Source organism: Saccostrea echinata, unplaced genomic scaffold, assembly GCF_033153115.1.
Source record: "Saccostrea echinata isolate AGI-Se365-2 ecotype Australia unplaced genomic scaffold, CSIRO_AGI_Sech_v1 ptg000009l, whole genome shotgun sequence".
NCBI classification, from domain to species: domain Eukaryota; kingdom Metazoa; phylum Mollusca; class Bivalvia; order Ostreida; family Ostreidae; genus Saccostrea; species Saccostrea echinata.
The window spans coordinates 19,572,151-19,681,113 of record NW_026889758.1 but is presented as its reverse complement, the minus strand read 5'-3'; the positions used below and the strand labels follow the sequence as shown (position 1 = coordinate 19,681,113).

The following is a 108,963-nucleotide window of genomic DNA, read 5'->3' as shown; positions in this document are numbered from 1 at the left end:
GCTTTTATATTTCACGTGTATCCCTTGTTACAAGACCTTTCTTTGGGTACCAACATTTTTGACCTGTTTTTAGGTCACCTGAGTCACTCGGGTGACCTATTGCTATCCGTTTTGGTCCGTCGTCGTGCGGTGTGCGTTAACATTTGAACATTTTTAGCTTCTTCTCTGAAACCGCTCAACCAATTTCAACCAAATTTGGCATAAAGCATCTATGGGTGAAGGGGAACAAAAATTGTGAATTTCATGGTCCCTGCCCCCTGGGGCCTGAGGGGTGGGGCTAAAACCACCAAAATTAATGCAATCTTTAAAAATCTTCTTCTTTACTCCTGGACATCAAGCAGTCAAACTGTTGGCATGATTGTAATAAGCATTTGAGCCCTCTACCAAAATTGTGAAATTCATGACCCCAGGGTCAGGGGTTCTGGTGCTAGGGTAGGGCTATATGGATCATATAGTGAAAGTGCATTATTTCTTTGAAAATCTTCTTCTCTGCTCCTGGGTATTAAATAAAGTAACTAAGTACATAGTTATAATGAGCAAGAGTGCCTCTTACAAAATTGTGAATTTCATGGCCCCAGGGTCAGGGGTTCTGGTGTTAGGGCGGGGTTCTATTGATTATAGAGTGAAAATGCATTAATTCTTTGAAAATCTTCTTCTCTGCCCCTGGGTATTATTTAAACAAACTAAGTACATTGTTATGATACGCAAGATTGCCTCTTTCAAAATTGTGATTTCCATGGCCCCAGGGTCAAGGGTTCTGATGAAAAAGGGGGGGGGGGGGGGGGCTCTATTGATTATATTGTGAAAATGCATTAATTCTTTGAAAATCTTCTTCTTTGTTCCTGGGTATTAAATAAACTAACCAAGCACATAGTTATGATGAGCAAGAGTGCATCTGCCAAAATTGTGAAATTGATGGCCCCAGGGTCAGGGGTTCTGGTGTTAGGGCGGGGCTCTATTGATTATATAGTGAAAATACATTAATTCTTTTAAAATCTTCTTCTCTGTTCCTGGGTATTAAATAAAGTAACTAAGTACATAGTTATGATGAGCAAGAGTGCCTCTTCCAAAATTGTGAATTTCATGGCCCCAGGGTCAGGGGTTCTGGTGTTAGGGCGGGGCTCTATTGATTATATACTGAAAATGCATTAATTCTGTTAAATAATCTACAAAATTTATCGTAACCAATGTAATCATGTTGATGTGTGCACCAGTCATTTTCGGGCCTTTCCGACAAGCAGAAGAGTTGTGCAGGAAAGGCTCGAGAAGATGCGATTGAACTTAGGTTCGAAAAAGGCATTTGTTACGCGCAATATCTTAAAAACTAAGGATATTTTATGTGGCTTCCAAAATAGACAACCCAAGTGAACCAAAAAAGGTTTTTGAAAAAAAGCGATAGAATTTTTAATAAAAGAGGTAGGCAGGAGGTGGGAGTATACACATTGGTAGACTTTGGCATATAGAGGTAGAGTTAACGTATGACCTTGACCATCTACATATGACCTTGATGACATGTCCTGGAATCAATATTAAAAGATCTCTAAAGCAGTGGTTTACGACATGTAAGGGATTCATTGTACTTTAACCATCAGTTAGGAATTGCTAACTTAACGGGATTTCTATCACAATTTAAGCAACACGTGTAGTGACCTTGTCGTTTTGAGATATGACCTTGAGTCATCAAAGTCCAAACATTTTAGGTCATCAACATCGTTAAGGTTGAATTTATTAGAATCAGTGGTCCAAAAGTCATGGTTCAAACACGCTTCATGAATCATTGCAGATGAGGGGTAGAGTTTTTAAGGATGGAGGGTTCCTTCTAAATTCTTTGAAACTAGACACAGATGTTCATGAAATCCTTTTAGCGTGAGAGTAAACAAATTTAATATTTTGTTGTTAACATTTTGAATTTTATGAAACCTAATGCTTTCAAGAATTGAACAAAATTTGCATGGTCCATGCAAAAATTCTATGTCAATTTTCCCGTTTTTTTTTTTTTTTTTCACTGTGTCTCTTTAATGATACATATTGAAAAGTGACAATACTCAGTCTTCTAATAAATAGAAGTTCTATTTAAAGCTGAGCCATCCCCTTTTCTTCATAAAGTTTTGATGAAAAGAAAAAGAAAGATAACTCTTGGTTTGGGCCGTGAACATCGGCCTGGGTACTAGTAACTCATTTGTAGAGCACCTGACTAGTGATACAGGGGTCCTGGGTTCGATTCCCGGTCACTACTAAGCCAGAAATGTTACTGACATTCCCATTTTTTACTGACAATCTTAGACAATTACTGCCAAAGTTCTCTCTTGACTGCAAAACTTAGACAATTACTGACCTTTTTATAGCCGGTGCTGATAAAATTAGAAAAGTGCTGACAATCTTAGTCGGTGCTGATAAACTTAGACAATTACTGACCCGTTTTACTGTCCCTGCTGAAAAACTTAGACAAGTACTGATATTTACTGATAAGTACTGTCCCTATTGTTCCCGCTTTCGGGGAGGCTGCGGAGATGTTATAATGTTAGTGTGCATTATAGTTTCAAGTTAGAAACAGTATTTTCATTTCCCAGAGTTAAAATGTTTAAACTAACAATTTTATATTATTGCTACCTGTAAAATAATCCATAACTAATTCGATATAAAATGAATTATGCGTGAATCTAGTTTAAATAAATGTGTGGAATAATTCAGTACATTTCTGGCTTAGTAGTGGGTATAGCCATACATTTTCTCCTTTCCTATTGCATAATTTGGTGCCGTTGACCACCCATGGACTTGCAGGTGAAAGTCCTACCAGGGGCAAATAAGAAGTTGGGTTGTGTCCTCGAGGGGCAAATAAGAAGTTGGGTTGTGTCTTCGAGGGCTAACACAATTTAAGAAGGAAGGAATGTAATGGTTTGGGCCATGGACATCTATTCCCGGTCTAGCCATACATTTTCTTTTCCTGTTACACTTGCATTGAAAATACTGCCTGTTTGGCTCAAATGTAGCGTATTCAATACCTCAATCATTTTCATATGGGTGTGAGCAGGCAGAAATGCCTATCTGATCTTAAATTCCATATAGAACATTTTGTTTCACATTTGTAAGAAACTAATATCAAGGTGCAAGTTGTTAATTAGAAAATTACATGTTGGAAGAATTTTTTTTTGTTTAGATAAAGAAAGCAACCAATTTACCTAGTTAGATGAGCTTATACCTCTAGATAGATCAGTAATTATATGTTACACCTTATGTCCGCTTTACATCTTTGTTTATTCCTTAGTCATAAAACTTAATCCGGCAATTCATAATTGGTATATCTGAAAATTTTCAAGACCAATTCAGTTTTGTTTATAATAGATTGATACAATATAGTTCAGCATTTTAAAGAAACACAAAAAATCTTTGTCATAGCATCCTTAAAGGTGACTTGAGAATCTATATAATAACATAAATTCTGAGACTGAAAAGTTGGATTTAAAAAAGCATTTGACTCAGACGTTGTTCATTTTTATGCCCATCATGAATATGACCGGGGCATATAGTGTTTGTCATGTCCATCTTCCATTCTTTTGTCTTTTCACCCTTCCGTCTGCCCGATCGTAACACTTCGCGTTTAGCTCAGTTTCAAAGAAACTATTCAAGATATAACCAAAATTCATACACTGATACATAATGGTGAGAGCTATTCAACTGTGGCATAATTTTGACCTTTGACCTTCACAGTGATCTTGACCTCACCATTCCTTATTTGGTGTTTTCCTCAGTTTCAGAGCAACTATTGACTTTGACCCTATTATTCCTTAATTTGTATTTAATTGTTTTAAATTCAAATGTGTCATTTTTTTCTAACCTTGACCTTCCCTGTGAACCTGGTCACATTATTCACTATTTTGTGTTTAGCTCAGTTCAAAACAATCATCAAGATTTCTTTATCAAAACTCTTACATTGATACATACCAGGAATAGTAGGAGCTATTTAATTGTGTTAAAATTTTCGGACCTTTACCTTCCCTATGACCTTGACTCCACTAATCTTCATTTTTTATTTATGTTTCACTTTAACTGTTCAAGATACTTATTTTCTTCAAACTTTATAGATACAAATTGATAAGAACTATTCAACTGTCTCCAAATTTTCTGACCTTGACCCCGTATATTGGTGAGAGTAGTGTGTCATTATTTTTTACTTCTACCTTTCCAATGACCTTGACCTCATTGTTCCTTTATTTTGCAGTTACCTAGGTTCTGCATATGAAAAAAGTATAGAAATGTCCTTCCGTCACACTTTGTGTTTAGCTCAGTTTCAAAGAAACCGTTGAATATATTTTATGAAACTCCATATGCTTATACATATTGATGAGAGCTATTCAACCGCATCAACAGTTTTTGACCTTGACCTATCCTTTTACCTTGACCTCATTTTTTTTTTAAAATTTGTGTTTAGCTCAGATTCAAAGAAACTCTTCAAAATAATTTTATCAAACTTCAAATGCTGATTCTTAAGGAATTACTGTCTAGTTTGTTGGGTATGCCAGGGGAAATTATTCCAATGAATTGTCTTACCAGAGTTTAATAATGAGGACGTTACACAGTCAACTCATTCTAATCCAAACTATGTTACAAATATTGATTTCTATTTACTATTGCTTATAATTTTATTAATTACTTATAATAGTTTATAATAGTTTACCTAAAACATTCATACTCAGTTTCTTTAAACTGTTAAAATTGAGATATTTTTATCTCTTAACATATAATTCTTTTAATTGTTAACAGAAATTTCAGATGCAGACTAACCAGACTTTTTACAATCAATTAATTAATTTTTTTTTCCACGAAAAAATATTTTGAAAAACGATAACTCCTGTAGATGGAAAGATAACTCTTGTAGATGTTTGCATTTTTATTTTACAAGCACAGAAAACAATGTGATATTCAGATTTAAAAAGCAACGCTTCGTTTCGTTTTCTAATGTGAATAAGGTAGGTATGATAGTAAATATTATTTTCATATATACCTCTTATTTTTAATTTTAGGGTGAGATTTAAAAAAAATTTGATCTCTCTATTAACCATATCAAATTTTCTTCATATCATGATTAGACATAATATTCATTTCTGAAAAAGTAAGCAACGCTTCATACTTCAAACTATTTTCCATTTGAATCTAATGCTAGTGTTGTTGATGAAAATCAATGTTGGGAATTTAAAAAAAAAATGATGAAATTTGGAGCAGAGGGGTATTTCCACTCTCTACCATCGGCTCGTACATTCACCTCTGTCGTTGGCTCGCGTATATCACAGTGTTAAGCACAAGAAATAGTTCGTTTGTTTTAATTCATCATAAATAAATTCCTGCACTAATGTTTGTCTTTTAAGGTAGATATTTACTAAGTAGACCTAGAAATATGAATTTAATTTAAAATGATCCTTGGAATATAATGTTTTTAACCTTATGTCAAAAATCTTGACGCGAGCCCAATGCAGAGGTGGCTGAGAGAGGAACGAACGACAACTCTGCATAGGAGATTGGGGTATTTCACCTAATATCAGGATATAAACACACTTAACTTTCAAAGAGTTATCAAAGAGAAACAGTTGGAAATGAAAATATATATTGATGAGAGCTATTCTACTACATTTTTTTTTTACCATGACCTTCCCTTTACCTTGACCTCAATGTTCTTAAATTTCTGTTTAGCTCAGTGTCAAAGAAACTATTCAAGATATTTTTATCAAACCTTGTAAACTGATACATATTGGTGAGAGACCTATTCATCTTAATCAACATTTTTTGACCTTGACCTTTCCTTTGACATTGTCCTCACTTTTTAGCTCACCAGAGCCGAAGGCTCAAGTGAGCTTTTCTGATCGAAATTTGTCCGTTGTCTGTCGTCGTCGTTGTCGTCGTAAACTTTTGACATTTTCATCTTCTTCTCAAGAACCACTTGGCCAATTTCAACCAAACTTGCCACAAGGTATCCTTGGGTGAAGGGGATTCAAGTTTTTACAAATGAAGGACCATGCTTTCTTCCAAGGGGAGATAATTAAGAATTAGTGAAAAATTAATTGCATCATTTAAAAATCTTCTTCTCAAGAACCACTGTGTTAGAAAATATGAAACTTTTATGGAATTATCCTCAGGTAGTGTAGATTCAAATTTGTTCAAATCATGACCCCCGGCGGTAGGGTGGGGCCACAATGGGCGATCAAAGTTTTACATAGGAATACATAGGGAAAATCTTTAAAAATCTTCTTAAGAACAGCATAGCCATGATTGTTCATATTTATATGGAAGCATCCTCAGGTAGTGTAGATTTAAGTTTGTTCAAAGCATAACCCCCAGGGGTAGGATGGGGCCACAGTGGGCGATCAAAGTTTTACATAAGAAAACACAGGAAAAATCTTTAAAAATCTTATTCTCAAGAACAGCAAATCTGTGATTGGTCATAATAAAATAAAAGGATCCTCAAGTAATGTAAATTCAAATTTGTTCAAATAATGACCCCCAGGAGTATAGAGGGGCCATAACAGGGGTCATAGTTATACAAATGAATATAAAAGATATATCAGTAAAATTTTCTTCTTAAGAACAGCAAAACCATTATTAGTCATATTAGATCAAAAGCATCCTTAGGTTGTGTAGATTCAAGTTGGCTCAAATCATAACACCCCCAACACCCAACACCCCCCCACTTTTATATATATTTAAACTTTTCAATACTGAACCGATTTCCGCTTTTTCCTAGCGAAAGTGCTCAAATGAGCGATGTGTCCCATGGGCCTCTTGTCTTAAATTTGTGTTCAGGTGAGCTAAAAATAATAAAAATGTTTTTATTGCAAAGTTTTAAAAAGTTTTACTTCAACATTTACTAACAATAGATTTAGTTAGTACGTTTTTATTACATGTACGTGTTGATGACTTCCTAGGTCATAAACTCCAGTGAAGTAAGATGTCAATTCTTATTGAGTTGCACACTTCATGTTGATTTGAGACGTAAAATAAATTCAGCCCACTCATACTACGTGCGACTTAAAGATATTCCGAAAGAATTTCTGACAAGACTTTACTCTTTGAGAGTTCAGCTAACTACGAGTATTGCTGATTCATAACTAATGGAATTAATTTTTCACAATTACGATCACATGGCAGTATAGTGAGTGAGTGAGTGGCCTGATTACATCAAAGATGAGATCTCTCCGATACAAGAACTAGTTGGTTCCCTATTGTTGTAATCCTTTCTCAGGAAATGGCTTGGGTCCCTTAAATTATTCATCTTGTGATTCCCGTCTGTCAAAACAGACGGCCTTGATGAATGCTACAGTGTATTTTTTCATTCAGTGACACCACCGGTTTCGACATTGCTTTCTGAAAAAGTCATATTTCTTGGTACCAATTTGCCTAATGCTTTGTATCGGGGGATATCTCCCACGTTTCAGCTTGTACAGTTTTGTATAAATCTTCTGCTCCAAGGAACCTCTCCAATTCCGATGATTCAAGCAATACGCATATATTTTCATTTCGAATATTAGCGTGTTCATGTATCAAGTATAAGGAAAGCTTAGAGCCGTTACAGAGTTTCAGTATAGGGGGTTTGGGACGATTGGAAGCTTGCTGCTCCATTAGATACCAATGGAGATATGAAATACAGTAAATCTGGGATTAAATGAAAATGTCAGACGTCATATGTTTTACTACATCTACTGGTAACAATATCAGAATGTCTCCGAGTGGGATTTCACACAAAAATGTAATTCGTACATGTAAACTTCATCTATTACATTTCTCGTGTACTTGTATTTGTTATGGCGTTTAAACCGGTTGGAATGTCTTTTATTATGTATTGGCATTTGGATCAACAATCCTTCGCATACGAGTATTTACAGAGAGAGCAAAAAATTGTCTGGAATATGGTCACCGATTTCGAAACACTTTCGCTTAAATAACTTACTGTATCTTAACCACATTAATCATTATTCAACGTTGTATAGTTATGAATATTCATTTGGGGCTTTCTATCGAAGATTAATACGGAAATGCTCCCTTATCACGAATAAACAATATATCATACTTAAATACGGAATATTCCATATTTATTCGTCTTTAATACGTTTCCCTTGGGTCTGGCTGCGCTGTATGCATGAGGGACTCTATAATTGATTTGTATACCCTAATGGCACTGGAATCAGCCCGGCCCGGTCGCAGAATTCACAAATCCTCTATGAAGTATTTGAAATGTTGGGACCAATTATGGGGAATTTAAAAGCTGCTTATTTTCACGAGGAGCTGTTCATTGTTTATCGCCTGGCTTGGCTTTTGCCGTAATTGGAACATTTTCCGTTGTATAGCTTTTCCAGATATTTTCCAGTCACATTGAGCTTTGGGTTTTTGTATCTTTACGTGTTCAGTAGCGGAGATAAAGGAATTAGGGAACCTACAATCAAAAGTTTATCGGAGCCATTCAGCGTAATACAGAATAAAGAGCATTGATAACAAAGCCACAACCAAATATAATGGAAATGGGATATATTGCTTCTAAGACTAAACAGAAAGGAGCTGGTCCCCTGCTTCTGAGAGATAAATTTTGTCAGAATTATATTTTTATCTGATGCCCTTTTCTCCATTCTCACCAAGCTGAAGACAAAACACCAATGGTCCTCTAAATGATCGAGACGTAATAGATTTTGCATTGTTGTTGTTGAAAAAAAATCCCAAATGATACGCCAAGAATCTAAAGCATAATTGTCATACAACATGTACTTCTTGCAAGGAACCATTATTATTGTAAGAAATATCATTAAGTAAATAAAATTTCTAATGTAGCCTTTTGCTCCGTGGTGAACCCAGTAAGGCGTTATTTTGACAACCATTTGTTGTGAGTCTCAGCTGTTTTCTGTACCTGACTATTCCCTGCAGGAACATAAAATCCCAACACTTCAGAACCCCACTGTATCATGTTTTATTGTATTTTCATGTTTCAGCGCACTTCTTGGAAATGTTTCGGCCTTTCTTGTACTTATTTTTCACACTTCTCTCGCAATATACAGAAGGCAGATATACAAAGGTTATTCAATCACTGATTCACGAAATATTTCAGTACTTAATGAATCTTCGAAGACCTAATTTCTATTGTTCATTTCTTATGTGTCATAGTGACATCACTGTAAATTTCCTAACGAGGGCACCATGTAGCCATCACTGTCTTGTTTTTCCAAAGGACGATGGTCTGGTGATCTAAGATCATCTAAAATTGAAATGTAATTTACTTAATACACGTTTTAAGGTTATATATATATATACTTTGTTTGTTGAAATACTGCTCTGCTGCACACTATAAAAATGTACATTACTTGAATTCAACAAATCAATACGCTCGTGTAATCAAACTCTTACCTAAAGAGGTATAATTTGGTGCTGGTGTTGTTCTGAAATGCACAGAATCATAGGTACTCCTAAAATTAAATAAAACCAATTGATATTGTAGATAAGACATGCATACCATCTTTTTTTTTCTTTTTTTTTTTTTACAGAAGTGAATAGCCAGAAAAGAGGGGGGGGGGGGCGTAGATTAAAACAATTACTTGAATTCTTTTTTGAAAGGAAATGATCGAGGAGCGTAAAACACATATTTATATTATATATATAAATAAAAAGAAAATAAATAAAAAAATTAAGAAGTTAAATGAATACATGTAAATTAAAAGCATAGTTTACCTTATCATTGACATTTCAGCACCTGCAAAAAAATCGTAGCTTTGCTCAGAATTTCACTCGTAAATACATTCTTTAAAAAAAATAACAAACTTTTCGAAATATCTTTTAAAATTCTCTATTCACTAAAGCTTACTCTTTTTAAGTTTTTTCGCCTTCATGAAGATAATCAAACTCGCTGCAAAAAGAGCTCCTGACACGACGATCAGTCCACTTCCCAATAGTAGAAGAGTGAATCCTAAAGATTGAAAAACAAACCGATTACTAGTATTTCATAGAAATCAAATTATAAACCTAAACATCTCAAAATTAGCAAACAACGTGTTAACCTTGAAGAATAAAGTGAAACCAGAAAATAAAAAGAACAAACATGTGGCCTTTATAAAAACAACTAGCACACAAACAAAATGACTAGCAAACAAAACTAGCACACAAACAAAATGAAAGCACGCAAGTAACTGTACGAACTCTGAGGACTTAACAGTGAATAAGACTCATGAAGTCAAGTTCCACGAATATGTACAAAGTACTGTGTGCTCATTTATTTTCGTGGTTGGAGAAAAATAATTTGGTTCGTGGGGATTTAATGTCGTGGTTGAGGGTAAGTAAAGTTGTCCTGATACGATTAAAATTTTATCATTTCCTGGAGGACATAAATTCGCGGATCTCTTCTACCATGCAGGAAAACCAAATAATAATAATAATAATAATAATAATAATAATAATAATAAAAATAAAATTTTTTTGAACAAAATTAATGATCACGAAAATAAGTGATATCACGATATCAATATTTAGCATGTCCATGTAAAATGAGTTAAATGACTCAGGATAGATATTGATTGACTACATGTGTAAAGGAGTATTTGCGACTAGAAGCTTTTTACAGCAATAGAGAAGGTATAATGCGAGCAACATTTTTTACCTTTATTAAGAAATGACATGAAATTGTCACTTGTGACTATTGCAGTGTCGGGTAAATAACTAATAATTCCGGTACATCAATTCTAAGTGGAATTTCATCAAATAGTTTAATATGCATTTCTTTCTTTTCTTACAATTATACACAGATGTCTTTAAATAAAAGTTTGATACCATAAATTTACTAAATGGATGAAAATGCCAAGTCGCATTTCAAATAGTTGAATATGTACTGCTTCCAAAAAAACCCAACAACATATCTTTGACTTGTTGGTCGATATTTTTTATTCGTTTGAATTTTTGCAGTCTATAAAATAAAAACGAACCTCCATTGTCAGTGACTGCTAAGACCTCTACGTTACCCTCGATAGGGGCAGCTGTTGTTGTTGGAGCATCTGTTGCTGGTGGTGCTATTGTCGTTGATGTGGTCCTGGTGGTGGTGGAAGGTCTGCTCGTGGTGATGAGAGTGCTCGAATTGCATACTGGAAATTAGTTTTTAATTACACATGTTATTCTAATATATGATAAAAACAATACATGTATATGCAAAATCCCCCATGACTTTTATTAATCTAATAATAAAACCAATCTATATTTTTGACATGATATTTGTCAAAGATGCATCGTGTGATTTTCCGCTAATTTTCCTTGAACAGACCAGAACCTTTACTTTGTACGTACAGGCATTTAAAACTTAGTACCTAAATATATTTGTTCTTCAAAATCATTCATAATTTCCTGGTTACTCTAAATTAACATTTGAGATTGGAAAAACACATCATAGGGTAAGATAAAAACGGAGTGGTTTTTCAATTGCACAAAGAGAATTACTACAGGTATACATGATATTTTTTTGAAGTTTGTGTATATTCCAATTACGTTCTAATAATTAAAAAGAATAAGTAATATACCTGGTAAATCTTGAGCAGTGAACATGGTGTTCGAGACCTTCAAATTGCTTCCACATCCAGGATCGCTTACAGTATTATGCACTTCACAGAAGAATGTCCCAGCGTTGTCGGTAATCTCGGCGGAGGCAACTATGGTTCTCGTCATAAGACAACTCTTCTCCGATTCCAGAGACTGTGGGGTGGTAACATTTGAGACAATGTTTGTTACAGTTTCAAAAGTACTCACTCCTGCGGTCTGGTAGCAGAATCTCATTGGGTAAGGTGGACTACCTAGTAAGGACAATAAAGTGAAACTGTAAGCTGCTTGCTTAAATATTTTATTTGCACATTTTATAAGAAGTATACACATGTACTGGTATTTGTCTTGTATACATATAAATAGATAGTTAAAAATACATGAGGTGAAAAATATTTCCCATGCTCACAATTTAAACTCGTTCGAGACACTATTTAATACCAAAATAATTGAAATCTTAGCCTTTTAAGGATAAAAAAAATTGCTTACCAACTTCTGCTTGGCAGACTAACATGACGGTGGTTCCCTTTAAGTACATCGACCCTGACCCCCCTGTCCCTGGAATGTTGGAGGGGCTGAGAGTTAAAATAGGTGGTGTAGAGTCTGGACTAGCTGGAAGAAGAAAAAATTAACAGAGATACAAGTAACATGCATATTTTTTTTATCTAAACAGATTGATTTGATTTGAACACATTTTTTGTAGCTGACTTCCTAAGACGACATTATTTAGAACATTGCCTTACCCACTATGGTGACAGGTACAGATGTGGATGTGATTGTTGTCGACACATTGTCACCGCTGCGGTTTACTATCTTGCACTGGTATGATCCGCCATCTGAACAGTAGACCTGACCTTGATTGATGATAAGCGTTAGGAACGCATCCGAAGGTCGCCCCGCCCGACCCTCAGCTGACGCTCTGACTCTTACCTCATCTGGAATCAGTAGGTACATACAGTACTTCCCAACTCAAAAAGATCATTGTACTGAGAGAATAAAACTTCAACTCACGGTTCAAGCTAAATCTTTGTCATTAAAGAATCTGGGGGAATAAGACGAGCCATGTGCCCATGCCCATTTTTCGGCTATGCAAGAACATTTATTGGACAAAATCTCTCAATTGTTCGAATTTACTTAAGCATTTTAATGTTTGCAGTAGTTCTCAAAATGATATTTATATTCTAAACAAGCTAAACAGTTGACTTTCATTTACTGTCACAAGTGTCTAACATGGGTAGGGACTTCTATTAATTAATCTGCATATTGAGTGTTAACACTTATAGTGGAGATATTATAAAATGTTAACATTGTATATAATGATAGTGGTGATCTAGAAGCACTTGTAGTAAAAATAAATAAAAACGGGAATAAAAGTATTCAAATATCTATTATAATTTTTATCAGGCATTCTAAATAATTTACTGTAAATGAGTTCATTACTACATATATATATTATTTCCAGTGAAAAATATGTTATTCCTATAGACATTTTTTATAAAGTAAAACAAAATTAACCCCCTCCCCCAAAAATAAAAAAAATCATGACTCGAACACTTTCCTCAATAAACGTCCCTTTAAATAGCTCCTCGCTAACCACTATACCACGGAGTCACACATACATACCCATTTAAATAGCATACAGTTCTCTTTATTTAGCAAGCGTATTTGGACTTAGAATTTTTTAAGACCACGGTGAAAATTTAAGTAAGTTAACTTAATTTTTAATGTAGAGTGGGTCTTCGTACCAAATTTTTGCAAGTGTAAAAAGCAACATCTTTCCATTGCCTTTCATTAATCGTTCTAAAAAAAATGGTACGATGACCCACTCTATTTAAAAAATGTAGTTATATCATTCAATTTATGTCAGTTTTTGTGAAAATTGAGCGTGATGCCATTTTTTTGTGTTAATCAGAATCATTTTTGCTGTTACAATATTCAGGTTTTGTCAAATTTGTATCCAAATGGGAATTAGCATTACACTAATTCAAGAAAAAGTGAAATTTCTTAAAAATGAATTTACTGTTTTTTATCGATCGTTATGTAGGCATATGGCTCGGCTTATCCCCCCAGTTTCTTTCCATTTATACACCTCAAAATTCTCTAGAAACGCAGGATTTTTAAAAAAAAATTTAAATTTGAAAATTTCTTTGTGAGACCCCCACCAACAGGAGGGGGCAAGCCCCCTCCGCATCCTCTTTCTCGTAAATTAATGCTAAAAGGTACTTTCAAATTTATACTAAAGAGTACAAACCTGCTATAAAGGCTATAGTTTAAATTAGATTTTAAAACAAGAACATTTGAATTATGTATTTTTTAAGTAAACCATTACCAACTCTGAAGACAGGATTGCTACCCCTGGGCGGATCCTCCACTTCCAGTATTGTGCTGTATGTCGACCCTGTCACAGGCTTATGCAGTATTTGGATTTCGCTTATAAAGTTAAACTCATTTCCTGATGGCGAACATTTCACTCTGAGTTCATTTGCAAGATTTATTGTCGTTGGTGCCTCGATTTGAGCTACTTGTGATTCTCCTGTCATATTTTGTAAAGCATATTAAGCTTTGTACTAGTAATTAAAATTTTTTTATATGTTAAATATTTTCACAAGATATACTTTTAATTGCATTTTAAAATTAGTTTAACCATATATGTATTTTTTTTCTAACTTAACTCACTCGTCCGTCTTTAGTAACAACACAGTTGTAAACAAGACAAAGGTTAACCAGTTTGTTAACAATTCTACAGAAAGCTGTAAATTCACTAAGTATGAATACATATAATATGTACCTCGATAAACTAAGCAGGGTGACTGATTAGTCGTTCTTAAAAAGATCGAGTTTTTCAAGTTCAAAAAGTTGACTTTATTTCATATAATCGATGCCCCTTACCATTTTGGTAAAATGCTTACAACTCTAATAAGATATTGGCAATTCAAAAGAAATACGACTTTACCTGGTACAGTTAGAAGAATAAGTAAGAAAACTTCCAACATTTTAACACAAAAATGACAATTATAAGATAGTAAATAGAGAGGGTAACATCATTCAGGATACGAGAGTTACGAGGTCCAGGGTGACCGGTCAATCGTCATCAGTGAGTGGCCGGATGACAGTAAGTATTACGTACCACTGAGTATGAATCAAATACATGTATCAGTATTGAGTGTGACAGAGATACGCTGTTTTGTCATTAACACGTACTGATATATATTATAAAATCATTCTTTTTGTTCGGATGGACAGGGATTTTTTCTGTGAACCAGTTTTTCGAGTGGAATATTAGTTTCCATTTTCTGTATTTAAATGAAACAACTATCAGGGCTTAAAATAGACTTTTGGAAAGAATTTATATACACCTCTCTCTTTCTCTCTATAAATATATAGAGAGAGAGGATGGGGTGTTGATCAGAAAGCATTCTCTTTTCATAGGAATTAATTTGAAATTTTCTTATCGTATCCAAATATAATATTCACAAAAAAAATTGAAAAAAAGATGTTTGAGTAAAAAGATCTTGATCATTTTTTTTCACAAGGAAACAAAACCGGTTCCTTGGTTGTAATTTGAAATGTATAAATTCTTCGCTTTTGGCGAAGTCTTATCAGAGTCAGCAAGGACCAAAAATACATATGTTGACAAAAAAGAGCTGGTCTCATGTAAGCTTTATATTGTAGAAAAATAAATAAATCAAAAGCTGTCAAGGACGATGCTGCATATACAATGTATCTAGTTTCAGTTTTTTTTTTTCACAAATGCCCCACTTGCGTCATGTAAAAGTCTTTGGCTCCACATAACCGTCACTGTCTTGTTTTTCTAGAGAGCGGTGATAAGTAGTTGTTAAATTATCTGAAATCGGGAAAAGATCGTAGAATTTGAAAATCTAACAATTTTAGTTTAACTAGAATAACAATGATTGTGCTTTGAATGTCAATTAGACCTGATATTATTGCCAACATTTGAGATTATTGAAATACCAATGTAAGTAGTTTCCAGTTATTACCTTATCAAGTTTGAGGATTCTAATCACAAAAGAATCCTTTTAACTTGGAGAACAGGTATATTTTCTTGAGTTAATCCTTAAAGATTGAAAATACACTTTTAACACTACTGTACTCTCTCTCTCTCCCTCTTCGTCTCTCTCTCTCTCTCTCTCTCTCTCATACTTACGAAGAGAAGAGTAAGTGGAGGCTGGTATTGCATTGAAAGTAACTCTATCGTAAGTGTTCCTACAAGTAAAGAATATTCTATTATCCTCTCTAATGTCTTCTTCTGGATTCAGAAAAGAAAATACAAGAAACTTCAACTTACCTTATCGATACCATTTCTGCCTCTGCAAAATATCAAAGAAAGAAAACATACAATGTGACTATCGATTGTAAAATATCAAAAGAAAACATATACAGACATGATTCATATACAAACATCATTATCCCCAAATGCATGTGTATGTTTTCTTGTACTTAAGATATTATTCTAGAAGTAATTGTAAAAAAAAAAAATCAATGTCAACTTACCTTTTCTGATCTTTTTGGCCTTTATACAGATTATGACACTTGTGAAGAATAAAGCTCCCGACAGAGTAATCAACACACAACCGACGACCAGAAATGTAACACCTGAAACAAGTCAGCTGTAACAAGTAATAGCTTTTCAAAAACCTTGCCTGACTAAAGCAATCAATATTTATAGAACTTAAAGCATAATAAGTGGTAAACATTTCCGTCCAATTGGCGGGGGGGGGGGGGGGGGAGTTTGTATTTTATTGCCATACATTTTGAAGAATTTGTACAAAACATCATGACCTTTTTCTAAAAGTTTAACTTGTTTGAGACTCGTCAGAAGAATGGAAAGTGAACAAAGTTTTTGTCAACAGCTGAAAATATAACTACTTAATACCAATTGTTATAATTTAAAGAAAGGAATATCTTAATGGAATCTGAATTTCTGTGTGTTCTTTTATGAATGATTACGAGGGGTTATCAAAAAGTTCGTGGACTGACGCGATAAAATTAATAATATGTAGTCTTTGCTTACAAAATTTATGCGGAACATAAAACAACAAAAGTTTAAGAAATGTTGAAAATTTTAGCTTGATACGTTGATAATTTGCCAAATTATTCTGAAATTAAAAAGACTTTATGTGATCACCCGGCGCTGTCGCCGTTTAGTGTCATGACGTCCGCTTAACGTCATTGTTTCTTAATGTCCGCTCTCTCTACATCATACACTTATCTTGATGAGATTACCTGGAGTTAAGTAAGGACTTAAACCCGTCTTATTTATATGAATTTAAAATGTCATGAGCAGCTGTTTTCAATGCAAATAATATTGTAAATGGATCTTTATATGGGGAAAGATCCTCACTTGATTATGCCAGAATACTTAGCTTGTTGGAGTTCAATTTCTACCACACATGATCAACGTCACTTTTCGACGTGACTGACTTTTGACACCCTGACTACAAATCAACACTAACTGTGCATATTTCATCTCTCTGAATCTTTTTGGGCATTAAAAAACAAGTACTCTGGATGCATTTTATTTTTCTGTAGCCAGGTTTAACATTCCTTAGGTCAATACCAGTTTTTCCAGGAGCGAAACTCTATAGAGTCTTTGAAAAAGAAACCCCTTCTCCTTTTGACGTTATTTTCAAGCCCATAATTGTTTGGATACTCCATATAAAATTTACGATAAAATTTCATAGAAAATACAGAATGGGGTAAAAACTGCTAATTTTACTGAACAAATGTGTCGTACCACGTGCCTGAATTAACGAGATTTTTTGACGACAAATGCTCATATCAAAAGAGTTTTTCTCAGTTACACTCAGGTAGAAAAAACTTCATATTTGAGGTTGCGCCGCTTGGATATACCATTGCTTACAAAAGCAATAACAATTTATTAAAAAAATAAGACTTATGATTTATGGTTTATTCTATCGATAGAAAAGATGATGCTAACTAAATGTATTAAAATTCATTGATGTACCTAAAGCGGTTTTAATTTTATGACGCTAGTCCACGAACTTTTTGATAACCCCTCGTATTTTACTAATTATTTTTTCTCTCAGAATTTTGAAGACAAATAACAATGTTTTCAAAAACTTAATAAAAGAAGTAAGGACATATAAAGGTCACCACAATGTTGTGTACTGTATAAGATGCAAGGCAACCAGAAAAGTTAACCAAATGTCGACAAAAGATTATCATGATAAAGAAAAGTGTACACAATTTCCCTTGTTGAAGAGGATGTCTATATTCAGTATATTGAAAAAAAATACTAAATATATGTCTGAAGATAAAATTTTCATTTAATGTCTTGGAATGAAAAACTATAAATTATCTTTAGAAAAATGTACACGGAAATTATTTACAAGAAATTGTTAATTGTTATGATAGATATACATGCTTACACATGCATCACTACCACATTTATAAATGTACACATATGAATCGCCAGAATTATCATCCATTCGTACATTAAGCCAGTTTTCTCTTACGAAGTTTTGGTCTATTCCATTTTGATTAATTTAAATCTTTATAAATATGTGATGTTACTTCTATCTTCATTCCCAGCATCACTTGCAAGTTATTTACTGGCTTTTTGTTTATCATGATTATGATAGTGATGATTAATTAAACTAGTCCACATGTGGGATAAAGCCGGAAATAAAATAAGATTGAAAACATAGCAAATCCATTGCTTAAAGCGTTATCTGCCCATATTTGATATGTTAATTTTAAACAAAAATTCTTATGCTCAGGATATTACACCCATTCAATAGAACATTCCAAGGAAAAAGCACGAAGCTTTAATCGTGACATTGGCTGACCCAGTAGTATAGAATTTGCAGAAATAGTAAACATCAATATTTTGTATCAGTAATATGATTTTTTCTTCTGCTAACTTTGATTGTTAAAACGAAGGTAACAAATTTCGATGTAAATCAGCTTGCACAAAATTAAGCTGGCTAGCTTTCAAACCTTAGTTTTGCACCTTGGAGAAAAAGATCCTTCACCTGCCTGACGCTTGTGGCGGCGTCGGGCAATCTCTACACAACCGAGGACCAGAACCTGGGGATAACGTTACAATTATCAACACAAAACCAAGACCAGAGGATAAAGACGCAATAATCAACGCATAACAAAGGACCAGAAGTGTGACACTTGAGGGTAATAATACAATAATCAACATACAACCAAGGACAGGGAGTGCGATACTTGAGGACAAACACAGTTATCAACACACAACAAAGGACCAGAAGTGTGACACCTGAGGGTAATAATACAATAATCAACATACAACCAAGGACAAGGAGTGCGATACTTGAGGGTAGTAATACAATAATCAACATACAACCAAGGACAAGGAGTGCGATACTTGAGGGTAAAGATGGAATAATCAACATAAAACCAAGGACAAAGAGTGCGATACTTGAGGACAAACACAGTTATCAACACACAACCAAGGACCAGAAGTGCGAAACTTTGGGATACATACACAGTTATCAACACAACCATGCAGAAGTCTGAGGCTTGAGGAAAAAGATGCAATAATCAATACAAAACCAAGGACAAAGTGTGTGACACCTGATTGAGATTAAAGCAAAGTAATAAACACAAAACCAGTTACACAAATGTATATAACCAGGAATGAGTTTCCTAGGGATCACAGTTATCAACACAAAACCTAGGACCAGAAATGTGAGGCGTGATGTTTAATTTACAGTAATCTATACAAAACCAGGAACCAGAATGTGTGACACTTGAAAACAGTTTTCAACATACAACCAATGACAAGAAATGTGACAATTCAGGAGAGAGTTGCAATAATCATCATACAACGGAGGACCAGATGTGTAAGACTTGAAGATGAAGACAGTTTTCAACATACAACCAAGGACAAGGAATGTGACACTTGAGGATAGAGATTTAATATTCAACACACAACTATGGACAAGAAGTGGGACACTTGAGGATAAAGACACAGTTGTCAACACACAATTGTTACATTAAAGTTCTGCAATTTTAGAAAATCAAAACTCTCTATAGCAATTGATATAAGTAGTTTTCAGTTTCTAGAATTGCAAATCTGTCTATTACACAACCAAGGACCAGGAATGTGAGTCTTGAGGATAAAGATGCAATAATCAACACACAAACAAGAAATTGAGGTTATAACATGAATTCATTTTGTCATGTACAAAAATTATTGAACTTCATCATGTTTAATGTTTTTGTATTCACACTCTATTCAAATTAAGTAAAAGTAATATGATTGTTGGCCACCACCAAAAAAATTGAAAAAAGTTTCATGAAATTTAGCTGAGAATTGGCCTTTTTCAGCTTCAATCATCATTTGAAAGTATTAGTGTTAACCAAGGTAACAAAAATTGCATGTATGTACAATATCAAATCAAATAATTATAGACATGATAAATGCAATAATTTTTGTGTTAACTAGAGAGGAATATGATTTGTAAAATATTTTGCAATTTCTTATATTTACAGCAGAAAATTTTCTTGAAAAGAATACTGACCTCCCATTTCAGTATCAACTAGAACATCCGGATTTCCTTGGACGAGGACACCTTTTGACGTCACTTCCGGACTCTGTGTGACTGAAGTTTTCTTTGTTGACAAACTTGTGTTTATAGTAGTACTCACATTGCATACTGAACATAAAAAAATGAAAAGTCTTTATCTGGTAAAACATGAATTGATTTTATTTATGCAGAAAAAGATGCTGTAGCAATGACAACATTATCTTTATCACATTGAAGAACTGCAGTAAAGAAATTGGTACTTATAACACTTAGAAAATGAAAATGTAAGCCTTATTTTTCTGCCTATTATGTGAAATTATACAGCAATTATGTATTTGTTACGTTAGCAATTGTTAGTTATGTTAATGATTGAGTTGGACCAAGTTTTCAATAGGGAGGCATATGTGCTCTGTCAAGAGGAAGGAACAAAGAATATAACTTGGTAAAACGACAAAATCCATTTTCAGAATTTTTACCTGGAAAATCCTGCACAGAAAAGACTTTGTCTTCAGTCACCAAATGTGCATTGCAGTCTGGGTTTGTTGTAGCATTGTATACATCACAATAAACTTTTCCCGCATCAAACACCTGTATTGAAGCGATAATGGTCCTGGACATGACACAGGACTTAGCAGAACTTTTAGAAGAAGGCACAAGGAAATTTGCCTGAAGGTTCATAAGTTGATAGCCACTAGATTTTTTCAAACAGAATCGCATTGGATGGGCAGGATTACCTGTAAAAAATTCTATCGAATATGGCATTTGATTCTCTGTAGTTTCATGGTGAATCATCTGATACATTTGAAGCTGAAAGGTAACCTTTTCCAAAACTGTCTATCACATCTACGTTACCCTTACTTAATTTTCTCCTATTAAAATTGGATGTCTTTCACTTCTGACCTTACTTTAAAATGTATAATACTTATGAATTCTCTTTACCAACTTGAGCTGTACATTTCAGTAATACGGTGGTTCCTTTAATGTAAGTAAGGCTTGAAGATGATGTGTCAGGAGTGTTGGAAGGGCTGAGTGTAAATGATGGATTCGAAGACGATGGTGGAACTAAATTAACAAAACGCATATCATTGCTTGATCAGCATCTGTTCAAAAGCTATTTATATTTTATAATTCATATATTAATTAGGTTTCGTATTTATTTATAGCTTAAATTCCAGAAATGATATTCGACGAAAAATACTGCCACTCTCAATTCAAATCCTTTTTTCCGGCAGCCAATCATATACAAATATTCTGTTCAGCAGATATGCAAATATGAAGAAAGGACATAAGTTACTCACCGGCAAAATTTATATACACAGATGAAGATGATATTGTTTTAGTATCTCCAGCCTCGCTCCAGATAATCTTGCATTTATAAAACCCTTGTTCGTTGCAATTCGCGCGGTCTCCTGGTACCTGCAATTGTAAATACACCCCCGCTGGGTCCCCCGCACGTCCCTCTGCAGTGGCCCTTTGTCCAAGATCTTCTAGGAAATATGATATTTCAACTTTCTGAATGATTCTTCAAATCATGAAAAACAAAAGTAATCGTATAAGAAATATATGATTGTTCTAGTTAATAGAGGGTTACTCGTGATTAAAGTGATCAAGAGGAGGCTCATGGGATGAGCTCTCTTTTTGTACATGGCCTAAACTAATTTTAAGGGGAAATAAAAAAATTATCAAACACATATTTATCAACCTGCACTAAAAATACAGGCAATGGGAATAAATTTCTATGTCTCAGCATATGTCTTTAGATAGTGTCTAAGGATATACCTGACAAATATCTCATTGATATCTTAATTCACAAAAAAGTCATGTCCAAAAATATAGGAGTGCAACACCTTTTTTGTGACATTTTGAAAATTCAATATTTTTTTAAGATCTGTGAAATAAATAATAATGTTTTATGTTGGAAATAAAGACTTTCCTGATAATATTCAAAGTATTGATCTTTTAAATGTAGACTATAGCAACTTTTGTTTGACCAAGTTGTGGTCATGGCTTATGTTGAAAAAAATGATATACCACGTCAGGAGTGCAACAGATAAAAATGTAGTGTTGCCAAAACATCGATTTTAAAAATCTGAAAGACAAGTCAAAAAAAAAAAAATTTGAAAGTGTAAAACAATAACTGATATACAATTTCAAATGTTTTAAGAATCACAAGCAGCATTAATGAGAGTCAAGTATATGTGCATACCCAATAATGTCAGGAGAGTAACATTTGATGTTTTGCTCACCAGAATGAAAAAAAACTTTTACCTGTATATGATTCTCTGGTTTTTATTTTGGAAAATCAGAACATAAAAAACATTTTTACCAAATAGATTTATCAATTTAATGAGGGTATGTCTGTGTTTCAGATCTATATTTCTATGGTCAGGAATGCAACACATTTTTTTTTAAAGATTCAAGTTATATGATAAAAGACTTCCATTCATGCTAAAACATTCTTTAATTAATAATGATCTATTAGAATAATTTAGTACTAAATTATTGACAGTTTTATTATTAAAACCTTCTCTTTTTTAATTTTATCAATTTAGATGTGTTTTTATCTTTATATGAATATAAAAAAATAAATACACTGAAAAATTGTCATAAAATTCAAGCTATTCCACCTCAACTTCATTGAAACAACAGAACAAGTTCTGATGTGATTTTTGCTTCATAATTCTACTTTAAAGACTCCCATGCGCTTGGACAGGACTGCAACATATATGTTAGAATTATTGCTGATCAAAATATTAATTTATATAAAGAAAAAAAAATGATGAGTAGCATGTTTCTGGTTGTTTACAGTGTTTGTCCTGTGAAGGAACATATTCTGTGAAATATATTTCATCTCCTAAATATATATTTTAGCTATTTTTTCTCTTCTTTTTTTTTTTACATAAATAGGGAATGATTCAAGATATAAAGCCAAGTTTAAATACGTTCGTGTGTTTTAATTATAAAGTATTGGACTATAAATATTGCACAATTTCGATACCAATTCATGTTGCCAACACTTCATGAAATTTTGTGTTCTATGGTTTTAATTTTTAATTTTACTGCAGTTAGGAGTGCAACAAATTTTTTAAAATAATTATCAATGATCTCTATCTATCTTTACTAAAAAATAAATGAAAAAAAAGTTCGATATTATTTGGTGTTCATAACATTATGTCTTTCAACTAATTACAGATATTTTACAGTCAATTCAGAGAATAGTTTTTATCTCTTAACATATATTTAAATACAATGTATATATTACACACAGCAAATAATCATGTTTTAATTAAAGTCTTGAGATTAATAATTAACTAAACTATATTTTTTTTTACTTTGTATTTTAGAAAGTCTTTTAGGATGTAGTGATATTTTCTTTTTTCAAATAAAGTTTTACTAATAAAAATTTTGATTTTTTTTTATCCAATTGTCTGTTCTTTTGCAACTTCAGGAATTTTAACTAGAATGCATATACAATATGATGATACAAGTGAAAAATATGTTATGGGTAGTTGAATATTTTCAAAAAATTTCAATTTGGTGGTCATTATTTTTTAATTCACCCTTAACATTTACAATTGCATACATATAACAATTTAACAATTATAGGGGTTTTTTTTACGATTTAAGATGGCCATGTATACTTTTTAAAATTTCGTATCACCCTTGAAGTGTAATGACTAATAAGATTAACAAAAATAATCTTCACAACAGATGCTTCCCTAAAAAAATAGACATATCATGATCAAAATTATTAAGAGGGAAAAACGGTAATAACGCTTCCGTTCATTTTTCACTTTAACATCTTTGTCGATTTCTGCTTTTTATGGGGGTACTTGCATACTCATTGACTATTTACAGCCTACCTTATCTTGAAAAAAGCTGATTACATGTATTTTTGTTTAGTTATACTAGTATTTATTTAAATGTAGAACATTTTTAGCCCCTGATGTGGCCACATCTTAATTTCAGATTCATGACCTGACCAATATTCGTAGGAGAGTGTTTTGAAATATTTTTGTCTTATAATTAAATTCCTAAAATATAAACATTGAGTCTCTATTTAGGTACTTACTAACCAAGAGGACAAGACGAATCGGCATAAATTCGCACTACAATCTATAATGGAGATGTTTGTATATATCACTATATATACATGTAGCCTTGCTTTTCCAAAGGGGGTGATCTGTATAAATTTTTCTTATATAGCGTGATTAGAACCCGTGTTGTGACTTTATCCTTTTTTAGAAAATCATGATTTAAACAAGTTAAATCTACACGTTGTTTTAGAATTTTATTTAAGCTTTGACTTTTCTGACTGTTTCTAGGAAAAAAATGTGTTTTAGCGACCTGCTCTTCGTTTATTAACTTATTATTTTTCCTTACCAGGGAATTTGGACCTTAATTTACATTTGAATTCCTTTTACCCAAGAATATTTTGTTAACCTGTTGGTTCTAAAAAAGGAGATGGACATGGGAAGTTAATAGACCAAAAACCCATGTGGGCTATAAAGAAAAGGTAATCCTTAGTTCATCTAGAAAGTAGAACGAAATCTCCTGATGGGTTTTTATTCCTTTCCAACAAAACTGCAAGGGAAAACAGTAACTGGGGTCGATATGCTTTTACATTTTTTTCAAATCAAGTTTAACCAGGGGTCAGCCATGTACAATTCAATGTCTTCATCTTGAGTCAATGACCAGTGCATATGACACAGGAAAAAAGACTCTCGTAAAGGGACCTAAAAACAATCACTTAAATACATATTCATACAGAAAATTGTATGTGTCACAAATATTTTTGTTTGCATTGTGTATATCATTAGGTATTATTTACCATCTCTGAAGACAGGGGTCTTTGATGGCTCCTCTACCTCTACTATTGTGCTGTAGGTGTCTTGGTTGGAAGATTTCCTGTCTATTTGGATCTGTTTGATAATGGTAGCACTACTTCCTGACAGCCTACAGGTGATGGTTAATTGGTCCGCTCCGAAGGTCACTGTGGATGGAGCGTTGATGCTTAATGTAAATGGGGCTTCTCCTGTGTCAAAAACCATGATCTTACTTAGATTCTTTGACATATTTAGAAGAGTAACTTTACTGTAATAAATCACTGCACAAATTGACTCAACTGTGAACTAAAAATTGTATCTTACATTTCTTGCATATAAATCCAAAGCATTTTTTTTTTTACATTTTTAACAGTGAAATATTCTGATTTATTTACTGAAAAAAGTGACATTTTGTCAGAGTGTGAAAGGATATCAAAGTGATATTCTGTTACAGTGTGAAGGATATCAAAGTAAGTAAAAAATAATTTCTGGCCTGTCATAAGATATAGTAACTAAACCATCTTGATAGAGACTAAAACTGCCAATTTCTTCCCAATTATGTTGCTAAAATCCATGTTAAAATGTTTTCAATTTCACAATTGCTAAGCTATGATGTCTCAACCGCTCAACTATGACATCACAGCCTATGACACTGTGTTAAAGAGGTTCGTTCCTGAGCTTTTAAGCAGATTTTTGTCTTGACCTCTATTTTAAATATTCTGCATAATTTTATAGTTCTTACAATAAATTTGGATTCTACAGTGCCAATTAAATTATATTCAATTAAAACCCCATGATTAAATTCCATACCGAAAGCATTAAGTGAGGAACTATATTTTGTGGCGGAAAGATTTTTAGAAGTTCTCTTTTAAAGTATATACAGTATTGTTAAGTTTGGATTCCTATTTTTACATGCAGCCTGCACACAGAGTTATTTTGTGTAGTGAAATGTTTTATGCTGAATTCTTTCATCATATTTGACAAATATATTGTAAAAGTTGGGAGTGGATAGCCCAATTTAAGCTTAAAATAAACACTTTTTTAGTAATATCTAAAAATTAACACTTTTAATTTTCTTTTCTGAATATATAAGATAATTTTAACCATTTTGCTTAAATTCAGAAAAATGTCATTACTTTCAAATAATTTTATTGCTTGTTAAATTTTAAATGCCAGAAAAATGACATTTTTTAAGTGCAGAAAGGTTAAAAAAATTGACTATGCGAAGTAATTTGAAACTTCTTTTCTTGTCACAAATTTTAATGCGACTATTCAAGATGAAAAAAGACTGTTTGTTCCCATAATTTATTTGGATAAAAATGTTCTAGGAAAAACTTTTAAAATTGGTATATCTGTTACAGTGCAAAAAGGTCATATTAAATGTTCCGTAGCGCCATAACAAGCTCACTGACCCCCATTTTTCTTTTGATTTTTTGATTAAGCTATGTGTGTAGATTCTAAACATATACTTGATAAAAAAAATTCTCAATACTTTTGATAACAGGATCCAACCTCCTTAAGAAAAGACAAAGGCAAAGGGAAATCAATGAAAATGTAATAAACAGAAAATTCAATGTTTGAAGTTGGATATGGAATTTATTATATTTTCACGAGTGCGAAACATGAGTGAAAATATCAAAAAATCCTGTCCCATTCGTGAAATTAATTCCATATCCAACTACAAAACATTGAATATCCTCTATAAATTTGTTCAATATATATATCCTCTTTTTTTACTTTGAAATAAAAAGAGATAAATCTGACTTTCAACGGCATCAAATCTTTCAGATTTTTAGTTCTTTGAAACCAAACTCAGAACCCTAACTTACCTGGTATAATGAGAAGAAAGAAAACGAAAAAATCCAACATAATGATACAACACCACAATATGTTAAACAAGAGTTGAAATCATTCAGGATGTGGGGTCAATGCCACCACTGTGTCGACCAACAGGTCGTTATAATAATGTCCGGTACAAACTCAAATACATATAGTTTAGAAATTTGTTCTGAATTTGTAATTTAAAGTGTTTTCTAGGAAGATGAAATTTGGAGACAAAAAGATGTAATCTTTTTGGATTTTGGGGGAAGGGTGTGTGTCTGTGTGTTGCTGTTTGGAATGTGTGCAATATCGAAATAAACGATTAAATCAGACCTTTTTAAACATATATATTTGATATGTTACATCGAAAGTTAAACCATAAAATTTAAACATCTAGATATAGATGAGTTTGAACTAAGTGTCATATTCTAAATTTTAAATTTACCGGGTGGGAGTAAATACAAAATTTAGAACATGACAACTTGTTAAGCCACATAAAGTTTTATTTTTTATTCAAATCAAAAAGGTGAAGAAAACGAACAGTTATCGATCTCAAATAAAAAAAAACCCACAAACAATACAAATCTGTGAACAGGGCATAAAACACGTACCCCAGAAATTATTAATGTGGAATCAGGTGCCTAGGAGGAGTAAGCATCCCCTGTATTTAAGATATTTTTCTTTCATCTTTACATCAATACACCAGTGTGCAATTTTTGTTTTTCAAAATGTATTTAATGTATGCATACGTCAAAGAGTTTAGACGGTTTTTGACGCAAGTAATAATCATCTAAAAACAACTCCAATATTTAATGTGAGCATGGAACATTGTCTTTGGTATATAGTCTTTCAATTTCAGCCAAATTAAGTGAAAAAGAAGTGAAACAGTTTTACTGGTGACCAAGTAAATATTATGCACTACAACGACGAAAACCACATGTAGCTGTTAAGGTCAGATGACACTTTCCTCAATGATGTATAATTTTCCTAAAAAAAAAAGTATTATCAAAGTATTACTACTTTAACAACTTTACTCAAAAAACAATTGAGGTACCTTACATAGGAAACACCATCCTCTCGTATCTTGCACAGATATTTGGTTATCATATTAGAAATAACTTGAATAACCAGTATCATATTTTTGGGAGTATTTCCTTTAGGTTAAGAAATCACAAGATGATGATAATCATTAATATTTTTTATAAATATTCGAAGAAACACAAAACAGATATTCGAGGAACATGTCGTCTGACCTTAAATCATAAACATAGATAAAAATATAGAACAATCTATGCATCTTTGTTGCATGTGTCCATAAGAATTAAACTTACATGAAATATGAAGATAACGAACAATAATCATGCTCAAAAGTCCATTTAAACAATACAAATCAGGAGCAAGGTAAACATGGACCTTTAAAAGCATCAGAGGTGGGATCAGGTGCCATGGAGGAGTAAGCATCCCCTGTCGACCGCTCACATCGGCTGTGTTCTCCTTGTCATGATCGGCAAAAACGGAAAATCCGTAGAAAATTTAGTGTGTATATAATGGCCTAACAATTGGTATGAAAAACGTCAGCCAGCATTCGACTTGATGACAGATTGTATTTGCTGACAAGGTCATGGTATCGTTCATAGAAGTTACGAAATGATGACTTCAAACGAAGCTGTTGATATCCTTGTGTCACCAGCTCGCCTCGTTTTGGAAATTGCTCTTGCGTTTCGAATCAACTGAGAGACATAAATTCCACATGCAGTTGATCACGGTATATTGCTGCATAAGTAAGGGAAGTTGAAGTCATCACGTTTATCATAAAGTTTTGTTGTTAGGTAACTATTAACGTCTTTTTCTAGTAAAATATCCAAATATGAAACAGATGTGTCAGACTCTGTGGTATCTTTTATTTCAAGCTCACTGGGATATTTCGAGTCGACATTTGAATGGAAGTAACTATTGTTAATTGTTAACACGTTGTAGATATAACGTGTACATAAATTGACGTATTTAAAATTTAGCGCAATCACTAGGTATTGAGATGTTGGCGTATTTATGAATTTGCGCTACACACTCCCGCGCCGTATATTGTATTCATAAAATGATTTCTTAGCGGTAGTCATGAATTAGCGCATCCCTATCCGCGCCAAAGCCCGTAAAATATGAAGCCCGCTTTTATAAGTACACATACAGTATCTAAATGTCGAGTTGAAGGCCACAACAAGTGTTTTCTTCATCTCATGTATAAGGTTTTGAATAAATTCTCCTTCATATGAATACAAAAAATAGGTCTGCTAAGTTTTAATCTCAATTTAAATTTGTCTCTTCGTAGTTCAGTTTAAATTAAGATTTAAACGTTTAATGTTATAGATGTATTCGGAGTTCAAACATTTCATTAAAGTTGTCAATTCTGAAAATTTGCTCTGTATAACTAGTTTGTAATGGGTGAATTCAAAGATGGATGTAGTTCATTGATGATAATATTATATTACAGTTTTGTTGCACTCCTGACAGCAGTAAACTCTAATATAAAGACCAAAGGACACACAAATTTATAAAGTTTTGGTAACATCAAGTTGTAATGAAATTGTGCAATGTTTATATCCCCAATACTTCATGGTTAAAACACAAAAACATTGTTTAAACTTGGTTTTATACCTTAAATTATTCACATTGCTTGTCAGATTTTTGGGGGGAGGGAGTCCCCCCCCCCTCATTTTTGAAACCGTTGCCACTGGCCTGAAAAGTATGTTTTGTAGGACATTTTATTTCATGTGACAAACACTGTTAGCAATAGAGGTCAACCAGAAACAATCTTCTCATCATTTTTTTCTTCATATTGATTTTAAATATCTAATTCATATTTGATCTTCACTGATTCTAAGATTTTTGTTCCGCTCCTAACCAAGAGCATATGAGTCTTTCAAGTGGAATTGTGCAGAATAAATTACACCAACACGTGTCCTGTTGTTTAAGTGAAGTTGAGGTGGAATTACTTGAATTTTATAACAATTTTTCAGTGTTTTATATTTAATTACATAAAAAATGAAAGAAAAGATAAAAACACACCTGAATTGCTAAAATTGAAAAAAAAAATTACAGTTTTCAATAATAAAACTGTCAATAATTTAGTACTGAATTATCCAAATAGATCTTTACTGACCAAGGAGTACCTATTGATATGAATAGAAGTCATTAGGTCTTTTAAAAATGTGTTGCACTACTGACCATAGAAATATTGATCTGAAACACAGACAGATCCTGTATTTGATAGATTTATTTGGTAAAAATGGAATAGAAGTCATTAGGTCTTTAAAAAATGTGTTGCATTACTGACCTTAGAAATATTGATCCGAAACACAAATAGATCCTGTATTTCATAGATTTATTTGGTAAAAATGTTTTTTGTGTCTTGATTTTCTAAAATAGAAAGCAAAGAATCATACTGATAAGTTTTTTTTTTATGTTGGGGAAGGGGGGGGGGCAAAACATCAAATGTTCCACTCATGACATAAATGGGTATGCACAGATACTTGACTCTCATTAATGCTGCTTGTGATTCTTATAAAAATTTTAACTTTTAAATGGTATATTGGTTATTGCTATACACTTTGAAAATTCTTTTTTAATTTAATTGACATACATTTTTTTCAAAATCAATGATTTTTGGCAACATTGCATTTTTTCCGTTGCACTCCTGACATGGATAACATATTATTCAGCATTATGCTGATTACCATAACTTGGTCAAACAAAAGTTACGGTAGTCTAAATTAAAACCTCAATACATTGAATTTTATTAAGAAAGTCTTTATTCCCAACACGAACCGTTATTGTTTATTTCACGGATCTTCAAAAAAAAAAATCAAATTTTCAAAATGTCAGAAAAAGGTGTTGCACTCCTTACATTTTAAGCATCATTTTTGGGTACTACTTTTTTGTAAATTAAGATATCAATTAGATATTAGGCTGATATTTAGCCAATATCAAAAGACACATGCTGAGTCATAGAAAATTACTCACATCCCCTGTATTTTTAGTGCAGGATAATAAATATGTGTTTGGTCATTTTTTTCTCTCTTCAAATTAAGCCTCAACAGACAACAAATGTATGTTAAATGCAGAGTTTTTAAATTAAAAAGCATGACATAAAACATTGTGTAACTTTTAGTCAGCGCACTGAAATGTTTCATGCAGTGTTCTTTCCGTTGCATAATTACTTCTTACAGTTCACCATTTCTTACAATATGTGTCCATCAAATTTAGCCTTACAAAATAGGTAATATTAGGAAAAAGGCTTTTGTTTTTACTATAAGATATACTATATAATATAAACGATGGGCCAAACATGAAAAGACCTAGACACTTTCTCAGAATGGATTAAATGTATCAGATGAATGTTAAAATCTCGCATTAAGCGATTAAGGGGCAATATGAAAATCACCTATCCTTCTGTGTTCAATAATTCAGAAGTGAAAAAAAGAATTAGATAGATTACACGATCAGTTTGTACTGGTCCAAGCTGACAAAGCAGGTAACAACATTGTCTTTGTTTGTAAGACCATTATTTTAGTTGTATTTTAGAGGAACTGGAATCTAATTCTGCAAGTGGTAAACCAACCTATACCCATAGCTCTCTTTCCAAGAGCATGCTCTGCGTACGAACAATTTCTAAAACGCGTCAAGCTAATGACATACTAGCTGGTGAAACGAGAATATCAACAGTCTCGTTTAAAGTCATTGTTTTGCAAGTTCTATGGTCGAAAAAATGACCTTGTCAGCAAATACAATCTATCATTAAGTCGAATGCTGGCTGACGTTTTTAATACTAATTGTTTGCCCATTATTTACACACTGAATTGTCTACGGATTTTTCCGTTTTTCTCAATCAAGATAAGGAGCACACGGCAGGTGTGACCGGTCGACACGGGATGCTCACTCCTCCGTGGCACTTATCCCACCTCTGATGATTTGGAGGTCCATGTTTGCTCTGCTTCTGATTTGTATTGTTTGAATGGACTTTTGAGCTTAAATACTGTTCGTTATCTCCAAATTTCATTGACAACACTATAAAATTGTTAAAGAATCACATAAGAATCATATATTTTATATGACTCATTCAATAAATCGCTTTCACCACATATCATTATATAGTTGTACATTTTGTTTTACCATTATACCTCAAGCAAAATATCCCTTTGACCGTAAAATGTCTAACATTATATATTCGAAGCAAAGTAATGTTTTATTCTATTGGCAAAGATATCACTTTTATCTTAACGATATTTTTGTCAACAGATTTTATCAGGCCATTTTCTTTTTTCTTTTTTTCCCCAACAAAGTCCATCTTATTGATACCTCAGCTATCTCTAGTCTCAAAACTTATGCAACCGCTAGGATGCCTCTTCGCATTGCGCCAAGCTAAGATGTTTCGTGATTCACAAAATGAATCAAAATATTTTTCCATTGGTATTTGTTATAATAGGAATAATAAAAGTGATTTGGTTTTTAAATAACTGTAATTTTTTCCCGTTTATGTCATAAGAATCTCAATTACACTTCCATTATAAGGCGTACGGACCTTCCCCTCCATTACTGAAAATTGTTATTCAGCCTCTCTGCCATAAATACCGTGTTCTTCTATAAAGTAGAAAAGATCTGCATAGAATTTACAAAGATTCGCGGAGTAAATCTTTTTAAGTGGAGAAGTATTTCTGACATGATTTTGTCCAAATGTGCAATAAAGAAATTGATTATTTCTGAAAATCATGGCATCCAGTAGGGTGAGCACTGTCAGTTGTAAAATTTTAAAATTGATACATATTCTGACTGGGTTTGTCTCCATGTGTTTTCCTCTATAACAGACAGGAAATATCACTGCTGTGTATCCTTCCATGATTTATATCATTTGTTTCTAAATTTGACTTGTTAATTTCAAACGGTAACCCTATTTTTGGATATGAAACGTGATTCTTTAAATGCCACCTGCTGTATTTCCATATTTCCTTCTTTTGTTAAAAATGCAAATCATAATTCAACTCCTAATTTCAGAACATTCTTAAAACAGGTTATTGACTGAAAAAATTGCAGTGCTTTGGGTACATTTACATGACACCACCATTTCCCTCTTGTATCATTTTTAAGTGACAAGACTAGACACATGGTACTAGTCTGTCAATCTTTCATTTCATTTTTTTTTAAATCAAAATCTCCTTTTCAAACCAATTTTTAAATCTCTGGGTGAAGTTCCATATATTCTGTAGTAAAAAAAGGGGGATGGGGGTGGGGGTGGGGGTCCTTGGAGATGGAGATGGGTGAACATGACGAGCGATAAGCCTATAGTGTGACAAACATGAAGATGAAAAATTAAATTTCAATTATATCAAAATTTTCCTTGATATTTCGTCTAACATTAAAATATACTTTATGTAAAATCTCTACAATTTGCAAAAATCCCCCAAAGATTGAAATTATTTGCCTGTGAAATATTAGACACACACTAAAGCGGGCAAAAAGAGTCATTTTCTGATACTAAAACACTAGTTTTCGATATGAGTGGGTCTTCGCTCCACCTTTTTAAAAGTTAATCCTCAATATTTGCATAAAAATATACATTTTTTGGTTACCAAAAATATGGAGCAATGACCCACTATACCTTAAAAATATACTTTTATGACATAACATTCGCATCTTTTCGAGAAATACTTGAAGTCCATTAAGTCAAGGGTCATATCACAAACATGATTTAAATGCCACCCTTAATCAGAACTTGTGTAGTGTAGTGGTTAGCGTGCTAGTCTCGAAAGAAAATGATACTCAGGATTTTTATTGCTAGGGTTCGAACCCCACGAATACCACATTAATTTTTTTTTAATAAAAGAATAAATTTTACCGAGAAAATTTTCCTCAGAAAAGTTGTGTTTATCATAATTTCATAAATTTCAATAATGAGACTTTACTCTTAATCCTAAATGCACAAACTGAACATGATTTTTTATATATCTGAAGCTATAGGCTTTCTGCACGCTATGTTCGCCCATCTCCTTTTATTTTTACGGTAAGGCTTTTATGATGTCATTTACAAATCACGTCACCTTATGCAGATATAAATTTTTTTATAATATCATAGTGACTAAAAGTAATAAACTTTAATATTCCTTTGTTTTTCACTCAAAAATAGCATAAGTACTTATATCTGACCATCGACATGTGGCATTTGACTTAATTTTGCTATATAGCATGCGTCAAAATTTAATTCGAATTAGCTTCGTTTAGCTTGGACATTTCTCTTACTTTTTGGTACATTTTTTCAAATCCTGGAAATTTGCCATTACTCACTCTTACAGCAACAAAAATGGGGGGGGGGGTTCTAAATAAAAAATTAATATAGCAAAATCCTATGTCCACAAAAAGCGCCCCACCCCCGCCCCCGGCGTTCAACGGGCCGGAAATATTGGCATCCTACCTCAAAGACATATGAGACACTAAAAAAAAATGAAATTTTAAAAATTATATAAATTCTTTTTCCACCATTTTAAAATATTTTGTTACCTCAGGGCTAATTTAAAATATCAGCATGAAATATGGAGATAATGAACAGTAATCAAACTAAAAATTCCATAAAAAATACAAACCGGGAGCAAAGCAAACACTGGTCTCTAAAAGCACCAGAGGTGGGATCAGTTGCCATGGAGGAGTAAGCATCCCCTGTCGACCGGTCACACACCCGCCTTGTGCTTTTTGTCATGATCTGACAAACGGAAAAATCCGTAGACAATGCATGTATCCTTCTTTTTAAAGATTGTTTTATTATCACAATAATTTATCATATTTATTTTATTATTACAGAGCTATTAATAATAACATTTGGCTTATTAACAAACCAATGCTAACAAGCACCTGAATTAAAATTAATCTTCCATTAATTTTCTAAGCCTCAGCCATTAATTAAACAACATTGCAGGAAAAACACACTGCGTAAGCGGTATACGCACTTGTATATTTTCATATTTTCGAGTATATTTTTTTCTGGAAAATCTTTTTTAAAAAAAATAGCTCTGGTATTGGGAAAGGTAGATAAAGTCAAGATACTTAGATGGACAAAAATAGCAACATAATTAATTGACTAATGAATCAATAAATCAATGAATTGGAAAAGTCTTATGATATTTGCTTGTAATTACTGAATAGACTAGGAAATTCATGTATTTACTGAAAAATTTAACCAATTTTACACGTTTTCACTGCACTAAACAGGATGTCTTTGCATATGTTTTGAAAAATATTCATTTGTACAAATCTAGTATGCATGCTTTTAAAACACCATTTTATCAGATTTTTTTCTACAAAGCTGACATTCTTCATAGAATAATTTCCGATTCTGGGCAAGACTCGGTGTACTGTCTTTCTAAAATTCCATTCCATGGCAAGAGCTCTATTACATTATATATGTAATGTAAAAAAAATTTGTCATTTTTCCTGGGACAATATAAGAATTTTTTGTATTTGCAAATAAGATGCTTCAGGATTTAAAATTTGCGATTAATAAATGCACAGTAACATAGTATAGCTTTTTAATTAAACATGTGAAGAAAAGTCAGTAAGCGATTTTGGTTTTTTAAAATAGATAAAATTATAAAAAATATTTTTTTCCTTTATATGATAACCATTTCACACAATTAAGTATGTAGTGGTATAGACAACTGATCCCAGAAAATGAAAGCAGCTTATCAGTATGGATTTTATTTTTGTGCCATTTTAACCCAATTGTTATCTTAATACTCTTGGACTTTCACATATTTAAAACTTGCATGTCAGTAGGGAGTATTCTTGTCATCTTTACACATCTAGTTCTTTCGAGTGATCTTGATATGTTTTATTAGATATTCATTAACAGTAGAAATCTCTAAAGCATTTTATTAGCAAATAAAACATTTTTACATTTTCTCTGAAAAAAAGCAAAATATAAAAACAATATAAAAAATTCAGAACTTATATTGGTCATTCAAAGCTGAGGCCATATTTTAAATGGGGTGTCCTAAACATTCATTTAATAAAAATTTGGGGCAGCATTCCTCCAGCATTTCTTTTTACAATCAAAGTTTGACAGACATATAATTTTGATACCAAGTGAAGAGTTTCTCGATGAAAAGCCTCTTCTTATCACCAACCAATTGAAATGGAAAGTGAATCCATTAAAAACTATTGTATGTACAACAAGTTATTGAACTCTACTCGACGGATTTAAGTTGGTAAGGTACATGTAAACATTCAATTTACTGTGTATCTGTTCATATTTTATTCATACTTTAAATTATCTCACGAAAAACAAGTTTATATGTGTAAAAAAGTATTGAAAAATTCAGTAAATGCATGTATTTCCTACCTGGAAACAATAAATACACGTATTCCCTTAACAGAATAGGAATTTCACGTATTTCCTAAAATTCCAGAAATACATGAAACTCCTGATTATATAATACATATCTAAAAAAAACTTTTGAATCTTACATGCTTTATTTTGTGAACTAATTAAATGCACATTTTGATGAAATAGATATAACCCTACTAAACAAAGGCGCAAATAACATATACCATAAAATTTGCAATTTTATTTAAGTTTTGATATTCATGATTGATAATTTATCTTGAAGTTCTATACTCATTTTTTCTCCTTTTTGAACAAATTACAACTTTAATGTATTCACATATGTTGTGAATGCACAGAACTTCTTTTTTTTCAATCGAGCATCAGTTTCGCTCGAGTCTTTTCCATACATACTTATAAGATGTTTTCATGTTATGAGTAAAGTTTGGTTTTTATTTGCCCCCAACTGTTTTTATTTGGGTTTGAATCAGGAGTTTTCCAGAGCACAAGTGTAGAGACTACATTTCCTCTCAGAAACTCTCTAGTACTTTTTCATGTCGCTAAATAACACATACAAATCGTTTTTGGGAAATATTAGCTTAACACGTGAAATTTATGGTGGACTGGGAAGACTTTGGTAAAAACATGCCAACGGCTAAAGAAAGACATGATGAGGAAGAGTCTTCAGAGGGAATGGTATTCATTTCCAAAAACGTTCTGTTAAAACTTAACAAAAACAAATTTAACATTACTGTTATTCGTACAAAAGACCAACTAAATACTAGAAAAGACAAGAGTGTTACCCCCGTATGGCAACTTACGTAAAGTGAAGGTTAAACTTTCTCAAATGCAAATCAAATATGTTGGTACCCAAAGTAAGGTTTTGTCCCGAGGAATATACCTGTGAAATATGAAAGTCCTAGCAGCAACCATTGAAAAGATATGGAAAAGGTTAAAGTTTTTCAGAAGTAAGTCAAACATCAAGGTCAAGGTCAAATGGTCAAAATTAATGGTGCCCAAAGAAAGGCCTACTCACAAGAAATACACATGTAAAATATGAACGGCCTAGCACCAACCGTTCAAAAGATATGGCCAAGGTTAAAGTTTTTCAAATAAAGATCCAACTCCAAGGTCAAAGGGTAGTTGTTGATATCCAAAGGAAGGTCTTGTTACAAGGATTACATATGTGAAGTATGAAAGCCCTAAAACTAACCGTTCAAAAGTTATGGCCAAGGTTAAAGTTTTTCAAAAGTAGGTCAAACTCCAAGGTCAAAGTGTCAAAGTTTTTTGGTATTCAAAGAAAGGTCTTGTCACAAGGACTACACATGTGAAGTATGAAAGCCCTAGCACCAATTATTTAAAAGTTATGGCCAAGGTTAACGTTTTTTTCAAAAGTAGGTCAAACTCCAAGGTCAAAGTCATAGGGCCACAAGGTATATCCATGTGAAGTATGAAAGCCCTATCACCAACTATTCAAAAGTTATGGCCAAGGTTAAAATCTGAAATTTTTTTTGCAAAAGTGGATCAAACTCCAAGGTCAAAAGGTCAAATTTTATGGTACCCAAAGAAAGGTCTTGTCACAAGGAATATACATGTGAAATATGAAAGCTATAGCTCCAACCAGTCAAAAGTTATGAGCAATGTTTAAGTTTTTGCGGACAAACAGATTAACAGACAAACAGACAGACAGACAGGGCAAAAACTATATACCCCCAAATCTTCGATACGGGGGCATAAAAATGTTAATTATAAATGTAAAAACTATAATAAAATTTCTAATTTTTTCTTTTGTTCGCGCCTTTGTTTTGTAGCATTATATCTACATGTATTTTCAAAATGTGCATTTAATTTAATCCACAAAAGATTAAACAGGCTAAAAAGGGTTTTTTTTAAATCTATATATATATATATAGAATTTGACAGAAAACTATCACTTGTTGTTTCAATGGTTTTGGACGGATTTCAATTTTCTCTCCGAAGAAGTCATGACTGTTGACGCACTGATAAGAAATTATCACCCCCCGACTTTGGAACGGATCTTTCTAGGGAACCGCGTGAAGCCAAGGCAGGGAGGAAATTGATATCGGATTAACTCCCCGAGAGGATTAAAAGTCGAAGTGATTGTAAAATGTTAACCAGCCATGAAATGGATACAGAGATCTCGCAATTCTGTTCATTCTTAGATTTACTCAGTCTTTTTTCTGTGAAATTTAACTTTTTCTGAAGAAATATTTTCAGTAATTAGTAAGAATTTATGTGCCCGACTTCTTTCCTTTTTTAAAAAACTTTTTTTTCCCTCAAAATTGTTGAGATGCTTTCTTACTAAACTAGTATTCGAAATTGGTTGTGTAGAAGAAAAAATATCATAATCTGATTGTATGAGATGTATATATGCGAAGATTATAAGTTGCTTTTGTGAATATCTTCGGAAAATACATATACATATACCCGGTATTGGTCACAAATGTTGGTAATATATGTTGTGTTAAAGAATAAGGATATATATATATATATATATATATATATATATATATATATATATATATATATATATATATATATATATATATATATATATATATATATACAAACATCAATTATTGTATATCTTATTTTAATAGGTATTACCGAGTATAAATTGATTTTGCTTTTTATTAAATAATCAAAATGTTCACAAACCCGGCTACAGAATGAACTATCGCATGGTCAAGTCATCATTAAGTTGTTTACTAAACAATACATGCATGCATACATCGTTTTTAGTGATAATAACCCTATTATTATTTCTGATTTAACAACAATGTTTGCATTCAGTTCAATTTTTAAAAAAGTCCATTGATTTATTACTTTAGGAAACTATATAATATGTTAGGTAATGCAACACTTATTTCATGGTCTCGGGGAACAGTCAAACTTTTGTCCTTCGATTGTGGGGAAGACCTGGGAAACACATGCCCTTGGCCTTCGATCACGGGCAACAGTTTCCCAGGTCTTTCCCACTGCCTCGGGACAATTGTTTGCCTGTTTCCTTGTAGTTGTCTATTTGCACTTTTGAACCTTCTGTGCCAGATGTGAAATTAAAAAGTTTTCCTCCTGCCACAACATATTTCTGTGGTGATGAGTTTTGGTGAGTGACCAGAGATATTTTAAGTGATCACTGGACCTTTCTTATGTCTTACACCTTGGTGACAAACTTGACGCCAAATATCGGAAACAACAGTGCATACATCTTGGTATTTCGTTGCCTGTTGGTATGATTCTGTTTTGCGCGCGATGTTTTATTCTGCTGGAAACAAAACTTGACGTTAACGAGGGTCCTAATTTAATCAATTCAACAGAGGTAGCTAATTGTTTGGCCCCTTTATTATAAAGCAGATGCATTTTTCGTGATACTCAGTGAGATCTAACATGGAGTGAAAATTTTCCCGATCGGTTTCTTTGGACCGAATGTGAAAGAAAGGCATAAATATAGAAGCTTTATGGCTACTGCAAGGAAAGGATCAATACGATTATGTCGCTCGTGGTTAAGTAAAATATGCACTTCTTTCTAGAGGAGTCTTTCAAGGTGTAATAAAATTCGTGACATTTGGGAGGAAAAAAGAAATTACAGCAGTCTATAGAGACTGTAACATTTGGCCTCAGATGTTCCTAGTTATTTCATCAAGGACTATATGCTTTCTTCGATAAAATTTTAACTGCACAGTGATGTTCTAGCTTTTCTTGACAAATGACATTGTATGAAAAATGTAGAAGTTAGTTAAGGAGGATTTGTTTGAATTTTAAATATGAAAGATTTTGAAAAAACATGCCAGACAAGACAGTAGTCATTCCTTGGCTTTTATTTGCTTTTTAGCTCGAGATCAGTTAATAAAGCGCAGAGATATACGGATTTATAACCAACCATTCACTGATTTCTTCAAACCGTCTTGACCCTCAATCTTGTGTTTAGCCAGACGAAACCCCATGAATATTTATGATGGTTAACTTTCCCAAAAACTGTGCGAAGAAATGAATTTGATGTCGTTCTTGGTTGTTCTGTTTTGTGGCAACGAAGACAATTGAGAGCTGAACATTACTCATTTTATCGACATCCATAGTCATCACTTGCGAAGTCTGATCACTATCATGATCTTCATTACGGGGAGAATCCAATGCTATGGAGATATGACAATTAATCTCCAATTGGTTACTTTAATTGTCTTGTATTAAGTGATAACAAGGGAGAACCAGCGAACGGAAGAAGAAATGTATTTACCAAGTACAATTCATATTTGTGTGGTGTGGCACATTTCCATGAATGTCGTAATAAAATTGACGTTGTTGTTTCAAAAATATCTGCTATCCTACGTTTTCATGGACATCCCCATGTGAATCAAGACGTGTACTTATACTCGAAGAAGGTTTGATAGTTTATAAAATGAGGTCGAGATGACAATTGAGAGAAATATTGAGTTGTTTGGGCGAAAGAATTTTAACTTTTAAATGGCATAGTCCCTTACTTTGGAGACATGTTAGTAATAAGTGATAAAAACACTTGGCAAACAAGTTATTTTAAGAAAATAGCCAAAGTAATTGCGATTTTAAAAAATACAGACTTTAAACCTCAAACCCCAAGGGAAAGGGGGAAACAAAGTACAACACACATTAATTTTCAGTACCGAAACTGGTCAAATGTTAAATACTGGTCACAAATATAAACACGGATATCGAGAAAAAAAAAATAAATAGATTTACAAAATCATCATTTGAGGACTCTCGATGGTAAATACTAGAATAATTTTTGTTTGATTAAACGCCTTCGGTAATGTTTGATATCTCTATAAGATATGTCTGCTAAAACTAATGAGCATTTACTTGAGAAATACCTTTTATTTAAAGACGTAGGATACTAAAAAAAAATTGTTATAGAAATTTGTTTTTAAAAAAATCTTGTACAAGATTTATTAATGCTTAACAAAAAAAATTTCCTATCAAACAAGCCTTATTCTTTTATACTCCCCAAATTTACACTGAAATTCATTGCAAAAAACATGAATGCACTTTCCCCATATTTTGGGTATTCAAACATCATGCATGTTGCCAACTTATTTTACAGCGCAAACAATTGGCAAATTTATAGACCACACTATTTTAACTTTTTTTTTTCTTCTTTCAATGTGAGCCAGTGCTTATGTTAATATATTTTTATTATCTTATTTGAAATTTCTGGTGGGAAAATTGAGCATTAAATCAAATCGAAGAACGAAAAACATACAGTTTAGTTCTTATATTGAATGATTGAAAGTAAAACGGAGTTCTGACATGCAATCTGGCGTTATTCTGTAGATCTGTTGGCACGGATATGGTCACGTGATGTACGCAGTCTCGTACTTCCACACCATTGCACGTAAATAATATATACTGGTATAAGAAGTTCTCTATCATGGACCATAATCAACATGCCCTGTACTTGTTACACTTCATAATTCATTAGAAGACAAACTATAGAAATTAACAAGAATTAAGAATGAACAGCTGATGAAAGCGAGCTTAAGCCTTCTTTATCAAAATTTGTGAAAAATGAAAATTAAAAAAAATATCATCTGGATACAAACACGAGTGCATATGCTTAGTTTCATTTTTTCTCATGAAGTTAACTAGCATCATCTGCGCAAATTCGGTAAGGTTAAAGCATTTCTGGATATTGGTGCAAGTCATGTTTGGAAGTATGGCGATGAGATAACCTTTCAATGTTGCTTTTTATTGTCAATTATGTCTAACAATACAAATATTTGCATATAGTTGTAATCAAAGCCCGAGGAAAATACCTGAGTCTGAAGCAAAATTCCTAATTACGACAGTTTATTATGCTATCATTTGTTTTGGTAATTTACTGTACTTTCTATCAAGACGCGTGTAAACTATTCTTGTGTAAAAAATTAAGCAGAAGATAGCAGAAGAAATCAATTTCATGCAATTGAATCATTGCTTTATCTATCAGAACGCCATGAAAAGTAAATGTGTGATGATGATTGGTTAGATACGACAATCTCTGTAATTAAACCCCACCTAGCGGTCGCTGCGTGAACTGTTGTGATAACAAATGTCATTTAGGTGATACATAAATCACAAAACCCAAGACGGGTAGAATTGTCAGTTATGATGGTCGATTTAATGTAGTAAGAACAAGACAGATACGATAGAGAGAAAACTATATTTCGGTCATCATTTATGCTAAGATAGTTTTTATAGTGTTTTTATACCATGTTAATGCATGCGTTTGTGTTTCTCGAAAACCTTAATTCAAAAGCCGAGAATGAATTGCCAAACTACCTTGACTTTGTATAATATAATTTAATATGGAATTTCACAAGGTTTTTCTTGTGAATAGTCCAGTAGTTTTACAGTCGAGGGGAGAATGGCTTTCTGCAAGAATATTCATTCTTCTAAATTCTATACGACCAAAGTGCAAAAATTCCTCAAACCAGAAAATGAAATAACATCCTATGTTTCCTAGGATTTTCAGAATCGAAAGAATTGGCCAAAATAGATCAAATCTATAAAAATTTCAGGCCCTGTATGTGATAAAATACATACTACTAAAATGTGCATCATTTAAGTAAAACAGTAGCTGAATTAATATAGAGATTACATGTATATGTAGATTATTTGATATTCTGTTGATAATTAGATATCTTTCAGTAAGTTTCTGGAAACAAAAAAAAAAAAAAAAAAAAAAAAAAAAAAAAAAAAAAAAAATCAATATCTTGATCACAGTCATCGAAAAATGAATACTCTCAGGATTTTTTTTTTTAAATCACTTTATTTATTCTTATTTTATTAATTTTTTTTAAATTTTGTTTTATCTCATTATTTTTTTTAGTTCGTTACTTTTTGTTTCTTTGTTTGTTTTTGTTTGTTTGTTTGTTTGATTGATTTTCTTTTAAAATTATATATTTATTTTTGCTTGTGTATTTGTTTTGAATTTAATGTTGGTGGAGGAACGGTTTTTCGAGTTTTGACCTATTCATTTTTTTTTCTACATTTAAAATCATGCCTCGGATTTTTCTAATTAGAACACGCTAAGATTTATATACATGTATAATGCTTATTCAGACTTTCACAAAATAAACGAAAAAAAAAAAAAGAGACAAAGATCAAGACGCAAAAGTGAGTCAGATAATCAGATTTTTTTTCAGCGAATATTCTACATTGTAAAGAGAATAATGAGAAGAAAATGCATTTTTCATAGGAAATTAAAGTTAAGAAAAACTGCAATATGAATAGGCTTTGTCCATCTTCTGAACTTAATGAAAAAGGTGAAGAGAACGAACAGTACTCTTACTAGTAAATCCAGTAAAGAATACGAATCGTGACCAGAGTTAAAAAAAAACCAAGGGGTGGGGTCAGGTGCTTAGGAGGAGTAAACAAACCCTGTATTGATCAGGTAAATGTAGTTATCCGTAGTCAAGGTCATATAAAATCAATGCCTAAAAATTGATGGGAAACATTTCGGTCAAAATACGACACAACTATAGGTTGTATTTGCAGACAAGGTCATTATTACAGACATATCATCTGCGAAATACTGATTTTTAACGATAAAAATTGAAAACCCGATAACATCAACTTATTTGTCAGTAGACTCTCTTGGTTTAAAATTGATCGCAGTCAGAACATGCCCTTGAGTATCGAATCAGTTGGAAGACATAAACACCATATGCAGGTGATTGTGGAATATTAGAGGGCAGAGCTCTCTCACGGGCCCGAATCATCCTGGTTTTTTAAAATACCCTTTTATTATCGGCCGCAACAGCGGCCGATCTATTTGAGGTTGTGTTAGAAAGTGAGACGTTATTTCTTTATTATTTGAATAAAAAAATTCTTTATTGATAACGTGTATAAAATCATGAGAAAATATTTTAAAACTTGCTTAAACTAACTCTTAACTGTTGTTATTATGTTTCAATTTCATTTTCATTCCTCATCAGATAATTATTACTTTATGATTATATAAAAAGAATTTACAATAGGTACTCCCCAACCTGGGAGTGTGTAAGATACGAACGATAGATACGATATAATTTTCCGGATAATAAATAAGTGGTAAAAGTGCATGATTAATAAAAAATGAAAAGTTGTCCAACTAGTATAAATTGTTTTGAATATGCCATAGCTGCGAGTGACACAAGCCTAGAATATTTTTCTATATTTTGCACCTACCGTTCACGGAAGCTCAATCGGTAGAGCGCTCGCTCCGTGATCGGGAGGTCGTGAGTTCGAATCTCGGCCGCGACTGACCTAAGTCGATAAAAATTGGGTAGCAACTGTTCCTTCGCCATGCGCTCGGCACTTTGAAGTGAAATTTGCGAGTCCTTCTGATGCGACCTTAAAAACCGAGGCCCCGGTCCGTGTCACGGCAGGCGTTGGCACGATAAAGATTCCTCACTGCTCAATGGACCTGAATGCCGAGTAAAGGTCAAAATTTGAAGCCCTTCCCCGGTATATGGTGACGTCTCTATATGAGTGAAAAATTCTTGAATGGGACGTTAAACAACATACAATCAATCATATATTTTGCACCGCGCCGTGCAGCATAGCCTACTCTGCAGTAATCATCGGCATCATCACGTGACAAAGATCCAGAGCATCAGCACGTGGTTCATCTTAAGATCTGAATATAAATAGGCCCACATCTTCATTTTGATGACAATAAATTCGTTTGTTATACCTTTAAAAATTTGTTTCTTTATAAATCAATACTAAAAAAAGTCTAACATTTCCAATGTTTTACTGAGCAGTCATAAAAAAATCCGCCGAGTGAGATACTGGACCTGTCGATGAGATGTTGGACAACTTACGTCACGTAAGGGGCGGGGTCAGCTAAATCTCATTTGCATTCGTTGGTATTCGACATAAATGTATGTCAAATAAAAATAATAAAACAAATAAATAAAAGGTATAACAAAACATTTTATTGACTGCGTTCTCGGGCAAAATGCGTTTTGTCGACCCCTCGATCCAAACTGTTTGCCTTCGGCCTAACGGCCTCAGGCAAACAGTTTGGTTCTTGGGTCCGACAAAACGCATGTTGCCCTCGAACCCAGTCAATAAATGTATTTTATCACTGACATTTTTACATCGACAATTTAATTTGATGAACAAAGGCAGTAAAATTTCTATTTATTTATTTGATTTGATTTGATTTCTTTCTTTCTTTCTTTTTTCCTTTTTTTTTTTATTTATTTACTTTTTGCTTTGAAGACAGTCTGAAATAAAAATAATCACTCTTTCAGCTTTGAATTTCTTGTGCTTTTTTTGGATGCTTAAGAACTTTTTGAAATGCAAAATTTTGTTTGCGGCCGATATGATGCTTTGCATCAATTTTACTTGTTAATCGTGTCCTGATTATCGGTACGTCATTGTCGTATTGTGATGCAGAGGGCTGGAGGGGGGTCAATACATCGATACATAAAATGAAGTATCATGTTGTAAATTTTGAATTTACTAGGGGAGTTTGATGTCCTGACCATGTCCTGGGAGTGACAGATGAGATGTATCTGGACTGGTGTCTTTAAATGTGCAAATTATAGGCATGAAGGTGAAAGTATACTGATCAGGCAGGTTCGTTCACTGTTCTACAGATACATAGTTGGAAGGGTAACTTTGCTCTGGCAAGACGACTCATTATGAAATAACTTAGTAAAAGTTATTCCAGACTTATTAAAACAAATACTTTTAAACTTCATTATCTGTTTGTTTGTTTGTTTGCTTGATTTATGTCCCTAGAAGAATTTTTCAATCATATTGGGACGTCACTACTTGCCGGTAGAGGGCTGCATATTTAGACCTATACTCGGCACTTACGGCCTTTAAGTGAGGGATCTTTTTCGTGTCAGCATCTACTGCGACACGGGACCTCGGTTTATACGGTCTCATCCCAAGGTCTCATCTCTACGTCACACACAGTGGATTCGAACCCGCGACGTAAGGATCAACCCTTTTGTTAAAAAATTGCATGAGGCCTACTTAGACTTCGTTTCGAAAATGCAACTATCCGGTAGTCTGTTTCGAGTACGATTTTGAAGTTTGAAGAGGCAGATCAAAGTTTCAAATGTAAGCTGTGTACAGGTTTTTTGATGGTACAATTGCGCTTGCCCAAACAGTCACACCGTAAAACATATTAGCGAGCGCAGCGAGTCCAGTAGACCGACGTCTTGCAAAAATAAACTATAGTACAGCAGTATATAGTACGTTACGAACGATTTTCAGAGACCTTGAATATTACAACATAACTTACATATTTAACTAATGAAACCAATCCAATATAAACAGTTCACTGTTTTCTCTTTTAAAACACGTTCATTGTGTTCCATTGTAAAGGTACAATTTTCTATTGCTCCATGCATAATTTTTTTTCTCACATGACATGAATAGCCTCTTTCAAACTCTTTTGAATGCCCCTAATTGTAAGTCGATCAAATTAACATTTAACATCGAGAAGTGACAGATCTCTCAATTCAAAATATCCCAAAATCTATTAAAACAAATATTATAGCAATCATTGGTCCTACACGATTTATCAAATTCTCTTATAAGGAGAAGCGAGCAAATTGTTTGCAAACATGTCTATATCCTGTTGGTCAATGTGAGCATTGTGGATGGGTCGATGGTGGATATTTGATCTGTGACAGGTTCATCATTTTATCCTCCCTTCCGTCAACAGAAGACCAACAAAAGACAGCAGACGAACATAATAAAGACAGACGAGCGTTCCGGAAATGTTGATTACTAGGTCTGATTTACAGTTATGAACATTTACTAATAGCAGTCAATATTTGACTGTTTGTCAGGCGATGCGCTTCTTTCTTCTCCGCACGTGCCTCCGTTCCCACAGATTCACGAGAAAAAACGCGCTAGAAACTTGCAACTTGCGCGCACTTCCTGACAACCATCGATACAGCTCTGCTGAATTTTTTGTGAGATCACGCTCTGCACGTGCTTATATCTAGTGAAATTTGATTGCTGGTCATTACTATATCGGAGATTTCTAAGACAAGGCGGTCAATAGCAGAAGATTACAGGAGACACAGAACAGTATCCGGTTCATCAGTCGCTTTACTACTTCACCATGTTATATATCTACTTTGATATACTACTTTAAGAGAACATCTATAGTACTATAAAAACCTTGTCATATGAGTGAAAGGGTTTTTCGTGGAATAAAATGAGGACTTTATATTGACTAGCGTTAGTATGTGAGATAATAAATTTCTACAATCAAAAATATGGAAGTGTATGAAGTACTCAGATTCACCGAAATTGCATTTTGTTTTCTTGGAGTTCTTTGCAAAGGTCTGTATTCATTTTTACTTAATAATATTTTTCTGCATAAATATTTTTTTTTATATTTATTTAAAAAAAAAAACAAATTGTATTGAAAATCATGTTCAAAGACTATGTTTTTATACCAATGTAAGATAATTTTTTTCTGTCATTTTGATACTTTATTATACAGACGCTTGTAATGGATTTATCCATAAGTAACTTGCCAGCTGCATGGCTTTTGTCGGAAATTCTAGTATTAATTGGTAAAATTTACTAAAATTACGACTAAGCAGATATCAGCTGTCGTTTTTATGTTGGTATTCAAAGTTTAATCTACCCTTTGCAATCTACACGAGGTCTGGAATTTTTGTATCAATAATTATTTGACAGTAATACAACATAAAACCCTCTCTGTTTGTTTTAAGCCATGAATACCTTGCTTTTATTGCAAATATTACCATTTTTCATAGACAGTTTCCTAATTCTATCCAAGATTGATTTGATAAACCGTTAATCTCACAAATAACGAGTGATCGATCCAATCGTCTATTGTTTACTAATGTTTAAGTCTAAGTCCTCTTTTGCCGACTAAATACATAAGTGTATTGCTTTTTAATGTCCTGTTGGTAATTCTTAGTTTAAATTATACCAATTTCTATGGTTAAATTGATCAAAAACATTAATACTCATATTTAAGAAACATCTTATGAAGGTTTATTAGGTAATGAATAAGTACGAAATTCTATTTTTTACGCTCTTGTTTGTAATTTTATTTCTTCTTTTTTTAAAGTAGGTATGGCATTAATCTGCTTCATGTTCATTGTTTTTTATTATACTAATTTGCTATGGACTCTGTAGACTATAGCCCTTTCCATATTGTTTAATGCTCTAACGAGAAGTTTGAAAACTGCATATATATATATATATATATATATATATATATATATATATATATATATATATATATATATATATATATATATATATATATATATATATATATATATTTCACTTGATCTTGAATCATGTTACATCCGAGTAATCCGAGACAAAAGAGGCACCAATAAAAGAAATGTGCAATTGATCATTAATTTGTTTCAGTTTAACAATCTCCTATTCCGAGATAAATTGCTTCTGATTTACATTCTGTTTATTAAATTATTTATGCAGGACGAATCTGCTTTTTAAAGCATAAAGTAATTTTATCAAAACTTTTCTTCTTGGCAATCCTGAATTCAGAGAACAATATAGTCCTAAGCAGGCTCGATTGGTCCATTGGTCACTTAATGGATATATCGCAAACCAACACAAGCATATCTTGATTTGGAGACACACTGGCTCTGTCATTGAGTCATTTCTAAGATAACTTAGTAATAAGTTTTGGTCAATGGATTGTGATTAGCAATCGGAACGCTTTAGTTTGTCCACTGTACTTGATGAAGCTGCTCCTTCAAAGAATGGTTCAGCCAATGTGGTCAATGTTCCTGAGCTATGTCCGGAGATTTGTTTATGTGAACAGAAAAGATTCACTCGCGCTGTCTTCCAACTGTATGGATTTTTATTTACTTATAATGGTATATAAATTAAGCAAGTTACGATTCTTATGGTAGACATTTACGAACAGACTAGCGATGATCTCAATCTCTCTCATCATGATTACTTATAATATCCTTTAAAGACGTACACGTATACTAGTGTCTCAGTCTTCCACAAAGTTTAATGGATTGCCAGTTTTTAATTTACAAATAGGTTTTGTCCTTTTAAAGTGCCTTTATAATTTTAAAGCCACTTTTCAGGAAAGCTACTTTTAAAGTTCTTAAGTTCAGATAAATACCAAACTTAAGCAATAGATTTGCATAGGAATACAAATGATACTTAAAGGAGTAGAATATACCATATATAAACAAATAAATACTACAGTCAGTTTATATTCGAAAGATTCTGAAGAAAAATAAAATCGTTTAGAAATTTTAATTTTAGTTGTTTCTTACTTAGTGTGTCTTTGTTTTAATTGTATTCCAAAAATCTATGATGAATAAGCCCCAGTGGCGTGTAAAATTCCGATAATTAAACGATGTCTTAGTATTAGTTGTATGAAACCATCGTATTAAAATTTTGACTTAATATCTTAGCCGACATAACAGTATATTACATTACATTATATGACAATATATTACCTGCATTATATGGCAACAAATCTGTCCTTGCCCGATTTGAAAACCAAAAACATTTTTTTAAAGTTGTGTATATATTTTAATGATTGCAGAAAACAATTGCTTTTGAAGGAACAGTCATTTAATATTTTCAAGAAAAAAATATTGAATGGAGAAAAAGAATATTTTACATATATTTTCATGTCATATGGTTACATTCTCTAGGGTAGAGCCAAGATGCTTCCCTTTTATGCTAGGTTTGTAAGACCTCTCTCTCTCTCTATCTCTCTCTCTCTCTTATTATGATGCTTTATTCTATAACCCTGAGTGTTAAATTTATCAATGAACATTTAAAATCACCATGCAAAACTAACCTTTACACCATAGAAAAATCAGGCACCGCTTACTTTACACGATAGAAAAAATGGGCCGAAACAACTCGAATTATGTGGCCAATTTTTCACAATTTGGGCACTATCAAGATAATCACAGCTCTCAAAAACTGAAATTATAAATAATTCACAGTGATTGGAAGTGAACTTCAATATACATGCCTAATTTGTCAATTGTGGTATTATCACACATTTGTAATTCTGGCTTTCGAATATTTTATAGAAACCTACCTACTGGGCCAATTTACGAGGCATAAATTTTTAACAACGCAGAAACAATTTCTTAGTATCGTTTCCGTAATTTACGATTCACCGGACGTTATGCCAAAAATTCATGACGTGATGACTTCCTTTTTGTGTTTTCTGAAAAAATGTCTCGTGTGGAGTTTAAACGTGGTTTATGTGTATCTTTTTTTCCCTTATATGATACTATTATTAGGAGTTACAATTAACCTAATAATCGAGAATTTTATTGTTTTCTTTCATTCTCTGAGTTCTGGGGTGATATCTTCTGAGTATCATTTTATCCCCGAAACGCAACTTCTATATTCTTAGGTCACCGTATATCGAACACAAAAAATCAGCAATCGATTGCTTTTTAAAATGAAATGTGAAGGTGAAAACAATAATAGCTAAAGTGTATCCGTTTTGCGCTGGCAGTCCTGTCTTGGAGGTAGCTGAGATAATTTGCGAGGTGCTAGGAACTAGTAATCGACCAGAGCGTTTAAGAGAGATGTTTTTTCACGATTAGTTTTCAATTCCGTCGTTTTTACTTTCACCAATTTCCGAACCAGCACAAACTGTCAATTATGTGGTTAATTTGACGGCTCTCGGAACATAAGTTCTATTGTCCATCAATTATTATTTTGTCAGCCTCATTTTGGGTCTTTATCACCAATCCAACGCTTTTCCCCCCAGATTTTTTGATTCATGTGATTTCCCATTTAGAAGATACTCGACCATGTTTGCAAACAGTTTTAAAATATTTGGTATTCTTCCACATTAAATATCCGAGGTTTTTCAATAACTGCAAAATCTTTTCAAGCAAATACATTTCAGTGACATCCTATTGCAAATCGTTTGTAAGTAAATATAACCATTGACACCAACACTTGAAAATCGTTATAGAGGTGAGAATTATAACTGGTGTGCTGAAACATTCATTCAGTCATGACTGAAATTTTATGAAAAGCAAATATGTAATGATTACTTGTTCTTTATGGCTAATTTTGAATCCTTCGGATTGGTGATATTTATGTCTTACTGAGCTACAAACAATGTCTGACATGAAGAAATAATCCCTCCCTGCTTTAGTGCCTGGAGGGATTCTTATTTGACATTGGATTTTATTAACAAATGAACATCACCAAGTCTTCAAAGAGTGAATGTGCCTTTTTGTTCAGATGGTGAAAGAAAAATCAAGAAATTTGCGAGGTGTGAAAATAATTGTGTTCACATCGTCTTCAATTATCAAGTTTTTTCAGTCTCGTACTGGAGGCGCCATAGTCCACAAGTTCTAATGTAGAAAAGGTCGGGCGAGGCGGCTTCTAGTAGTTACTTATTGTTGCACCCAAGCGCGTGGTTAATCCACTAATTTGCACAAAACACGTCACGTTCCACCAAGAAATCGATCCAAATCCAATAGATATTTTTTTGTAACTCCATGTGAGGAGATTGAAAATATTCGATTTTTTTTCCCTTAATTTTGTTAACATTTTAATTATCTTGATGGCATGCGAATGGGAAAATGTTTACACCAATTAAGAAGAGATTTCTCCTGGCCGCCAATGTAGTTAGTGATGAAGAAGTCTTTTTCTGTTTATTATTTTGTCTGACAATCTGATTCTATAACAAGTTGGGAAGCCACAGAACCATATTGCTGTGTATTGGCAGACAGAGATAAGATTGAACTTTATAAATAAACAACGACTTCCAAACTGATTGTGCACATTTTCAGATTTTTTTCACCTTCATGATAAGTTGAAGTCCATAATATATTTTCTTGTACCTCCACAAAGACATATAACCACTAAAAGTTTCCATTAAAAAAAGCTTAAGTTAGTCTTCAAAGTTTATAAGATGTTCTCTAGCCTCTTATCTTTTCCTAAATACAATTATTATTTTAACGCATCCATTGAGGAGTTTATCTTTTGTGCAAGTTTTGTTGGATGGGAATCGACAGGAATGGGAATGTCTGTCCACACTTTTATCCATTCTGCGTTAGATGATTGGCCTTTTCTCAACTATACAGAACACAACATGACAACTCTGTCAGTATCCATTATTCATCATGAAAAATAAGAAATATTGACATATGTTAGTCCTATTTCAGGCTTCATTGCGCGGGAATCCACCACACGAATCTATGATATTAAAGGTACTTTAATCCTGGCACCTGCAACAGCGCAAAGCATGCGGCGTCCTTCAAAAATGCACCAATAAACTTTGGCGCCAATATTTTAAATTTTTTATAATTCGTTGAATGCGCATGCGTTAGTATAAAAAAAATATATGCGCACACAGCTTTTTCATAGCACACACTAGTAAACTGTTGCACACATATATACTTTTTCTCAGGGCACATTTCTCTATTTTTTTTTTAGACATTCTTCCTTAAATTATATAAAAAGGGTAGAAAATTATTGATGTTTTGTTTATGGTATTATATATTACTGTATTATTTAAATCAGCGTGCTAAATGCAATTCCAGGATTTTTTGCCAATGAAACGGTGTCCTTATGAATCTAATGGGATCCTGTGAAACAAAATCGTATGTACGTTTTAAAACAATGTACATTTATTATGTACATATTGTACACGTGTACAATGTACCTCATTGCTCTTTCGCCTACGCTTGAATATCCTTTCATTCAAAATTCAAATGAATGTTTCTTGTGCTTTACAAAGTGTGGTCATTAAATGCCAAATTACACCATGTCCCTTGACAAAGAATAAAGCCATGTTGCTTTTGCTGTTTGTAATTTGTGGTGACTATTGAGAAACAAAGTCTAATGATGTCAGAATTGTCGCTTTGTTTGCGTGCAGCCTTTTCCTCTATATACTGCAACTGTGTCTGAGGCAGAAATCGGTAAAACGGACAATCCTTTGTCAAAAACTTTGACAAGGAAAGAAACCTTTAAGTAAATATAAATTAGAAATAAAAAGAAATTGTCCTTAGGTTTTTTCTAAAACTCAAGGCTATAGTATTGTGATTTATGTTTGCTTCTTAACTTTAAACAGTTTGTTAACTATTAATTGTTTAAGAGAAAACTGTTATCTTTAATACCCTTTCAAGTTACATCTCCTGACTGCAAAAATGTCTTAAGTACGAATTGCATGCTTAAAGTTCGTAAATAATTATATAATTTGATATCCGACTTCTGCAAGTATTCCGCCGTTTTCTATACAAAGCCATTGATTTTCTAGAGCTTGCTTTGATACCTATACTAAGCTTCCTTTATGACTCACGACGTATAACACAATATAACACAATATAAGAAAAAGAAACAAAAGGCCGCACGCATTCTATACAATGTAGTTATTAGGAAATGACCTCGCAGAAAAATGGACGTGCACCATTCTTTCTACTTACTGTCTTTTCTAATGTTTTATTCACGAAATCCTGGATGACATTTTCTCTTATATTTGACCATAAACTGACTAATGTACCCCACAGACCGTTTCTTTAAGATGATTCTTGTAGTTTTGACATTAATTTGGTTCTGGCGTGCCTTCACACGATGCCTCTAATTTGTCTGATTTAGAATTGTTATTTAAGACCGATTGACAACCTCGGCTAAGAATTAAGCAACGTAAATCATATTTGTTCTTTTTGTTTATGTCTGTATAATCTAACAGACGAAAATTTACTTAGCGTGCAAATGTCTTGCTCAACATTTGCAGATTTTCCTGAGAAATTAGATCCAAGTTGGTTCTAAAAGCAGGAAAATCATAATGTCTGAGGATTATTATTTGTAACTAAGACACTTCCTAATTTTAAATTAGGCAGTGGAGATTTTACATCTCCCCAACTGGAATTTTAAAAAAAATGAATCCTTTTGAAAAAATTAGATTTTAGATTTAGATAATTTTAATTAAAATTAAATTTTAAAAAATCAAAAAAAAAAAAAAAAAAAAAAAAAAAAAAAAAATTAAAAAATAATAATTATACATATAATTTGATGTTTTAAAGAACATGATTACAGAAACTTTAACACTGAATAAGGTAAAATATTATCAGGAATCATGCCGCATTTCTGTTTACTATTTCTGTTTACTATAGATTTTCTAAAATCAGAAATGGTTGAATTATACGTCAGTATACAAGAATATATTAAGAGGTATCTCTGTTAACCTGCATTGCAGCTGAGCTCTATGGCAGAGATCAATGATCATGGTATAATTATCAGAAACGTAGACAAATGTCTGAATTACAAGGAGTAAAAATGTAATTGTCTCAAAAACAAATTAGTAATATGTTCAAAAAGAATAATGTCTCTAGTTACTATGGTACCATGATGAAGTGTATTGCACTTTTATATATTCTACCTGTTTTTAATTTAAATTTAAAGAAATTTCTTTATTTTTCTTTTTTATGAAAATGTAATGTAGCTGAGATAATATCATAATCAACATCACCAGTGTCATTTTTTATCTTCAAAATACAATTCGTTTTTCCTACTGTACAAATTTTGTATTTATTTACTGCCACCCAACAAGTTCTCAAAATTTACATTACAGTCGTCATGCAGGTATGTTACATAAATATAATAACAATATACTTCTGTTGATATAAGAATAAGAAAAAAAAACTTCATAAGAATATACATGTTTATTCACTGGATAAGTTATCAGTCACTAAAATACAGATTAATGATGGGTTGTTGTTGTTTTTTTTTTATATATATAATACTAATGATTGAAAATGAACAATTAAATATATCCACTGTATGTATGGTTTTGGTAAAGATTTAGATTTCAGAGTAGTAATCATTTTTATTCTTTTGACGTGAATCACAGGTTTTGTATCTTAATCTCCAGTTCATTTGAATGAATCAGTATGTTAATGATTCTACAAGATATCCACAAGATAATCACAGATGGCGCTTAACATAAAGCCGGATAATCCCATACTTGTTCATTCTGCATTAACAATTTGTTTTGAATAAGAGCCATTTCCGTGAAGTGAATGTTTAAGTCTGTCGGTTGATATTCCCCTGCTAAAGAATCTCCATTGATATGGAATAAATTTCTCAAGTTTAAATTCAAAGGAATTCTCGTGAGAATCAGAAAACCTAATGACTATTTGACTTTTTATTCAGAAGACGCTGTGACATGACACAGAAAGTGTTAGCAATATTCAATACGGCACCGATGACTTTTTCTCAATCTCCATTACAAATAGGATGAATCTTAAAATCGGAGCATTTTGGTTTCAGTGAAGATGATACGTGTTGCGTCTATTGTGGTTCATGAATTTTATTTTTCAAGAGATTTGGTAAAATGAAAATTATGAATGTCGTGTTGTTAAAAACACACCAACTTAATTACTTTCATGTGACTGGATTCCCTGAGTGATGTCATCAAGTGATCCCAGCCAATCCTAGTCGTCATAAAAGATGCGAACTTTTAAAAACAAAAATCTTAATGTTAGCAATTTAATCCTAAAAGAGAAACAATTTTTAAAACATTTGAGCGATTAACTTTTCTCCTTAGAAATAGATTAGGGTAAAACAAAGTATTTTGAATTTCAAAAGAAAAAAAAAACAACTGATTAGAATGTAGTAATAAAATACATCATTGGATCCCAAATGGTATTTTTATGGCTTGACATTTAGTCCACTTGAACCTTGTTCTATCTTTTGATGTAATTCTTCATCACTAGGTCTTCATAACCAGTTTATCTTGAAGCGCAGCCATCACTCGCCATTATGTCTTTCCCATCTGACATCTGCCTCTCTGTGACGCTTGCGGGCGTCTTTAAAGCGTTTGATTCCCTGATGGTCGATAACAAGTTATGGAACAACCATAAATGATCAGAGTTGTGTTGTCTGGATATTATCAACAATCCACGCGAGTATCTTTGGACTTTCCACTAGTTCTGTGTCAGTTTTATTGCATTAAGAACGATCAAGGTTCTCCAGTAAAAACACCTTTTTAGCGATCTTTGGAATTGTTCGCTTTTGACCGTATAATTTGTCCCGGAAATATTATCCAAAATTGTGTTTGTGTTTTACTTCTAGATAAGGGAAATTAATGAAATAAATATACTCATTGGAATAGAAACATTCTTAAAAGCAATAAAATTTAGTTCTGAAAGCATGCTTTACATCATTCCAAGTTATCAAAGAGTATCCTCATTTTCATTCCCTACGTTGAAAAGATCAACTCTATATTTGTGGTAAATGGAACTTCGGGGGGGGGGGTTACCCTTTTTATTCTCTTTTGAACAAACATACTACTATTTGTAAAAAAAAAAAGATTGCTAAACAACACTGTCCTTGCCTTAATCGACAATTTAATTCAATTTATTCCGTTCTCAGTTTCCTTAAGGAAGCTGGGGGGTCAACGAATTAACCATCAGATATAACTTAGTTTTTTTAGATCTGATATCTTAAGCTGTCAACTATCATTTGGCAAACAAAAATTTCATACATTTTAGTTTTAAAATTTGATCCTTTTTATATATCTTTATATGGAGCTCTTCTTCTAAAGGAGATCAATATAGTCTGAAAATGGCCACAACCACCCAGCCCTCTTAAGTGTCGTATCAATGATAGCAACTTCATGTATATACCTGGGTATACAATGATCCCTGCTTGAAAGATGTTTAAATTAAAAACCAAAATTTCGGTGTGTAAATTTTTCTCACTGTCATTTTAAGACAATCAAGTCCACTTAAACGACAGTTATGACTATGTCTGGTTGATTGTGAATGAACATTATACATAATAGAACTTTTTGGTTTTTTTAAAATCTTTTGGTCCCTTAAATCTTTTTGGGAAGATATATCTGGAACATTCATTTAAAACTTTGAAGCAGGTAAATAACACGATTGTAACACCTAAATCTTCGAAGAATTTCAAGTGTTGAATAAAATATGGTTTAAGATTTTGGAAATAAAATGTTTTTGATTTGTTGTTTACTAGATATAATGGCAGTAGAACCTAGCTTTGATGTGCCTATCGTCAACATAACCGTGGTTGCTGGTAAAACGGCTGTTCTTCCCTGTTCCATTGAGTCGTTAGGAGAATTCAAGGTGGGTTACATTACTTCATAAGGGGCTAGATTATTCATCTGTTTAAAGGATTTTTTGACGACTAAATATGTTGTAACATTTTTTTTTAACTCTGTACTTTAATACATATTCTTTTGGCTTAATTTTTTTTTCATTTTTTTTAAAAATGATTTGGGCTGATAAGTCTAATTCTGAGAAAAGATCACATAGAAATAAAAAGTGATTTTTTTCAGACAATCAACTATTTTGATGAACAGATAACTGGTCGTCTTGAAAAGTTCATATAACTTTTACAGGGACAAACAATAATTTATTTCAAAATGTAAACATTTACAATCTAAAGTGAAGAAAGATGGATTGACGTTACGAATAAAACATTAAACATACGAGTACTTTTAATTCAAGAGTGGGTTGACGTTGGTTTGACGTTGGTTTTGCACAATTTTCTGTCAAGCTATTGCTTTCTCTATTGTAGAATCACCTTGAGGAGAAGAATGTTGCAGGAATTCATTTACAATATAGCATTTCATTACATAAATTGACTAAAAGTGGAAGTAATACATCAATTAATGAAATAGTTTCCTGGTACAAGCCTTCTTGTGGGAATGCTTCTCATGAAAATGATACTAGTAGTTAAAAAATTACCAAGCTGTGCATGTTAATACATGGCTTCTATTTCAGTTTTCAAACCCATCACGAAATGTCGTTCTTTTCTGCGTGTGAAAACTGACATCGAAAAATTATTTGTCGACAATTTGAAATTTACAATCCTTAAAAGTGAAATTGATACAATATGGAGTCATTATTCTCTAAAATTCTGGATAAAAGCGTCAAGGCAAAATAGCACACAATGGCAAATTCAATGTAATTATGACGGTGTGCTAGACTATCGTTATTCTAAAACAGATTTTTAAAATTGAAAACTGCATTTACATATAATTTGTTGTCTGCACAGCTAAATTTTTGTTAAAAACCTTCTAATGCTTGTAAATTAAATACTTTTGTATATAAACACGCAGTAATGATTCATAGAACTAAAAAGAATTGCTTCATATATTTTCATCCAAACATCATGAAATAAAAATTGTTGGTTCTATTTTGATACTAATAATTGTTCTTTCTATTGCTAAAAATAATATATAAAAGAATATTGTGCCACCAAAGTGTCATTGTTGAGAGTTTGGTTTGAGGGTAAGTATGTAGTAAACCTGTCAACAAAAAAGTAAACGATTAGAAACAAAACGAAGATGTATTAGCTGTAAAGTAAATTGGTTAGCTATCGTAGCTGCAGAACTGTAGGTTATGGTTTTATATTTTAGTCTTTGATCGTCAAAGACTAAAATATAAAACCATAACGCTACAGTTCTGCAATTATTTTTCGTAGCTGCAGAACTGTAGCGTTATGGTTTTTTATTTTGGTTTTTGTTCGTCAAAGATTAAATATAAAACCATAACGCTACAGTTCTGCAGCTACGAAAAATAAGGCAATTTAAGGTGTTCATGTTTTAATTTTTGTTTTTACATCCAGTCAGATAATTGAAACATGAAAGATTAAAATCATTAGCAGGGAAATTTCTACGCTCACATTCACAAGATTTTACTTTGTTCAGTTGAGGATTTGAAGGATGAGGGTCTTTTTGTCTTTTTGCGGAATACTATGTCAAATATTTTGGGAAAAAAGTTTCAATGATAAGTACCTCAAATCCTTATTATATTCCAACTCTTTTGTTTGTGTGAGCTATTGAGGTGGATATTTTCTGTTATGGTATATTATCTCTCTTTTTAAATCCAGAATCCATTCTACAGAACCGTGCATGTTGAAGTATTTATTTCTTTTCTTGAAAAATCTTTGAGAAACCTTTGTATGGTGTCCGGATAGGGATATTTGCAAAAGGTCAACAGCTTCAGAAAAACACGCCGTGGCGCTAACACACAACACGCCGTCATGCGACGGCGTGTTGTGCAAACTTGTGTTAGCGTGACGACGTGTTGTTCAATGATATGTTAGCGCGATGGCGTGTTGTGTGTTAGCGCTAACACACAACACGCCGTCGCGCTATCACAAAGTTGTGTTAGCGAGTTGTGCGACAGAGTGTTGTGTAAAGTGTTAGCGCAACAGCGTGTTGTTTAAAAGCGTGTTAGCGCGACGGCGTGTTGTGTGTAAGTGCAATGGCGTGTTTTGTATAATTGTGGTAGCGTGATGGTGTGTTGTGCGATGACGTGTTTTTCTGAACACGCTGTTGAGCTTTTGCAAATGACCCTATCCGGACACCATACCTTTGTTTACTTTTAATAATTTGTTTCTGTTTAAACTTTTTTCCTCTCTCGTTTGAGCGAATCTCGACGCTACCATCACTTGTGATGCAGTCACAACAAATCGGACGTCATTTCTTAAAAGGGTCGCTATACTCTAATTTCAAAAAGAAAACAACATGGAAAGTAGTTTTCGTAATAAATTATTTGTAATATCGAAATGTAAACGCAACGCGTCGGCCATATTGCCAGATATTAATTCTCACCTGCCGGACATAGAAATATAGCCGGCAGTCACGAGTCGCATTTAAACCAATGTAAGTGTGACATTTCAATCCGATAGAAATTCCACCTTACAGATCTTGCAGTTAGTGGGGAACTCAAAAAAGTATACATTGTGTAATTAGAATACTTAGGTATCTGAGAAACCTGAGCGGAGTAGATAATCATTAGTACCATTTCTTTTGAAGTATAAGAATTTCGAAGTCTCCTCACAACTTGATTATAATAAATCATAATAATTATATATATCATCTCTCCTTTCTAAATCTCTTTGTGCATTCAGTGCTTATAAATACATGAACATAAGGTTTCCATTCAGACAGTTAAAATTTTTCCTCAACCTTTTTTTTCCCACTATTATTTTTTGCAGTTTAGCGAAATTTATTTTTGGTTCCTTTCGCAGTTTACAAAAAATCACGGTCAACTTTCTTCCTTTTACAGTTTACAGGTTTTCAGAATGTACTGTAAAAATTGTCATTTCTACCCACTTCTGAGGATAGTTTTTACGTAGAGTAAACGTATACGTACGTATATCAATCAGGGAGTTAGGAAGATTCTGGTCCCTGAGATCAGACCTAGATATATATTTCCAGAGACAAAGCCTGTGAGAAATATATATATTATCATATCATCAGTTTCAGAAAGAGGTGATATGGATTCAGAAATGTAGTGATCCGGAAAGTCGGATCACACTGTCACGTGACAGTGCGAAATCAACAGTAGAATTGAGTGATACACAGTTGGGTATATAACATTAGGTGTGATCAAGGAAACCAGAATCTATCTTACAAAAAGATATACCTTGTTTTATTATACTGATACAAAAACTTGAATCAAGGTTCCGCTCACTACGTTGCAAATTGACTGTTGAAAGCACATTTTTTGTCTTTCAACTAAGGTTAAGGTTGCAGTCTATCTATGTTGTAAGCTCCACCCACAATGTCTCTGATTGGTGTACATCAAACGTTGATCTTATGCCATGAAAATAAGATCTGCTTTTGGAGACGATAGTTAGACAAGTGAATTTTAGGGATTAAACAAACATTGAATTGCTTTCATAGAGTCAAAAATCAGTAAAGGCACAATAAAGTTCTTTTAAAGATAACTTCTGTGGTGTTGCAGGTGGTTTGGACGGATCAGTATTCCACTCTGCTGACTTTAGATGAAAAACGCATTATAGATGACGAACGCATGGTTTTAGACCGTCCTCACACAAAAGATTGGAATCTTTTACTCCATGACGTCAAATATGAAGATAAAGGGCGCTATACCTGTCAAATTAATACAATGCCAATCAAAACTAAAACCATAGAATTGATTGTTCTAGGTATGTTCTTTTATATACTTTATCTACAAGTCTTTCATTATCGTATGACATCATGTCTATTTTTAGGTGGTATGGACCGATCGGTGGTCCACATTGCTGACATATGGGGATCGTCGAATCATCAACGATGAAAGAATTTCGGTAGAAAGGCCCCGTCTGAGGGACTGGAATTTACTTATTCGTGAAGTACAATATACTGACCAGGGCAATTATGTATGTCAGATCAACACGTTGCCCATTAAAACAAATTCAGTCCTCCTGAACGTGTTGGGTAAGGCTGCGTGTACACTGCCCCCTGACCCATTAGAACTAACAGTGTGTGAATTATTTAACTTCATCTTAAAGCATTGCAATTATAGCTCGGAACTTGTGCAATTTTTCTATTTCATTATCTATGACGTTTAGGGTAATTTCCTAATGCAAACAGCCATAAAGCATTATGGTCGTTGCAGTCTGGAAGGGCAATGTTTCCAATGTGAGACTTATTTTTTAAAAATGCAAACTTAAAATAGGCAAACAGATCATACGATTTATAATTTCATAAATGCTCTTGGGGGAGGGGGTCTGGAGGTCTAAACTAAAAATATGATTTACATCGTGTTCCTACTACTCTCAAAATTATAGAGCACACATTATACTGCATCTTGTACAAGTTAAAAAAATTAAATCATGAAAAAATTGTAGAAAGTTTGGAAATGAGTAATTTACACACTGTCTAGAGGTCCTGCCCCTTCACAAATTATATGTTGTGTCCTGCACACCGATTGGATACCACTGTATCAAGAACCGCCCAACTCACACCCATAGCTTTAACCTCTGACGCAAGTTCTCAGTTCTCTCTTCTCTAAAGCTTGGCGCACAATAACGTCACTGTTACTAACAATAGAGGTAGACTTCACATTAACTCGGATGTCACACAACTAAGTTGTATAGTAAGACTTTTCTTGTAGCTAGTCTTCACCCATATGGAAACTTAACAGGACACTTTGGGTATTTAACACGTACATGGCTTTGCAGTTGCTTTTGCGTGCGCTAATGATATGCTTTATTCTTTCACATTTTTAATCACAGGACACGAAGATCAAATACGTATATATATATATATATATATATATATATATATATATATATATATATATATATATATATATATATATATATATATATATATATATGGCACTTTTTTTATTTGAAATTTGAACCAGAGTCTTATTCCAGTTATTCTGGTTAATGCAATTTTTTTTTTTCATTTCACGGAATAATACATAAGGAACATCTGCAAACTAGTTGAACTCTGCAGTAGTTGAGAGGTTTTCTCGTTTCTTTAATGGACTTGAATCTAATCTTGAAGTTTTTGGTCAAACCATTCACAGTTTTCTGTCAGTTAGACACAAAAACCCACGAAATAAATAAATAAAATGACTCGATGCTTTTTTTTTGTCTGTTCTTGTGTATGTGTTAATTGAATGTTTTGAAATGTACAATGAAGTACAAGAAATATTTTTTATCACTTTATGATGACTATTAGTTTTTAAGATGAGTACTTGTAGTTAAAATAACGATATATCGTAAACACATATTTATCACACTGTATGATTGTTTTTAGATCAACTATTCTCTGTATTGGCAATCTTTGTGTATGATGTACGTCACTATGTGCAAAATATACATATATGTACTTGTATATATTTAGTATTAACTTACAATATGATTTTTGTTTATTAAATATAACATTTACTTGAATTTGGTTCATCATCGTATTGACCTCTTTACAATATTGCAAATGCATACATATGGTTTGAATATTCAGTAAATATTGAAATGATTTTTTTTCCAAAGAAATCATAGAACTTTAATTAACAAATTTTGATCTGACTATTCAGTTCCGCCCGAAATTTTGGACTCTTCAAGTAGTGACATGACGGCAAAGGAAGGTGACACAGTGACCTTGACCTGTAATGTCACTGGTATCCCAAGGCCAACCGTGCAATGGTTTAGGAAGCCACATGCGGACAGTCGAGACCAACATAAAGAAAGTAAGTCTTTAATTTCTCTAGAATAATTTTAGTTTTGAAAAAAAAGTGTGAAGTAATTTGTCTTAGAAGGGGAAATCAACCGCTTCAGTGTTGCACTTGTTGAAATTAGAAGAGTATTTCCCATTTTCGTTTTTCCAAGAATGTTGTATATAGGCTTTGCAACATAGTACCTGTATACGATTTAGAGAGATTTATTCGAAAGTTGAATATAAGCATAAATGTATTTAATTAATCCATTATGTCTTGAATATTTATTTACTTTCTTAACGTTAACTTCCTCTGATTGTCAAGCCTTGGTGCAGATTTTATGTGAAAATATGTTTCTGTGTTTTTTTGAATTCGCACCCTATGTATGACATTACACATATTTTAGGTTTTGTATCGTTAAACTTAATATTTCATGCCTTTTAAGTTGCAAACAAGTTGTTCCCAGGGATCGTTGTGACTTAATTGCACTTAGAAAACTTTACACATTTGTAACTAGGAGTGAAGACGACTACCCACGGTCACTATGGTAACCAGCTGTCAGATGACCACTGCTTATACACAGTCAGTCATCGAGGTACATGTCTATGTCAGATGCGTGCGCATGCATAATCAAGCAGTGTACATACTGTGGACTATTTTTCATAGGGAAAATAAATACGAGACATCTATGAAAAATATTGATATAAACAGTTAACATTTCAATTTCCCCAAAAAATCCACAGCTATGACCATTGCTTGTTGCTTTCCACATCATCAATGTGAAATCACTAACTAGTTAGATCCTAACCCATATTTTATATTAAAAAACATCTGTGGGGATGAAATATAGTTTGTAGATTAATTAGTTTAAATAGTTTAGGCTGTGCAATTACAAATGTACGTATATTAATTCAAGAGCAAAGAGTAATTCTCTTACTAACATTGGGCATTCATGTCCTCTTACATATTATCACAAATATCTCTATGGTTTATTTAGAAAACAATTTAATTTAATAAATATATATTTTTTAAAATCACTTTTCTAAACTATGCACTTCTTTTAATGAACAAATTTTGGTATGGATTTTAACTTGAATAACATATGTTTTTGCACCATTTGCGAATTAACACATATCAAATCACCAAACATGTTTTTTTTTTTTTTTTTTTTGCTTAACAGATAATAACAAAATACTTGAAAATCACTTTTTAGCGATCTCTCTTTCTGTAAGATTTTGGAAAATGATTTTATCATCTGACAATCATTAAAAAAATTAAGAGCATGGGAATTCTATGAAACAACTTCCATATTTAATGACAGAGTTGAAACTTTATTGTGTGTAGGTTACCTACTGCATAGGGTTCGATCATAAGATTTTTTGTCATATACTGGTTTCAATTGTTACTAATACTATTTTTCAACTAAAAATATTTAATATTGGGGATTCCGTTTTTGGTAGCTGCAGATCTGTAGCTCGCTATTCTGAAAAAAAAAAAATTGGGATTGACGACAAGAGAGCTATAGTGCCACCCATTGAAAAAAGTATATATAGTATATATTTTATTATTTATTTACTATTTCCACAACAAAACTGTATGGACAAGTCATGCCACCCAAATTGGCTAAATAAATAGGCAAAATTTTCGATGGTCTCAATTTCAGGCCCGGGAGGGCTATTAAAAACGCTTTGGGGGAATGTTATGGTGTGGAAGTAGTCAAAGAGTATGTTATGAACACACGGTTACTAATATTTTGAGATAGCAGTTTCGATATACAGCGAAATAGATCGAGAAACAGTGCACTTTTTAAAACATGTACACACTTTTTTCAATGGGTGGCACTGTAGTTTTTTTTGGTCGTCCATCCCCTTTTCTTCTCAGACCAGCGAACTACAGATCTGCAGCTAATTTTTGGACAACTTTGGATATTAATACTCCAGTGATATTTTTGTTCAAAGAAGCTTTTTTTTTTAAATTTAAATATATACTGTAACTTTTACCCCAGTTAAGCTCATGAAATAATTCATTCAAGAAACAAAAACGTCAAATCAAAATTTGTAAAATTTAATCCAAACATAGAAGCACTTTACAGAAAAAAAGTTTTTGTTGTCATGGTTACAGAGAATACATTGACTTGTAGCTAACAAAATATGCTTTAGTGTTCAATAATAATTTCTTCCGTGATAATTTCTTATGTACCAAGATTTAAGTTTGAAGTTATTTTATATAAAGAAAAAACTGATTATTGATATCAGAACTATTCAAGAGCAACTTATCTTGTACAATGGGGTCGAGAAGGAATTTGACTTGTAAAAAAATAAAGTGAAGGGTAGAGTCTAATCAGTGTGACGGATACCCATAATTTTCTGATAATTCATGTAAAAAACCCCATAATTTCCATTCTTATTCCTCGATTTCTATAAGATATGTTGCCATAGTATGAGACACGTGATCTGACGTATTACCATATTTTTGTTACAGTGTTCGAAGTAGAGTTGACTTCCGCTCCGATAGCCACGGTTATCGGACATGATCCGGTGGTAAATAATGGTACACTCTATACTTCCTGTTTTGGAGTGTGGTTTCCGCACGATTTGCTTTTATTTCTGTCTTCCTCTACAGGTCAAAGCCTATGAATATGTCTCGTCTATCTCTTTCTCTCACTTTTCTGCTGTTTGCTTTAGAATAACAGTGTCTAATGGCAATAATAGATTTTTTTCACTATAATTTTCACTAAATAGAATATATCAAAAGTAACATCATATAAAACCTTAATTAATATACCAGTTTCAGATGCAAGTGCTAACTGTGTTTTTCTGTTAACAAGCCGTAGCAGAATACTTCTACAAACAAATAGATCTTCATTAACCATGTATAAATACGAAAAGTAATCTTGTCGACTTAACAATTTTCATAAAGAACATTTACTATATTCATTAAACAATAAATGTCAATGTATATTTATTTTTTGTGGGTTGCATTTTCCTCCTTTTAACGTGGCTTGCATTCCTGTGTTTTGTATTTGTATAGTGAAAGTTTCTTTCAAAGTTATTTGTAAGAAACGAAAATGGGAAAAGTAACGTACATACACCATCACGTTATCACTTTATTGTCTGTGTGCTACCAAAAAAAAGTATATAGCAATCGCCAAATCTTACTGCATTATAATTATAAACAATTGTCGTTTTCAATTCATGCATTTTATACTATCATAATCAGCTTTTTGCTTCCATAATCATGTGTAACAATGTATTCTTAAGATGTTTATAAGCAACTTTTTTTTATGAAGATGCTTTATTAAATTTTACCATTGGTATGTACTATATTTCAAAAATAAAAAGTCTCGAAGCTTACGTTTACTGGAATGGAAAAGACGAGAGTTCGATCATAAACTGAAAGATTTTTTTTTACATTCATTCATCATCGCCACTTCAATTATATCAATTCATCTTGAAAATATTCACTATTCAATATTACTAAGAACAATATTTCAAATAGAGTTGTACTTTAAAATAATGTCATTTCCTTCAGGGGTGGGGATTAACGGGGAGATCCTGATTATTCACAATGTATCCAGGTATTGTGATGGAATCTATGAGTGTGTGGCATTCAATGACGTCCCTCCAGCCGTGAACCGCGTTATGAGCGTTATGGTGGAATGTGAGTACAAGTTATGTGTGTTTTTTAGGGCTGTATGATACAATTTAGTGTAGATGGGAGTAAAAGATATTTAAAAACTAGAGTGTTCCAAGGAACATATGTGTCGCCTGCCTTGTCATTAAAGATGTAAATAAATCTAAGAGTGGTCTGCTTTTTATTTACTATTAGCATGATAGTTTATGCATTTGCCTGCAAAGAAAAAATGGCATCCATGGATTGTATAAGACCTCGATAGAATCTGACAATCAAAGAAAATATGGGTCCCTAACCTTCAAATGAATAATTAAATTGAAATTATTGAAATGACTATTAGTATTTATCATTTATTAATGCGTGTTTCCAACAATCCTCCAAAAGAGATTTCAGCCTTTCTTTACTGCAATTGTCAGTCTACACGATCCACTGTGGAATACTGATCCCGATGTATTTTCATATTATTTAAATATTAGTTTGTGTGGTAACTGAATATCATACAGTTTCAAAGTACAAAAGCCTGATCTCAGCAACATGTATATATGCTAATTATCAAAATCCTGACTCTTAAAAATCAAAAGTCATCAGTAAAATTAAACTTCCCGGGGTATTTTTTGCAAAGTAGGTCAAAGGTGAGGGTCAAGTGGATTGTAATGCTGGTATTTCTGATAATAGTTTTTGACAAATAGTGCAGTGCACATGGTTAATAGCTTAGACTTACCTCTTAAATGTAAAAAAATACCCTGTATATAACGACACTATGATATACCTCGTACAGTTGTCGAGATATAAGGTGTGACAGACTGACAGACAGACAGACGCTGGGTAAAGTGACCCCTAAGTGCCGCTCTGCTCTGCAGGCGACACAGATATATCATACACCGTTTAGTGGGAATAAATACCAATTTGTACGAACATTTTTAGCGTATAACTATATTAAAATTTGAATATATTTTTAATATCTATTTTTAAGCGTTAATAGATCTTAAGGTCAAGATCTAGTGAATGAAAGGTGCCCACAGATTTCTCAAATTTGAGATACACTTTCTTTTAATGATTCTTTACGAATATAGCTTGGTAGAATAAGGTGTATCCGGACATAGTTTTGGGGTAAACTCATCGAAAGCATATTATAAACTGCCCATTTTCAATGAAAAATGAAGAAAGTCTGGTATAAATATGGGAGTTTTTTCCATCTCAGACAAAGGAAATGTATCAATATTGCCTACAGTCTCTCAGAAAACGGTTTTTCATATCTTCTTGATCTCTACTTTGAAATGATATTAAACGGAATAAGGGTATCGGTGTTACATTTGGCATGATTTCAAATTTAATTCCATGAAAGTGCTTTATTTTCTACATAATTCTATTGAAGCCGTAAAGTACGGGAAAAATTTAGTTTAAATCAATTATGACGTCATAATGAATCTAGCACCAAGAAGAAAGTCTAATTTAGCTCATTTACTTGATCTTGACCTTAAGATCTTTACAGAATTAGAGTGCAACATGTATATTTGAGTTGTGGTTTTAAGAAATCGTTTAATGCATGGGATTTGTGACTGTATCAAATGTTTGAGTCAGTAAATATTTTCAATATAAGCTTTAAAAGTTGGCGAGTAAGTCTTTGGAGACTATATTCCTTGGATAACTGATTTTGTATCTCTTTCTAATATACCAAAATATATAAAATTATTGTCATCTTTTTGTTTCGTTTTGTTTTGTTTAGATCCTTTTTAAAATTGCCTTTAATGGTATAAACACCAAAAATTGTTACATCAGCAATTCAAGTTATTTCCAATAGGATTATAAAAGAAACACTATCCTCTGGTATCTTACCCAAATGCCTGGTAAGATACCTCATTTTTTGTGAGGAAACTTGTTAAAATAGCAATGATTCTTGGGATAAATTACATTTTAATGAGGAACGTTCGTCTGACCTTAAAGACTTCAGCATTTATAGAAGCCATTAACAAGGGATATTGTTTTAAGTTCCACCAGAAGTATGGCTGGACAACAGAAGACTGGGACAGTCCATTGGAAAGGAGACCATTTTAGAGTGCAAAGTCACCGCCTTCCCACAAGCAGTGTCAGCATGGCGCTTTCAAAATAACTTTCTCTCCAACTCGCACAAACACCGCATCGACATTTATCAAGATAAAGGCCATACTATCATTCTTAGTCTGCGAATCATAAACATTACAAAGGAAGATTTCGGGCAGTACTCCTGTTATGCTAGTAATGCTTTTGGTGAGGACGAGGAGGCAATGACCTTATATGGTAATAAATAATTCATTAACGAAGTATCCACCTCTTTTAAGACTCTCATCTGCATCAATTATTTAAATTCATGTGCTATTTTTATGAATTCCATGTGCTATTTTTATGAATTCCAGTATAATTCACAGAAGTGTCCTTTACTTCCTATTCTATTTTTTTCTTTTCACTATGCAATATAATTTTAGCAAAATTGTTTTTGAAGAAGTTTAAACGACGTGGTGCGTATAATTATGCATATGTAGCAAACATTGCAGGATCGGTGTATGTAAGAATAACCATGATCTTCTGTCTGTCCGTCCGTCAGTTCCACTTTGCATCTGAGTTTTAACTTTTTAATAGGCATTTTTAACAGGCACAAAATTTATGACTAGAGGGTGCATATAAACTTGATGCGAAGTCATTCGACAAGATCAAGGCCAAAGAGTTCCAAAGCTTGAAATTTATACGTACACCATAAGTTTGCTATGAGAAATAAGTAACTTAACACAAAGACTGCTTAAGACTTGCGGGTGTGTCTTACTCCTGGTTAATTGGTCAAAGGTAATGCTAAAAGATGTGTTAGTGTAGAGTATCTTCCGGGGTAAAAACCAGAGTAAATGCTCAAACGAAGTAAAAAGGAAGGTTGCTTATGACGGAGGGTATATAGCGTTCATATTCTGAGAAGGTCATTTCACAAGGTCACAGGATTTGAAAAGGAAAGATCTGTTTAACAGCTGTGATATACAAAGATTTCAGAAAATCGTACCTAAGGAAGTGGTTGCTTTTGTCTGGAGGAGTTGTCACGATCTTATGTCTGATTACGCTTGGAGACAGTTAAGGCTGCATGAAATGGCAATGTAAAATCTTTCAGTTTTAAATGCATATTTTTCAAATCCACTTGTTTTGAATGTGCTCAGTATGAATGTTTCTCCAGTAATACAGTTCTAGATTCAGTGTCATTCTAAAACTGATTTATATGAAGATTATCTAAGTTACATGTGTATTTAGTTAATCATTGTCATTCTTGCAGCATTGCAATTCACTGAACGTTGCGTAAATTTTAAAAATTATTCTTTTAAATTATTTAAAAATCTTACTCACAACAAAATGTATGAAATAGAAAATTGATTTTACAGAGTTCATTCCTGCCACCAAAGCAAAACCAGTGACCACAACACAAATCCCCTTATTTACGACAACAACATTAAGCAAGAGAAACAGGATAGCAAAGCCCTCAGAATACGACGACTTCATCCCATACAATCCAAACGGAAACGGACATAACCCGGGTAATGATACATTAAACGACGGACAACAAGTTGGAATTAAGTGTACCGGCGCCATTGTTAGAATTTGTACGTGAAATAAGCATGTTTTAGAGGGGTTTGGCGCATGTCTGATTTTTCAATTCCTTCCAGAAACAATTTTCTGATCTATCACTGTATCTGAAACTCATGGGAACTTTCATCCTTTTTTCCTTACTAATTATAATATATGAAACGTTGAGTAAAAATTTCGATGACTTTGGATTGTTTTCAAGATAACACATGTATTGGATTTTTGTAAATGTTCAACGACTGGAACCTTAATATTCTACAGCTCTTTGATAATAGACTTTTAGGAAAAAATATTTTTCTCCATAGAATATATAATTATTTTAAAGTTATCTATATGAAAACAAGATTTACACAGAAAAATTTACACTTCAAGAAATGAACCACATGAGTTTACGTGTTTGATAAGGGAGTGTTGGTTCGAGAGAGAGATGATCCTTCTTAAGGTCAGTATGTGATCATTAATCTCCATGTCCACTCATACCCGATAAGTTTAGGTTCGAAACTTGGGATAAATGCAGTGAATACTTTGAAGGAGGTAGGTTATTACTGCTTCTTTACCAGAAATAAGAGCATCTGGTACATTTGTATCTACCTGTATTTTTGCTGATGCCCTAAGCTAGACAGGATTGGGACAGTTACTGCAATATATAATAAAATATAGGTCACGATGCCTATATCTCTCAGTGCATGTGTGAACGAGAAACAAAGTCTGCTTAAGGTTCAACATCCCTCTGCTCACTCATAAAAAATCTTTTCTTAATGCTTATGATTTCCCAAAAGTAATACCATGTAATTTATAATTAAAATGCAAACATTCTCAGCATACTTTGCGGGGCAAAATTTGACAGAAATGGCCTTTAAATGTGACAATTTCGTAAAAGAATAATAGTAATTTATATCAGTTAGAGTTATCTCTCTTATCAGAGTATCGATGAACCTTAAACAATCTCTTGTGGTAAGATATTGGTCGATTTTGTCGTTAATACATACATGTATGATTATAGGAGTACTATTGCATGTATCCAATCGAGGGAAGAGAAGAATGTTCACAATATCAAAATGTAGCATTTTGTTAAACACCCCGAGCAAATATTTGGAAAAATTGCTTTTTTTTCAAGAAAACGGTGAATCATACTGTTGCTTAAGGTGTTTAACAGCGAGATATTTGCGAGTTTTTTTCCCCGACACATACAGTATCATACATATATACAAGGAACAAAGATGATGTCCCAAAAAGATTATCACTGTTTGAAAGTATCTGGGTATTTTTTCCCGTCGTTTTTGGCTGACATTGTTCATGTGAACCCTACCATAGCTCACACAGTGTAGTAATTTATCAAATTACTGTGATACAACTCTAATAAAAAAAGTGCAAAAAGTGTGGATAACAATTTAAGGCGCAATAAATTCAATTTACAGTTTATAATACAAAAATAAAAACTAGACTGTTTTGTGCGTTTTGTTATCAACATGATAGAGTGTTGATAAGGTCGAACTTATGATACAATATTATATATCAAATAACAGAATCATATAAATTATTTTAAAGTCTGAATAGATTTTAAGGGAAAATATGACGTCATAAAACGTGGCGACAATTTCAATGATTTTGCATAGACTGTATTAGATTTTTCCGTAAAATTTATACATTTATTTATAGATATCATTATATTTTTGGTTTTCAGGTGCACCATACTCCATGAGCAAAAGCAGCGCTGGGCAAACACATTTATATCACAACGGAAATTGGATCATTTTCATGATTGTTTCTTTAAATTTTGTTATTGACATTTTCAGTTTTGTGAAATTATGAGAATAAAACCCAGTTTGCATTTTAGCCTAGCAGTATTATTTCAATTATTTATGTCGAGTTTTTTACTCAGTCAATTTTGTACAGTATTTAGAAAGTTATTTTAGAAGAGTTGTAAGATGGATGCATGATTACTCTCTTTGTTAATTGAAAAATAACTGTTGAATGATACATTTGCTTTTCACGTCATGTAATTTTAATAAGATGGTATTGTTAGCTTGTTCTTATTAGCGGATTTGGAAGTCTTATCTATTATTCATGATTCCATATGTTAACAGAAAACATTTCAATTTTTGTCTGCATTTTTATCTCCAGGCCATGTGTTCCATTAAGGTCTTGACCCCTGTTTTCTTTTTTAATACCAATACTTTTTAAAAACATTTCGTTTATGATCATTCTGTGTAAATGTGCGAGAATTCGTTTTTCTTACTTTGATATTTGCACTTTTATTCATATTTTGTTTAATTAGAAATGCATGTATTTCCCAGGGTATTTAGTGATTTTGTAACAACTAAGATTTCCTTCACAAGAAAGAGCCGAGTAATCTAGGCTTGCGTTTATGATATTATTATTATGCTTTATTTTCATTTCTGCAATTATTTATATGAAGCACAGTTTATAGCGACTGTGTGATTTTATGTTAACTTTTTCTATACTTAAAATTCAGCTTTCAAGAAAGGTATTGAGAAAAGAAGGATGATTGAATGTAACAATTTTACCATATACGTCTACAGGACAGGAGTAAAAAATGCATTTAAACTGAGCAAAGATTTGCTGAATTCTTTTTAAAGGAAAAGTTGAAATAGTTATGTTTTAATAACCATGGAAAGTCAATCGATGAGTTACAAAATGTAATCTTTTTAAAAGTTTAAACCCTTCATACAGAATTTCTTTTTTTCCCTTACATTTCTGTACATATCTTTTGTCAGTTTTTATTAAGTTTTTAGAAGATTTATTCTTGTTCAGATGACACGTCATTTCAAATTATTGTTTCTCACCTGAATAAAAGTTAATTACATTCTGATGACCTTGAAGAATGAACTTGTAAAAGATGACAAATTTTTACACCATCCCTTGCTTGTATTTTCACTTTTTAGTACATAACAGCTTACAATCGAATATTATTTATAATTGTTCAGAAATGATTTTAATTTCTGATGACAATAAACTTATTTTTGTAATGTTTTCGTTCCGTTCTTTTTTCGATGGATCAGCGGTCATTTGATTGTAGCCGGAAGTAGCGCTTCTCTGATTCATTAAAATACTCGTAATAAAATTACCTCAACTGTGGCGATCTACCCAGATAAAGTTTTAGATAAAAATATAATTCAATTACAAGAAGAATAAATTAATAACAAGTATCTCAATGAATGAATGAATAGTTTATGAAAAAAAAGCAGGAATGTGGGGGACCTACAAAAGATGTGAGACTTATGAAAAAAAAAATAACAGTATCTATGTCCCCACGGGTCTTCTTTACTTTTGACAACGTTGGTATACAGTGTTCTAAACAGAAACGCTGAAGAAAAAAAGAAAGAGATAGCCATTAGGCTGTGTTCGCCAAACCCAAGTGAGTAAAACATGCCAGCAAGGCCTTAAATACATGCTGAGATATCCCAAAAATAAAAGAAATGTCAAAGGTACTCAGGCTAACACAAAAAAAAAACGTACTGCCGACATAGATGCCATTTTCTGTTTAAAACGCAAAACCCTTGGAATATCAACAGATGGACCAACTTACACTATACAAAGAATTACTTACGGTTAAATTCAATTGACCTTAAAATTACATTGTACAGTGATTTATTATCACAGTAAAATACAAATTAATAGAGCCCTGCCAAGCACCAGAACACTTGACCAAGTGGCCCGGAATTTTACAAATCTGGTGAAAATACCCTTGTTTATTACATCTTTGTGCTTTACCTTCCAGATGCCCAGGAACAGAGCAGAAGATTTTGAAAGAAATAATGCATTTCACTATACATTCAGCACAGCCCAACCTTAACACCAGAATCCCTGACTCAGGGGTCATGGAATTCACAATTTTGGAAGAGGCACCCTTGCTCATCATAACAATGCACTTGGTTTGTTTGCTTGATACCCATGAGCAGAAGAAGATTTTAAAGATATAATGCATTTTCATAATATAATCAAAAGAGCCCTTCCCTTTCACCAAAATCCCAGGAGCTATGAATTCCATAATTTTGAAGAGACATCCTTCTTTATTGTAATCATACTATTAGTTTGTCTGCTAAATACCAAGAAGCAGTGAAAAAGTTATTTAAAGAATTCTTGTATCTGATCTGTAGATTCCTGTCCCATTGCCTAACACCAGATCTCCTGAACCAGGGGCCATGAAATTCACAATTTTGTAAGAGACACCCTTGTTCAATTTAATTATTCACTTAGTTTGTTTGCTTAATACCCAGGAGCAGAGAAGAAGATTTTCAAAAAAATAAAGCAATTTCACTATCTAAACCACAGAGTCCCACCCTAATACCAGAACCCTTGAAATGCACAATTTTGGAAGAGGCACCCTTGCTCATCATAACATTGCACTCAATTTGTGAATTCGCAGAAGATTTTTAAAGAAATGATGCATTTTCATTAAATAATCAGTAGACCCCCCCCCCCCCACACACACACACACACCACAGCCCCTGGCCCTGGGGTCACAAATTTCACAGTTTTGGATGAGGCACCCTTGATCATCATAACCATGTATTTAGTTTTTAAGCTTAATACCCAGGAGCAGAGAAGAAGATTTTCAAAGACACAATGTATTTTCACTATATAATCAATAGAGCCCTGCCCTAACACCAGATCCCCTGACCAAGGGGCTATGGAATTCTCAAATTTGGTAGAGGCACCCTTGCTTATCATAACTATGCACTTAGTTTGTTGCTTAATATTCAGGATCAGAGAAGAAAATTTTCGAAAAAATTTTTACTACATAATTAATAGAGCCCCTCCCCCATCCCCCATCCAGAACCCCTGATCCCGGGGCCACAAATTTCACAATTTAGGAAGAGGCACCCCTGTTCATCATAACCATGCACCTAGTTTATCTGCTAAATACAAAGGGGGCGAGAAGAAAAAAATTAAAGAATTCGTGCATTTTCACTTTATGATCATTAGAGCCCCGCCTTAACTCCAAAAACCCCTGATCCGGGGGTCATGAATTTCACATTTTGGTAGAGGGCTCAATGCTTATTACAATTATGACAACAGTCCAACTATTTGATGTCCAGGAGTAAAGAAGAAGATTTTTAAAGATTGCATTGGTTTTGGTGGTTTTAGCCCCACCCCTCAGGCCCTAAGGGGGTAGGGACCAAAACATTCACTATGTTTGTTCCCCTTTACTCGTAGATGCTATATGCTAGAATTGGTTGAAATTGGTTCCAGAGAAGAAGCTGAAAATGTCCAAATGTTAACCGACGACGCATGACGAACTACGACGGACGAAAACAGTTAGTAACAGGTCACCTGAGTGACTCAGGTGACCTAATAATATTGACATTCAGGTAAATTCTCGCAACATATAATAACTGTTGTACTACTGAAATAATCCTATACAATGTATATTAGAAATTGAAAGGATGACTGCACTTAAGGACATGCGAAAGATGACTGCACTTAAGGACATGCGAAATTTGCGACAAAATAAATTTTCAAAACAAACATTTTCTTCTTTTAATTGCAGGAATGGTCAACATCTAATCTATAACTTTACGTAATTACATAAATAAAAGTATATATTTACGAAGTACGAATCTGTTTACAAAGGCGGGGGTCATCACAATTTCTTGAATCTCCGTACGATAATGAGGACGCCCACTTTTTTACGGACTTGATACATGGTCAGCGCATGTTTGTCTACTGTTCTCCTTTTAAAGTAGTTGTATATTTACATTACTAATGTTGTGTCAAACGGAGATTAATAGACAAACATGCACTCATGGTTTAAACGAGAAAAAACTTCCTCTTCTTACATTCGCTCTCTCTATTGTAACCAAGGGCTGTGACATGTTGAATATTATATTTCACCACGTGATTTCTTACTTGTGAATACTATATTCCGTCACGTGACTTGTAAAGAAGCATGTTTTGAACTAGGACACTGTGCTCGAAGACATTCAATTGTTAGGCATTGATTTAAATCCTTCTTTACTTACATGGACGTGCTCATATTGTTAATTTCGTTTTGAAACCTTTGTAAATAGTGTACTTGTGCCATACAGAATAAAGAGGGAATGGGAAAGAGTGATCGCATATTTTTAATACATGTCATTGTTATTTATCTAGTCTAATTTTAAACCCATTCTTATAATGTTAGCTCCACCTCTCTGATGTACAATCAAGGGCAGGTAAGTGTAAATTCTCTATGTTTGGAAAGAGTCAGGACAGGAAACATAGAATCATTTTATTGTATCACAGCCTAAAATTATTTTAACATGTAAATTTGGTTCCAAAATGACAGGAAATGACAGAAAAAAACGCATTTTTCTTTTATTGAAAGGATGGTCAACATCAAATGAGGACGCCCACTTTTTACTGACTTCATACATAGTCAGCATGCATGTTCTCCGTTTCACAGTAGTTGTATATTTGCATTAATATCGATGTATCAAAAGGAGATTGATAGACAAACATGCACTCATGGTTAAAAGGAGAAAAAAACAGCTTCTTCTTACATTTGTTCTCTCTGATGTAACCAAGGGTCGTGGCATGTTAAATATTATAATTCACCACGTGATTTCTTAACTCGGGTAACTCTGTGAATACTAAATTCCTCACGTGACTTGTAAGGTAGCATGTTTTGTGCTAACTAGGACATTGTGTTCGAACACGTTAAATCGTCTGGCATTGATTTAAATCCTTCTTTATTACATAGACGTGCTCATATTGTTAATTTCGTTTTGAAACTTTTGTCAGTAGTTTACTTGTACTATAGAGAATCGAGAGGGAAATAGGAAAGAGTGATCACGTTTTTTTCGTACATGTCATTGTTATTTATCTAATCTAATTTTAGAACTGTTCTTATAATGTAAGCTCCACCTCTCATACATACCTAATGTTCAATCAAGGGCAGGTAAGTGTAAATTCTCTATGTTTGGAAAAGAGTAAGGACAAAAAACATTGAATCAATTTATTGTATCACAGGCTAAAATCATTTTAATATTGAAATTTGGTTCCAAACTGACAGGATTCTTTCATAAATATACAAAAGTGAATTTCGGTTTAGATATAAAAGCAAAGACCTATAAAGACCCAAAAGTCGGCGTTATTTCGACAAACTCTGTTGTCCTGGTCACTAAAAATACCCATTCCAGTGAAATTCTTTCAAAAAGCTACTCCTCCTACAGATTTGGTCCGATATCAAGAGGACTTTTAGATGAACAGTCTGTATCTACAGATGGTTTAAAAATCGTATTATGAGTATGTTCCTGACCACATACAATGTCTGCTTATTCATCTTCTTACAACATAGTTGTCTGCAACTTCGTGAATGTCATTACAGCTGAATAAATGTCCTTACTTGTTACAAAAATGCGATGTGCTCAATGAAAGAAGAGTCTATTATTAATCTAAGACAAAAGACCGAGGTTAACTTTATGAACAGGATATGTTATATATGAAGAGTTATGAAGAGTATCCTCTGTGCATCAAAACGTCATCATGGAATGCATTATAACAGTAGTGGACAGTTCTTTGGAAGCACTTTTTAACCTTTCAATCAACAGAGATACCGGTTGGAGAGCAAAACTTCACCCTTAGCAAAGAATCTCCAAGGATGAACTACTATATAGTATGTAGTAAATTCCCCCTCATAGGAGTTCTGCTTTTATAATAAAGATTCCGCATAGCAGATCTTCCTATATGTACATAATTTGTTCTAACTTTAGATGTCAGTGCAATTAAAGGTCATAGCCACAATTGGTTTACCTAGCGATTTGAATTTTTTTTTTTAATTCTTGGTTTCATTGTTCAAAATGCATTAAATTGGGTATTTCCAACAGTCCAAAATCTTAATGCTAGTTGTCAATTAACATGTATCTCACAGATCTTCCGATTCTCTGTAATGCCATGTTGTAAATTTTGAATTTACCGGGTGGTAGTAAAAACAAAATTTACAAGTTGTCATGTTGTAAATTTTGTATTTACTGCCACTCGGTAAATTCAAAATTTACAACATGACAGTAATATCACATTAAACAAGGTCTCGTGCATTTATGTTTTCAAATAAAAAGCTGTAAGGATCAAATAATCGAAAATAGCTCTGTAGAATTCGATAGTATAACAGTTTAAAACGAAATAATTATAACCCGGATACAATTATAATTTGGGGAGCATCTACTACATCGCAAACATGCCAGGGGTAAGAAATGCAATAAAGAAGGGAAAATTTGCTGTCTGGCAATCATTCCTCGGGAGAAGATTTGCAATACACTCGTAACATTTCTTACTTAAGAGAAAGACTTGCGTTGATTTGTCTTCTAAAATGATTTTGTTGGCATTACTTTTCGTTGTTTCGAAAGTAACTCTATTCAATATATAGTCATATTAAAATTTCGTGAGGGATTTTATTTCGTTGATGATTGTTAACAACGAAATAAACGAAATTTAATCCACAACGAATATTTTTGCTTTTACAGTAGCAAATAATCCGGAGGAAGTTTTGCAATATAGCAAACCTTCCCCGGGGATTTCTGTAAGGGGAAACCTTGTTATGGAACACCTACTCAGTATTTCTGGTAGGAGGTGGCCATAGAAAGAAGACGATTGATTTATGGTTCAAAAGGTTAAAGCAGATATTTCCCAACTTCTAGTTCCGATTAAAAGTAATTTGCGACTTTCCAGTATCATAGCAGATACTAGTACCATGTGACTCGTGAAGGAAACCTGACCCTTTTCGAAACTTGAACCTTATTAATCAAATTAAATACAACATCAAAATATCCTGCAATTTCGGTTGAATTTCTCTGATATAATATTCGGGTACTTCGGTTTCGATGAATGTGGTCGCCTGCGTGGCGCAGTGGTTAGAGCGTCTGCTCTAGAGTCGCGAAGTAAGGAGTTGATCCTTACGTCGCGGGTTCGAATCCCACTGTGGGACGTGGAGACCGGTCCTTCGGATGAGACCGTATAAATCGAGGTCCCGTGTCGCAGTAGGTGCTGGCACGAAAAAGATCCCTCACTGCTCAATGGCCGTAAGTGCCGAGTGTAGGACAAAATTTGCAGCTCTCCACCGGCAAATGGTGGCGTCTCCATATGAGTGAAAAATTCTCGAGAGGGACGTTAAACAACATACAATCAATCAATCAATCGATGAATGTGTCTTTGACACATGATATTCGGAATGCTGTATTTTTCATACACTGTATAGACAGATCCAGGAATTTGTGAAAATGATACCCGTATGATCGTTAAGACACACCCTACCTTGCTAATGTACGTAATATTATGCAGATTTGGAGACAGTTCTTAGACTTCCTATTCAGTCATATTTTATGAACTCGCATAAATGTGTGTTTTTGTCCACAAAAAGGTTGGGGGTGAGGTCGCATCGGGATCCCCTGTGACGCCTTCCCCCGTTTCTGAATCCGCCCTTGCATTGTCTGGGCTTAAAGTTGAAAATTAACTTCTGAAAATTGAACTTAAGATTTTTCCACAACACATTGGAATGCAGACACAATCGATTACAAAGAATCACATCGTATGTAATTTTACTCATTTTTGAACATCCATAGGACCCATTAGTCGATGATGCAATTTAAGACCATGACAAAAACTGATTATGAAACGCATACTTTTTTGTATTTGATAACAAAAATAGAATTCGTATAAAAACATATATTCTGTATTTAGCTACATATAATTATTAAACTTAGAAATAGAGTATGGGTTTTACAAAACAAGACTAAAGGTCAATCCTTATCAATTGCTGTGATTCACACACACAAAAAATAATGATCATGTGACACGTTAATTCGGTTGACATTTCCCGTGCATTTGAATGGGAGGGATGCTAAAAGTCCCATGTAGATCCAAAGTGTAAGTGCTCAGGAGTAATTTTTTTCTCGACGAAAATTTCTACACCTTTCTCATTCAGATATGATGGATAAAGTTTTGGAGAAAGGAGAGAAATCAAAGGTTCATAAAGTTTGGAAACACCTTACCTTTATTCTTGGAATGTTTTCCTTAGTACTCTTGATGGTGATTTTAGTGAGTATTGTGATAATCAGCAGAAAGAAACCGGAAGATATCTCAGAATGCTATGGACTTCCTGCTTCAGGTCCTATAGATTTGACAGAACCAGATTCTCCTCCTGCTTTCCACGATTTGACTAGGAAAGAAATCCAAACTATTTTGGATTTCATGTACTCACTGAAAAAGTTGAATCTAACAGAACCTCAAAATGCCACCATTGCATCAAACTATATATACTCTGTGGAATTGATTCTTCCCAAGAAAAGCAACATTATTCAACCTTATCCCGAGACTTTAGTGAAAAGACGTGCATTGGTGACAATATTTCAGGGAGCAAACACCAAACCCGATGTTGTAGAGTACCATGTAGATATAACATCATCACCACCAAAGCTACTTTTGTCGACAAAGTCTATTCCCTTTTCTTTCCGACCATTATCTTCTATAGAATTTGCAGTCTCTGAAAGGGTCGTTAAAGAAGAGTGTGATAAAGTTGTAGGAGATATTTTGCAGCAAAGTTTCGGAGGACATCTTTTTAATTGTGGGAACAAATGCTTAGGACTCAAAGATTTTGTTCCTTTTCCTGCTCACATAGCAGGAATACGCGGTCAAGGCTATCGTGGTATGTGGGCTCTATTCCTGCAACAGAAAGAACCAAGCAATCTTCATCCAGTTGATTTTGCTGTCTTGCTAAGAATGAATGGAACTGCAAGACCCGAAACCAGCGACATTTGGTATAATAATAGATTGTTTGATTCACTACAAAGTTTTAAGGAGAAATGGTTTAATGGAGAAGTCGTTAAGCAGCGTGTGGATTTCCCGCCATCGCATACACACCCTGAAGTCTTTCCCGAGTACCCACAAAGACCTCCCATTGAGATCGAACCAGACGGGAAACGGTACACTGTAAAAGACCGAAAAGTGTCCTATATGAACTGGAGCTTTCAATTTGGAATATCTGTTACTCATGGTCCTCGGTTGTACCAAATCAAATACAAAGATACAATAATTGTTTATGAGTTGGGGCTACAAGAAATCCTGGTCTTTTATTCGTCTTCAGATCCCTCCAGAATGTTTGCCAATTACTTTGACAGCATTGCATTGATTGGAAAGAATATACGTACTCTGGTTCCTGGGGTAGATTGTCCGAACCACGCTACTTTTATTGATTATACGCACATGTCGGAACTATCAAGAGCACCTGCTACGGAAAGCAAGGCAATTTGTGTGTTTGAACATAACACGGGTATTCCACTGCGACGCCATCATGGATTTTATGAAGCTCCTTCTGGATATTACGAAGGCGTACCAAGCATTGTTCTTATTCTTCGAATGATTGCAACAATCGTTAATTATGACTACATATTCGATTTCATCTTCTATCAAAATGGAGTCCTTGAAACTAAGGTGACATCAACAGGAGTCATCCTAACTTCACCCGTGTTATCACAAAGACACTATGGCTTTCAACTAAATGACCGTTCCATTGGTACCATACATCATCACATGTTTCATTTCAAAGTTGACCTTGATGTAGGGGATTCCATCAATAGCTACTCCACTTTTGACATAGAAAGAGACAGCATTGCAAATCAATTCTCAAGGGAGAAAAATCCAGATAAATGGTACCAAGAGAAGATCGCACAAGTAAATTATGCTACCGAAAGAGAGGCCGCATATAAATTTAACTTCAGCATCCCAAAATACCACGTGTTCTACAGTGTAGACGATGCTCACAAGGACAAATACGGTAATCGCAAAGCCTACAGAATACTACACAGGGGTATGTCAAAAAGTGTGTTACCAGAAGGTTATGGAAACGAACCCGGGGCGTCTTGGATGAGGTACCAAATGGTTGTCACAAAGCGCAAAGAAAATGAACCTTACAGCTCCTCCAAATACGCTAGTTTTGATGGAGAACAACCTACTGTTGACTTCGAAAGTTTTATTGGGGACGAAAATATACAAAGAGAGGTAAGTATTTTTTGTCTTTTAATCGTTACTTTTCGAGAAAGTGATATCGAGACCTTTTTAGAAATTATGTAATATTTTAAATGTACTTATTTCCCTATACTGCAAGGATTTGGTTGCCTGGATCACCATGGGAACCCATCACATTCCCCATACAGAAGATCTCCCCGTAGTGACGACACCTGGAACCGACGTCAGCTTCCTCCTGCTGCCATTCAACTTCTTCCACGAGGATCCAAGCATTGGTATCCGTGACAACATCCGCATTCATTATGAAAATTCCAAAAATCCGTTGGAGCCATTAACAATTAAGAGGCAAACTAAAACGGAAGACCTGAATTGCTTTCCCCCAAAGACATATAGTCTTGATGACCTGGTAGTAAAACCCGAGGCATTTATTAATCGTCCGATGTAGATTCATAAGGGTTTATGATCAACTACTTTCCTCTATGAGGATGAGGAGAGTAGCGGATCAGAAAATCGAAACTCTTACTTCATTTTGATAGGCTGTTGTCGACTTTACACTTATTAAAGGTGTACCTAGGGGTCTCGTTCAGTAATCCTTTTTTTGTGATCGAGAATTTGATTTTACCTAAAACTAAGCAAGAGAATTACGCGAGGTTTAGTGGTAGAAGCGTGCGTTGTCTGTCTGTTTCTGTCCTGTGTCTTCTGTCAGCTTTTCACATTTTCGAATTCTACCTTAGAACTACTTGACCAGTTACAACTAAACTTGACACAAATTAAACAGCCATGCCCTATTTTCGAACGAGATAAATTCAGCATAGTGAAGAGGATGGGTCATTTAAAAAAATGTATGAAAAGTTCCTTATTTCCTTACAGATCGTCAATTAATCAAAACTATGATCAACATTTACTAGGATGGGGTCAAATTATGAGGTTCTATAAAAAGAACAAAAGGAACATAATTTATCCCAATGTAGTGTTGATTCAAAAGTGTTCAAATTTTTGTCAATGAGCTTAGGTATACCAAAACATAGGTTTGTGAAGTCACAATAGGACATAGGGTCATGTGGAGAATGGAGGAAAAAAGTATTACTCAGATCTAAAAGAAAAAGACTATGATTTTAAGTATGACATCAAGCCTCAATAAAGGCCCAGTGTAAAGTATGCTTGTTATTTTTTTCCTTTACTTCATTTTTATAGCCATTTTATTTTATCATATGATTGAATAATTCCTACAATGTATCTCTCTGATTTGCTCATCGTCAACTAGTGGACTCAGGACCCCTGACATGTGAGAATGGGTAGGTATCTACTCGAATGACGTCATCATTAGTAGTACCGTTAACCACTGCATTGAAAAGTATAATGATCATTGTACGAGAATACTAGACTTATGACAGATCTTGTTTTTAAAGATATTTGTAGCAAACAGTGAGTGTTTCATTTCATGTTAATAAACCTACATTTACAGTGTATGTCGGCCTGGGTAGCTCAGTAGGTAGAGCGTCTAACTAGAGATACAGGGGGTCCCACGTTCGATTCCCGGTCCAGCCATGCATTTTTCTCCCTTCCTGTTACAATAAAAATATTGTATTTATACATACATGTAGCATACATTTTTACAGCTTTTTAAGTGCAACAGATGTAAATCATATATTCTAAAGAGAAAAATAAGGATATTAACAATTGTATTATGAATGTATAGTTTTGTAAAATTTGGAAATCATTTAGTATACTTTCCACTCCAATGTTCTTCAATTACATGTATATATAATAAATGAAATTGACAGTTATTATGGTTTTCTAACATAATATCAGATAAATAGATTTGATAGTTACATGTATTTTGCTTTTATATTGTAATCAGAACTTGCAACTACTGACTTTGGTTGAACAGGTCGAGGAATCTACCTTATATGGCAATTGTAGTTATGGCACACAGCAGAGCTTACCATGAACAGTTGTCCCAAAAAGCATACATATACCTCGTCCAATCCGCTAAATGAACAGCAGATTATGATGGTTTACTATATGTTTACATTTTACTACAAACACGTGGTTCGAGTCAATTTACGAGGTAATTATCGTTATATTGAAATGCGGGAAAGACAATATTGAAACTCATTTCCATTGTTTTTATAAAAAATACAAAGATAGGTTTTAAAAAAGATATTCCATGCTCACATGAAGAAAGGATGTTTTTTTCCGAGTTAAATAATAGATTGAAATCCCATCACAAAACCATCACATGTTTAGCATGGTATGGCCAATATATGATAAGTATGGACATCTAAGTTACTATAGTCTTGGTCCAGGGAATCCACGTGAAATTTTTATTCACATATACTACAAAATACGTTTATAATTCAATTGTTTGTAAATGTGAGCATAGAAATAGAAGATAAAAATATACGTATTTTATTTATGTGAAATGCATGAAAAAAAAAATAGAATGCGTCTCCCAGAGCGAGTATAACAAGAGATGTTTGTGAAACACCTATGCCCCCCCCCCCCCCCAAATAATAGGAATTTTTCCAAGTCCAAGGGGCATAACTCTGACAAAAATTGCTCGATCGTTCCCAAAACAGAACTTGACCTAGATATTTTTATGTTTGTTTGTTTGTTTATTGTTTAACGTCCCTCTCGAGAACTTTTCACTCATATGGAGACGCCACCACATGCCAGTGGAGAACTACAATAGTGGTATCTTGCTTTTCAGACATATCCAGAATGTTCACATAGAGAACAAACTGATGAAAATTAACATGTACAACACCAACAAAAAATCCCCTTGAATTATTAAAATAATTGTTACTGACATTCACAAACTTTATTGCATACTTCAACTTTTCATACAAAATACATGTACTTTTTGAGATTCTGTAGAATACATGTAATCATTACATAATCAGATGAAATTTTAAATGACCAGTTTCTTACTTCTTGTAAAGCAAAATGACACAAAAAACATGACACACGAGTGGAATATAGGATTTGACCAGCATAACCAAGTAACAGAAAATGTATAGATTGGCACGTTTAACACCCAAAAAATATCATTTAAAAAATACATATAATGAAAAGAAAAAAAAAATCAAAAACACGATTTCATTTTTTCCTTAAAATTTCTGCATGTATTCAATGTTAAAATAATAGATGCCATTCTTATAAACATGCATTTTTTTTTATCAAAATAATCTCTTCTCTCCTTGGACAGTTTTCCTTCTTTAGCACTATAATGTTGTTTAGCACTTCAAACTGTTATATCACAGAAACATTTTTTGTAGAGTTTGTGTTTTTTACGAGATCACTCAAACTTGATTCCTTGGGCTAAGGGAAGCTCCGTACTGTAGTTAATTGTGCTGAAAAAAAAGACACAATTGAGTAAAAAGTGAATCTAAATACAGTACTATATGTATACTAATCCTAACTTATTTAAAATTTAGCTCATCTGGACATTTTTAATTCCAGACAAGCAACCAGATATAGCCTTGTTAAAGCTTATATTCATCAAGGGAATTTCTATTTTGGATGTAATCAAGAATACTAGTAAGCATGCTGTCAACAGTGAACATGGTGCTACAATACGACTTCTGATACAAGTCCACAAATGGTACCACTCCATTTATGCATAAATGTTCAAGTTTCCCACTAAAAATGAAATTAAGATCTGCAAAGGAACTTAAAATGCAGTATGTAAAAATCGCCCCCTATTTCTGGCCTTCCTTGAACCCCACAATTCAATATTTAAAAAAAATAGACACACACAACTTCAGAATGTAATCTAGTGTAAGTCTGCAAAAGAATTTTTTAATCCAGATAAATTTCAATTTAAACAATTGATCCCCTAATGTGGCCCCACCCTACTAGCTGGGGGCCATGATTTGAACAAATTTGAATCTGCACTATATTAGTGCTGAATTTTAAATTTTGAACAATCAATGTGTCAATTTGAATAATGCATTAGTGCGTTTTAAAAATTTTTCTGAATAGCTGTCCATGCTAGGACACGTTGAACATCCAAAATCTAAAATTCAAAACTTTGATTTTACTTATTTTTATTAATTACATGGTACACATACATTGTAGATTGATAAAATATCACTTCTTTGATTACAATATACCTGTTTAAATGATACACTGCACTTGTATAGCTAAATTGAGGGAGCAGCAATTACTCTTCCTGAGCATGATTTTTTCATTTATGATGTTGCACTTATATGGCATTCAACATTTAAGATGTAAAAATGAAATCATAACTTTAACCTTTTGACCTTCCTGTCCGCGTTTTGGAATTTCTGAATGCCAAAGCTTTCGACACACTTTATAAATACATATGCAATGTAGATATTTGGGAATGTTTGCATATTAATATTACTAATCATGGCCCAGGGATTCTTGAAAAGAAGATTTTTAAATCATTATTCTTTTTATGTTCCCATGTAAAACTTTAATCTCTAATGTGGCCCAACCTTATCCACTGGGGGCATGATCTGAACAAACTTGAATATACACTATGTCAGGAAGCTTCCGAATAAGTTTTCATCTTTTTTGGCCCAGTGGTTTTTGAGATTTTTAAGGAACCCACCCAATTTTAACTATTTCTTAAATATCTCCCCTTGAAAGAGGGCATGGCCTTCATTTGAACAAACTTTATTCCCATTTACGCAAGGATCTTTGTGGCAAATTTGGTTAAAATTGGCCCTGTGGTTTTTAGTACAAAGAAGTTGATAATATGAAAAGTTTATGACAGAAAGAGGCTGGACAAAATGTGATCAGAAAAGTTCACTTTGAGCTTTCAGTTCAGGTTAGCGCAAAATCAAGTTTTTCTTTCCAAATGAAGAGATGTTTACCATGTAGACCTCCTCATGTACTGCTTCCAGGCATCACTTCCTGATTCTCTGCCTCCACCAGTCTCCTTCTCACCACCTTATAGAAACAAAATCAACACCATCATTACATAGGAACAAAATCAACATTGTCATTACATAGAAACAAAATCAACATTATCATTACAAAGGAACAAAATCAACATTATCATTACATAAGAACAAAATCAACATTGTCATTACATAGGAACAAAATCAACATTATCATTACATAGAAACAAAATCAACATTATCATTACAAAGGAACAAAATCAACATTATCAACATTATCATTATATAGGAACAAAATCAACATTATCATTACAAAGGAACAAAATCAACTTTATGATTACATAGAAACAAAGTCAACATTATCATTACATAGAAACAAAATCAACATTATCATCATTATATAGTAACAAAATTAACATTATTATCATATCTACACTATAAACTTCTGTTGTATGATAAATGTACTTTACAAGAAATGCAATTTAGAATAAATTAAACTTTGAATTTTGATAAAGTTTCACCCACATTAACTTCGGGGAAAATTCTTTACCTATTTACCTATACTTTTTTCATTATGAGCTGACTTATAAGTTTGACATTTTTTGTTTTTTGCAGTTATCTCAATAAGCATCCAGTTTTTTCTTACCGAATGCACCACCTATTTCTGCACCACTTGTTGGAATATTCACATTTACAATGCCACAGTCTGAACCCTTAGGTCTGGAAAACAAGAGGCCCATGGGCCACAACGCTCACCTGAGTCAATATGGCCCTGCTGTTCTTCATCAGCAGATTTCTTCTCTTATATATTCATATAAAGCTTTGATCGCCTGTTCTAGGCATACCCTACCCCCAGGTGCCATGTTATGAATGAAATTGAATATAAACCTTCTGAGGATGCTGCTATATTCAGATAACTAATCATGGTTTTGCTGTTTTTAAAAAAGGAATTTTAAAGATGTCTAACACCCTACCCTGGGGGTTGGGGGTGGGGTGGGGTGGGGTCATGATAAGAACAAACTTGAATGTACACTACCTGAGGATGCTTTCATATCAATATGACTAATCATGACTTTGTTGTTCTTGAGAAGAAGATTTTTAAAAATATTTCCTATATATTTTCTTTCGTAAAACTTTGATCCTCCATTATGGCCCCACCCTTCTACTGGAGGATGCATTGAACAAACTTGAATCTACAATACCTGGGGATGCTTCCATATCAATATGACTAATCATAGCTTTCCTTTCTTGAAAAGATCTTTAAAAATTTTTCCTATATATTCCTATGTAAAACTTTGATCCCCCATTGTAGCCCCACCCTACCCCCGGGGGTCATGATTTGAACAAACTTGAATCTACACTACCTGAGGATGATTCCATATCAATATTACTGATTCTGGCTTTGTTGTTCTTGAGAAAAAGATTTTTCAGAATTTTTTCTATATATTCCTATGTAAAACTTTGATCCCCCATTGTGGCCCTGCCCTACCCCCTGGGGTCATTATTTGAACAAACTTGAATCTACACTACCTGAGGATGATTCCATATCAATATGACTAATTCTGGCTTTGTTGTTCTTTAGAAGAAGATTTTTCAGAATTTTTTCTATATATTCCTATGTAAAACTTTGATTCCCCATTGTGGCCCCGCCTTACCCCCTAGGGTCATGATTTGAACAAACTTGAATCTACACTACCTGAGGATGATTCCATATCAATATGACTAATTTTGGCTTTGTTGTTCTTTAGAAGAAGATTTTTCAGAATTTTTGCTATATATTCCTATGTAAAACTTTGATTCCACATTGTGGCCCCGCCCTATCCCTGGGGGTTCTGATTTGAACAAACTTGAATCTACACTACCTGAGAATGATTCCATATCAATATGACTTATTGTGGCTTTGTTGTTCTTGAGAAGAAGATTTTCAAAGAATTTTCCTATATATTCCAATGTAAAAATTTGATCCCCCATTGTGGCCCCACCCTACCCCCGGGGGTCATGATTTGAACAAACTTGAATCTACACTACCTGAGGATGATTCCATATCAATATGACTAATTCTGGCTTTGTTGATTTTCAAAGAATTTTCCTATATATTCCTATGTTAAACTTTGATACCCCATTGTGGCCCCACCCTACCCCCGGGGGTCATGATTTGAACAAACTTGAATCTACACTATGTAATGAAGGTTTCACATAAGTTTCATTTTTTCTGGCCCAATGGTTCTTGAGAAGAAGATTTTTAAAAGATGACACCAATTTTTCACCAATTCTTAATTATCTCCCCTTGGAATTGGGCGTGGCCCTTCATTTGAACAAACTTGAACCCTCTTCACCCAAGGATGCTTTATGGCAAGTTTGGTTGAAATTGGCCCAGTGGTTCTTCAGAAGAAGTCAAAAATGTGAAAAGTTTACAGACGGACTGACAGACAGACGGACTACAGACAAAATGTGATCAGAAAAGCTCACTTGAGCTTTCAGCTCAGGTGAGCTAAAAATATTTAAATACATAAACATGTAAAGATTTAACACATCTGAGTTTTTAAAAAAAAAACTATCAATTTTCTGCATAAAAACTCACCCCAGCCATCTAAATATGGCATTCATATCCTTGGTGAATAAACTGCTGGATAAGCCCTGCTTGACTTCATTGTTAATCTTGAAAGCATCATCTAGATTCTGTGAAGAGATTATGCATCAAAATCAACAAAACCTAAATAGATGCAACTATTTCTTGAATGTCTTATATGCAAATGAATTTTGGTCATCAGAAAATATACAAGAGGCCCATGGGCCACATCGCTCACCTGAGCACATTTGCTAGGCAAAAGCACAAATCAGTTCAGTATTGAAAAGATTACCTGGGGGTGGGGGGGGGGGGAGGGGGGGCTTGAATTTTAAACTACCTGATGATGCTTCCATGTCAATATAACAAATGGCTTTATTGTACCTGAGAAGATTTTAAAAAATTTTTCTCATATATTCCTTTGTAAAAATTTGATTCTCCATTGTGGCTCCTCCCTATCCCAGGTTCATCATTTGAACTTGAATCTACACTACCTGAGGATGCTTCCATATCAATATGACTAAACATAGCTTTCCTGTACTTGAGAAGAAATATTTTCTCTATATGTTCTTATGTAAAACTTTCGATCCCCCAATGGGCCCCATCCAACCCCTGGGGGTCATCATTTGAACAAAATTGAATCTACACTACCTGAGGATGCTTCCATCAAAATGACTAATCATGGTTTGCAGTTCTTCAGAAGAAGAAATTTCCCTATATATTTCTACTTAAGACTTTGATCCTCCATTGTGGCCCCATCCTACCCACGGGTGTCATGATTTGAACAAAATAGAATCTACACTACCTGAGGATGCTTCAATATAAATATGATCAATCAGGGCTTTCCTGTTTCTGAGAAGAAGATTTTTAAAATTTTTCCTATACATTTCTATGTAAAACTTTGATCCTCCATTGTGGCCCCGCCCTACCCCCTGGGGTCACGATTTGAATAAATTTGAATCTCCACTACCTGTGGATATTTCCATATAAATATGAACAATCTGGGCTTTGCTGTTCCTGAGAAGAAGATTTTTCCTATATATTTCTATGTACAACTTTGATAGTCCATTGCAGCCCTGCCCTAGCCCCGGTGGTCATGATTTGAACAAACTTGAATCTACACTACCTGAGAACGCTTCCATATAAATATGATTCATCATGGCTTTGCTGTTCTTGAGAAGAAGATTTTTAAAGATTTTTCCTATATATTATTTCTATATAAAACTTTGATCCTCCATTGTGGCCCCGCCCTACCCCTGGGGGTCATGATTTGAACAAACTTGAATCTACACTACCTGAGGACGCTTCCATATAAATATGACTCATCATGACTTTGTTGTTCTTGAGAAGAAGATTTTTAAAGATTTTTCCTATATATTTCTATGTAAAACTTTGATCCTCCATTGTGGCCACGCCCTACCCCCGGGGGTCATAGTTTGTACAAACTTGAATCTACACTACCTGAGGATGCTTCCATATAAATATGACCCATCATCACTTTGCTGTTCTTGAGAAGAAGATTTTTAAAGATTTTTCCTATATATTTCTATGTAAAACTTTGATCCTCCATTGTGGCCCCGCCCTACCCCCGGGGGTCATGATTTGAATAAATTTGCATCAACACTACCTGTGGATGTTTCCATATAAATATTACTCATCATGACTTTGCTGTTCTTGAGAAGAAGATTTTTAAAGATTTTTCCTATATATTTCTATGTAAAACTTTGATCCTCCATTGTGGCCCCGCCCTACCCCCGGGGGTCATGATTTGAACAAACTTGAATGTAAACTACTTGAGGATGCTTCCACATGAGTTTCATCTTTCCTGGCCCTATGGTTCTTGAGAAGAAGATTTTTAAATGTTGCCATTATTTTTTCACTAATTCCTAATTATCTCCCCTTGAAAGAGGGCGTGGCCCTTCATTTGAACAAACTTGAATCCCCTTTACCCAAGGATACTTTGTGGCAAGTTTGGATGAAATTGGCCCAGTGGTTCTTGAGAAGAAGTCAAAAATGTGAAAAGTTTACAGACAGACAGACAGACAGACGGACAGACAGACAGACGGACAGACAGACGGACGCCGGACAAAATGTGATCAGAAAAGCTCACTTGAGCTTTCAGCTCAGGTGAGCTAATAAAATGTATAAAACATTTCTATTAAGATGGATTTTTAGTCATTAATAGCACTTACTGAGAATTTTACTACATATACAATAGGTACAAATGTCTCCTTCAGAACAATTGGGGAATCATGCTTCAGTCCAGTTACAATGGTAGGCTCCACAAAGTTTCCTGGTCTGTCAATTTTCTATTAATAAATACAAAGAATTCAGACTTGACAACAGCAGTTACAGTAAACTTCTTTTATAACGTACTCTGTTATAAAGTATCTCCGGATATAAAGTAGCCATTCCGTAGTCCCAGCAAATTGCCTCTATATTCCATTGGAAACAAGAGGCCCAAGGGCCACATCGCTCACCTGAGCACTGTGGCTAGGAAAAAAGGAAAAATCAGTTTAGTATTGAAAAGCTTAAATGCATAAGTGGTCCCAACCTACCCTAAAAATGGAGTGGGGGGGGGGGGGGGGGTGGTCGTCATGATTTGAACAAACTTGAATCTACACTATCTGAGGATGCTTCCGTATAAATATGACAAACCGTGGCTTTGCTGTTCTTGAGATTTTTAAAGATTTTTCCTATATATTCCTATGTAAAACTTTGATCGTCCATTGTGGCCCCACCCTACCCCCAGGGGTCATAATTTGAACAAACTTGAATCTACACCACCTGAGGATGCTTCCACATAAATATGACCAATCATAGCTTTGCTGTTCTTGAGAAGAAGATTTTTGAAGATTTTTCCTATGTACACCTATGTTAAACATTGATCGTCCAATGTGGCCCCACCCTACCCCTGGGGGTCATGATTTGAACAAACTTGAATCTACACCACCTAAGGATGCTTCCACATAAATATGACTAATCATAGCTTTTCTGTTCTTGAGAAGAAGATTTTTGAAGATTTTTCCTATATATTCCTATGTAAAACTTTGATCGTCCAATGTGGCCCCACCCTACCCCCGGGGGTCATGATTTGTACAAACTTGAATCTACACCACCTGAGGATGCTTCCAAATAAATATGACCAATCATAGCTTTTCTGTTCTTGAGAAGAAGATTTTTGAAGATTTTTCCTATATATTCCTATGTAAAACTTTGATCGTCCAATGTGGCCCCACCCTACCCCCGGGGGTCATGATTTGTACAAACTTGAATCTACACCACCTGAGGATGCTTTCAAATAAATATGACCAATCATAGCTTTGCTGTTCTTGGGAAGAAGATTTTTAAAGATTTTTCCTATATATTCCTATGTAAAACTTTGATCGTCCATTGTGGCCCCACCCTATCCCCGGGGGTCATGATTTGAACAAACTTGAATCTACACTACCTGACAATAATTCCACATGAGTTTCATCTTTCCTGGCCCACTGGTTCTTGAGAAGAAGATTTTTCAATAATGCCATTAATTTTTTGCTATTTCGTAATTATCTCCCCTTGGAGGAGGGCGTGGCCCTTCATTTGAACAAACTTGAAACCCCTTCACCCAAGGATACTTTGTGCCAAGTTTGATTGAAATTGGCCCAGTAGTTCTGGAGAAGAAGATGAAAATGTGAAAAGTTTACGACAACAACGACGCCGACGACGCCAACGCCGACGACAGACAACGGACAAATTTTGATCAGAAAAGCTCACTTGAGCCTTCAGCTCAGGTGAGCTAAAAACACCGCTTACAACGTATTTGTATATAACGTAGTATCGCTTATAAAGTATTAGAAATTTGGTCCCGTTACTTAATTACACCTCTTGTAACGTATTCTGACACCTGGTTTCACACCTTTTCTATCAGCTCAGTGACGACGGATTAGTCACGGTTTGTTGACTTCATATCTTCTCCGTATTGGGTGTTTTTCTAACGAGGTTTCTTTGTTGTATCAGGTAGATGTACAGTTAAACTTCGTTATCTCGAAGTTGACGGGACCGTTGCTGAACTTCGAGATATCCGGGGGTTCGATATATCGAGGGTTATAATTCAAATGAACTTCAAATAAACTTAGTGCATTGAATATTTACTTAATAGTAAAAACATGTCAAATTCCTTCTTATTTGAAATTCTGTATGCGATTTCTTTAATATGCATGTACATTTATTTAGCAATAAAAAGATTTTTACATCCTCTTTATAATTCACAAAATAAAAACTTTGTATGATATGCACAGAAGTATAATCCTTCTACCAACCCGGCAAGTCAACCTCTAGCATCGTTTCCCATGTATACATAACCAGATATCGTCTATGCATTGTAATTTTAAAACCGGTTGCTGTCAGAATAAAGAAAAGGAAATATACATTTTCTATTATTAGAAAACCATGTTCATATATGTATAATCAGTTAAAAGAAATTATTTTACCATAATAAAATCAAATGCAAAAGAAGAATCACACACTTTTGTCTTACAATAGAACAACACTGAACCACAGGGCACTATAGCACAAGTTTTCACTGCGACACACGCTCACATGATGGTGTGTATAGACGATTGTAAATTCTGCACGCTCATATAGGAAAAATAAATTCTAATTGCATTAAATTACAGAATTTTGTTTTACTTCGATCTTTATAATTTTCACATATGCATAAACTATGTATGCGCGCTTATTTCACATAGCATTAAATAGCGATTATCAAGATAAACGTACCCAAGCCACAAAACAACGTGTCATCCACGTGTATGCATTAGACTAATACACACAACCTTTGGCTTGCATAATTAAAATCAAGGTAAGCCATACATACACTTTGTATAATTAACGCGCTATTATTTGTTGATCACAGGAACACAGGTAACCCGAGCGTGACAGACAGGTGGGTGTTATCAATAGAGCATTCACTTTACCTAACGGACTTGATCATCAGAGCGGAAAATTATCCTGACTTCGAGATAACGCATGTGATTTTAGTGAACGGGTACACAATTTTACTTCGAGATAACCGGGGTGTTCGACATTACCGTGTTCGACATAGAGGGGTTTATTTTAATCATTTATAAAGCAAATGTCGTCAGGACCGCGGCCTTACTTCGACATATCCGGGGTATTCGAGATATCCGTGTTTTGAGATTTGGAAGTTTAGCTGTATTTATAATAAATTGTTTGAATAAAGTTCATCGAGTAGATGTATTCATAAAAAATTGTTTGAATAAAAATTATCTGAGTCAGTAAATAGCAATATAACTGAAAATGATTTAATTAAACTAGTGAAAGAAAAATACAGTGATTCAATATCAGTAAACCGCGATGACAACGAGGCCATGCCTGACACGTGCATACCATCTACCCAGACGATCAACAGACATTAGTCCGAAGTTTTCACTACTCTGGCAACTCTGGAGACTTTTGTAAATAAATGATATCAGGCTAAACAGGCTAACATTACGGACTTTTTATATGATCTGACGATCAATAAAAAAACGTTACTGAATATTAATCTTTGTTAATATAAGAAACGAAACCAAATATACTTGTAAATCATTTACTGAATATTAATCTTTCTTAATATAAGAAACGAAACCAAATATACTTGTAAATCATTTACTGAATATTAATCTTTCTTAATATAAGAAACGAAACCAAATATACTTGTAAATCATTTACTGAATATTAATCTTTCTTAATATAAGAAACGAAACCAAATATACTTGTAAATCATTTACAATCTATACATACTTTAAAATATTAATAACACACTAGCAGTTTGAAAACTTTTTACGGTAAAGGTGTACTGAGTACTTCCGGTCTCCGTTTATAACGTACACTGGTTATAATGTAGGATTTATCACAGTCCCTTGAGATACGTTATAAAAGATGTTTACTGTATTTAGATATACAGTTAAACTTGGTTATTGTGAGGTCCTTGAGATTTGCAGTTTACTTCACTATATCCTAAATTTGTTACATCAATAAAAAAATTTTCATAAAAAATACAAGTAGCAAATTTGCAATATATATGTACATGTCTTCATCCTTATGACTACCAAATATACTCATTGAAATCAAAAATGATCCTTTTGGTTTGGGTGGGGCATAGCACCTCAGCAACAGTTCTCAAAAACACTCTTTTTGGGCAATCTCATTAAAGTATTTTATACAAAAACTATCTTGGAGAGCTAAAATTTTCTGTTTGATAAAGTTTAAATGATAAATACCTACGAAAATGAATGTTTGCTTATTTTAAAATTTTCGGACCTTTGTCATCAAAGATTGGAATTATGGGACACAAAATCAACTCGCTAAATCCATAAATTTGTTAGAGTCCATTATAACCATAACATTTTACAAGGAATTGTTCAGAATGTTGCTGGAGACCCCCCAAACAGTTAATTATATCTGTAAAATCTGTGTTAGTACAAGACAACTTTTACTGTATCGACTGGATTCATTTTAATATATATATATTTTTTAAAATGCCCGGACATAATTTTTTTTTTTTTAAAAAAAAGGATTACTTAAGATCTTGTATATCATTTAGTTCAATGCAGGTTTTTGATAATTAAAAAAAAAACTATTTTCCTAATTGTGCCTACCTTTCCTCCACACTCTATCTTGCCTCCTTGAGCCTTTGCCTCTTCTATAGCTGATAAATAAAGATCTACTCCTTGTTGGCTGTGCATAGGACCATACAGTGTCCCATCTGTAAAGAGTGGTTAAATCTCTCTTACTGACATATAGAGCATGTATAAATCTGATGCAGATTTTCTTCACTTCAGAAAACTTACCTTCCAATGGATCTCCGATTCTGAGTTGTTTGTAGGCTTTCACCAGACGCTCAACAATCTGATCATGGACTTTCTCATGTAAAACCTAAAAAGAAATTTATGTTCATTAGATGATATTTAAAAGAAAAACTGGATAGAAGAATCACAATTATTAGAAATCATTGAATCTTATGTAAAATGATATCATAACAGCATCTTTTTAGTCTTCTTCAGAGTGTTGTATACTGTGAAATCACCAATATTATGTGGGGTTTAATTTTCGTTGTTTTCATAGTATGTAGAGATTGAGAATTATTTATATGTCCTCCAAGAAATATTAAATTCAGATATATAACACCTCTTCACTTTGTCAACCAAGAAATCAAATCCCAAGGAACCAATAATTTTTCCACAAACCACAAAAAAATTTGACCCCTCAAAAATAAATGATTTTACAGTATTTCCTATCAATATTGAAATCCTCATGTCTTCATTCCAAATCTTACCAGTCTCCTGGTGGTCGTACATCTCTGTCCTGCTGTGCCTGCACACGCAAACACAGCTGATCTCACAACCATGTCCAAATCAGCATCCTCATTTACTGTAATACAAACCATTTAATGTCAGAATTTACAGACAACACAGTTAACTAAAATATGAATCTTGAAAAGTGTGACTACTTACCAACAATGGCATTATTTCCTCCAAGTTCAAGCAGAAATTTACCTGAAATTGATGAAAGGGATCGAGTTCAGGTAAACTAGTTAGATGTTAATTTGATCTTTAAATATATTAATTCATACAAATGTTAAATTATTTGTATCTCATTGATAAATCCTAAGTTGAGCTCACCAAATCGTTCCTGTACCATTAAAGCTACTTTCTTTCCAACCTGGAAATAAATAATGGTGTGTAAACATTTTGAGATAACAAATTCCAATTTTTTCACATCCAATAAGTCAAGGTTCTAAAAAAAAAATTTAAAAATTCGATTTTATTATAAACATTATTATATACTTCATTAAAATATCAATCAGACCCATGAAGACTACATACACTGTCTACGGTGAAAATGTGATGTAATTTTTTCAATGGTATCTGAATTACATGTATCTTGATCATAATTAATATGTTGATGGTGCACCATATGAGCAAGCTCTGTAGAATAACAGGATAGCTAATTACTTTTAACTAAGATTTGCCTCATCAAACTGCATGAGACATTTGGAAGGTTTACTATGATGTTATATGATGTATGCAAGTTACATGACAGAATTTAAACAACAATTTTTTTGGATTAAGAGCATTCAATCAATGATCTATCTGCAATTTCCTTATGCAAGAAGAGTTTCATTTTCATATGTGAACTTCTATCGCAAGAACATATTTTTGGGCAAAGGATTGCAGGAACTGTAATTTGCGAAGCCTTGTTTAGTATAGTGTGGAAAAAATTCATTTGGATCAATGTGTACATTCAGAATTTTCTCTTTGCCAAGGTACTGCTTTAAGAGCTCGCTCCTCTCACTAATATCATAAATTGAATCACTGTACCCATTTTTAAAAAAAGAAATTTCTTCCATGATAGCTAATATTTCAGCCCCAACTTCACAGTTAATGAAAGAACTTTCATTGATGTTTAGGTATACACTGTTTATATTTCATATCAAGAGGTATGCTATTTAAATCTACAGCTGAATGAACTCAAATGCATCAGTTTTCTATAAATTCAAAAACACTGTCATTTCAAAGTGACCTTGAACTTGCCAAAATTACCCTGGGTTAGATTATGAAGCACCTTTACACCATACGCAATCTTTGTGTCAAGCATCAACTTCCATTTAATCTCCATTTGAGATTTATAGTCAGGATACAAATACTGGAAACACTTTTTTTGCCAGTGTCCTTGAACTTGCTGGAATGACCTTGGGTCATGGTCAATACAAACCCTTAAATCATATGCAATATTTGTGATAAGTATGTTTCTCCAAAAAGCAGTTGTAGACAAAAAATTTATACCGCTTCTGCCAGTGACCTTGAACTTGCTGGAATCACCTTGAGCCATGCTCTCTGGTCATAGACAATCTTTATACCAAGTTTGAGCTTCCAATGATTCTTTACTACAAAGCTATAGTCCAGACAAGATTGCCCTAACAGATTGACAGGTGATTCCTACATAACAACCCCCCAACTTATTGGGGGGGGGGGGGGGGGGTTATAATGAAAACTTAATATCTACTGTATATTATAATTGAGACTGGATATAAGGGGACTAAGGATCAATACTGTATACTGGCAAACAATTTTTTGAATTTTCCTAATGAGGCATACAAAAATACTTATGTTGGCAAAGTAGATATACATTTACATGAACTACTTACTGGTGTGCTCCCAGTGAAAGATAACAGGTTGATTCTTTCATCTTTTGCCATCAATGTTCTGAAAAATAATCATAAACTTAAAATAATCCACGATTCATAATGTTGAAGAAATAAATATGTCTGCATTGACATTGATTTACTAACCCTATGTCTGACCCTCCTTGAACCAGGGAACATACAGACCCTGGCAGATTGTTGGCTTTTAGTACTGTCTCCAGAATTCTACAAAGTATTGACAGTAAAATAAACAATTACCTTTCTTGAGATAAATCAAAAATATGATTCATTCTCTTTATTTAACATGAGAAATATTTTACCGTAATTTTTTATAGTGTAAATATGAAAATATAATGGCCTTTATCAAGAAGATAAACTAGGTAAGTTATTTTTCTTAACAGGATTCATCTTTTTTGTGCAAACATAAGTATTCCAAGATAAGGAAAAATCTTTGTAAAATACTTGAACATTCTGATCAGAGCACTTCATAATTCCTTCATATAATCAAATTATATACAGTGCCCTTACACCAAGTTTTGAATATTTTAAAATCAATTCATGCACAATAATGTTTAATTCAGTCAGCTGATTGTGAAGTCTCTTACTTTGTAACAGCGACACTGACTAAGGGTGTTGTAGGAGCACCTTTCCTGTAACAGTCAGTCAACAATTAGTACTGATACAACATAACAAAAACAATATAAAGCAAAAGTACTTAACTGAGGTCTTCACTAAACAAAAACTTCACACTTATACTTTGTAATATTAGAACCTTAAGAAAAACCTAAAGACCATGATATAGAATTTTTAAGATTCATGTGCGGTGAAAGGTACACCTCATAAGTTCTCCTTACCACAATACACAGTTTCCACAGGCCAGAGCAATAGAAGAGTTCCACCCATAAACCGCCACTGGGAAGTTAAATGCAGTAATTACTCCAACAATGCCCAGTGGGTTCCACTGCTCAAGTAACATGTGACCTTTTCCTGTAAAAGAAATAATCAGGTTAAGAATAATGGCAATACAAAATGCAGAACAATAAAGAAAAACTTACCATATAGAAACATAGGCAATCAAAGATTACAGAGCTCACCTCAATAAATAATATTTTTAATTAAGGCAAGTTCCAAACTAAACAAATAATGTAGTAATAGTGTACATCTCTAGAGATGCAAAATTTATGTGAGTTTGGTCCAGGGATGGGTTGAATTTACTTGGGAATGGACTTCCTCTAAACTACAACCTGGTCACTCATCAAGAAAGTGCTGGTCAGATCCAGCATCCAAAGCTAGCCTGGTAGTGTACATCCCTTGATGCATCATCTAAACATGTTTGGTCCAGGTAGGCCTGGGAATGAACCTGCTCTATAAACTTAATCTGTTCACTTGTTGTTGATGCCTGTTGATAACCTGGTCACTCATCTGGAATATGTAGGTCAGATCCAGCATCCTAAGCAAGTCCAGTAGTGTGCATCCATAGAAGTAACACCAATGCAAGTTTGCTCTAAGTGTGGCTCGAAGTTACACTGAAATAAACTTGTTCCAAAAACATTAATCTAGTCAATCATCCAGAAAATTACGGTCAAATCTAGCATCCAAAACAAGTTTGATAGATGCATCATTCATTCAAGTTTGTCCAGATAGGGCTAGAGGTTACACTGAAATGAACCTGGTATATGATCTAGTGACGTTAACCTAGTCACTCATGTGGAAAATGTAGGTCAGATCCAGCATCTGAAACAAGTCTGGTAGTGTGCATCCTTAGAATGTTCAAGTTTGGTAAACATAGGTCTTATAGTAACTTGAAAATGAGACCTGCTCTCAAAACTTTAACCACCTCCAAAAACATTAAGCTGGTCATTCTTTGGCTGAAACTGCAGCATCTGAAACCTAAGTGGTACAAGGTAACATACAAGAAGCATCCTCCATGCATCTCTGATCAATATAGGGCATGGAAGTACTTGGAAAGAAATCTACTCCAAATACTTTAATCTGGGACACCAATGGTATTACATTAGCTCCCCCATCTCCCTTGAGGTGAGCTAAAGGTTGTGCTTTGTAGAGGACTAACATTTTAGGAATTTCAAGAGGTTAATGTGCATAGACAACATTCAAAGCATATCATATTTACAGCTGAACATGGATCATCAACTTCAGTACTACATGTTCCTAGTTTTATAACCAGATAAAATGCCTTTAAAAAGTAATTTATTCAAGGAGATTCACTTACTCTCTGAGGGAAACACATGGCCTGCAATCATTCTGGACAGACCCACAGCATAGTCAATGATATCTATATATTCCTGGACCTCTCCCTCCCCCTCAGGTAAAATCTTGCCCATTTCCAGGGACTCCTACAGTCAAAATACAAACATGGTAACTACAAAATCCAGTGTATATGTTTTACCAATTTTCATGTGATCTTTACAGATTTCTGTAAAAATCATATTTCAATTTACAAACTACTGGAAGTTTGTCAATCTTGGGTGTATCAAATTCAATCATTGATCATTTATTCAATCAACACTAGAAAGAATCCTCATTCCATTATTGTGCAATACACAGAGCTCCAGATAAGGTGCGTATTTACAGAAATATGCATTGAATTTTTTAAAATACGCATTAAAAATTAAAACAGGGCATACAATTACGCATTAGCAATCATAAATAAGCATTACACTACAAAAGTACTGCGTACATGTACGAGGGATTGAATGATACAAGTACTAATTATGTGAACTGAGGTCAGCTCAGTGTTTGAATTTTTATCAAAAGGAAATTTTGATTTATAAGCGTATTTGGAATAACCTAGGCCGATTTCCAGTTCGGGAGAAGGTTTTGAATATTAAATATACTCGTATTTTGTCTGAAAATATCACAGATTTCCATTGTTCATATAACATCCAAATTTTCGTTCTTGATGCGTACACGTCGAAATTGTCTAAATTCCACAAAAACATGCATGGTGTCTAAATTATCCTTTATCACTGTTTATTAAACAGTCCTTTTATATTTTCAATTTTCTGTAGCAATATCATCTAAAGTCCGCCGACAACCTTTATTAATTGTATGAAAATAAATGCTTTTTCGCTTTCCACATAACTCTTTTGCTATAAATAAGCGCCATGCGACTTTTAATGCAAACAGGGAGTAACTCTAAAACTTTTACCTCGATCGATGCCAACAATCTATATAGCAAAACTTAATATATTTCATTAACCTAATTGATAAATGCAGAAACTCCCCCCCCCCCTTTTTTTTATTTTTTATTTTTTTTTTTACATTCCTCTTTCAAAAACGCTTATTTCGATAACAAGCTAAAAATCACATTGGATGTCAAAAGAGCAATAGATTAACAATATACTTTTTGATTATTTTGCTGGAAAGCAAAATCTGCATTGATTTGAAAATCAGGGAGTGAATACACTTTGAGGTAAAAAATTATCTGGAGCTCTGAATATATTTTCACTAGTAAATCTTCAAAACAGTACTGTTTTCCATATGATAGGTGCACGTTCTTTTGATACTGATGATTACAGTCATAGAAATTTAAAAATCCTCAAAAGTAGTCAAAAACAACTATTCTCACATCTTAAGGATTTGTGTAGAATATCTAACTATGAGGATTATACAACTTAGGATTTTACAACTTAAGGGCGTTCATTAGGGGTGCAACGATACACTAACCTCACGATACGATACGTATCACAGTATTTAGTTCACGATATGATACGTATCACGATACATGACAAGGTTAAAAAGTCTTTCAAGTTTGTCATCATATTTTTTTTTAACTTGACAGGGTTATATCAAATGTTCATATTTTTGATAATAATTAAAATATCATTTTGTTAACTTGAACTAGATTGATAGGTAGATCTTTGAGTTGTAACAATATTCTAAACCAGTGATGAACATTTACAGGGAACTACAGGGACCTTTCCTAATAATCTTCCTTTTAAATTGGAATGAAAAAGGAAGACATTCATTCTTTTATTCCTTTTATTTACATAGAAAACCAGTTGTCATATTTCTCGTGTTAACATGTTTTAGTCAACAAGACAGCGAATTAATTTTCATTGAAATACATGCGTGATGAGATATGGTGTATTACCAAAGAATACGTTTAGATCTAAAGGGTTTATCATTTGTCTTCACATCTATAACTTTTAATCACATAAAGTCCTTCTCTGTGTTAAATCTGAGGTCTGTAAGATGCTGTAGATGAGTTTAAATGCCGTTAATGCATTATCAGCTGGTTATGTCGACCTCACGTTTTGCGCAGAAGCCATTTTGAAATTGTAAAGAAGGAAACAAAACGGACGATTCGGATAATTCTGGACCGATTGAACTGAACCCCGGTATCAGTTTAGTGTATCGTGAATTGAACCATGGAAAAATATACCGCGATATACCGTCAAACGGTTTATCGTTGCACTCTTAGCGTTCATCTGTCACTAAGCGCATGCAGTCATAAAATTATGTGTTTAGTGGTCTTCCAAACTCACCAACTTTCCCAGAAGAGTTTTCTTTTCCCTTAAGGCTTCTCCCATTTGTCTGAGAATCTCTCCTCTTTGTGGAGCTGGGACCTTCAAATAATTTTCAAAAACTCAACAAAACCAAAATACCCATTTATCTTCTCAATGTATTGCCATATATTGTAAAAATAAGCAAACAGCCACCAAAATTCAGCAAAATTTCTGAAATACTGCCGTTCTGGGACTTCCATTAATATTAAAAATACGATGTAAAAATACTAAGCTAAACAGATCCAGTCAAAAGACTTTCTCTACCTATGTAGCTATTAATAGCTATCTAGGTATTTACCGGTAAACCTACTGAAAGTAGCAACTTCTACCTACTTTTTACATATCTTTAAAAATAGAAATAATTATTACTTAAAACCAGTCAAACTTGATGTTTATCATGTTGTGCACTTGCACGGCAAAATTTGGGATGTAAATTTGTAAACTTGATTAAGATGGAGACAGGAGATGAAATGCATGAAGAATCATCCCAAATCGTCCTAAAACCTTTCATCTAAGGATGCTTGAAGGTAAGTTTTAATATTATTACAGAGAGACATTTTAGGCATTTTACATGCACCACTTTGATCCCTAGCTTCTAGAAAAATGGAACTAGATGTAGTTATTGAAGCATAAATAATAAGTTATAAAGTAGTAATTTTTTTGCCAAAATTTTTATCGTCTTCATCGTCAGTCTGACTGTATCAAGGTATTTGGTACTCACCATATTGTGACATTCATTTGGCCACAAAATGATTGTAAAGCAAAAAGTAGGTAAAAATAGCTACCTGGAGTAGGTTTAAGGGGGTCGACTGGGGTTTTCATTGCGCAATACTTCGTGCAGCATAGTAAAATAAAGCGTATTTACTCTTTTAAAGCAACTATTTTTACATAATTTATAAAAATTAACAAATTTAGGAAATCTCAGTTTAAAAAATCCAATTACGTTTTTGAATAACTGATTTTTTAAATGATTTTTCAAATGATGGGTTGATAGACGTCGTAATAGTGCGTTTTTGATGTTATGAATAACCATAGTTCTTAAGCAGGGTCATTAATTATGCCATAAAATAAAAAGTATGAAATATATGCTCTTGAAATTTTAAACATAGGAAAATGAGAATCTAACAATCATTTTTATAATTTTTTTTATGTAAATCTGTGGTATCTGTCATGTTTTCTTTTACTCCATAAAAACGGGAAAATATCATGAATTTTGACATTTATAGATGCCCCCTCTGGAAACCAGACGGTAGAATTTCGTGTTTCTTGCACAAAATGTACAATATAGTATGACCCATCAAATGATATAATTTGAGCAAATAGTCTATAATAGCATTTGTATAATTTGCTCTGAAGTGCGAAAAAAATGGTATTTTCCTGTATAATCCTATAGTAAATGTACCTGTATTCTGAGATGGTCCCTAAACCAGAAGTCTCTGATGAGACTGTAGCTCTACTGGTCTGTACGTAAAGGAAAAGTAGCACTCGGTTTTGAAACTTTGCAACATGCAGCAATAAACAGAATTATGTATCTTAATGTAGTCTACTTGTGTGCCAAGTTATATTGAAATCAAACAAAAACTATAGGAGGAGTAGCATTTTGAAAGTATTTGACAGAAATTTCTATTTAAAGTAACTATGGCAACACCATTCACTGAAATCAAAAACTGATACACACTATTATGTATCGTAGTGTAGTCTAATTGTGTGCCAAATTAGATTGAAATCAGACCAAAACTGTAGCAGGAGTAATGTTTTAAAGGAATTTTACAGAAATTTCTATTTTTATTTACCATGGCAAACCATTCATCAAAATCAAAAACTGATGCACTATTATGTACCTTAGTGTAGTGTACTTGTGTGCCAAGTTATACCGAAATCAGACCAAAACTATAGGAAGAGTAGCGTTCCTAAAGAAATTTCAAAGTAATTTCTATTTTTAGTAACCATGGCAACACCCTTCATCGAAATCAAAAACAGATGCACTAAATTATGTATCTTAGTGTAGTCTACTTGTGTGCCAAGTTATATTGAAATCAGACCAAAGCTGTAGGAGGAGGAGCGTTTTAAAGAAATTTTACAGAAATTTCTATTTTTAGTAACCATGGCAACACTATTCATTGAAATCAAAAACCGATGCACTAAATTATGTATCTTAGTGTAGTCTACTTGTGTGCCAAGTTATACTGAAATCAGACCAAAACTGTAGGAGGAGTAGCGTTTTAAAGAAATTTTACAGAAATTTCTATTTTTAGTAACCATGGCAACACCTTTCATGGAAATCAAAAACCGATGCACTAAATTATGTATCTTAGTGTAGTCTACTTGTGTTCCAAGTTATATTGAAATCAGACCAAAACTGTAGGAGGAGTAGCTTTTTAAAGGAATTTTACAGAAATTTCTATTTAAAGTAACCATGGCAACACCATTCATCAAAATCAAAAACCGATGCACTAATTTACATATCTTAGTGTAGTCTACTTGTGTTCCAAATTGTATTGAAATCAGACCAAAACTGTAGGAGGAGTAGCGTTTTGAAGAAATTTTACAGAAATTTCTTTTTTTAGTAACCATGGCAACACCAATAATCAAAATCAAAAACCGATGCACTAAATTATGTATCTTAGTGTAGTCTACTTGTGTGCCAAGTTATATTGAAATCAGACCAAAACTGTAGGAGGAGTAGTGTTTTAAGGAATTTTACAGAAATTTCTATTTTTTGGTAACCATGGCAACACCGTTCATTGAAATCAAAAACTGATGCACTACATGATGTATCTTAGTGTAGTCTACTTGTGTTCCAAGTTATACTGAAATCAGACCAAAACTGTAGGAGGAGTAGCGTTTTAAAGAAATTTTACAGAAATTTCTATTTTTAGTAACCATGGCAACACCTTTCAGGGAAATCAAAAACCGATGCACTAAATTATGTATCTTAGTGTAGTCTACTTGTGTTCCAAGTTATATTGAAATCAGACCAAAACTGTAGGAGGAGTAGCATTTTAAAGGAATTTTACAGAAATTTCTATTTTTAGTAACCATGGCAACACCATTCATCGAAATCAAAAACCGATGCACTAAATTATGTATCTTAGTGTAGTTTACTTGTGTGCAAAGTTATATTGAAATCAGACCAAAACTGTAGGAGAAGTAGCGTTTTGAAAAATTGTTTACAGACAGACGGACAGCTAGACAGACAGACGGACGGATGACGGACACCTTACTATCTCATAAGCTCTTCTGGTCTCTGACCAGTAGAGCTAAGCTCTTCTGGTCTCTGACCAGTAGAGCTAAAAATAACCAGAAGGTAGATTTTCACTAAACTTGGCATGTATACCGAAGTCAATGTAAGGTACATATGGTATAAAATTAAAGAGTTTTCACACAATAAAACCCCAGTTGGCTCCCTTAAATACCTACACTGCTATAAATAGGTATGTAAGTAGAAAACGTCTTTGGACTGGACCTGCTAAAGGAGTATGTATAGTGAAATTTCACTGTAAATTTTTTATTTAGAAAAAGATTTGTGAGATTTGCCTACCCCCTTAGTATACAAATCCCTGGTATTACTCACAAAATATTTAATGCTGATGAAAAATTTTAGTCTTTACAATGAACATTACCTCTGTCCAGGTTTGCCATGCTTCTCTAACAGCAACAATGGCTTTCTCATAGTCAGCAGGACTGGCCTATAAACAAATAATATTAGAATTTTAACTGCAAAAATTTACACTATAATAAAAGCTCAATTTTGTGTGTTACACACATATGATATCATCAGACAATGCAATGGATCAGAGCAGGATTCAAACCCAGACCCACTGAACTCTAAAGAGGTACTCTACCAATAGAGCAATCTGCCCACTGGCAGCTGAACCTGTCTGACCATCTTTTTTTCTAAGGTAGATGTGTAATCCAGTGCCTCTTTCCAAGGATTTGCATATAGCCAATAATTCTGAGAAGTGTAACGAATTTAACAGTAGTTGGCAGGTCCGGCACAATCTCTTGATTTAGCTATATAGCTTGATTTAGCAATATAGCTTTATTAAGCTATTCAGAATAGCTTGATTTAGCTATTTTATCACACTTTTTTCTTAAATGTGTTATTTTCTCAGCATGCATAAAAGGTCACACCTTGATGCAGTGATAATATTCAACCTTGAACTCTTCTGAAAATTGCGTCTCCTTAGGAGACATTGTACTCAAAGTTCTAAAAGTTTTGGGGCTATATAAAGCAATTGATACAGTTACTTCTTTAATGAAATTAAATAGGAGGCCAATTATGGTCAACAAGATAACTGATTGGTAATAATTCAGTACAATGAGAAGCAATCATACTTATCCACATCTCAACGCACACAAGGTAGTGTACAGTTACTCAAATGATGAAAATTCATCTTTTGCTTAAAAGTATTCAAATGCTGCAATGTTGGAACTATCTTTAATTTCGGTTGTTGTTTTGATAGCCCATAGCACAGGTATGAATGGTCAAATACTTGCGACTTTTTGTTTATTTCTTACAAAAAAATTATTTTTCTGAAAAACTGCAAATAAATAGCTTTATCAAGCTATTATAGAGCAATATAGCCATTTCAAGCTATATAGCTTAATCAAGAGATTGTGCTTGACCTTGTTGACAGAATACAAAAAAGGTGGAGTTATACTGAATATATTTCTTCTCACCTGTGTGACTTTCGCAATAGGCTGATTGTTTGTTGGACAAAATGATGTCACCTCCTGTAAGAAAGAAAAACAAAACAGCTGATTTACCTAGTTCTTATACCAGCCAATCAAAATTGTTCATTTGCACACACCTCTCCTATAAAACATTTTTCACTTCGGAAAACAACGAGAGATGAATGCACATTATAGAAATTGTCATCTCTTTTAAAAAGAACTGAAGAAACTATATAAATTTATTGATAAAAAATAAAAACTAATTTTAAACAAATGATACCGCATATTCAAATGCTTAAATAATACTTGTAGCCGAAACTTGTACCTCGCCAGTTCCTCCCCAAACCCCGTAAAATACTCCTTTATTCGTGGCTCCTAGTCCTAGATCCTTCAACCAGGAATACTTAGGGTCATCTATCAACATGCTGGACATTGCTCGAGTTATCTTATGAGAAGCAAACGCGGATCTAGTGATAAGAACTTGTGCACGTCGTAAAATCGTCACAGTCGCCATTGAGAGGTCTTTGGGTGAATTCAATATGGCAACAAGGGGGGTCAATGACAAAAGGGTCACTAAATTTAGCTTTTATTTATAATCACTGTGGTCTATATCGTCAATTATAAATAAAGTAAAGCATTACAATTAGAATATACTCATTTTCTATGTTTAATTATGTGATCTAAATAGGTTGACAATATCAAATCAACAACATCGTGCAGTACCCTCCCCTGCACCTAATAGTTTCATCCAAGATACAATCTAAAACAAAAACCTGTATGATAGGCCTTATTTTTCCGAAAACTTTCATAAAAAGAAATTCGACAGGGAACTGGGCGCACCTAACAAGCCCGTAAAACGCGGAGAGAGGGGAGGGGGCCCGGCCCCC

General features: G+C 33.5%; 4 protein-coding genes across 9 annotated transcripts; 2 read left to right on the top strand and 2 right to left on the bottom strand.

Annotated features, from left to right (window-relative positions):
• Positions 1–8,836: 8,836 nt before the first annotated feature.
• On the bottom strand, positions 8,837–14,084 carry LOC133182513 (uncharacterized). Its single transcript, XM_061317358.1, has 9 exons — positions 13,874–14,084; positions 12,288–12,479; positions 12,034–12,156; positions 11,529–11,798; positions 10,944–11,099; positions 9,833–9,934; positions 9,700–9,721; positions 9,379–9,437; positions 8,837–9,229 (listed from the first exon to the last, which is right to left on the bottom strand). Exons 1-9 carry the CDS (start codon positions 14,082–14,084, stop codon positions 9,144–9,146), a joined length of 1,221 nt encoding a protein of 406 aa, XP_061173342.1. The 3' UTR covers positions 8,837–9,143.
• A 32,649-nt stretch (positions 14,085–46,733) lies between these two features.
• On the top strand, positions 46,734–73,266 carry LOC133181964 (opioid-binding protein/cell adhesion molecule-like). 6 transcript variants are annotated; one of them, XM_061316627.1, is made up of 11 exons: positions 46,734–47,429; positions 52,280–52,324; positions 57,096–57,205; positions 61,113–61,317; positions 62,930–63,082; positions 63,567–63,644; positions 65,531–65,599; positions 66,581–66,709; positions 68,672–68,959; positions 70,075–70,293; positions 71,961–73,266. In XM_061316627.1, the coding sequence occupies exons 1-11, from the start codon at positions 47,363–47,365 to the stop codon at positions 72,086–72,088; spliced, it is 1,491 nt and encodes a 496-aa protein (XP_061172611.1). In that variant the 5' UTR covers positions 46,734–47,362; the 3' UTR covers positions 72,089–73,266. The 6 variants fall into 6 exon arrangements, with proteins under 6 accessions (XP_061172611.1, XP_061172613.1, XP_061172610.1 ...); XM_061316629.1 differs by lacking the exon at positions 61,113–61,317 and adding an exon at positions 60,842–61,046 and having other exon boundaries at positions 70,075–70,227; XM_061316626.1 differs by lacking the exon at positions 61,113–61,317 and adding an exon at positions 60,842–61,046.
• Positions 73,267–80,137: 6,871 nt separating this feature from the next.
• Positions 80,138–84,027, top strand: LOC133181963 (putative amine oxidase [copper-containing]). Its single transcript, XM_061316625.1, has 2 exons — positions 80,138–82,273; positions 82,380–84,027. The coding sequence occupies exons 1-2, from the start codon at positions 80,204–80,206 to the stop codon at positions 82,683–82,685; spliced, it is 2,376 nt and encodes a 791-aa protein (XP_061172609.1). The 5' UTR covers positions 80,138–80,203; the 3' UTR covers positions 82,686–84,027.
• A 1,022-nt stretch (positions 84,028–85,049) lies between these two features.
• On the bottom strand, positions 85,050–108,607 carry LOC133181976 (alpha-aminoadipic semialdehyde dehydrogenase-like). Its single transcript, XM_061316655.1, has 19 exons — positions 108,402–108,607; positions 108,083–108,136; positions 107,023–107,088; positions 103,379–103,459; positions 101,101–101,224; positions 99,725–99,857; positions 99,476–99,520; positions 99,018–99,095; positions 98,874–98,931; positions 97,348–97,387; positions 97,180–97,221; positions 97,002–97,096; positions 96,517–96,601; positions 96,325–96,431; positions 91,873–91,989; positions 89,696–89,793; positions 87,761–87,834; positions 87,088–87,163; positions 85,050–85,596 (listed from the first exon to the last, which is right to left on the bottom strand). The coding sequence occupies exons 1-19, from the start codon at positions 108,588–108,590 to the stop codon at positions 85,542–85,544; spliced, it is 1,617 nt and encodes a 538-aa protein (XP_061172639.1). The 5' UTR covers positions 108,591–108,607; the 3' UTR covers positions 85,050–85,541.
• Between the last annotated feature and the right edge of the window lie 356 nt (positions 108,608–108,963).

What these genes read in the sequence shown, in the direction of transcription:
- LOC133182513 (XM_061317358.1), bottom strand. Translation starts at nt 14,084, where the DNA reads ATGACAGGAGAATCACAAGTAGCTCAAATCGAGGCACCAACGACAATA. An exon ending in AGCAGTCACTGACAATGGAG is followed by an intron (nt 9,935 to 10,943) that starts GTTCGTTTTTAT and finishes TTCAATCTTTAG; the next exon opens with GATTCACTCTTCTACTATTG. An exon ending in GCTGAAATGTCAATGATAAG is followed by an intron (nt 9,438 to 9,699) that starts GTAAACTATGCT and finishes ATTTAATTTTAG; the next exon opens with GAGTACCTATGATTCTGTGC.
- LOC133181964 (XM_061316627.1), top strand. Translation starts at nt 47,363, where the DNA reads ATGGAAGTGTATGAAGTACTCAGATTCACCGAAATTGCATTTTGTTTT. An exon ending in TCTTGGAGTTCTTTGCAAAG is followed by an intron (nt 47,430 to 52,279) that starts GTCTGTATTCAT and finishes GTCCTATTTCAG; the next exon opens with GCTTCATTGCGCGGGAATCC. An exon ending in AGTCCTCCTGAACGTGTTGG is followed by an intron (nt 61,318 to 62,929) that starts GTAAGGCTGCGT and finishes CTGACTATTCAG; the next exon opens with TTCCGCCCGAAATTTTGGAC.
- LOC133181963 (XM_061316625.1), top strand. Translation starts at nt 80,204, where the DNA reads ATGATGGATAAAGTTTTGGAGAAAGGAGAGAAATCAAAGGTTCATAAA. An exon ending in ACGAAAATATACAAAGAGAG is followed by an intron (nt 82,274 to 82,379) that starts GTAAGTATTTTT and finishes CTATACTGCAAG; the next exon opens with GATTTGGTTGCCTGGATCAC.
- LOC133181976 (XM_061316655.1), bottom strand. Translation starts at nt 108,590, where the DNA reads ATGGCGACTGTGACGATTTTACGACGTGCACAAGTTCTTATCACTAGA. An exon ending in GCCATATTTAGATGGCTGGG is followed by an intron (nt 87,835 to 89,695) that starts GTGAGTTTTTAT and finishes CTTGTTTTCCAG; the next exon opens with ACCTAAGGGTTCAGACTGTG. An exon ending in AGAAATAGGTGGTGCATTCG is followed by an intron (nt 87,164 to 87,760) that starts GTAAGAAAAAAC and finishes TGTTTCTATAAG; the next exon opens with GTGGTGAGAAGGAGACTGGT.